We start from the raw sequence: 104,474 nt of genomic DNA on the forward strand, positions 1-104,474 counted from the left end.
GTATGAAATATTATACCATGGCCTTTGTAACAAGAGATGTGAGCCATGCTAGCAGGTTTGTAAGGCAGTGTATAGCATATATTAAGTGTGGAGTACGTACAAAATGTACAGAGCTGTAAGGTTGTCCATGTTTTCACCATTTTTGTTAACTTGTTATTAAGGTCAACCGGAAGAAGGTTGCCACCTAGAGCAGCGGAGTCAAGCATACAATACTTCCGTCAATAGATGGATTCTTCCTCTGTGGCGTGATGGTATACTGGTACAGCGACAGTTGTCCAGTTGAATGGCCTAATCGACTTAACCGTAGCTAAACTTAACATGTGCATGTAAACTTACTGAATGAATGTTTCAATACAGAGTAAAATAATGGAGAAATCGAGTAGGGAGGATGCCGACAGACAGCAGCATGTGTAGTACAAAGCCGAGTATGTGAACAATGATGTTCATGACACAGCTGGTAGTGTAGACAAACACAAAGTTAAAAAGTAAGTATGTCTCCAGCCTAAGGTTAGAGCCACATTCTGCTTTCAGACATGTTTTCATGGGACACAACATACATCGGCTGTGAGAAAGAGCAGATGTTGAAGACTCTCATCTTTTCACATGTAGGATCAAAGGATTCCCACAGTGACTTCTGCATGGATTTCTAATCATAGCCCTCTAGAAAATCTACTTCACATGCTTAAAGATAGGTGAGATGTCACTGTATATCCACAGAGGTTAATCCCAACATCACTGCCAAACATACACACGCACACAGCTCAACACATGAGCACATGTTTGTACACAAACAAATGCGTGCACGTATACAGGCACTTATTTTGTCACACATAAACACACTCACACTTCAGCACACACTATTGCTGTGCCCCAGTTGCCATAGTGACAGGTTGACAGAATACCGAGCTCTAAGTGTGTGTGTGTGTGTGTGTGTGTGTGTGTGTGTGTGTTTTGTTACACTTCACCCTCTCCCAGATCGTGTTGAATGTTGATTTGTGAGGATTTCACGAGTGTTTTGCCACATCACGTGTGTGTGTGTGTGTGTGTGTGTGTGTGTGTGTGTGTGTGTGTGTGTGTGTGTGTGTGTGAAGTGTGTGTGTGTGTGTAAATCTCAGTGTGTATCTGTGCTACGTGTTAACTGTGTGTGCGTGCATCAGGAAACAGAGGAAACACTCAAGCTCGTCTGTTGGCACTCCAACTAGAAATAGGCCTTATGAACACCTACTCACCAGATAAGAGCCTCTTTTCCATAAAGCCCCAGACTGAAAATCACTCTGTCCGCTCTGACTCAAATATTACTCACCCCCCCCCCCCCCCCCCCACCCCCGAATCTCCCAGCAAACACTTTTGACTTTTGCAGATGAGGGTCTGCGGTCTTACTTAAATTTGGGTAATGTACTAAACTTTGCAATATGTTGCAAAATGGACAGCCAAAAATGTATTCATTCAATCATAACAAGTTGGTTTGAACCAGTGCTTGTTGCATGAAGTTCAATCTTTTCGAGACAAGATGATGACTTTACAAGGTTCTGCACTTTGAACTGAACTCTGCACTGAATTGTTTCCTTTTGAATCCTTCATTTTAACCTTTATTATTCATCGACAAATATTAAGGACTGTATACTCACTGTTTACTCTGGGTTTCTAAAAATTGCCACACAGGAACTGGCCACACAAGAAAACATGGATGCTGTCCAAGACGGATAAAAGTGTCAATAACCTGATACAGTGGCAAACAGTTTCATTGAGTAGAAGCAACGTTTACAGTGAATATGGACAAAAGCTATGTTTGATAACCAGCAGACAATCAAAAACATAATGGGCAAGGATTACAGGTAAAAGCCCCAGGAAATGTACAAAAGGTCAAACAAGACAGGCCGGAACAGGAAAGCTATGTTTGATGGGTGATAATGATGAAGAGACTGACTGAGGTATAGATGAGGTGACTTGGAGCAGGTGTGTGTTCTATTCACTTAATGAGGAAGGCTCAGGAGTACTGGATGGCACGAATAAGTCTTCTTCATACAAGCCATGTTGACATGCCAAAGTAAAAAAAAAAAAAAGCTCACATGTTGATAAAAAAAATACAACGGTTTAATTCTATCTAACCGCTTCTGTTTTGGGCTCACATGACATTCATATGTCATCCATTTAAATATATAAATTGCTTTGAGTTATGCATAATAAGCCAAAATAAGGGCAATGACTAAGTTGACCAATAGGGGCCGCGATGCATTTGTTTGGGGACTAGGCTTCACTTAAACTCAATCCATTGTATCTTAAACTGTCAGCATTGTTATGTTGTTCTCATCGTTTGGATTAAGCAAGCAAGATGATAATTTAGATAGGTGTGTTGCAACAACCGAGATATTAATTTGGTTTGCCTCGACTCCACCTCTTTGCCTGCATCACGGTGTTAGGACGGTGTTGGGCCTCAAAATGCCTCTTCAGAAACCAATGGCTCCAATACATTCTACAGTGTTGTATATTAGATTGATTTCACAACTTACTGGGACCCTTAAATATAATAGAGTCAAGGCTTAGGTTTTTAGTCACACCTATGTCAGGACTTTTAATTGGTATGTAGTCCAACAGCAAAAGTTAATAGCGCAAAAATTGATTATTTTGCTTTTTTCCCCAACATATTTTTTCCCCACTTTCTATTAACGTAAGCACTTTCTGATGAATGCTTGTCCCAAGGAAAGGACCCTTTGCCTGTAAACTCAAATTACCTATCTTTATGCATATACAACAATACGTTGGGGGAACAAAAACAAAGAGTGGCATTGAGTGTTAAGCAGTTAACTTTTTGGGGAAAAAAATGTATAAATGGAAGTGAAAATGTCTTAACTCTATTCCATTCTTTGACTGTAAGTCATATAAACAGTTCCTCTTATCTTCTTGTAACTCTATGCGCCCATCATCGCTTAAACGGGAAGTTTGGTGGTTAGCATGTTGGATGTTAATGGTCATAGCATCTATTTTCAGGCTGCAACCTGAGACCACTGGCAGCTGTGCTGACCCAGAACACAGGAAGACAGGAAGTCAGATCGGACACTGGGTTGTGTGATGTGTGTGAGTGTGTGTGTGTGTGTGTGTGTGTGTGTGTGTGTGTGTGTGTGTGTGTGTGTGTGTGTGTGTGTGTGTGTGTGTGTGTGTGTTTGTGTGCGTCAGAGAGTGGAGGAAGCGGGCATGGACACCCGAGTCGTCTGAAATGTAGGGAATCTGTCACCTCCGATCACATGGTGGAATCTGTCTCACCAGGCCAAGGACAGGCCAAGACTTTCCCACAGTCAGAGTGTTAGTCAGTGTCTGACATACAAGCAGAGAGACAGACAGACTGGCCGAAACCTTTTTCACAAATGTACTCCCGAAAATGTCTTGACAATTTCAGGACAGGCTGCGCCTGATAACATGCTGAGATGCCTGTTCACATATGCAGCTCAGTAGGAGAGTTTCCCTGTCAGACAGGAGGGAGGGAGACTCTCAAGACGTAGGACATGATGTAAAAGGGAAGATGTGACGGACAAATCATCATACATATGATGACAGTTTGTTGCCTTTATATTAAGTCTATGTGTAATTGTATGAACTCACAGTATAAACCAATGAGTGGTGGAGAACCGACTTGCAAGAAGAGAAGAGTATGAAGAAGCTCGGCCTGCTTGCTCTTGGGGAATTTTCCTGCACATTTTCTGCTCAGTTCACACATCGTCTCACACGGACTTCACACTGAATATTAACCAGGTGGCTTGCGAGAAATATTCTGGGTAAAGTTCAGGTGTAATGTTTGTGTTCACACATGCAGCTCACCCCAAACATTTCTGAAAAGTTTTGTGAGAGTGTGAAAACAACATGTGAGTCAGACTAAAACACAAGGTAAAGGCTCAGCAATACTTCCCGTTGAAATGCAACATGTAACAAGAGTTTAAAAAAAGTAAATCTAACACAATCTGCATACTCTGACATCACCAGAAAGAACCTTGAGTCAGAGCCTGAGGGGAAACGAGCAACAACACATTGAACTTTAATCAATTGAAACATTTTTATACTCAGTTTCTTTCCTTCCATAAACCTTACAAATAGCATTACACTTGAACGTTAAACTTAAGTACAAGATATCCAGAACCAAGGTTAAAGGATTCACTAAGAAGAGCAAATATATCACTCTCTCCATATGTAGTTTTGTTCTTTATTTTTCTCATATTTGTGGTTAATTTTTGAACAACACAATTACATTACAGTGCATTCGTAGATGTGATTAATTTTAGAACAAAATCTTTTGCTGCATGTGAATATCCACATGTTCATCCATCCATCTATCCATCCGTCTGTTTATCCACCCATCCACCTGTCCATCCCTTTTTCCATCCATCTGTCCATCTGCCTGTCCCTCCGTCCATCCATCCGTCCATCCATCCATCACACAAGAAAGAAAACAACCATAAAGTAACAATTATACATGTTAACATCAGGGCTGTCAGCATGAACTATTTAACCACCATTAATTGAAGTCTGAAATGAATGCAATAATTAATTTAGTCATGACTAATCACATGCTATTTAGTCCCTTTAGGCACAGCATGGATAAGCCTCTGCAGTGTCTCCCTTTAGTCACAGTTATGGAAAAGAAAGACACTGCTGCATCTTTGAATGTCTCATTTTACTTTAAAAAAAACTTCTGGAGTCCAAAGTGATGAAACTAATAAAGGAAGAAGGCATAACTGGTCGTACCTAGGATACACATTTCGCTTCAGATAAAGGATTATGTAAAAATGCAAAATGTTCCCTTCAGGGCAGGAATGGCTTTAGTTTGGTAATGAGTTGAGAGAAGAAAAAGTCAAAAGTAATGGAAGAACTGAAAGTTTCCAGAATTTGTCAAGAAAGAAGAAAGTACTTTAGAACTTTTTTAATCAAAGATTTTTTTTCCTTCTAAAATGTTTTATGATACCCCTAACTTACGTCTTCGGACCCCTTGGTGTTCCCAACCACCATGGTAAGTTTGTTTCAGTGATAGCATAAAGAAAAAAGCAAGTGATCAATGAAATACAGAGGCAAGAATATTAATCATTTACCACATTCTTAACTTAGACCACAGCACCATAACTTTCTACATCACCATTTCACTGTAAGGCTTTTAGTAAGTTATTGTTTTTCATGTAGTTCTATGTATAATATAATTATGATCACACCCCCCATCTTATCTGTATTTAAAGACTCTGTTTTGAAATGTGTTTCTTCTGAAAGGATATATTTAGCAGGTGTAATTTACTGAGCTAATGCCTTGTGCAGGAATCCCTCGTCTACTTAAAGGGATTCCACTTAGTGTGATGATAGAAACTAATCTGTGTGCATGCATGAGTGTGTGTACGTGCGAGCACAGTCACACATACAGATGCAGACATCTCATCCGCTGTGCTGTTAAGCCGAGATTGGTGTTTGCCAATAAGTAGCACTGACACAGAGCCGAGGCCGCAACACGACCAGGGGATTTGTAGATCATTAGTAGCCCCGCCAAACACACACACGCACACACACACACACACACACGCGCACACACGCACACACACACGCACACACACACACACACACACACACACACACACGCACACGCACACGCACACGCACACACACAGTCCTGTGTGTCCCCTGCAGGAAATGACTCGTTGATTCTTTAGCTCTCCCAACAGATAATGGACACTAATGAGGTAGAGACAGAAGTAAATAGTCACAGAAAGATGAGCAGAGAGAAGAACAAATTAGAAGGAAAAGAGAGAGGGAGTGAGAGCTCCATAAAAATGCACGACAGAAAAAAAAGACATTGTTTAAATTAGCTTAAGAGACAATTAAAAGCATGTGAATGATACAAGAACACCCTGTGAGCACATAACGAGATTACGTTGTGGAAAGAACATTCATGATTATTTTGAATCCACCAGAGAGCTCACATCGGCGGCATTGATACCAAAACGCGTGTTCTCTTCAATAATAAAGCACTTGACATGCAGTCTGCACACGTTTACTTACTTACTTAGTCTGAACAACAAAAACCCTTTGTTATGCCACGAATGGAATTAATACCCACTTATCATTCAACTTGTTTTTGCCTCTTCCTGTTCATGAGACTAAAATAATTAAAAAGACTCTCTTCTTTCCACAAAATGTAGAAACTGTCTGACTTATAAGTGCACTCAGTGACTTTGTGTGGCACTAATTTATGTTACTAAAGGCAAGGCAAGGCATATCTGCAGAGTTGCATAATCCTTCTATGTTTATCTTCATAAAAGTTAACAATTTTTAAAAAATCTGTTGGTCCTGCAATAACGCTTATAGGGACTAAACCTTGAATAGTATACGTGCACAGTGACAATAACATTTCAAAGATCCAATGGAGAACTTTGTTTTTGGTTTGTGTCGTCTTTGGTGACCCCTGTGGACAAATCTCTTTGCTGATCTTGTCCTGTACATGCGTTATGATCATGAATGTAACACTCACTGTGAGTTCTTGCTATGGAAATATCAACAATGCTTGACAGTGTGCTGTAACTCCCTTTGACACTTAGCCAACAGTACGTTACAAACAACAAACTTTTCCAGATAGAACTGATTAATCTTGTAGTTGATGATTTTTGAAGATCATATAGAGGAAACAGGCATTTTCATAATCAGCTTAAAACTCATCACAGGAGCTCTAAAGTTAATCTTTTTTCGATTAATCAGAATTTAAAAATCTTGCTCTATATGATTGAGGTTCAAATGTGTATAAGAGCTTTGTTTAATTAGCAAACCAGAAGGCAAAAAAAACAAACCAGGTTACAGGAAAAAAAAAACATTTATGGTAATGACTTAGCAAAGAGCTCTCCCTCTGTGTGTTTAGCCTCTCACAGCTCTCAGGGTTAGGGAATGTATTTGGTCCTCCTGGTCCCAGGATTATCTAGACAATATGTAAGTGCAATGTATAAATAATGTATATAAAATATGTAGCTATTTGCAGTAAATCAGTATTTTTTGTGTCAAAGACTGAGGTAAAATCATAGACTGTAAATATCAATGGACAATGCCTGACAGACGTCGCCCATCTGTAGCTGAGCTCTGGAGGCTCGTCGGCTGCTGGAAATCCTGTCTCAGCTATAACTTTCAGACAACCTAACGACAGGCTAAGAGCTGGAGCTGAGGCAGGTTTTAAGCATTATGACAAACCACCTCATCGCGCCGCCCTGTCATCAGGTCAGCCTCGCGCGTAACTATGCACAATTAGAATCCTTCATAAAACCAAAGCGGATGCGTTATAAAGAAATTCACCTCCCATTCAGTGTGTGCCAATGAGAACAATAACTAATTAGATCATTTTTGTACCAGGCTGTAAACATGGACATTTCTGCCTTAAAAATTGGCATTTTTTGAATGCAGTGTGTATTTGACTTCCAGGGCATTTTTTTAACACCAGAGGTTGCTGCTTGTGTAGAATGCATGTTATTAGAACTGTGTGTGACAAATTCAGACCATGAAAATGTTATTGAACTACAAGTATGGGTTTTACACTGCTGATGAAGGCAAGCACTCATCCCCCTCTCTCATGGAGTTTGTATCGGTGAGACAGTCTGATGGGGGACTACCATACTATAAACAAAAAAGTACGATCCTGCACTTCCCATCATGCAACCCTGCTGTAATCTTTCAAACTCCTCATTCATTATAGGCTTTTTTTCAAAAGAACAATCTGCCCAAGCCAAGTTAGTTAGTTCTTTCAGACACACAACTTGTTGTAATGCTTCTTTAAATTCAGTTTCTCCCCGTCCATTCATACAGATATAATTAAACCTCTGATTAACAGCCATCTTCATACTGCATGAATGTTTTGGCAAGCTGAGCTGAAAGATAGAGCAATAGTTACGCAATGCTATGTTTGTTTCTTTTTATCCGAGCTACTATTTTTAAAACCGCTTCATGAATAAACAGCCTTCAGTGAGTCTGTGTGGAGGACACAGCTCAAGGGCAGCCTTTCTGTCAGTGCCTGCATGACTCTGAGTATCTGTTGTAAAGCAAAATCTCTTCATCTATCTATTTCTGCCGCTGGAGGAGAGTGCAACAGGCAGAGCCAAGTTTTAATCCTTTCTGAGGGGCACATTTTTTCAGAAACTGGAATAAGGTAGAGCAGAAACCTACAAGCATGAAACTCAACCTCCTGGATATGGATCAGTTTATATCTGCAGGACACAAAGGGGGCAAGACTGGAGTGTTAAATATTTATTTTTTAAAAATCTGACAGTTATACTAACAAATGTGCGTTTGTTTTACAATGTTGTGTACGAAGTTTCCTCTGTGGGAGTCGCATAGCAATATGCAACATAAGTGGATTTGGTTTATCTTTATTCAGTACAAACAACCAGGCATGGAGTTTAAAATTTAGGCCAAAAGAAGGAACACTCTCTCCGTTTTCAGCGCATCAGGATGAAGTGCTTACAGCAGGATTAAAGAGTAGCTTCTTAAATCTTTCTTCACGTCTTGAACAGAGGCTGTGAACTCTTTTTAACCCAAAAAGTGGAGTTGGGAGGGCTTATTAGACTCTAGCTGTCAACGAGAAATCCCTTCAGCTTCTGTTACACAAAGTTCCCTTTAAGACCACAAGTACATGTTAATTAGTGTAACCCAAAAGGAAAACACAAAGACAGAGTAAATAAAAGTTATGTTTGTGTTTACCTATAGTTCAAAGTCAGGCAAGGTTCAAAACCAGGTTAAACTAGGGCAGCTGAAGTTAGACAATTTGCTTCTAGTAGGGTAGCAGTTGTGATTGTAAAAAAAATTGAACGGTTTCTCAGAATGCATGCTGGGATTGGCTGAATTTGAATTATTGTTGTGTTCTCTATTTCTAAGTCTCCAATTTAAGAACCAATCTGACAACAATAGCCTCTTGAAATGATAGCGGCTATCAGATGGCCAACTTTTCTGGTGTAGCCGGCGCGTAACAATAAAGGCTCTCCAGCCATGACTTATTGACTGAGCATTGCCATGTTTAAAGTCGGACAAGCAATTTGAGAAGCAAACTGCACTCGAATGCAAATTTGATGAAAGATATTATTAAAGCCAAACCGTCGTCAGATAACTACCGAGGGGTTTATATTGTGGCCAGCGTGATCTCCCTCTTCTGCTTTCTACGCAGACTGTTTCCCACAGCTACAGCTCACTGAAATGCTCGCGGACGATACTACTACAAACTATGTTGTAAAACAAGAAGACGTCTGATACCAGATAATCGAGTTCATGTTTACATTGTCATTTATGTGTTTGATCTCGTAATAGAGATTTGGAGGGACTTAATCATCAGTGTTTGAATAAAATTGTCACCAGATCATGCCATGTTGGACGTTTTGTTTGACGATTAACATCTAATATTAACATTAATTAAATGTGAAAAAATGTGTGAAGGACTTTGACTGCCAATGAAGCTTTTTTACAACAAAAGGTACAGCTTCCACAATTTAGACCAGCATAACTTCACCTCACAGAAACAGGGAGTCATTAGCTGTAGCAGCAGCTGTGCCAAGTTCCAGTCAGGTAGAGCAAGACTGTCACAGCTGCAGCTCAAACTTTAACAACCCGACCACTCCAGGTGTGGCCAGTTTCTAATGAGCACGTGCAGAGAGACAGAGAGAGAGAGCGAGAGAGAGAGAGAGAGAGAGAGAGAGGGGTCATAAAAGTGAGCGAGAAGACACCACACACCATCACACTACTTACAATCTTCAATCTCTTGTAAAACATTTTTTTTCAGGTTTCTATCCAATCAATACAGTAAGTAGATATGTTATGCTTAATAATGAATGAAAACGAAATGCATCTTATTCCTCTGTGCAGTGCGATCAAAGTACAGTTTCTGATACAGGATCACGACGCCTGAGTGAAAATGGAGTCATTTTCTCTCTGGAGAACACCTCAGCATGCTGCATTTTTATGAAGGGGGTCTGAATCACTTTGCCACCCTGCTGGCCTCTTCAATAATCAGCGCACAGTCTGGTGTTCACAGAAACAGAGTGCAGTCGATGGTTCAGCTCAGCTCAGGTCAGTTGGAGTTTTTTTAGCAGCTGATTGTGCAAGCAAATAGATAATCTATTGCGGTCAGATAAGACTGTGGCTAGAGTCTACAGAGTGATGATAAGAGCTGACTAAGCACTGCATGATGTGAGGCTAATAAGGAAGAGTCAGTAATAAGAAGACTTTTCTCTTGTAGTAGCTTTAATAATTTGTTACTAGACCACACACACACACACACACAAACACGCACACACACACACACACACACACACACACACACACACACACACACACACACACACCAGCAAAGGACTTTCTTACGGCTATAAACACTTTTCTGTTTTTTGTCAGTGGTTCACGCGATCCTGCTGAGCTCTGCAACATTTGCACTTCCTTCCTGTTCCTGGTTGCCATAGTAACAGTAAAGGAGAACTCCGTAATCATTAGACCGATCAGGCCTCAAAAAAGATTTGTATCTCCACTTTCCCGTCGCTCTGCCTCCTACAAAAGTGAGTGTCTTTGCAGGTTTCAGTGTGCCGAGTGTGTTCAAGAAAGTAAGAGAAGCAGAATCCAGTTAAAGGCCATCAGTTCATTTTTATTTATTTATTGACTTAGGCCAGTGCACATCAATCAACATATCAGATATACACATTTATGTAAATATGGCAGAATTAGTAGAAACCTAATTCGATCCGAAACAAAAAATATTAAACAAATTTACAATTACAGGACAGTTTACAGGACAGCCCACAAACAGTTTAAAATACTAAATAGACACATTTGTTACATAAGAAATAACAAGTTGAAGTTCTGTGTTCACGCAGCGATTAAAGCATTAATATGTAGGAACTAAGTTTGGAGCCCTTTAGCACCAACTGAAGGTCTCTGAGTGCATCTGCAAGGTTGAAAGAGAAATGGTGCTGTTAACACCTCCCCCTCTTAGACAACATGCATTTGTTGACAAGCAGAGGGTGGTGAAGCCGGCAAAGACGTTTGAAGAAACTTGTGGACCATGTCGACTGACTAGGTCCTGTAATATTACCAGATTTTGCATTGTTTTTTTCTTCTGTTGAATTTCAAACAGGTGACGATGGGTAAAATGTGCAACTCGGTTTGACTATGTAAGGGCGCACTCACACTATGCAAAGTTGTCCCGTACTGTGCTTAAGCACGATTGTCCCCCCCCCCCATTCCCCCACTGGCCTGCACTCACACTGCTCCAGGACTAACCAGGCTTCAGCACGGTTACCTATTGTACATGACGTCATAATACAACACATGCAAGGCTTTACCTAATTATGAAGCTTGCTTAGTTTACAAGACAGGAGGACCCAAGAATAAAAAAATATATATATTTATTTATTTAACCTTTATTTAACCAGATAAATAACCCATTTGAGATCAGGATCTCTTTCACAAGGGTGACCTGGCCAAGAGGGCAGCAGCACACGTCATAAAAAGCATTACATGATAAAGAGACAGTTTACAAACAATAAGTTAGGAGAGGACAACAATTTACAATGTGCAAATTGATTTACAGATAAAGTGCAGAATCTTGATCACGGATTACAATTCAGAAACACAGGCACTGTCCAATTGTGTCACGTATTTTATCTTTTAAGATCGAGCCAATGGCTTCAAGCGAAATGAGCTCCGCCATTTTCAAGTCATTTTGGAGAAAGTTCCATGCGGTGGGAGCAGCAAAACTAAACGCTCTTTTCCCCATGGCCTGTATCCAGGTGCATCGGCACACATTTGGAATATGTTTGGATCCAATAGCGAGGACAAAGTGAACAGGGCAAGAAGTAGCTTCATTGTAACAGCCTAAAAGTCGGAGCAGCCAGCAGTTCAAAAGTGCGAAATGCGGGAATCGACAACAGAGAAAGACGAGTGGCAGCCAGCGCGCAGCAGAACGGTGTCGGAGACCGGTGTAGGAGGATCCAGCGGCTAGCAGCTAATCAGCTAACCAACCGCTAGCTCCGTAAACAGTGGACAGCAAACTCATGTAGCCTGGAGTCGCCAATGGCAGGAGGATCGCAGCAGGACTGCAGCAGAGACCAGCTTGGAAACCCGGACATCCAGCGAGGCAGCCGAGACACTGCCAGCCGGCGGCCAACCAACTTCCTGCAGCCCGGTAGCCAGGGACAGAAGACCCACGTAGCCTGGAGGGCAGATCGGCTATCAGTTAGCAGCTTACCAGCCAACCAACTGCCAGCAGCTCAGCAATCCCGCAGACAGCCAACCCACAAAGCCGGGAGAACCAGGTGTCTAGGCGCCCGGTCAGCAGACCCACCGAAAACAGGAGACCCAGCAGACCCCAGCCCGCAACCAACAGCCAACTGATAGTTGACAGCTCGCCACAGGCGGACCCAGCAGAGGCACTCCCGCAGGGGACCCAAGGTGGAATATCGCCGGCAACCAGGTTATCCACTCTCCAACAGGCTCACTATATAGAAGAGAATCCAGCTGAACAGCAGAGATGGTACACAGTCCGCACGGCTCAGCCAGCACGTTTGTGAACTGGTGGAGGTGAGAGGACAGCAGTCGCAAAAAACTTGCAGATCAGAATGGTGTTTTGTCGATTTGATTAGTTGCTGTTCATAGAGGTGACAGGAGGTATGTGTTCCATACACAGGCTAAAAATTGAGAAGTAAAAGTCGGTAAAATACACATACAATGACACCGGAATCAGAAGGCAAACAAATAAATAAATAAATTAAATGTACGCGCAGTCGAGGGGGCGTCTGCACATCGGAGAACAACACAGAGAACATGACAGACAACTACTTTACTGACTATGTGGCTTATAATGAGTCATTTAAGCATACAGCCATAAGACTCCAGGATTTCTCGAAAATGAAGGCTGTCCACGCTGTGTACCCGTGCTTGTGCTCGTGCATGAACTGTACCATGCTGAAGCACACCTCTTCCAAGCGAGCCAGGGCCAAGGAAGTGTACCGTGCTTGAGCACTCACACTAGTCAAATGAACTGGGGTGAAGAATGCTTTGGTGTTACCGATTGCCTAGTGTGAGTGCACCCTAAATCCTTAGTTGGGGACAGGACTAGCGAATATTCACGTATTGACATTCGAGTGAATATGTTGAATTACTGAAGAAAAAACTGCGTAAAACTTCATTAAAACAATAGTTTTATTAAAAGGTTGTTTTTTTTTAAAAACTTAAGTCCTTTAAACTCTGACAGGGCATCCTTGCCTGATATTTGAGCAGCATACAAATGCAGCTCTCAGAGGTGAAGGTCATTTTCATGCAGAAACTTGCCTCTGTGAGTGTCTGGTGCTTGTCTCAGCAATTTCTAATTGAACTGTCTGTCTCTGAGGAGCTGCTGGGGTGAAAGACAAGCATGGAGATTATTTTATGGCAGAGGGGCTCCCCCAAGATGATTGGGCATTATAAAAGAGTCAACGTGCTAATGGTGTGCTAATCCAACTCTGGGGAGCGCACACTGCAGCGTTTCATTCATCATTTATGAGTAGAGATCATATCAGATCACTGATTATTTTATGGGTACAAATTACCGGTTGGCTGTATCAATCCCTGAGGGAAATTCTGGTTTACACTCTGTTATTGAGAGAGACATGCTTGTCACACACAAAGGCCCGAAATACACACATACACAAACAGGAACTATGGTCATGCATTGAGATGTCATAAGCTGCAACACACTGCTACGCAGGGAGCATGTCAGATGTTGGGGGTTGGGGGTTTGGTGCCTTGGCATATCAGCCGTGCTAGGGAAATGCTCTGGCATCTCTCCAGCTACCATAATATGTCCCACACCGGGACATGAACCGGTGACCCTTTGGTTCCCAACCCATATCCCTTCAAACTGAGCTACTTGCGCCCCAAAATGTTGGGGGAGGTTGCGTTAGCCTGCCTTCCATTTGTTTTTCCGTACCTTTGACACAGTCAAACAAAACCCCTTTGACACTCAGAATCATGTAAATCATTCAGTTAATTAACCTTTACTAAAGTTTCAGGACATTTAAAGACATTCACTGCTCTTTCGACTGTTCTGCTTCTAGTAGGCACTGTGTGATCATGACATTCAGCACAGACGATCACACTTTTACCAACAGAAAAGCTTTTAGATTAATCAAAGCTTTTATCCTTGGTTCTTTTAGAGGGCCTGTCGTTTTTCTTCTAAAGGTTTATCCTTGACACTTACTGCTTCATAACACTAAACTTTAACATTTGAAGATTTTTTAAAAACTTTTGCTTTCCTTCAACTTGAAAATCTCCATTATGATCAGTCTGAATGTGAACTTTTTGGTTTTAATTTTGCTCTGAGTTTAATATGAATACTTTCATGACAAAATAAATAATTTAATGGGTTTCTTTCTTAGAAACGCAAAACTTGTCCCTATGTACCTCTACAATCTGGCCAGTTTGTCTGGCTAACAGTAGTGTGGTTATCACCTGTTCCTGTTACTCTTTAATTTGTGAGTGGATGTGCAGTGCACTTTATCGGCCCTAACCTGCTAGATTCATGCTCATGAATGAAAGATTATAACCTGGTTACCATGACGGATACAAAGATCAGATGATAAGAAGGAGAAAATGACAATGTCGATGAATGAGAGAGGATTCTCTTGTAACGAAAGGATGAGGAATGGAAAACGGAAAAGGTGGTGAATGTTTAAGGCAAAAAAGAAAGACAGACAAGGTGAAGTGAAATAACTTGCTGAATCACATGTATACTTGCTTCAACGTGGAAAGAGGTTTTCCAAAACTTATGTTACTGAAGAAACATTCAACACATTGTATACTTTTATCACTAATATCAAGAAGAAATGTCAAATACACAACAAAAATTATGACAACAACAAAAAAAAACACAAATATTTGAGGTAAAACAGGGACAGAACTGTAGCCTGTTTTTAAAATATAACACAAAACATCCAATTAGGAAATCTATTAAACTGTAAAACAAAATCAAATATGTTATGTTTGAGCATATCAGGAATGTTGGAAAATATGTGATTGTCATCATTAAATAATGCAACAACATTAAATTACTACTTGAATTGGTGCAGTAAATCTCTGAACTGGTCAAAATCTAATTCTAGGTAAGGCCTCCTAGGCAATCAAGAAGCAAAGAAAGAATGGACAGGAGACGCCAACAAGGACAGGAGATAAGTGAAACACTCACACGTGGTACATATAGCTGTCCATGCACTTTGCTAGTCAGACCCGTCATCAGGAACGCCCCCTGAAGTCAGAACTCCAACTCGGAGGTACTCCAGTAACCAGAGCTCAAAACCCAACACGGCTAATCCATGCATCAACAGCAAAGTATAAGCTGTATATTCTAGTGTCAGCAACTTTGTCTTGTTTTTTTGTGTAATTAAACCAATCACACTGATAGTATCATGCAATTTCTATCTGTGGACATTCTTTTATATTGCTTTCGAGCGCAAACCTAGCATAGCCTACCTAGCATAAATTAACAAAATAAAGGTACTCCTGGAAAGTGTACAGACTTTAACCCAGAGGATGTCTGTTTAAAGATATTCTTGACGAAAAAAATGATGTTACCAGTTTGCAGTAAAGACAAGAAAAGACAGAACTTGTTTGATCCCACAATTAGAAAATAAAAAATACTAGTAATCTACAAAGTGAAGTGACGCCATCGTGCCCAGTTTCCAGTTTGTGATTGCACTTATTAATATTTATTAATCCCTCTGAGAGCTGTGACAGTTCATCCTTCGTCTATGCAAAGTTTAAGGTATAATTTTTGTTGCTTTGAAAAGTAATGTGATTGTACATTGACACTAACAGCTGGATTTCTCTCTCTTTGTACTTCATTTTGGCTGCAGTGCTTGTCAATGAATATTCAGAATGGAGTATTTAACAAAACCGTGTGATAAAGAGTGGAAATGTCCATGAAGCTGATGTCATCGTCTGTTTTCCCTCTGGTTTTAAGGTTTAAGTTTCACAGGTATGTAGTCTTACTGTGATGAAACATGAACTCACTACTCTCACCCCCCCTCTGCCTCCACTTCCTCCCAGTTCCCCTCTCATTATGTTCTTGAAGTGGTGCGATGCTTGAGAGAGTGCAGCACTGGTTCTTTATATAACTGTAACAGAGAGAGTACAGTGCACCACAGTACAGTACCACTCGCAGTGGGAGGACAGGGCTCGCCTAAGTACTGCAGCAGCGGGAGCTATTGTTGCAGCTATTTACTGTAATTATTTGAGCCCATTAAAGGAGCTGAAAAGAGTGAGGCTATTATTAAAGCAACTAGAATTGAGCTTGTCTGTTTGTCAATGTCAAGAATGTGTCAGATAGTATTTTTCTGAAAGAATCTCACTTCTGTCAATCAGACGAGAATCTCATAGAAAGAAGACAGAGGCCCCGAACAAAATAAGTGTGTGCAGCACTCAGGGGTGTATAATCACAGCATCCTAAATCAAGAAGATTTAACTTTGTTATTCTAAAAACAGACATAGAAATGACAGTACTGTTGAATTGAAAAGTGAACAGGCAGATTTCTTTTACAGATCTACTTATTACTCCAGCAAAAGATTTGTTATCCTGACCATATTGACACTTGTATTCTCTGTGCTGCGATCAAACATCCTCCCTGTGATCACACTGGGATCATTTCAAAATGACTTAACAGAAGGCGTTTGGTTGGTGACGTTTCACTTCCAGCAATGTTGGTTGTATAACCTTGTTTTACAGCTCTTCACATGGTTCGACAGTTTGAAAAAAGCTATTGAGAATTGGGTAACAATTGAGTGACACAGACATGAAATCTAGTTATAGCTGCCAAGACATTTGATAAATAAATTACATTTGTTTGGAAAATAAACCTTTGGCCCAGTTTCTTTCTCTGAAGTAGCCTGAACCCACTGTTACTGCAGGATGTATATTTCTGGATGTGTACATATTAGACAACAACAAGGCCATTATATCCTGTTGACAGGAAATGGAAGATTGAAGTAGACTGAGGCCTTAACCTGTCGTTATTTGTTCATCTTGAAGATCTGACCTGTGCTGAACATGACAAGTACCAGTTGGATGGAGTTGGGTGCCTTGCTCAAGGACACCTCAACAGTACCCCGGAAGTGACCTTGCACCCCTCAAGCACTGGACCAATATCCATACTCTGGTCTGTATAGGGACTTGAATCAGTGAAATGAGTGACAAAAGACCTGAAACTTTATGAACTGGTCTCATTGGATGTGTTAAAGTAGATTCTAAATGACTTACAAACAGGCACAGATGGGTTTCCTGGTATACTGTAGCCTATATATGATTGTTGATACAGTTTTTATTACAGTCATGTATGTTGTATTATGTTCCCATGGCTGCTCATTATTTCTTGGAAACGTTTTAATCTGTACTGCTGCTATTCACCTTCCTGGATACTGGGAAACATTTGTTTTAGTGAATCCTTTGTTTAATTACCTGAAATTAGAGGCAGAAAAATGTCCTGTTACATGAGCAGCCTTAAAGATGATGGGCATGTGGAAAAGTATCATTAGGCTGCCAGGAAACCAGCGAGCAATCAGTCGTTAGTTACAGTCATCCTGCCCCCCCCCACCCCCCCTCCACCCCCACCCATCTCTTCAAACAGGAGGGTCTTCATTTCCGTTATTCCACCTGAGCTGCCACTGTTAATATCCTGTCTTAATCACCATGAAGCGAGCGGCTCACTTGATGGTGTGGTGGTGCAGGAAGTCATACTATATCGAAGTGGAGCCGGTGGAGGGAAGAGAAGCGAGAGCAGCACTGGAGGAGACGAGGAGAGAGCGATGAGGGGAAGATATTTATAGCCGGCTCAGCTCGGCTCACAGCGCTGTCTCTAAGATGCTCTTTTTTATTTCCACCAACCCCTCAGCTGATTCTCGCACTCTGCCTCGCTGTCAGTTTTTGTGTACATGTGCCATTATAGCCTCTAATTGAGAGGGCTTGACAATGCAGTTAAGGTTATATGGGGGCACAGTTAATGGACATGCAGGTATTGGACAATGAAGTTGAAAGAGAAAGAGAGTTGTAGTTCCTCTTTCTCTGCAGCACAGCTAGAGTTACTGCCAATATACATAATAAAGAAACTGTATTCTGGTACAAATGATGATGTGCTCCTCATGTTTTGCTCTCTTACAAATAAGCTTTATAATAAGATATTATAAAGCAGAATCAGTTAGTTAGTTTATAGCATATAGCCTACATTGTAAACAAGGGAAACAACTAGCCTAGCTTTGTTGTAAAAAATGAAAACCTTCAATCACCTACTGAACTTCTTTCTTAAATTATTTCCAAAGTACCAAAATATAAACGTCAGTCAGCAATATAATTTTTAGACTTTTTAGCCATAAGCAGTTGTACAGCAACCATCAAAAACTTCAAGAAATATTTGGGAATATAACAACCAATATTTGTTACCATAGCCTAATGTTAACAAGCTAGCTTACTGTTCCTGCTCAAAAAGCCACATCTGAAGATAGATAGGCTTCTACTAGACCATGAAGATTACACATTAATGACTATAATAACCTCTATGTCTTGTGTGTATGTTTAAAAAAAAAGAAAAATATATATATATATAATTATCAGTCTGTTTTTTACGTGTTGACTTATTGGCTAATATTGGCAAGTAGCAGTTGTTGAGTGACCAGTGAAGAATCCTTGAAATAGCTGCGCAGATACGTTTTACATTTTGTTTTTATCTAAAAATAAGAGATATACTAAAAAGTGAGCACAGAGCCAGGGTACTTTGATTCCATTTTTGGTCTTTGTGCTAAGCTAAGCTAATGCTGCTAGCTTAAGCTAATATTAGCTGTAGAGACAGTGGTATCAATTATTTTTTTTTACATATTTGCCGAAATGTCAAAATATTAATTTAATGATATTACTGTTGTGAAATACAAATAAATGCCAAAATTCACTAGACTATCAACAGCTAAGGACTGTGATCAGGACTGTTGTTTGTGTTGTCTAGCTTTATTTTTTTCCATAACCAGGCACACGCATAGTGGTGTATTAGAAGATAAGATAAAGGGTTCAGTTTAGGAAACCTGCAGGAAACCTTAGAAACTAAAGCAGAGGACAAGATGAGCCGTGTGAGAGCGTGTGAAGAAGTTTATCATGTGAAAGTCTTCAGCCTTGCAAACCACTAATGAAACAGTTGCCAAAGTCTTATAGTTATAAAGACTTTCTCTATAACTTAAAGACTTCTTTGAGGCCTGGACCAAAGTCTCACTCTTGAGAAGTATATTCATATTTTTAAACTCATTTATTATGCATTAGTTATGTGTAAGTGGTAGTTATTTGCAGATATAGGCGTTCAAACTTAGAGGCCCTCGTGAGTAGATTCTGGTGTCCAGATGAATGATCATGGTCAAATAGATGAACAGTTACAGTAAATAAGATGTCTTTATAAGAGTTATGTTTTTGGACAAATTCTGTTTATAATAAACTATATACTACATGTTATGCATCCTTTTGCATTTCTATAGTAAATAAAAATGTATTTTTGTGATGTTGCATTTCAAGACACGTATTACTTATTAAAGTGTTACTGAATTTATTTAGTATATTGCATTTATGTTTTCATGTTTATTGTATTATTTTTACCTATTACTATTATTGTTGTCAGAGTGTAGATATATTTTTCACATACTCACAAACAATATATTTACAATTATAAAGAATGCTTATATATGAAACGATTTTTGTGTGGTGTCTTGACTGTGATTGACTGTGTGTCTTGACAGTTGTGATCAAATTATGTGATGGTATAATTTCCTGCAAAGGATTAATAAAGTACCCATCTATCTATGCATGTATATGAGTGAAGTATAGTCTGTAAAAAAGTCATTTTCATCCGGCCGGTGGATAAATTATTTCTGCTTTTAACAATGTCCTCGTAGCTGCATACAACTTATCATTATGGGTGATAAATAATATGTTGCATTACAGTATAACCTACTAAAAATATAAATCAAAAATGGATCCAACAAATACTCTAGCGCTGAAGATGCTAATATATTGATCAATGTTATAATGACAGGTTCTTTACATTTATTTTGACTGCGACTCTAAGTGAGTTTTATTTCATTTTCGGTGGGAAATGAAAGAAGGAAACACATGTTAAAGAAAAAAAATATTTCAGTATTTATTTGCAGTATAAACATGTCATGTGTTGTTTCCATATACTGTACATTACACCGGGTCAAACGTTTTTTCCTTCAGCAGACAGAAAGGTGAAACCGCCCCCGTTAACATGCCCCTTGTTTTATACACAGACAGATTGCATCTGTTTTTAAAAAGTGTTTACAGCACAATACAAAACAGCTAGTCAACGTGTGTTTGAAGCTGTAACACGATGCAAGATGCATTGTCAAAAAAATCCCTGAAAAATTCCTCACTGAGGTAAACATTTTAGAAATCATTCACGTTTTCTTTCACTTTGTATTAATCGCTGCCACTCTCCCTCTCTCTCTCTCTCTCTCACTCATTCACGTCTTTCCCTCCCAAGCACATTCTTACCGAGATGTAGCTACAAGTTTTAAGGACACAGAAACAGCCGTTCCCATGATCTGGCAAATTTACAAACAGAGAAAAAGACTTGATTTCTCTTTCATTGTTACAAAGACACAAAAAGCACAAGAAAGCATCGTGAAAATCAACCGTTTTTCATTTGAAATAGAAAAGCTCCGTACTGAAATATATTTCAATCCTAGGGTGCAGGTGGTCAAGTCCTTAACAATTTCCTTCCTGTAATTGGGATTTGACTACAGACAAGGGGAGACCATTCAAGCATGGTTGGTATTATCGTCTCTGATGCTATGATAGGAGAGGAACTTTTGCATATAAATTCATTACATATATATTCTTAGATATATATTCATATTGAAAGGCCACAGGAATAGCATAGAGCACATCATATTAAAACAAGACGCAAAAAGACCTTGTAATGATTAAAGCCTGGGGGTGTTATCATCTATTGTGGATCATAACGGGGATGCTAAACCACAGCTATTGGCTGTGTGTGTGTGTGTGTGTGTGTGTGTGTGTGTATAAAGTATGTCATAGCCCCTTCCAGGTTGCTAATGGGCAAACAATTTGGACACCCCAGGTGAAATGTTACTTCAGTCCACAAGCCATACTGAGCTGTAAGTTGTATACTAATGTAGAATAGATATAGTACAAAAGAAGAAGATTTAAAAACTTTGAGGTCTTGGATCTACAAAATACTGCAAAAAAAGGTGTTTTGATATATTGCAGAGTAACAAAGAGGACCTCGTGTGACCCGTTATGGTACAAAGACAGCTCGATGTCCGTTGTTACCATATTATGATTCAAATAACAGATAAACAAATGTTTCTTGTCTTACACAAGGTTTTCTTTTTTTAAAGTGAGATACAAAGTATTGAACAGTCAGCATTAGAAACAAGTTAGAAAGAGTATATAAGGCCAGCTTAAATCAACCCTGTTCAGCTTCTGCTGTCCCCTATGAAACCCAGCTCTTTGTCTCTGTGTAGACCCTGTTCACATCAAGGCTTTGACAGCAGATTTCTGAGGTTTGCTTTAAATTATGGGCCTCATGCAAAAAAAAAAATCATATAAAAACATTTGTCCTGAAGTGTTCTACTTTTCTATTGATGTTCAACGAAAGGTTCCAACAAAGGGCCTGAGAGACCCTTACATATAGTTTGAACATCACTTATATGTTCTTAAAGCAGTAATTGTTCCAGTGGTCTGGAAGCTAACCGAGAGGAGAATAGAAACCTAAAAATACTTACTGAGTTACATGAGTAAGGATTTTTATTTGGTCTGAGAAAATACTCAAATCAATACATCAAGTATAAAACTATTTGGCAAACAATTTAAGTTTACAACTTAACAGGTAATCAGATTTGTTCTGCACAAGTAAAAAAGTATCATGCTCATAGCTACATTAGCATCATTTTTCTGGTCCCTCTTAAGCACCTGTGGCCTTATTGTGTTCTCTATAATTACTGCGTTGCTCTACAGCTAGAAGAAGCTTTTACAGCATATGTCAAATCAATCACTGTAATATTTTAAAATTAAACATGCCCACAAATTGAGAAGACCAGGTAGCCTTATAAAGCATTTCTCAAGTGCTAATTATGCAAATGATCATGGAGGAACATCAGGTCGGACTTAAACATGCTTATGAAGGAACTCCTCTTAAAATGGGAAACCTTGATTGAAAAAAAAAAATCCTGTCTGCATCATTCTTGATAAGATGTGAACAGGGTCTCAGACAACTCTTTGCCACATGCTGTGTACCGCTGTGATCAGCAGCAACAGCAGTTAAAAAAACAGTCCCCATCATTCGTCTTCCGCCTCTTAAAGCAACATCAAACCCGTGGTTACGTCTACTGTTAGAGAGCATACGGCACGACAGCATGCTCAGGTATACAAAATAATATAGATCTGTTTACTATAAGCTCTATGATATATATATTTATGTGTATCCATTTGTGTTTTAATATATCTTTTATACTATATACCCAAGGCTTAAGGGTGAATCAACTCAAACAAATTTTCCTTTGACAAAACGAGCGATCTCTTGATAGAAAAATCTTTCTCTTTGCATTCCAATGCAGGTGGACGTGTAGCTATGTTAAGTAGCTAAGTGCAGTCTGTAGCTGAGGCCAGTCCCAGTTCACAACAACACAATCCCAACAAGGAGGCCACATTACAATCATAGTCCTGTTTTTTTGGTAAACTTGTACCCGTTAATCCTAAATGAACAGGAAATATGGAAAGGAAATATAAGTATGAGGCACTGCCTAATGCCCAGAAAGTCGCTCAGAAATGTCTGCGCTGCCTTGGCGTCCCCAATCAACACCGCTAACCCTTCATTCAAAGTCTCTGCCTAGACTGGGAAAGTGAAAACCTAAAGAAGACCATTTGAAAAAAAGAAAAAGAAAACATGGGTGTTTTTTTTTAAAGATGTTCTGATACTTTTGCCTTCCTGATACCGATTCTGGTACCTATCTGAATATTGGCTCATACCAAGTAACCCTCTGATACTTTTGTAATAAGAAATGCAAATAAAATAAATGGAAAGACATTTAATTGCTAACATTTTGCTAGCTTTACCTAGCATTTAACTCTTTGCTAGAACCACACGGTTGTTGCTTGTTTTTGGCATACTTTTCAGATACCTGATAGTGCATTTTAGGCAGTATTGGTATTGGAACAACTTTTAAATTTAGATTTTAATTTCTAACTGGAAAAAAAAACATCTGGTGGAAACAACTGGTGCCTCTTATTAGGCAACTGGACTAATGAAGTCTTTTGAGAAAGGAAGTAGAAACTGGGGCCTGAAGATGTTGGCAAACATTTCCAGATCTTCGTATTATCTTCCCTCCTACGGGACCCCGATTCCCTGGCCCCATGTGCCCTGGTACCCTCTAAACCCCCCCAGACCTCGTTCCTTTGCCGGGGTCCCAGCTCCTGCTCCCTCCCTGCTCCTCTGTGCAGCTGTCGGGACTCATCGCAGCCTGGGACTGGCCTCTCTCCTCTGAATGTCTCTTTATCTGCCTGCGTCAAGTGCCAAGAAGTCAATGGCTACACCACTGTGCAAACTGCATTAGGTCATTACAAACCTACAGAAAAAAAAGAAAAAAAAGAAAGAAAAGAAAATCGACATAAAAAATAAAAGAAGACAACTACGAATATCACTGAAAACGTTCCTTTTTGTTTGTGTCAGCACACCTCTTCCCCTTTAGTTTTACATTCCTTTAAGCCATTATTGGATTGGATAGATAAGATTTCTATGCGTATATATTTATATAAGGTATAGATTTGTGCGTAAATGTACACAAAAATATACAAAAATGCATAAAGACATACTGATTTTGTTAAGGACTGCTGCTGCTATGTACGTTTACATACATACAGTACAAACATACATACTATGTGTGTGTGTGTGTGTGTGTGTGTGTGTGTGTGTTAATTCCTTGGTTTTTAAACTCTACATTCAGTAGAGCGAGATTTCCGACAAGTAAATCCCAGATTCTCCACTTGGCACCAGTCAGCTCAGCTCGAGAGCCGAGACAGAAAGACAGAGAGGATGTTGTCGTCTCAGAAAATCGAGCACTGGAGGTTTTTCCACGTTTCTATCTTTGTATGAAGCTGCTGCAGTCTTTCAGTCACTTAAATCTCCTTAGTTCTTTGTTACAAAACAAGAAGATCAGGGCTCCTTCTCCCTCGATTTCAATCACTTTCAAGGAGAACGCTATTGTAAACTGTCTATCAGATCCCCTTCTGGGTTTAAAAAAAAAAAGAAGACTCCTGTTCTTTTTTTACGTGGCACCTGTGGCCTCCTCTGTCCCTCCAACGCTGCTCTGTGACCAGGCTCTCAGACGACAAGACACTGGGAGGCTCAAACATTCATTAAAACCCTGGTGTTTCCCTCCAGTGTAGCCGCTTGATACCGTGGCAAATACACCACTTCTCCTCCAAAAAAAACGGGACCATCCACTGTCTTATTTTCATGTGGACTCCAGCGTGTCTAGTTGAAACACATTGTGATTGGTCGGCGTGGTGAAGAAGAGCTGGTCGTGCGTCGGGGAGGTCGAGTGGTTGTCACAGGGGCTGTTGAGGCCCAGCGTCCGCTCAAAGTCTAGCAGCTGGCCCATGAAGTTGAAGTTTGGGGAAATGTTCGACTTTTTCCGCTTCACAAAGTCGTACGCGTCGTTCAGCGACAGGTTGAGCTTCTGCATCAGGTAGGCCACCGTGACGGTCACCGAGCGGCTGATCCCGGCCAGACAGTGCACCAGGATACCGCACTTTTTGGAGCGTGCTTCATCTGAGTAAATAAAAGAGGGAAGAGATGTGGGTAAGACTGCAGTTAAAACCGTTCTTTCAGGTGTACGACCTGAAATTATTCAATTAAAAACCAGAAAGAAAGATTTTTTTCAAAAAAGAGCTGTACTTATTGGCAATTCAATCAGGACTGATGATATAGTGGTAAAATAAAACCAACACTTTCAACCAGATTATTTGAACATTGTTGAAACAACATCAACTGTTATTAGTTATGTATTTGACCACCTCTCACTGACGCCTCTCACATTCTCCCACACTACTAATAGTGAAACAGAAGGTTTTAAAAAACAACTAACAAAGTTGTTTTACATTTTGTTATTATCCTCCCCTGCCCCCAAGGGATTAAAGGAAATATTCAAGTTGTTGAACAAGGCAAAAAACTTGAGTTAAGTCATTCATCTCAACAAAAAAAGAAGCTCCACAATCTTTGCGTAAATAAAAGAACATGTTTAAGACCGTCAGGAACATTGCTCTTGCCCAAGATTTTTTTCCCCTTTTCCACTTCTGGAGCTGTAGTCCTTACTGTCACTCTCTTGAGTCTGTATTCAATACACACTGTGACACACTGATATAAAGTACCAGAGTGGAATCCATGTTTTTTTTATTTTCCCAGCACCTTCTACAGTCGGTACAATCTGGCTTTGATTTAACAGAATCCCAGGCATCATCTTTTAAACATCTGAAACATGGTGTGGAGCATGCTCAACTCTGATTGGACCCCGAAGCAATTCTACAATTCTACAATTCACTTAGCAGACGCTTTTATCCAAAGCGACGTACATCAGAGAGTAAGTACAACACAAGCAAGGATCTAGAAAAAAGGGAACAATGTCAGTAAGAGCAAACGATCAGCTTTGAGTCCGACTGGACACACAGGTGCAGACAGGCATTGCAGAGAGGCAAAGCACAACATGGACAGCAGTTTTTGAGAGCTCTAATCAGTATAGAAACCATCTTATAAGTCATCGTTATCAAACAAAAACCATCGTCACTACCATCATCATCATCAATAATATCGAGACCATCATCATTAAGTTAGTAGGTATTCATGAAAGAGCTGGGTCTTTAGCTTTTTCTTAAAGGTGAAAGCAATACATAGACTTTACTTAGGAAGGGCTAACACTTCTGTCTGACATCAAAGTATGATTTCATTTGATTAGGTCTGGTGTGATGTTAATATAACAGTTAATGCATGGAGTATGGTATATTCTTATAGTGACCTGTCAATGAACGGGGATCCTTATTAACATTGAACTGAATTTTTAGAACTTCAAAATGAGTCAATTCAATGTACAATGAGCCATAACATTTTTTCTTTTCAGATGAAAAGATCTGAACATTTTATTTTTTGTTAATTAATGCTAAAGTCTGAACAGTTTTACTTTCAAACAGTGCATTTTTTTTATTTATTTACCGGGTCCTGGAAGTTGCAATTTTTAAAAATGTGAAGCCACTTCCATATATTTTTTTTATTTTTCTAACTTTAAATTTTATTTTGGAATAAGCAAAGGAATGACTTAAGATACTCCAAACATTATTGTAATTGTATAATTTTGACTAAATTAGACTCATTCATTTGTGCAACAGAAAACCAACAGAAAAGCAGAGATGCCATCATGTTTAAATGAAAGTCAGCTGCCTGTCTTCACAGTGAGTTACGGCATAGGATAGCACTTACATGCTCGTGCTTTAGACATATAACATATCTTTTACATTTATATTCTTTTTCTGAATGACCTTCCTCAATGACAGCAGAAAGTCTGGTTTCATTCTGCTTTCGAGCTCTCAGTCTGTAGAGTAAGTTGAATAAGAAAACATCTTACATTATTCACAGGCTACGTCCTCCACCTTCTATCAGTGTGGACGCCTCGCACATCACTACGAGCCATTAGAGCAAGAGTTAAGTGCTTCTTTTCTTCCTTCTGTCTTTCTCTCATCCACTCCTTTCTCTCTCTCTCTCTCTCTGCCTCCTCTTGCTCTCTTGTTGTAGGATTGGGGTCAGACGGCTCATGAGCTCAGGCTGCAGAGCTGATGCCAAATTACATTAAAATGTAATGTGTGCTCACTTCCCACAATAAAATGATCCAAAATAATCCTCACAGGGAACCCCAAACCCAATGAAGCAAAACTCAGAAGTCAAAGAAGTAACCAGCAGTCAATCTGATCCAAACTGATGCTCAGATTTTGGATGTGGACCTCGGATTTTTGTGCCTTAAATATATTCATGTGAAACAAGAATCGTCCATTTCTACAGCTGTTAAAAAGCCAGTCAAAAATCTAATTCCTCCTACTTTACAAACTTTAGAAAACACATTAATTGAATAATCTCAGATATTTGAGGAATCCACATTTAAAAGAGAACTGTGTACAGTAACATCTGGGTCTCCTTGACCCATAATTAGCCTGCTGTTAGCTAAAAGAGCTGATGTAATCCCTGCATATTACAGCCAGTCAGGCAGCATCATTTAACATCAGCATGACCCAAATCTGCCACGACCTCTGGCTCTGGCATATGTCACACTTCCTCCCACCTAAGCAGAAACATTATAGGCTCAAAAGAAGAAGAAAAAAGACGATGTGGTGGGGGTGGGCAATCTAAGGGCAACAGAGACTCCTCATGTCCTCACTGACACACACAGGGAACTTACTCACTCTGAGAATTCAGGGAGAAGGAATGACGGGAATGATGGGAAATACTGAAACTTGGACAAGATGAGGAGTAACATTCTTGTGACCCCATTCTCAAAGAATGTGTTCCCTTGTTTTACTCAAAAGGTTGCTATTTATTTAGTGATTTCATATTCACAGTTACCAGGAGTGAAACCGAGATTTCTAAATAACGACATTTTATGTCGCAAACAAACTTCTTAAAGATGCATATTTGATGTTTTCCTCCTTTCTATTTTAATCAGTTCATTATTTTTGTGTTTTGGTCTGTATGTAGGATCAAATAAGCAAATGCAAAAGTGTTAGACTTGAACTCGTGTGATATAGTGATGATAATCTTTTAATTATTGTTGGACTTTTGCAATCCCATAATCTTTAGTTGGAGCCGTAAAGAAATCTCTGATTTATTATAATGGTTTCAAATATATGCAACTCATAATAAGTGGTAACATGCCCCCATCTTTGTTTTTAACATAACCAAAGTAGAAATGAACATTTCATGATATCATTTGTTGCTGGACAAAAAAACAAGTTATCACTAACTTTATAATGATCCTGGAATCATTTTTTAAGCTATAATTTCAAATGTTTGCTTTTTCCAGCTTCTCAAAGTGTGCAGTTTTTCTATTCTTTTTTAAGACAGTAATATGTTTGTATTAAAAATGTCCTCCCTTCTACTCACCAATGAATGAAATGGCCTCTGGGAAAAACTGTGACAGGTTCTGGCTCCAGTGATCGGAGATGGGGATCTGTTTGTACTTGAAATCTCCTTCGTGTTCGAACATGTTGGGCAGGTTGGGCGTCACGTTCAGGATGTACTTGATGTTGTACTTGCTGAGCACGTCAAGGTTTGTGGAGTCTTTGGCACAGCCTAGGTAAAGGTACGGCAGGATCTGGACCGGGAATGCTGGCTGGTTGTTGGGGAGCGGGCTGCCCTCCGACTCGGTGGCGCTGCCTGGCTCTCTGTCTGATTCCCCGTCGGAGCAGTCAGAGCTGATGCGGAGTCCTCCCAGACCGAGGACGGAGGACGGCGGGGAGCTGCTGGGACACGAGCAGTCCAAATTGGTCTCGCAGTGCTCGGGGTACTCAGACTGGAACTTGTTGAAGCCACCTTCAGGAAAAGACCAGATAAAGTGTCAATATTGAGAGAAAGACTGAAAAATAAAATCAATACATTGTGAAAAAAGTGTGCCCAGTAAAACCATAGACTGTAAGGCAACATGTGTCACTCAACATTTAAGACTGAAGCTTAAGTCCATAGAGTTTATAAATTGTAGAGAGCGCAGATAAACATTACGTTATATTCTTTTTTTTAATGAAAATTGTAGAACTGTTTTTCCATCCATTAATTATCTGCTTATCCTGTTCAGGGTTTGCGGGGGGCTGGAGCCGATACCAGCTGCCACTGGGCGAGAGGCGAGCTACACCAGTAAATCAGACACAAGCAACCAGGCACACTCACATGCACAACTACGGGCAATTTAGAGTGTCCAATTACGCTAATGAGCATGTCTTTGGACCGTGGAAGGAAGCCAGAGTACCCAGAGGGGAAGCCACGCGAGCACGAGGAGAACATGCAAAAACTCCACGCAGAGAGGCCCTGCCCGATGGTGGGATTCAAACCAGACACCTTCTTGTTGTGAAGGGACAGCACTAACCGCTGCACCACCGCGCAAGCCCTGCACTGCTTTTTACATATTGGAAATTTAAAATGAAGCTTTCAGAAAAAGCAGACAAAAATTGAAGAATTTTAACCAACATTTTTGAAAGAGTCAAAGATGATTTGGGAATATTGTGCGAAAAGATAACGCCATGGAACACGAGTTATTCCCAGAGCGATTAATACTATTATTAATATAAATTATTAATATTATGCTATACACTGCCTGACCAAGAAAACATGTAGTCTAGACTCCAAATAACAAACAATTAAACAAAAGAATAATGCATAATAAGTGTAAAACTTGTATTTTACTGAATAACTTTAAAGGTTAATTCCAAAAGCAAGATTGAAGGAAGATTTTTGTTTCTATTTTTTTTTTTCTCACACTGTCTTTTTATGAACCACTGCGTCAGGCACTGATGTGACAGGTGACGGGAGAATAACGTGATATTTACGTCATTATGAATAAGCTAACAGGCTGGACAGATGTGCTCCATTGAGAAAAGCTGAGCCCTGGGGAGAACGAAGCAGCAGAGCAGCACACCAAACTCTCAGCTCAGTGGACTTTTTGTGAATGGCAGCTCGGATAGACCCCTCCGCTGAAACATGTCTATTTACTTCTAGAAATAAAACACAGCTTAATATCATAATTGCTGCCATTTGTCTGTTTTTTTTTTTTTTTTTTTTTTTAAAGGGAGAGATTTAAGGTTTTGTGGCCATGCCTGAGGATTAATTCAGGAGGAGTGCGTCGCCGTTTCCTCGTTTCCCTGTTCATTCATGAAAAAAAAAAAAAAAATCGCTTGTCTTTTCATGAAGGAGCAAAACATGGCGGGGCTGTTTTCTGCAGCATTTAACTGAAACACTTTTTTTTAAAACAGCTCTGTATATATTATTTATATATTCCAAAAGAGGCTCTCATTTTAATAGCAAAGCCAATGGCGATAAATCACGACGGCAAGGTGAAGGAAGTGCACCTGTCAAAGTTCACTATGAACTCACAGTGACAGTAAAGCTCGTGTCGTGTGTTACATTATATAATAACTGTTAGAATAACATTATTACGTGTTATTAACAAAACTCACGCTGCCTTATTGTGAGACATACAGAACAGAGAACTGGCGGACTTCTGTCTTGTATCGAGCTGGATTTGTAAGTATTGAATGTCTGTGAGGTGTTTAAATAATCGGTAATACAAATTAACTAGTAACAGCCTAATACTTAATAATGGTTTATAATGTGAAGATGACATTTCTGAAATATGCTATAAAGGATTAAGTTCCAGATAGACAAACAGAAAGGAGGAGGCAAAAATGCAACAAAGATGTTCTTAATGAAATGATTCAGGTTAGATCATTCTTCGTTTTAGCTTTAATAGTTCACTATTAAGGACACTTAAATGACAGCAGGCTCCATCACTCGCAGGTAAACAATCTGTGTCTGTGAGTTTTTTAAGAAAGAAAAGGACTTTCAAATCAAACAAACTGTGATCTTACCATCCAAAAAGAAAGCCTTGCAGCCGTCGTCCCGCAGCTTCTGCAGCAGCAAGCCCAGCACGGAGCTCCCCAGCCCGGACTCCTGTCGCTCCGGACTCGCCTCGTCGTACAGGACAACCACGTCCGTCTTGCAGCGCTTCACAAATTTCTCCTTGTCCTCGTTGTTGGGGATGATGGAGCGGATCGGGAGGTTGCCCTTCTTCAGCCTCCGCAGCATGAGGCCCGGGATGGCCAGGTTGATGGCGGACTCGATGTGCGAGGACTCGTACAGCTCATGGGGTCTGCAGTCCAGCAGCAGCAGAGAGCCGGCCCCGGACTCCAGCTCCTCCTGCAGCCACTCCACGCTCTTACTCGACATCATCATCGTAGTCACGATCACAGAGCCCCTCTGCAGATGGTTAATTTTCATCAGGGAAACCTTAATCCGCCTGTCCCCCGGTTTGGCATGAAAATAACACAACAGAATAGAGGGAAAGAAGAAGCCAAATCACGGCGCTAAACTTCCCTTCCCGCGGCCACCTCCACCACCACCGCCGCCGCCACTGCCGCTTCTGGTCCTCCGTTTGCGCACACACACGCACCCAACACACACTTCCACACACGCACCCACATCCAACACGCACGAAGCGATGCCCCTGTAGTTTTAGCAGGAAACTTAAACATGCAGAGGTTTCTTTTCCTCCTTGCTTCAGTCCTTTAGTAGCGGAGGATTCATTCCTGTCCATCGACGTCCATCTGGCGAGTCCGCGCCAACTCTGACGGTGTCCGCAGACCAACCGAAAAGGCCCAAAAGGTAACTTGTTAGTGTCTTGGTTTGTGGGTTTCGGAAGAGTTGCTGCAGCTAATGCCCATGATTAGTGTTTCTGTTTGACACGCTGGCCCGTGGAGCGCCTCTGGTTTGTCATTTCCACTGGATGTGTTAAAGAGGCAGTGCGGGCTGGTCAGCGCGGGGAGGGAGGAGCGCACGGATTTAAAGGCGCAGAGACAGAGACAGATAGGCTGCAGCCCAGACTGTGTTTCACGACATCCATTTCCATTCATTGAAAACACTTCGGTGGTGAATATGCAAATACGAGTCAAGTCTCATTTTCGATCGCCTGTTGTTGAGATCAATGTGTGCAGTACGAACTGGTGTGACAAGGCTCCTGACACTCTTGGATGATTTAAGCTCTGGATATTTCTAAAATATGTTGTGTGTGGGGAAACTTATGAATAAGAGAAACGTCAATTCATGACTTCATTGTGTTATAACTTGCTTAACAATAAATAATATCACCTATCAAATGCTTGACAAAATGTATTAGTAGTCATGTGAAAAAAAAAATGGTTCCACTAAAAAGAACTTGTGCTGAGATTGTTTTAAAGAAGCGTGTGTTCAGGTTAAGCTATCAATTAAAGGTAGGTTAGGCACAAGCACAATCCTGCAGTTCATTGAGTTTTAAGCTGGTTATGAAACGGACTAATATTTCCATCAGTAAACAAATATAGCCAACAGGACTAACTAAGGAAAGAGTTCATCAGTGGTTCAGGTGGTCGTATCTAACCATCCTGTTCATTTATTATTGTTAATACTCTCAGTGTTTTAATGACTATCTGAGGGAGGAACTGAACTTATTGGTGTCATGCAGTGTCTTTAGTATATCTCTGACACACACTCGCTCATTCACTCTTTCACAGTCCATTCAAACCTCCTCACCAATTTATTTCTGGACATGTTCCTCACTGAGAATTGGCTTTTGGCCACTACAGCGAGTGACCCATTTTCAGAGTGTCACAGTGTTACTCCTGTCAAAGCCTCTTTTTCTACTGTTAGTTCAGGGTTGTCTCTCTGGGACAGAACAGCTGCTGCGTCACATTGTCTGATCTAAGAAGCTTCATTGAGATTTATTTAGCAGATTTTACATGTTTGTTACTGTGTTTCAGCAGTCAGGCCTGGTTGAAGATAAATGATCAAATATTCAGAGAAAAAAGGAATGTGATTTACAATTTTTCCTTAGAACAACCTGTTTGCGAGACATGAAAGTGTTTATTCTGATTCTCAAACATTAAAAAGTTTGAGATAAACACAAGAAACTTGTGCCATAATGAAAGGACAAGTGCTCAATGAAGACACCCCTCATCCCAATTATGCCCCTAAGCCCTATTGATAAGTTACACAACCTATACCTTATGGCCCTTATTTACCACCACAACCAAAAAAGCAATGCCATCTTCAACAGACCCAGGCCTTATCCTAGAGTCTTGACAATGCCTACCCTACCTACCTACCCGCATGGCCCCTTCTGGCCCCCACAACTCAACTCTGCAGACTGATGGGCAGCAAGAGCCAGGACATCTCTGCGGTTGTCAAGTGGGAGCCTCCATTCGCCAGTGCTTCGTCCGATGAACCCCAAAGGAATATAGGACACACAAAAAGCAATAATTAACTGGTTACACTGTAACACACAGATGAAACATGTTCATCATGCTGGATTCAGATCTCTGAAGACATTGTTGTTGATTTTTGCACATTTGTGTGATGGATCTGATAAAACAATTAATTTCTCTCCCATTGATTTCTTTTCTGAATTTTGACAATTCTCATTCTACAGTATTTCCCCCCATATATTAAGCACTTGCACATGCTGATCTGTTCAATCTCCTGATTTTTTATTTGAAAAAGCTCAATGGTGCTTTAAACCCGCACAACTGCACAGAGCATCAGTGGGTCATCACTACTTCTCACCATGAATGACCTAATAAGGCATCAGCAGGTTGTGACAGAGGCTGAGAGGGGGAAAAGAGGAGCGTTTGATTTCCTCACAGCTGCACAGAGGAGGAGTGGGGGATGCACCAGCTGCAGACAATGACTCTTTATCCCCCCAGTGAATTACACACAGACACACACTCACTAACAAAACGCAGACACATACATACATGCATACGCAAGTACACAAACATAGACACACTCGCAAACTTCAGGCCTCTTGCATCCACTCCCTTCATGGACAACAACAGGCCCTCTTAGAGAGTGTGTAGCCGCTCTGTGTGTGTTTGTCTCACTCTAGAAGTAAACAAAACATCAGGCTTACTATCAACAGCATGTATTAGCAGCAGCATTATGCTCACTCGGTGTTTATTTTGCAATAAAGCAATGACAAATTGTTGGAATGTGGTGCTAAAAAATGTGGACAGCATCAGTCTTTTGAAGCTGTCTTTTATCAGCATCTGAAATGAATGTAAACTCTTATTTTCGACAGCGCAAATTTACACACTGCAAAGAGAAATCTAAACCAAATCACATCTATTTATAGACTATATGGGTAAACTGACTCAAGTGATTTTATTTGACTCTACATTGGGATGATTTCTAGGCTCTAGAAGTTGCACACATAGTAATCCTCTATAGATTAAGATTGATCAAATGTTATTGCTCGCAGTAAAGGAACCAACCGCCCTTAACCACAGGACATCCTTTTAAATCCAATGAACAATACTTTTTTTAGCTCCTATGTTTGTTTTTGTTTTTGGCAGTACCCTTAAGTAGCCACAGGAAAAAAGGTGTCCTGTTAAACTTGTCATAATTGAGTCTGGAATGGATGAGTTACTTTTGTAGGGCAACCTGTTGTAACACCGCCTTAGTCCCCCTACCAAAAAATGAATTTTGTTTGCTGATAAACGCAGCAGTGAGAAGACATCAGAGTATTCTAGCATGAAAAAAGATGACCTAAACAGCAGGCTACTTTCAGCTGACATCACACAGGGTCTTATGTTGAATTTCTTAGATTTGAAAATTACAATTTTTGTAGTATTAATGCCACATAATTATAATAATAAAAAACCTGTGTAAAATCTCCTTTACCTGCTCACTATGGACTACATAATTTAGGTCTTTGATAAAGGGAATAGTACATGTAGGTGTTTCTGATGCAGTTCAAGTGGATGTGAGATAGCCTTAAATAAACAACACCATGCAGGTATATTTAAAGGAGAAAAAAAGTTTTATCTTTTTTTAAGAATGTTTGTTTAATGTTTGTTTGTGGGCGGCAGTAGCTCAGTCTGTAGGGACTTGGGTTGGGAATCGGAAGGTCGCCGGTTCAAGTCCCGGCACGGACCAAGTCCGGAAATTGGTCTGGTAGCTGGAGAGGTGCCAGGCCACTTCCTGAGCACTGCCGAGGTGCCCTTGAGCAAGGCACCTAACCCCCCCCCCCCACAAGCTCAGGAGCGCCCGCCGTAGGGCAGCCCCCTCACTCTGAGACCTCTCCATTAGTGCATGTCCACAGGATCCTGTTTGTGCATGTGTGTGTATTTCAGTTCATGTTTGTGTAGCATGTTTACTAGACAGAGTGTAAAAACGAATTTCCCCTCGCGGGATCAATAAAGTATAAATTCTTCTTCTTCTTCTTCTTCTTGCTGCATAGGATTATGATGCAATTGTGATGTTAATTGCTGGATCACTGAATCAGGTGGAGCTTAAAGCTTGGACACAGTTGCAAAGGGTTAAACCAACACAATGACTTTATGTCTTTTGAGAAAAACACAAAAACATGCTAGATATCTGCATTATAAGATATTATACCAAATATTACACTATAAATATCCATGATAAGAAAAGAGCTCTTTCGACAGACAGGGGAAATGAGATTAATATGATCCCTCTGGAACTTTCTTACCCATGAATAGCATTAGACTGATCATTTCTGAAGCAGAAGATCTGCCCATATCCCTGGAAAATCACCCTGGGTTGCATCCAGTATTCAGAAAAATATTCCATTCATTGTCATTGGAACAGCTCCAAACCATTTTTTTCACACATTAAAATGTCCTTCATTCAAGAAACTGAAGAGGTTTCAACATGTTTCTACAAAACTGAACAACCTGATCATATAGACGACATTTGTACTGTAAAATGGTCTTGATGGTAATAGGTAATATTTTATTACCTATGCCCTGCAAACATAAAAACACACTTTTTTAAAAATCATTCTGCACATACATCAGATGATGATTTTGATTCTCCAACTTTCTATTATTGTAAACTAGAAGATAGCAACTTGAAACTCAGTGTTGTGTCCTGTTCTGTCTCTTTAAGGTAGACTGCTGTTTAAACCCGCTCACCTCACTGATGGAGTGAGGTAGCCTCCACTCTCCCACGCTAACGCTGGCATTTCCTCTGCTGTTTCCTTTGCCCCCAAACACACAGGTCGCCAACACGTTAAAATCAGGCCTGGAAAATGTATCACTCATTCTGTCTGTGTCTGTTCAGTTTCTCTGTGTTTTGTTCATTAGGCACAGATAAAGGTTAAATTAACATTTACTGGTTAATGATTCATGTCTGTAAATAATAGCATAATTACAAAAATAGTAAATTATATAGCTGTATTAGTACTTCTATGGATAGAAAATATACCATATTCCCACATTGGCCATGCTGCCATGATGTCAGGCTCAAATGTTGTTATTGTGTCTAAGTGTTATGTTCCAAGTTTAAGTCACTTATACATCGCAGAACTAACCTGAAATATAACAATAAAACAAGCCAACAAAATCTGAGTTTCCCATCCTGAGTGTGACGTTATGGCAACATGGCCATCTTGGAAATATAGTCTCTTATGAATACAACACAGGTTCCATTTGTGACATTCGTTCAAGTTTCTGTATGTTTAAAATGGATTACACAACAAGGTCAACAACGTGTTTCTGCTTTTGACTATTTCTGTATGGGTGTTATTCTCTGTGAGGCACAAAAACAATATTAAGTTGAAAGGTGCTATTATATTTATGCTTTCATACTGTACAGCAAATGTTGTTGAGGTGCTTTTTCAGCAACAACTTCATTTATAGAGAGTAAATGGTAAAATGGACTTGAGCTTGTTTAGCGCTTTTCAAGTCATGACAAGTGCTTTGACACCGCATGTCACACCTACCCATTCACACCAATTCACACACTGATTGCAGAGGCTGCGATGGAAAGTGACCATCAGAAGTAACTAAGTCATACACACATTCATGGGGTTGAGTGTCTCGCACAGGGACACATCGGACATGTGGCTGCTGGAGATAGGGATCGAACCCACGACCTTCCGGTTAAGAGACAACTGACTCTTCTAACTGAGCCACAACAACAAAGTTGAAAATAAATAAAAAAAATACATTTCAGGTAAAAACTAATTTACCCAAAATCCAAAAAAAAGTCTTCAGTGTGTTTAAGCAAATCTATTAAAAAAAATAATAATAAATGGACTTTCCAAAACCCCAATATTGAGCTTTTTTTCCATGTCTGTAAAAATAATTGAAATTTTTCACCCTCACTTTTCTCTCATCTAAGGGAGTAGTTTACCTTCATTAACAATAAATGTCATCTTTAATTTAGGTATGCAGAATCATCCAATCTGAAAGTAATTTTGGGGGATAAAGTGTTTCCATTCAGGATTTATATGAAGGCAAAGAGACTTTCTCTGCCAAGTTGACCCTGAGTTGAATAGTCCAGGTTGCCCCCATATGAAGACCCACTTTTTTAAACATGAATTTATTATGAACAAATCACTGCAGCGGACTGCCTTCAAAATGTTACAAAGCTATAAGAGTTCAATACACAATTGACATCAGCATGAACCTATAGCTTGTTTTCAAAGATGGGGAATGTGTGGGGGCTTTTGTCCTTCTAACAACAAGCAGAGACAAGCTGAGGTGTTAGAGTGATGCTCCACATCAGATGAAAGCAATAGAAAAAAAAAAAAGAACATCTGCCTTAAACATGTTGGATGAGGCAGTCTGGTGAAATGGTGGAGTGCTCGGTTTTCACAGGGGGTAAAAAAGAGGCCGTTGTTAACGTGAGTGAGCAGTTATGAATTTTTCAGGAATCCTAGAGATGGTCCAAGCATGTCTGTGTGTGTGTGTGTGTGTTTAAGTGTATATCTGATACAGTGTGAGTCTACTGAAGAGCGGTGAACACGTGCTGACGCTGTGGAGTCTGAGCCATGGAGAATTCTCTCAGTTGAATTCATTATTATAGACCAAACTAGAAAGACTGAGAGAAATGGAGAGGCTGACATAACACAGAGAAAAAGAGAGAGATTAAATAAACTGTGCAGAGAGATGTGAGGGAGTTTGTTTCTCATGAATTTATGTCTCAGTGATCATGATGGGAACAAGGTTGAACAAATGGTTATCTGAATTGAATCTCATCGGTGTTGCAGTTATCATGATAGAGTAACAATTCTATTAAAGTCAAATGATTGTGAGTATTATTGCTTACCAATCCTTAACCTCTAACTTCTACAAATACAAACATAAACAAACTGCTAATTGGCTTATCTTATGAACATTTTCCTGGAGAAAAAAATAATGTTAATGTTCTGTCTCTTGTACATTCACTAGCAAACAAGTGTCTTTGTCAGAAAGTGTGACTTCCTCAAACGTACAGTAAATCTCAGATGACCTCGTTTGTATCTCGTCAAAAGACTGGATCAATATTTTATTTTAGTTCCAATGACAGAGAGTGGAATCCATTATCCATCCATTATCTATACCGCTTTTCCCGGTCGGGGGCCGTGGGGGGCTGGAGCCGATTCCAGCTGTCATTGGGCGAGAGATTTGTTAAGTGCAATTAGGAAATGTTAGCAGTCTGATGCAAGCAAGCTAATGTTGGCATGCTAGCGCAAGTATGCCGCTGCTGCACTAGGAATTATGTATAATCCCAGTAACAACCTTTTGGTGTTGAAAAAAGGAAGCCAAAGTGCAAAAACCTGCAGTTCCTCGAGTGTCCACATGTTTCTGGCTCCCAAAAACTAAGTAATACCCATTAGAGCCCACATTAAGAAATAAAACCAGCAAAAACATTTGTTTTTTAAATTTATTTTTACTGGGTAAAAGCTGTTCAGGGATGAAATCTCTTGTTTTCATATCTCATCGGTTTTGATAATATAATGGTTACAGCTAATGCATGATTAGGTATAATTAGGGGCATTTTTAATTTGACTGACAGAACCACATAGACAGGTTAAAGACACTTTGTACATACTGTATATGTGGTCATGGACATGCTCTTGTGAGTTCTATGTAGCCCACTCAGGACTGAGGCTTGTCACCTGATGATTAAGTTCATTGTTGTTACTTGTCATACTTTCAAAGTCAATGTGTGTACCAGCAGACCGTAACAAAAGAGTGGGTCTACATGAAAGCTCCCCAGAAGCCCACCTCCTCCACGTTACAGCTGGGACATGGGTCAAACTGTGTAACCAAAGGCACTTTGAATGCTTTTTCTCAAACTTGGTTACTGTCAGTATAGTAACATTTTATTATGTTGATCTATAGGTATAACCACGGGTTTATTTTTCTGAGAAGTTTCATTTTTTTTGTTATTTGATGCTAAAAAATAGGGGTAAAAGGCCATGATTGACAGCTGTGTTGACAAATGTGTTTCATCAAATGCAGTGTGCACTGGATTAAGCAGAGCAGAGGAAAGATGGTGAGAGGAAACGTAACAAACATTACCACAAGAGTCATTGAACGTTCTGTTTTTTTCTTACTATTTAGCTCAACCGTTTCCCCAAACCTTGCGTTGATTTGCCTCAGAATGTGTTTCCAATCACACCCACATTATGGCTAAAGTAGTGACCAAAAAGTTAAACAACTACACTGAAGTAGGACACCCTCGTCCTCAAAGGGTTAATGGCTGAAGTCCTAAAACTGAGTCATCAACCTGTCCTCAAAATCCCTCTGCTGCTCTCTGAATCGGAGTGGATCCAGAAAAAAAAAAAAACATTCATCTGGTTTTGTTCCCAGTTTAAGCAAGTATTTAGTAAATCACTGAACCGCTTCAACAAAAGAAACATAGATTCAGTTCAACTCATCATTTGAATATATGCATTTCTAACCACCTTAAATCTTCATGGCTGAATCTTATCTACCTGCAGAGTAAACACACTGTACCGACATTGGGCGAGATTGTAAAACCACTGAGAGAGGTGAATCATGGAGTGGCTTATCCTGCTGCTCACCTCTCTCTTTTACACTCACACGCCTTCAGCCTCACCTATTGTATTACTATAACAGCTGAGAGGCAGCGCCACAAAGACGGATGGTCAAAGGTGTCCAAATAACCCTTGAACAATGTGTTCTATCTTACAAATCACTTTCACTTTGTCTGCTCTCTGTTTCAGCTTGTTCCAGGAGGAGCTGACTCACAGCACATGAACACTACATTAATCTGGTGAATTTGACGCTTACACAAGTGACCTCATAACTACCGCTGTTACATAAATACAATAAAAAGATCTGAATGCCAAGATTTAGGGATGTAATTGTCATGTGTGGGCATAAAAAAAAAAACCAGTTTTATGAATCATGTTGGATGGGAGCTGGAATACTGTCTGTGAATAAAATACAGCTACAATAAGAAGTGAAAGAATACATCAACAGGATATGAATGATCATATTAAGTGGAATTAATTTTCTTGTGTGGAATTTATCTGATTGTGAATGAAATTGTACAAATAATCATGAATGATGCGATGGAGTGTATCATTTTAACGACTGCAATGACTTTAAGTAACAATTATGAAAACTATTTTCTGTGGTTGTGGAAGAGCCCTTATTTGTTTGAAAATGTTGAAGTTTCTATGATGATTGTTTTTTTATTGTTTTAATTGTTTTCCTTTTTTTTTAATTTGGATTATTTGTTTTTTTTTTGTACTTTGCTTAACCATCCTTTAATGTTAATGATTTTGAAAACAACTCAGAGGATTTATCTTTATATTCTGTGATATAATGATTAGTCAAGCTGCTAATCATTTGCTTAATTCAACAATCTATTTAGCCATAACCAATGCCCACCATTATTTCTGCCAAGTCAAAGTCTTCAATAAGTTTGTTTTTGCCACAAAAAAGCACCCCAAATCCCCCACATCTACCATCACATAACCTGTGAAAAACAAAAACTGGAACTAACGTATCAGAACTAGCCTGAAAATATGTGAATACTGTTCACGATTATTTGAAAGTAGGCTTCTTTTCTTTTTTTTTGCATTTCTGGCATCCACACATCCATCTTCTTTTACTTATCTATGGCCGGTTCACGGTGGCAGCAGACTAAGCAAGTTGACCCGTCCCTCTCCCCAGCAACGTTTTCCAGCTTTGTTATTATCCTTTTGTTTAGGAATCATTGTTTGCCATTAACTGCTATCAGGAAAAAGATGGCTTTTTTTTTCCAATAACGAAATAAGACATTTTTTGTTTTAGATTCAGATTTGAGTTAAAAAAAGAAACAGAATATAATTTAAAAAAACGATTAGCTGTACCCCTTGAGAAGCCTGTTACCCAATAAGAAAACATAAGCTGTAACAGCCATGTAACCTTGCTACAAGATACCTTTATCAACTACATTTCTAAATATTGCTTTCAACCCTGGGTGTGTATAACACTGTTTGATAAGAGAGGCAGGTGAGTGTGAGCTGAGGTGAGGCTTTGAACAGGGCGGGTGTTCTCAGAGTTATCAGCGAGTTTGTTTTACGGGTTGGCCTGTTGTCAAGTAGGTCGTCAGTTTCAAACTGTCAGCACACACACACACTTGAACACCTACATGTGTGAGCTGGTTTTCATTTGTGTTACCTGAGCAGGGGCATTGCAGGTCATGTCTGATTTATGTGTGGAGCATGTAGGTTGCACTACTGAGGTGAAGTGGTACTACATGTTATAGTATACATTAATTATAGATGTGAATACAAGAGAATCTATGTACAGCAGCAGATGAAAAAAAGCCAAATCCACTTCAGTAAAAATACATAAAGAAAGATGACAAGAGGGCAACATAAACAGCATTTTTCATGTAACAACAGGCAAGCAATGGAAGTAAAAATATGTTCTTTTGATGTTGTCCAACAACAGAAGAAAAAAAGAAAATCCCTGCTCCCTGTGTCCACACACTCATTGGGGTCGGGTGGAAAAGACGGAGGTTTTTGGAGCAGAAGCTGAAGCGTGGGTTTCAGGAACAGAGCGCCAAACCTCAGCCGCTGCCGACAAGCTCGGGCTTAGCCTCAGAGGGGGAAGGAGTGGGAGGTGATGAGAGGGGAGAGAAAAGGGGGACAAGGAAGGGAGGAGGGGTGAAAGGAAATGAGGCATTGGGGAGTTTAGCCAAATCCAACAGTGGTCATGGAGAAAAAGACGTGATGAACAAGTTTCTTGTCTGTAAACGTGACATAAGTTCAGTGAATACTTTTAGTGAACTTCCACAGCCGTACATTGGACTGATATATATCATAGTCTGACTCTTTTCAACTCAGAATCCATGGAGAGGACTTGGCTTACACTTTCAAAGTGATTTCATAAACTTCTGTAGATGTATTGGTTATCTGAGGCTGATCATATCAAAATGTAATATGTGTTACCTACAAATAGGTGAAAGAACTGTAATAATAAAGAGACAACTTTCAAAATAATTCAGTGGACTCCTTTTCTCAAGAAAGAACTGGAGCACACAAATCACTTGAGCCAAATCTATTTAGGTGCAAAAGACGCACTGCATCTTCATCAGTCAAAAAAATTGTGAAAACTTTATCAGGGTTTCACTAAGGAAATATTTTGCCTGTTGATATTTTATAATTGCCCAAATCAGATGTTTGCAACAAGCTGGTACCAATCCTGAATTATTATCAAGTTTTGCTACCAACTTATCAGGTAAAGGGAACTTTTGAAGTTAGACCATTGAACCTGGTGCAGAAGCAGTAGCTTTGTTCTTTGCTGTCTTGCTTTCAACATCTAGATTTTCATTCAGGACGTTTTTTCTCGCCACTGCAACTTTGCTAAAGTGCTGTGCTTATGATGGATTCACGTTGAGTCTTTGTAGATAACATAACAATCAGTAAGGTCTTTTACCAGCTTTTTGTAGAGTGTCTTGAGATAACATTTGTTATGAACTGGTACAATACAAATAAAGATTGATTGACTGAAGCAACTGAGAGACAGAGAGCACGCAGGAGTCATGATGATGCTAGTCTGTAGAGTCCCTTTGCTTGGTTAGTTATGTACAAGCTAACCCTGATTGGTTGTTTGATTTAGACACGATGATGAACAAAATACGAAGTGAATAGAATTTATTATTTTTACCAAAATTCTAATAAAATTATGTCGCATACTGTAGCTTTCAATGCGAGTTTTGGTTACTTAAAGGGGCAGAATGTTAAAATTGAAGCTACCACACAGACTTTGGCTCCATAAGCACAATGTGTCAGCGCTAGTCATGGGGTTATATTAGCTTCACTTTTGTACAACAGGAGAAGGTGGAGATGTACTGTCCATCGTTTTATACAGTCAATTGTTGACATGAGCAATATTTTTTAGTTGCAGTGTATTTGTAGTTATGAATTACTTCAGGCAGGGGTCACATTTTTTTATTGGGTGATGTGTTTCACCCTTGTGTAAATGTCTCTGACTTAATATAAGAACTTTTCTTTGTGCTTGTTAATCTAAAGTGCACCTGCTCTGCTGTTGCTCGGTGAAAACTCTTGAACATGGTTACTGTTTTCTTACTGTGGTTCCTTAAAAACGTACTTTGTATCCTCAAACCGCCTTTCCGCTCCTTCTTAGAACTACAAAACGCAGCTCAATGAGCAGTGACCACCACACCGCTTTACCAAATACAAATCATAACACACATGGGTACAGCCTGCAGTTCTGAGAATACATGCTAGAAATAGATGTTTTGGGAAGAAAGCAGGCGTTTTTTCATCCAGCAGCCAAAGTAAAAAATTGTATGTAGCAGGACAGCCTCCACCGGTGTTATAGGGCACAGCAGACTGAGCAACCAGGTATTACTTAAACCTCGCAGATCTCTCAGAATAGGACACAAAGAGTGAGGAAACAAAGAGCCAAGAGAGCGGCAGAACAAAAACCTGACACACTGAACTAGTAAAACACACTGACATACACACAAGGCAAGCAATGGCAACGACCACAGCACACCAAGAAAAACATATCCAGATGTTCTCCTCATTGAATCACCATCCCCCTCCTGCACACTCACACACACACACACACACACACACACACACACACACACACACACACACACACACGGGCCACACATGGGCTACATATAACAGCAACTTGCACTCCAACTTTTTTCTCCCCTTTCCTTCTAATGTGGACACACACACTTGAAAAGCCATACTTGTGAGGGCTCCTCTTGACGTAACGCATTCCCTGAAGCCCCAAACCGTAACCTTAACCATCACAAATAAATCCCAAACTCCATCCGCAAGTGGGCTGCTTCAGGTACCGGAGAGACCAGAAACATGAGCCAGGAAGTCCAGTTTGCGAAACAGATCCGTTAGGCTAATTAGATGCCAAAACCATGCTGGTACAGAGTACCAGGTAATTTTTTGAATTATGCTTTTAACTGTATGAAAAAAAAGCAGTTTTTGATCTGTCATCAAAACAATCACACTGACATGTGAGTAAACAGAATAAATATACAGTATGTAGCAAAGGAGCCAATCTATCATTATTTATTGCCCATGGTAATGCCTTGACAGATAATGCAAGATTGTTTAATTTGTCCTGTGCCAGTTAGTTTGTAGTCCTGTTGCATCAACAAAGTCACCATATTGGACCTGACCCTGAAATGTACAAAGCTGAAACCAATGTGTTTTTTCTTTTTTGACCATTAACCTGCTAATTTGACTAAATATTTTGCCCATTTAAATTGCCAAACAATACTAATTTTCACCACAGGCTCTCACTTCTTCAAAGGTCATGGTTTGTCCAAAGAAAGGCCAGAAACCAAAAGATATTCACTGTGCAATCAAATGAAAAGGCCAAAACAAATTCCATTACAATTACAACTTTTGTACGATTTTTTTTTTTTTTAATTTAATGACGTCATCTTTAAACTTGGAAAACCAATCTTAATACTCAAGGAAAATCTTTATGAATGTTTGGTTTAAAGCGAGGGCCAACCCATATGTCCTCATCTTGTAGACCTGTCCTCAGTCCTCTCCCAAGTGTAATACTTAAGGTGGTCCCCACAAAGGAGGTAGTACAAGAACACACAAACACACACACACAAAGTCAAGACTTGCAGTTATTGAACCCAATCTTTAGCCCCTCCTCTCCTCCACTAGAGCTCCTGGCAGGCCGTCTGGTTGAGGCCCATAGTAAAGGGAGTTTTCTCTGGCATGAGTGCCCGAGTGTGTGTGTGTGTGTGTGTCAGTGTGTGTGTGTCCTCGGGCCCCAGACAGGAAGGAAGAGAGTGGGCCCGGCAGCACAGCTCCAGAATTCCAGTTTTGTTTTTCTTCTTTTTCCATCAGAGCGGAGCCCGAGCCTGGTCTTAAAGAAACAGTCATTAATATTTTCCCCTCTTAATGATGCCTCACTGTTCTCCGAGAGCCATAGAGACTTTCACAATAAGTCTCAGTATAACTCAATGCTTTACTATGTAAACATATTACCAGTTTGTTAAATAAAAAAGTGAAATGAATGGATCTATCTGTTTCTGATGTATCTGTTACTTGGTAAACACAGTGAGTGTCTAAAAGTTGCCCCAGGCTCATTTTCATTGAAGCTTCTAAAAATAAAAAGTCCTGATGCAGCATCAGCGGTTAAGTTACGTAAATTACTCCGGGGCTGAAACATAAGGATTTTGAACACAAGCAAGGCAGACATATTGAGCTGCCACCATCATGCTTTTGTAATAAATCCCTCAAACTGGTAGAGAAAGGGTTAAAAAAATGTATGGCCCAGGGAGCAGGATGACACAGTTCACGGCTTATGATCTTAACGTCTCTGCTGAGGACAATAAAGACAGAAAAGTCGTGATTTTTCTGGAAACTGCCGGGGCGCTGTGGACCAATCACAGCAGGAAGGGCTCTCTTTACAGTAACGGGTGACATCATAGATTTGGCAACAATTATGAAAACTATCTTTCACTTGAGACATAAAGACTTGTACGAGAACAACCGGGATCATTTTATCAACTAATGTCAAGTCAGCGATATAACTGAAAAATATTTATTAAGAAGGTAAACAATAAGTTACATACAGTGTATAAAAGTTTCAGACAGAAATATATAAAGATTTGTATCTTTCAAACTGCAGTTATAACAACCAGCACACAGCATTTTTAATTTAGAAAATACAAGTTTAAAAGCACTTTCATTACAACTTCATGACAAGACTGCTGTTTTCAGTTTCTTTCAGAGTACAAGAGCATACAGAAAGTGTTTTCAACACGTTCCCACTCCACCTGTGGGCCTTAGTAGAGCTGAAACTAATCCTTATAATTTCAATGCATCTGCTTTTTAATTCACTGCGATACTTCCTACAGCTCATAGAGCAATGTTCAAGTTAAAAGTCATGTCTATCAGTCTAAAACCCAAATACCCTTCATTTGCTTTCAAAGACGCAACTTTTTGCTGTTTATTTGGCTTTTAAGTGTTTGACCTATGGTTGACCTTTTTGGCTTTGAAACAGAATGAAACGATTGAACTAATATTGAATTTGTATTGCATTTTTGTGCGACCAACTAATTGGTTTATTGCTCATCTGTTCAGCTGTAGCACATCTTAAAAAAAGGAACATGTATGTGGTATCACACATTTCAAGGCCAGAAAGGTTAATCAAATGTAAGGCAATGTTGTCTTTAGGAAACCTCTACCAAATGTAAACTCTGTACCTCACTGCATGGAACTAGTTCAAACTAACATCAATTGAAACCAACTAAAACTGTCAACCGATAAGGACAACTCACATTTCTTTGAGATGATGCTTCACATAACTAACTGTCTTTGTTTTTGATCTCAGAACGCTTCCATCCCTTCTATTAAGAGCAGTGTAAGTAGAGTTATTGATGTATTCAGGAGTATTTGGACAACGATAGAGGTGACAATTAAGACCGAAATCACTTCAATTTAAGTTGAAGGTTTTTTATAGGTTTTGTTTGATAAAGATAAAAAGAAAAAGAATAGCAGCAGACTGTTTCACCTTAACTTACCAACTCAGTTCATGTCAGACCGTAAATGAACTGCTTTAGCGCTGCAGTATCAGCACCTCTAGCAATGATGAACACCTGGGAACAACATACTTACTAAATATATGATAGCCAAGAACCCAATTTAATGGATAATTCAACAAGCCGCCACTTTAAAAAAAACTATAAAATTCCTGTACCAGCTTGAGTTCAGCTGAAAGGGTGACGCTATCTGTGTGTTTTCTTGTGTTTTTTGGTAAAACAGCATTTTATTGACACCGTTTAGAACGAGCTTGCTGCACAAACGGAGTTGAAACATCCACATGTGCAGTACATAGGCAAGTACCAAAGTCACATGTGTCTACACTTTTTAAAGAAACTGTGTGCACACACACACGCCCACAAACACACAAACACTAAGTGACTAGCAGCAGGTCCTTCGTCAGCAGAAATGGGACTGCGCTCTCAGCACTGTTGTAGAGGAACAACTTCTCTAATATTCAGCTCTTTCACTTCTGATATCTCTTTGTAAAACAACTTGACACTCTGCATGCACAGGGAGGCTCAGGGTGCATTTAAAGTCCAGTCAGGAAAATGGTTCACGCCAACCCTTGTGAATGTGTGAGCGTGTTAAAATCGCATATTTCCAAGTGTAATCTCACAACACGGAGAGTGTTCTGTATGAGTGTTGCTGCTAATGGTGGAGATGTGACCCCATTTCCCTCACACCACTCAGCTCGACCTCTCGGCGACACCGCCATCTTTAGGCCTCCTCTCGTCTCTGGAGATGTAGGCCGATCTCCATCTGGTTCTCCAAACACTCTTTGAGCTTGTCCTCAGTCAGCGTCAGCCGCTGCTCCAAGATCGAAACCGTCTGGATGGAGGCAGAGAGAGAAAACGAGAGAGAGATAGAGAGAGAGGGGGAGGGGGAGGAGTAAGACAAAGACAGAAAAGTGGAAGGAAGGAGACGGATAAGAGAGCGAGAGCATGTTAGAGAGGACTGTACAGCATCAGCCTGACAGTAATGACTGTATAACGGGCGTGTTTGTGTGTGTGAAAGAGGCAGTTTGTGTGTTTGAGACAGATGTTGTGCGTGCAGGACAATCCAGCTGATTATCATAGAGGGGATCTGCAGCCCGGGCAGAGTTTCTGTGTCTGGCACGCACTTTCTCTTGTTCTCCCTCTCACACAGTTGCATAAACACTCTTACGCACATGGAGAAGACAAGAAAGTTGCTATCTGAAAAAAGGATGGCCATGTGTGGGTAGTGAGATCACACAGAGCGACATACTTTTCCTCCCAGCATCCTCCAACAGTGACAGTATTTGTCGTGCTTGTACACTGATCACTCTTTGTCGTTTAAGCGGGTTTTTATTAGACGTACTCGAGGTGTAACTTCCAGAGGTGTCATCCTTTATCTGAGCAGAATACTGGATGGATTTTCTGTCTCTTATTCTATGAAAGGTAAAAAAAAAAACTACCTTCCCTTCACCATCTAAAACAAAGTGTGAGCATTAGAGGAATCATGCACGGGCAAGCAACGTTTAAAACTTCCCCAGACTGATAATCTTAAATCTTTAGACTTACTTGCCTCTTCCTGGCGAAAAGAGTGCTTCTCCTCATCATCTTGGGTATGCTTGAAGACTACACGACCAGTTATTTGCTTGCACCATTAAAAAAAAAACAGCTGTAGAACTTGTTGAGTTCACCTTAAAAGTCACAGAAATCAAAGGTGTATGCAGAATTTTTCAGTTATTTTTCCATTTTGTTTCCTAAAACGAAAATAAAAAGTTTTGAAAAAGACACCCAGAGGAAATAATGTTTTTCCAGAGTTCTAAGCAATGTCTTGATGACAAAAAGCATTTTCATATGTAAATTAGAATTTCTTGTTTGTGCTGTTGACTGATTTAATTCCTCATTTTCATTTCCTCAAAGTGTCTATTTATATTATAATATGAGTTCCTCTTTTTATATTATTTTGTTCTACTTTAAACATTGAAAAAAAGCACTTTAATATCCCTGTGTGGTTAAAAGATCTGCTACACGGGGCGCCGGTAGCCTATTGGTTACTTTACACGCCCCATGAACGGAGGCTGGAGTCCTGCAAGGACGACCTAGGTTCAAATCTGACCTGTGGCTCCTTTCCCACACGTCACTCTCTCTCTCCCCCAATTTCTGAATTTATCCACTATCCTATCCGTCAATAAAGACGTAAAAAGCCCAGAAATAAACCTTAAAGGCTTTATATGCGATTTTTTTCATCCAGCAGATGTCGCCCTTGAGCACATCTCGAGCTGCATTGTTGTGTTAGCATGCTAATGCTAGCAATCTTTATTATGCTCGTATCTTCACACTGCATGTGAATTTACCCGAAATGAGCGTGATCTAGAAACACAGTTAAGCAGTGAGTACAGTATGTTATTCTTCTTTTCTCTAGTCCCTCAAAACAATGTAAACAAACTGAAGATAGGACTCGGAAAACTCGAAAAGCATCACAGACAGTGGGACTCGTGTGTTACACCCATTGTCGACAGTCATGACTCACAGAGTGATTTTCAGAGGATATACTTGATTTCTATTATATTTAAGTGTGAAAAATCACATATGAAGCCTTTAAAAAAAATGTAAAAAGTGCAATATGCAAGATCAAACTGTAGCTCTTGCTGACTGATACCTCATAGGCTTGTCTCATATGTCTTGCAAGGTGACTGGTAAAGTAAGTGAATGAAAGTTGCAGGGAAATCTGCAGGAAAAAACACACAATTAAAACAAGATGGTGAAGACAAGTTTTACTAAATGATGAAATTAAATGAATCTTCTTCAGGAAACACTGCAGAGAGGCATATTAAGTTGATTCCTACTTCTCTGAACAGCTTTTGTCAATAGGCCTCAGATCCACTGTTACCACAACAGATCTGTTGATCTCGTACAGATAGTCGAGGTCCAATCATTTGGATCAGCGTTCCCACTTCACTTCGTAGTCACTCTTCTATTTTGGGTTTAAAATAAGTTCTCTTTAAACACGACTTTACCGGAGCATTTGAATGAAGTACGTTACAGTGAATATAATCTACTGATTATTTGTAAATGAATCATCCTCTCTTACCACTTTCAGACTTTCTGTGAACATGTTCGCTCGTCATTTGTGAAAAAAGGTTTGTAGATCTTTTCATTTAAATCTTAGGTGGGTTACTTTCACATTCCCTCAGGGGTTTTCAACCTGTGCATTTTTTATGTACACATTCATCTCTGATTTTATTTTAATGTTGTCTGTTTGCACAATTAAGGGCCTAAAGAAACACTAAAGTGGCGAAAGTTCCCTCTTGATATTTCATCAATCGCAGCTATGAAACCATTTTAGGCAGTAGTACTTGGCTTCAGATTCGTCTCGGCACAGGAACCATCAGACAGTAAACATTTCTTCCCGCTGTCAGGGGAACCTGTCGAGATTTGGACCTGTGTGTGAAAGATATGTCAACAAGTCTTGACCTGGAACTCTTTGGCCCGCTTTGTGCCAGTGAGTGTAATTTTGAAATTGCTAGAAAGCAGAGAGGAGATGAGTCATTTATCAAAACAAAACCAGCTGTGTGAGAGACAGACACGGGAAAACAAAGCAATTACGGCTCCTCTTAAAATAGTTCAGCTTTAACTGATTTGCTGGTTTGATTTGTTATAAAAATAAATATATGATAACATGAAGTTGTGCTCATTCAAGGCTCTAAATAACTGATCCTTTATAATAACTTGATTTATTTATATAGCACCTTTAATAACAGTACTCTGACACTTGTGGCACACATTCTCTTCAGCTGTGCTTCTCTTCCTACAAGTCATTACTGTCACTCGATACACTCAGGGCAATGTGAGTAACAATGTCATTGATAAAAGAACTTTGAACCCCCAATGTGTCTTTGGATTTGTAAAGAATCCAGACAATGTGTGATTAGCTGACTGAATAGAACAAATGATAACTCCATTACAGTCCCTTCACAATTAAACTGCAAACTACAGAACTGTTGGACATCTACAACTTCAATAACCAAAGAATATGTATGTTTGTATGTCGTACCCCTGACCTTCCGGTTAGGAGACGACCGACTCTGCCAACTGAGACTCAACCTATACATGTAAATATGGATATGAAATATATACTGCATGAAAAGTCATGTATGTGCTTAAGCAGGAACATTTTAACCAAATCAAATCATAAACATTATGAGAAAAACCAATCGTTTAAAAAGCAATCATAACAGTGACTCCACATGTGGTGTGACCAAACTCATCAACACAAAATCACAAACATTTTATCGTTCTGATTCTTTTTATCATCTCACTCTGATTGTCTTTTGTCCCATTTTAGTTGCAGTTTTTTTGTCAACCTGCCCAGGATGGGATGGGAGCAAATCAGCAGCTATAGCCAACTCTGATGTTATGACCTTTTAGTCTTCCATGCAAAAATAAACATTGAAATTCAATTTTATGTTAAAGCTATTCACTTATTTTGGTGTTTAAAAGAGAATAAAAATCTGATGTCCTGTCCAGGTTATCCACTCTCCTACTACGACCCGTAAACTGTGATAACATCTTATTAAGAATTCCTCACATCTCCACATGGAAACATGAAATGTGTCGACATCCAGCTATTTAAAAAGAAAACCTTTTCTTTTTTATGAGCACAGAATACAAAAGCTAACGCTCCATCATGATGGATACAGTATCACCTAAAACATTATCACTATCCTCCAGTCGAGGTTATCGGATGTTCTTACACCCCTACAACAAGCAGAGAGAGCGTCACACAGGCTGTCTGAGCTGCTGGAGAAAGGATTTGTAACTTGCTGCATGAATGCATCACAGCTTTGTATCAACTCCAATCTTTGGTGCACAAGTAAAAACAGTCATTCTCAAACCCGAGACACCGTGTGCAGCACACACACAACTCGCCAGTCCAGCTGTGTTTGGTAATTGGCTTCATGTGACCCCAAAGGGCCACACAAACAAACAGATACACACACACACACACTCAACCAGGCATGAATAATTAAACATGTAATGATGACGGAATTCACCAAGATTGTTAAAATCCCTTAGATAATCTCACACTCCAGCACTCTCCGCACACACACCAGTTCAACAATGTGTGGGAGTGGGCGAGCGGTGTTTTCTTTTGGGTCATCAAAACATGATAAGATCCTTTGCTTTTTTTATGCATCACGGAAAAGAAAAAAGTGGGCTTGTATTTCCTCTTTCTCTCCCTCTCTCTGCCTGTCTCTGTTTTCTAGATCAATACGAGCCTGTTTATCTTACCAACCTGATCCGGCGCCTGGTCCTCATCCCGGACGGTTATTGGTGTTTGTGTGTGTGTCTGTGTGTGTGTGTGTGTGTGTGTGTGATCCTGCACGTGTCCCCAGGCAGCAGCAACATTATACGGGCATATAGTTTTCATCTGGAGTAGAAACCAAATCTTTACGCTCCTAAAAATAGAGTTTGCCGTTTCTTCTCCAGAACATATTATACTCTCCATCGCCCCGAGCAGAAACTGGCCTCTGTTACAAAGTCTCACAGCTCTGGTATGACCCACGCTACAATAGTCTGAAAATCAAAGCGAGAAGAAGACGGCCGTGTCAGTTCTTTTCTTAACACCTAACACCTTAACACCTGAATTCACCCAGAGTTTCTCCTGCCAGACTCCTACATTTTTTTTTCTGCAAGTGAGCTGATGTGAGAACGCAGCAGGATATTCTCCAGAGAATTCACCTTGGGAAAATAGGAGGGGGTGGTGACGTTTATATACTGTGACTGCTGCACGGTGCATAGAGTATCTTCACACGATCTCTGTGCACATAATTCAACAGTTGTTCTCCACTCTTCTGTTAAAAATTTGATTCTGTTGAACTACACATAGCATTGATATGAAGGCAAATATTCTCATTATAGTGTCGTGTGTAGCGGACTGCTTCGGCCGCTACTTCCGCATCTTTATTTTTTTCTTTATTCATGATTACAAACAGTTTAAATGTTAGTTCTTTAGTGTATCATACTTCTGTTCATTTTGGTTACATATCTCAGGGATTTTTTTATTACTCTTTAAGGTCCACTAAAGGTGAAATGTAATCAATAAGACTGTCATGGATGTAAGTAAGTAAGTAAGTAAAACTTTATTTATAAAGCACTTTGAAAACACTCAGTTACAAAGTGCTTCACAAATAAAAGCAATCCAACAATTCATATGGACATATATTTTTTCCAGAAGTAAATCACAATGTCAAGCATGACAACAGGAAAACACAAAAACAAACTCAGCACGAGAAAGGGTTTGGGAGTTACATGAAGGCTCGTCTGCACAGGTGAGTTTGAAGATGCTTCTTGAAACAGTCCAAAGATTCTGCAGATCATGTCGTTGAAAAGAAATGGTTTAATTCTCCTGTATCACTTTAATTCAACCATACGTACAAATCAGAGACGGCTTCCAATTTCTGCGGTAAAAAAAACCGCCACAGTCCTTCAAAGAGCACAAGTCAGCAAAAAGGTAAGTGGTTTCTAAAAGTTTAGAGCCTACCCTTGAATCACAATTTTAATCTTTTTCGGAGAAACAATTATAAAAAAAAGTGCACAGGGACATCCTTCTTTCACTTTCTACTAATGTTCCCTGAATCTCTAACTTCTTCTAACAGGACTCTGAATTCACTGAACCTGTCTGTATCCTTTCATGTCTATTCTGACTAACACAAAAAAAGGGAAACAAGTTTTATTGTCGTAAGCTACTTGGTAGTTCTTGGGAATTTCAGAAAAAAAACAGAATGAGGTTAAAAAGACGCAAGTGTTAATTAAATACTTTGTCACTAAATTTCCCCGATATGAGCTGAATCACAGTACACCACAGTCCAATGGTGAGTGAGAAAGAGAGGACACTACTGTACAATATTCATTCAATATTATTCATTCAATACTGATCATAATTAAAATGAAGAATGTGAAAGAAAAGGATAAGTGTGAGCCCAGCAGGCACATGGTGTTAGAGTCATGAATTATAAGAGAGAGAGAGAGAGAGAGAGAGAAAGAGAGAGAAAGGGAGGGTTGAAGGGGGGGAAGAGAGGGGGGTCAGACAAGTGAAAAACAGCTAGCACAGCAAACTGTGGCTTTTGGAAGCTTCAGTCTTATGTTGAATAATTCATCGTCTTCCCTCTCAGTCTCCTCCACCATTAAAGTTACAAAGCGCTGTAACAGTGAAAAATAATACTGGGAGAAAAGACGTGTAAAGGAGCAGGAATATAGTGCGGGAATAAATAATGTTGCTTTGTCGGGTTTATCTCCAGCGTATGGGCAGAGGTGAATTAAAATGTCATGTTGGTTGAAGTGGAACAGAAATAAGAAACAAGTGTTAGCTTATTTTGTCTCACACCACGTAGAGCTTTATAAATCAATACGAGTGCATTTTGGATGCAAAAACTGCAGCAAAGTCAGGCGGATCATGTCTCAGAAATACAATGGGCTTGTACTGTATTTCACATGAATAAGCTGTCTGACTTAATGTGAATTAATGGAGAACCCACATTGGTTAAATTTGTTTTATAAACACAATCAAGCATGTAATCCAAATCTTCATCTATATTTCATCAATCTTGTGCGTCTGATGGTCTGACTGATTTGTTACGTCCTGTTTTGTTTAGTCCATAAGGCCCTGTGTCTATCTAGCGTTTTGTCCAGGCAGAAAAGCGCTGGCTGTGCGCTGGAGAGCTCTTGCTTGAAGCGTGTGTGCGCCGAGAAGAAAAGCGACGCACGTCCGTCCTGTCTCTATGACGACGGCTGCTGTATGACCGACACTGCTCTGTTACTTTTTATTGTTTTTATTTTTTTTTTATTTTTAGATCCTTTGTTTCCTGATCAGATACGGAGCAAAGAAGATGTGGGTACAACAAGGCACGATCCGTACACTGCAAAACTAAAGGGAATATCATACATTTGGAAAAGAGCGCCGGTGACGTCAACAGCACCTTTCTGAAAAGTTAAAAGATTTTCAACTTGAGCGCTCGGAGCGGACGCACAAAAAAAAAGGTTGAGCGCTTGGCAAAAAGACGCTGGGCGCTGCGCTTTTTCTCCACGCGGTTGCTTTCTGCTGTGAATGCTCTCTACTCATTGAAAACAACTGCAAAAAGACGCTGGCGCTAAGAAAAAAAAATGCTATGTGGACACGAGGCTTTATGCAGTTTACTTGTTATAAGCAGTTGTCTGAACTTGATGTGAGCCTCTACACAGGTTCACTGGTAAACTTCACTGTACAATTTGAAACTCTTCTTACAGTTCTTTTCAGGGTTTGGGAGTTACATGAAGGCTCATCTGCACAGGTGAGTTTGAAGATGCTTCTTGAAACAGTCCAAAGATTCTGCAGATCATGTCGTTGAAAAGAAATGGTTTAATTCTCCTGTATCACTTTAATTCAACCATACGTACAAATCAGAGACGGCTTCCAATTTCGTTATATGTCAAACACTGCGGTAAAAAAAACCACCACAGTCCTTCAAAGAGCACAAGTCAGCATAAAGGTAAGTGGTTTCTAAAAGTTTAGAGCCTACCCTTGAATTACAATTTTAATCTTTTTCGGAGAAACAATTGTAAAAAAAAAGTGCACAGGGACATCCTTCTTTCACTTTCTCCTAATGTTCCCTGAATCTCTAACTTCTTCTAACAGGACTCTGAATTCACTGAACCTGTCTGTATCCTTTCATATCTATTCTGACTAACACAAAAAAAGGGAAACAAGTTTTATTGTCGTAAGCTACATAGTAGTTCTTGGGAATTTCAGAAAAAAAAAGAATGAGGTTAAAAAGACGCAAGTGTTAATTAAATACTTTGTTACTAAATTTCCCCGATATGAGCTGAATCACAGTACACCACAGTCCAATGGTGAGTGAGAAAGAGAGGACACTACTGTACAATATTCATTCAATATTATTCATTCAATATTGATCATAATTAAAATGAAGAATGTGAAAGAAAAGGATAAGTGTGAGCCCAGCAGGCACATGGTGTTAGAGTCATGAATTATAAGACAGAGAGAGAGAGAGAGAGAGAGAGAGAGAGAGAGAGAAAGGGAGGGTTGAAGGGGGGAAGAGAGGGGGGTCAGACAAGTGACAGCTAGCACAGCAAACCAGTGGCACTGGTAAACTTCACTGTACAATTTGAAACTCTTCTTACAGTTCTTTTCAGTTCTTGGCTGTAATATTATGCAATATTATGAAAGATGAATTGTTGTCAATTGACTTCTTGTCTGCCTTGTCTGGGGCACTTCTTCTTTGAGGGGCACATTACTGCCTCCTGCAGATTTGCTGGCTAATATGAAGCCAATCCAACATGTTCCCACAGCAGCCATTTCCGTCTGAGTGGAAATCTAAAATGCTGTTACAATGTTTTACTGCCGTAGTCCAGGTTGAAAGCCATGGATGTATCAAATGTGATCACCGTTATCATTTGACTCCTCACTTTTTAATGAAAAGACAATTTTGTAGGGACAACCTGGAGGGAAATGGAGCCATATAGAAATCAAAAACAACATCTCTGATCTTTTGCTGCAGATAGAAAGATTACAGCTGGTGCGATCATTCAACCAGTTCTTAGCCAACATAACTAAGATGTATGTTTCAAGCCAAGAATTTAAACCTTCATATTGTTATAAGTAACATTAACAAATCCTTAAATTATCTTCCATCCGATTCTTAGCTAACTGTAATCTACTCTAGTGGGTGGCTTTGTTTAATCCTGACTACCTCAGCTGTAGTTTGGCACTAGCTAATGAGATATAAATATGTTCTTACTCCATGCAATCTGTAGTTTTCCACTCAGCACTGAAGGTGAGAGGGGAAATGGCCGCCCTGTGAGCATTGTCAAAGAAATGGGTCACACATAGAAATGAGACAAAACGTGCGTTAGATAAATGCTGTGAGCTCCATATCCACAGGGAACATATAATACATATAAACTCTCATTATATCACTGCACTGTTTTTCCCTCCTTGTTGATTTCACATGTTTTAAGTTTTATAAGTTCATTAAATAACTCGTAAACAGAAGTGTGAAACTCTGTGTCTTTGATAAAACCACTGTGTAAAAAAAGTCAATAAAAACACAAGATACAAGCCAAAGAAGCACCAACAACATCCTACAACACTTTCACGACTGGAAGTCACAATGCCACAGTAGAATAATCTTCTCTCAATGACCTTCAAGAGAAGGTCAGACAAGATGTTACAAATATACATTTATATCATGTATAAAGAAAAGTCCTCCTGGACCACCATAACTTCCTAAACAGATGCTTAACCTAGTTTAAAAGTATTGATGGGTTAAAACCAAACAATACAAGAGTCGAAGGATTAAACCAGATACACATTCATCTGGTGTTAGGGCTCAGGTACTAACAGTGGAAGTTGGCACCACCCCCTCAAGGAGGGGTCAGCTAGCTGCCTGGCTGCCCTGGGCCAGAATTAAACGCTCCCACATGCTGGACTGCATCTTGCAACGAGAAGCAAGAAAGAAAGAGAAGAAAGAAGAATGATACAAGCTAAGAAGAAACCCACACACACACACACACACACACACACACACACACAAACTCACAAGTCACACACACGAGAAGTGTTTGTGCCTCTTTGCCATTAAGCATTTACACTTACTATCGGTGAGTGAGGCAGAGTGCTGCCAGTGCTCATATATGAATGATGGATTCTCCTCAGGACACATTCGCAACCCCAAGCTAAAGCCCTGCACACACAAACCCTCACACACACACACTCACCCACACAAAACCTCCCTGGGTTCTCTCTGCTCCATCTCATTCAACTCCTCCCATCTCTCCGCCCTCTTGTTTGTGCTCCTCTTCCACCTCACCTTTCTCTTCATCTCCCCAGGGTGCTCTCGCTCCTCTCAACTGTTTCTTTTCTAGCCGTGAACCATGTTCCACTGTTCAATTGTCACACTTAATGAATTCTTTCTTACACCAAGGCAAAAACATGTTATTTCTTTTCTACTTTTATGGATGTATTTGTGTCTTTCACTATTCTCTGTAGCATTAGAACCATTCTCTGCTTGTATTGTTACTTACCATAGAATCAGAGTGTATGTATGTATACATCTAAAAGAAGAAATAGTGCATTATGTCTCATACATAACGTTTGCATTTTCTATTCTCATTACTCCCTTAATTGAAAAATGTTCACTGTGAATGAACGGAGCCTAATCGGTTTATAGAATCTATGTCCACAGCTGCAAATGTTTCATAATAAAGGCCTTCTATGAAGAGAAGGGATTCACGTTTTAATCATCTCCGTAAGAGTGTGGTTACAGATCTTAACACTGAGGACAAAAAGCTGCAAAGCAGACACAAAATCAGAGGTTAGAGATACACCAACACTGACCTTTAGTGAATATTACTCGGGCTGTGCACGTGTAGACGGAGCACTGAGGGAATGCTACTTTCAAAATCATGCTAGTTTTCCAATATTACCAACCAATTTTATGAGTTTTCTTATCTTAAGATGAGTCGACTAGTGTGAACTTAAAGTTGCGCTAAATCGTCTCTGAAATTAGTTTTATAGAAAGATACCTTACTAAAACAAATGCAAATAAAAGACAGCCTCAAGTGGTTTGCTGTGTTCACCGATGGTTATTTCTCTCAAGATTCATCACTGATCACATCTAAAAAGCTAAAAGAATACTGACGTTTATTGATAAGAAGCAGATGTGAGGGTCTCAATGGATTTCTGTTCTGTTCAAAGAGCTATTTTTGGTCATCATCAGTGGTCTGGCTTTAAACTATGTCTGGCCTTCATCAGCCATGGGAGGAATCACACAGAGAGTAGAAACCAACCCATAAAGGAAGTGAGCTGTGTGTTGTGTGTTTTCAATTTCACTTTTATGCAGTTTATGTTTACTTGACTTGAAGATTAGAAGTTTATCAGCCTGTTTAAGTAAAATCATTAAAGTTTAAATGTTTAAAACTTTTACTGTGACAGATCGGACAAACTTCATGTTTTGAGGAACAATGAGACAAAAATAGAAAAACTATGCATGTAAAAATGATGTGGCAAAAACTTAAACACCTCACAGTAACAATGTTAAATCTTAAAATTAGGTCTTGGTTTTCTTTGGTCTCCAATAACAACAACAAATAGCAGCAGGTGAGTATTTGGACGCATTGTTTGAAGGAATCCAAACAGCATCCATCCCCACTGACAGTTTTTATTGTTTGCACTCAACCAAATGTCAAATCCATTTCCTTTTTCTTTGGATTTGCAAATATATTTGATGGATCCTAAACTCGCTGTCATTTATCTCCTCGTTGTTTGTTTGCTGATAAAAAAAATGTTACTTGCAAGTCAGTAGAGATCTATGAAAACAGTCAACCACTTCTGTATGCTCTCACTGTCAGACCAACCACAGCCGGGTACAGAATAAGAATACTGAAACCGCAAGGGCTTTAACTAGTGTGTCATTGGCTCAATTACCATCGTGTTCACTCATTATGCCAAAGATAGTGACTTAGACATTTATTCACGTTCATTCATATTTATTCAAGAATCTTTGTGATTATAATTCGAAAAAAGGATGCACTTCATTGCATTTTGTTATTCTCAATTATAAATTGCAAATGTTTCTGAACTGTAGTGATGGTTAACAGTAAACTGTAAAACTTGTGACTTTGTGCATACATTTGCCTCATGCCGATCCAAGGATCACATTACAAATGCAGAGAGCTAATGTAGGTAGAATATCTTTTAACTTTTTTTCTCCAGTTTTTTCTTAAGCTCAGAGCAAAGTATGGAATTCCATTTCTGTTGCAGAAAGCATTATTATTACATGTCAATTTTTTTGGAGGCAGGTGTCCAAGTTGTTTCATGTAGAGAATGGTTGCCAATGAAATGGTGCTATGAATGCTCGGAATGAGAGACAGACGGACACAGTCATATGTAGAGTAAGTGTAACATTCTGCTACAGAAGCAAATAGCCCTGAAGAGGTTGCTACCTGAATAATTTTGCTCTTTAGCGAGCAGGTAGAAAGCAAGGGAAGTGTTTGTTCTGAACAGTGTGAGTGGGAGGCTCAGTGACAGCACAATGCATGCTGCTTGTCATGAAACATTAACACATACTCTGCTTACCTGGGTGAGAATATCCAGTTGACCTATGATATGTTCCAGGGTGCTGGCTAGACCAGCGGGGACTCCTCCGTCGGAGGCCTGAGACTGTGCTTGAACACGCTGTGGGTCCTGAGGTAAGGCCTTGCTCTGTGTCTGCTGGGTGGAGGAGGAGGCGGAGCTGGACTGTCTGTAGGTGTGTGAATGAGTCGCTCTGCTGTGGCTGCTGCTGCGAGTGCTGCTCTGAGCGTGGGCGGCAGCGTGGGAGCCGTGTCCGTTTAAACGCTCAGACGGTTCAGAAGCCTGGAAATACAGAGAATGCAATTTGGAGAATTGTATGAAAAACAGGCCTACGAAAGCCTTAAACTGACCTTCATCTAAACATATTATGCACTCCATTTTCCCGTAAACAAATTTCTGGTTCTATTCTATAAATCTTGACTTATTTATCTCAAGATATCAACCCTGGATTTCCCATGATAAAGACTTAATTTCAGCTATTTTCTCAGGATCTGGATTTATTTATTTTTGGATTAAAAAGCTGCTTTTCTCATTTTCATATCTGGACATAGCAAAGCTTGTTTTCACGTGGAAATTTGATAGTTTTCTGGCAATCTAGAGTAAGTAGGGCAGACAAAGACGTGGCTTGCCGCCATTGCCCACACTATTGAGGTAAGTTGAGCCTATTTCTGTGTTTGTTTAGTGCTTTGGCAACTTGGTTATACAAGAAATGAGCAGACATCTCAAGAAAACAACAAGACATCGTGTGTGAACGAAGAAAATTAAACGCATGGATGCAATGGCCCCTTAGGGCCTCCGTAGTTTGAGGCTGAGACAATGTTACTGGGCTCTTTGTTTAATCCCTTAACCACACCCGTTTTTTTTTTACATTTGTTTCTAATAAGTAACTATTTAAGCATATAAAATCTAATTATTGCTGCGGTCTTCTTCGTTAAGAAAGAACACAGGGTTGAATTACATCATTCATGAATCACAAACTGACTGTCTGCAGCAAAGTGTAAGTATTTGTACCATTTAGCGACAACAGTAATAATATAAGACCTCTTGAGACTTACTCAGCTCATATGTCTCTACCCATGCTTTTGATCTTTGGTACGAGATTCATGTTTTGCTCAGACCTCCCTGAGGCTCTTTTTATGAGCAGAGTGTGTGGCCGATACCACAAATATTTGTGACTCAAATGTTTTTTGACAACAATGATGTTCATCTTGCAGTTTCCGCCTACGCTCCCTCCATAATTGCCACACGTCAAACAGAATTGTCAACTCTTCACACACCATTTTCATCATCAGTTTTGAAGATGCCTCCACTACAGATTTCTGTCGGGTAGTACGGGTACAGATTGAATTCTCCCTGCTCCATCATCAGGGACCCACTTTCCATCTAAATCTTGAGTTATTTTAAATTAACACTGACGCGTAGCTGCACGATCTCCATGGTTTTGTCTGGGTTTTCAGAGTTGAATGGAGGTAATTACTCGACTGCCTGTTCATGTTGGGAAAGTTAAACCCCTGTTACATTTAGCCGTCAATGTAAATGTCACAGAGGCGTAATAGTGGAGCCAAGACATTCTGCCCGCTGAGCTAAGATCAGAAGTAGTAACAGTAGTGTCAGAACCAGCAGGACAGAATGGCGCTGAGTGTGTGTGTACGAAATGTAGTCTGTGCACATAATATCTTCTGCATGAGCGTCTGTCCTGTAAGAGGCATTCCTCCTCTTTTACTCTTCGTGACGTTTTTCTTATTTTGTATTTTTCCCATTATATATTCTTTATGGGAGTTTTTTCCTTCTGAGAGAAATGTCTACAGTCAGAGGATGCATACGCGGAACAGATTGTAAATATTTATAAAGATAAAATGTACTTGCCTTGATAAATTGATTAACTTTTTGTTAAACAGGCTGAGGTCAAGTTTGAATCGTGCTCTATACAGTTTGATGCTCCCTGTCAAATTCTGCCCTGGCTTTGGGAAGATTGAATGTTGATTTCATAAGGTACTGACTCAACTAATAATAAATAAATAAATAAACCTATATACTGTATATAAAAATTACATCATTAAATAAGTCATAAAATTGGCAACTGTCAGCTTTTAAGTAATCTACAGTACATAATGTAAATCAAAAATGTTTCATTCAACATTAACCCAGCACTATTACAAATGTTCACTTGTCTTTGCAGCTTAATCACTTCTCGCTTGAATTAGTTTTTTTCAGTACAGATATGACTGTTACAGAGTTCAAAAGGGCTATGGAGTTAAAAGATGGAAACTGCTGAGTCTCTTTCTCACACACACACACACACACACACACACACACACACACACACACACACACACACACACACACACACACACACACACACACACACACACACACACACACACACACACACACACACACACACACACACACACACACACACACACACACACACACACACACACACACACACACACACACACACACACACACACACACACACACACACACACACGTTGCCAGTCAGTCTGCCTGTGTTGTGATTAATTCAATGAGACATAAACACATGTAGGTCAGTGACCACATCTCTCCCTAACCATGTCTATGTGACTCAACACTGCGTGCTCACATCTATAGGTTACTCCATGTTTCTGTCCGTCTCTGCAGACCTCTGTCTTGGAACATGGAGTGTGTGAGTGTGTGTGTGTGTGCATGCGTGCGCTCGTCTTTACTCATTTTACAGTTCATCTATTAACACTCATATGTTTGAGACCTCACTGCGAAAGTGTGTCGTTTCCTAATGAAGCCAGATAAAGCTAGCTGTCAGCGGTCACCTGGCTAGACGTATTAGAAACAGACGGAGGTAACACACGCTTACACACTCAATTGGGAACTTATTCACTGTAGTTGGGTTTTTTAGGCTATGAGATGTTTCTAAAAACGTTTTTATCAGTTCATTTCTCAATTCTTCTTTTTTTTTTTTTTTAAAGATTTATTTTTGGGCTTTTTGTGCCTTTAATGGAGAGATAGGACAGTGAATGGAGTCGGAAATCAGGGAGAGAGAGTGGGGAATGACATGCGGGAACCCGGGCCGCCTGGTTGAGACGACAGCCTCCATGCATGGGGTGCGCGCACTAACCACTGCGCCACCAGCGCCCCTTCATTTCTCAATTCAAAGTTTAGTGGGACTACATTACACTAAATGTGACATGACAAGTAGATGAAACTCACAGTAAATTTGAGCTTTTAAAAAGGGCTGTCGGCATTAACTTGTTAATGCGGTTAATTAAGGTCTAAAATTAATGCATTACTTTTTTTAAATTGCAATTAATCACGTTATATTGTCCCTTACCACACACCGTGTATAAGCTTCCAGAAAAGACACTGCTGCACCTTTAAATGTCTCCTTCCACTTCAAAAAACAACTCAGAAAACAAGTCAAAAGTAATATCCGCCATACGACATCAAACATTTCACTTTTTCACCGTTCCTTTGAGCTGTTTTCATTTAGTTTTTGATCCGTGATGAGTTTCTTTTCCCGAAGTTAAATTATTGTCCTAACCTTCTGTCTACCAGAAAGTCCTTACTTTATTTCAAAATAAAAGCAGGGTTGAATCCAAACAGCAAGTAAAGTACTCTCAGCTTAAGACAGTACAAAAATTTAAAATTTTTAATTTTAAATGCGAAATGATGGAATTTCGAATGTGATTCAAATGTGACTAAGTGCAATTAACTAAAGAAATTTAGCGATTAATCGTTTGGCAGCCATACTTTTCATTATTACAATATGGAGTAAAGTAAAGTAAACTATGTCATTCTCACATACAAGACAATCAAAGACACTCATAGCCACCATGAACCCGTACATCTAAAGAATAAATAAGGGTTTATCTTTGACTTTAGGGCAGGATTCCCCTAGTCCATTAATTTCCTGCTGTGATTTTCTGTCATGGTGGAACAGAGATAGGAGTAAAGAGAGAAAGAGTGAGAGAGGGAGAGAGGAGACAATAGAGCAGTTCTGCTGAGCCTACAAGCTCCACCAAGACTGGATTAACTCTTGTTGAATGTACGACTTATAGCTTTGTATTAAAACAGCTGCTTAAACACACAGCGAGCCCTGGTCCCTACATAAACACACACATGCTCATACAGAAAAGCTGAAGCAGTCATGGATGTGTGTGCGGATATGCAGAAAGCCTTGTGTTTCTTTTGAAGGCCAGAATAGGTCGGTGAAAAAAATACTTTAGACTTAAAACCGTAAAAGAGAAAAGAGGCTGCTGAAAATACGGATAAAAGCTGCTTGTATTCTCTGAATTAGTCATAAAAGCAAACATTTCTAGCTGTCATCTGCAATCAAGCAGTAAAGTGGTTTTCTACAGTGTACCATTGCTGCTTTATTTGCCTTATTACATACCGTCCTTTGCGATGTGACATGTGTACATAGCGATGTTGATGCTCAAACATGATATCGTCTGGAAACTCAACACATCTTGTAACGCCGTAACCTTACGTCGAGCGAAAGGGGAAAACCCTGATATGCCCCAGTGTACACACACACACACACACACACACAGCCCACACAGTATAACCACCCACCTAATGAATCACCTGGAGTGGAAAAACCAACGGTGGAAAATTTCCTGAGGCCCAAATTAAACTCTTAAGTCTGACACAGCGAGCCATCAATTTTCCCTGCAACCTGCATGAAAAACCATTCATCTCACATACTGTAGAGGAGGTGACCCACCTGAAAGTATCTAAAACCCGGTTAAACCTTAAAAAGTCAGGTAACACATTTCCGTCTTAAATTACATTAAGAGGTTAAAAGGTATAACATTGTTTTTTTTACAAATATACTTTAAAGCAGGTGTGAGAAACCCAGTGGACTGCGTGGACAAACGTGATATGTCCGGTGTCATAAAGCGTATGATCAATGTTAGCATTGACTCCCCTTTTGGATAATACTTGTGTTTACCAAGCAACAGTTAAATTTCATATTGTGTCTGCACGTCACTGTCTGTGAACCTTAGTTACTAACGATATATTTTTGCAGGAGCGCCTGAGCTCTTGAGTTTGAAGTTTATTTCAGACATGTGAAATAAATAAACAAAATAAAAAATAGAGAAGAAAAGAAAACAGAAAAAAAGGAGACAGAAAAAAGGGAAAGAAAGTAATATGTACAAACAATGAACGACATCATACAAAAGAAGCTCTCAAATATGTTCTATATCAATTTAGACGTCCGAAAAGGAGTGGGAAGAAATATAAACTTATTTAATCCCACCCCTTCTCCATTAATTTAAACATTTTATACTAATCTAAGTATATATATATATATATATATATATATATTTTTTTTTTTTTTTATGTTTTTATATATAAATGATGAAGTTTATAATATATCATTGTACCTAATTCTTGTAGGTTGCTCTGTCTGGATTGTTGGTGGGGATGGCCTGCTGCTCCCCTCTGTTTGTCCATATCCTTCTTCCTTCATCTTATCCCATCTCCCCCCTATCCTATTTTCCAAAGTTTCAGCAGATGGCTGTTCATCATGAGCCTGGTTTTTTCCAAGATTTCTACCTCGTAAAAGGACGTTTTTTCGAGCCACTGTCACTTTGCTAAATGTTGCTTAGTGCGATGCTCATGATGGATTAACATTGGTTCTTTGTAATATAACAATGAGTAAAGTCTTTTTACCTGCTCTTTTGTAATATTAAAGAACAAAGAGTAAGGTATTTTAGCTGCTTTTTGTGTCCCTAGAAAACTTTTTTTATGAATTGGCGCTATAAAAATTGATTGATTGATAATCATACAGAATGATGTAGCCCTGTAGCATGGCCAACAGGAATGTTACACTGAAAGTCAATCGTATAGGATGCATGTAAAATATGATCTTTATTGGTTAAATACAGCCATGTTCTAATATTAATAATAGACATAAAAGATACCTTGCTGTAGGAGGAAGAGGGCACATTCATGACTGGTTTCCAACCAAGGTGGACTTCTTTTTTTCTCTTTGTGCATTCACTGTTCATTTCTTCAGCCAATCAGAATCTTTTAAGTTTGTCCATTATGTCCTGTACAGTTATGACTTAGAGTAACATTCGTATTCTCTAAAAATCTCCATGTACTTCCTTCAAACTGTGTGACATAAAAATATACCATTTCCCAGTCAAAATGTAGACGCAGGCTGTCCCAATCTATGTGCAGTACAGGATCAGAGGTGATGATGAGAATAAGTCTACAAAACGATGATATTTATGCTCATGGTGTGGTTAATTTTGTAGGTCATTATCAGCATCTGTATTAAATTTGAGTATGTCTTATGACTTGGGGTTTAATGTTCGAACACAGGCAATGACTGTATTATTAACAGTTAGATTTTCCGGAATAGAAAGAGCACAAGTCAAAGCGTTGACTCAACATGTACACAATATGTATTCAGCTGAATTATGGATAACAGCGTACAGTGCACAGCTTGTCCTGTCAAACACAGGTGTAACTAATAACACTAATCATGGCTACATCTCATGTACTTGTCGTGGTGCCAGAGCTCTGGCATTAAGCATACAGGCATACAGCCAGACTGGCACGTCTGAGAGAGTCATCATAACTGTTATTATTAACACCTGTGTTCGACGAGTCGACAATAGAGCATTTACCACAGACAAGTTTGCTGCCCTTCAATTACCCTCTCAGTCAAAATATGGATTTTTCAGGTACTTCTCAATTTATTAAAGGAGGGCAAACGGGTTGCCATGATTTAGTGGACAAAACTCAACAAATTATTTACAATGGAGTCCAGTTCGCACAATACTGACTCCATAGTGAACCCGGTATGTTCTGCCATATTATTTGTTTACAAAAATGCACAGCATAACCATCCTTATATTGGATAAATGGTTGTGTCACTGACCAGTACATGTAAAGTTGGATGGAAAATCTGTCTGAAAAAGAGAGGGACATGTTGCATCTGCCAGAGCAAATAAAACATACAAATACAGATTTGTGCTGTTGTTACCGGGAGAGTGAAGCAAAAACATCAAACTCCATAATAGCATCACTGGAAACATTTATTTTAGTTGCCCACCTCATTTTCCATAGGCACAAAACCCCCCCATTATTTACAGCACTATAGACCCATGATGAGTACAACGTGTGTTGACACCAGCTGTCTCTATTCAACAGGCTTCCCGAGTGTTAATTAAGTGTGTGAGGATAATGTCTGTGTTTAAGTTCAATTCATGCAAGTGATACAGGCTTGTCATTTTCCTTTACACTACTCTGAGCACAGATGGTATAGTTGGTGCTAATTATTCTGACCTACATATTTTATATAATGTGGAGAAAACAAATCCATACATATTATGATTTTGCATGCAGAGGCAATCGATTATCCTTGCCTCCTTTAAGCATTATATAAAGACCCCTTTCTTTTTATTAAGTAGGTAAGGCTGGAGGGTGTGTATGTGTGTCATCATATAACCACGAGATGTAGACAAATCTTTTCACCGACAGCTGACAAATCATTTAATTACAGTGGAGCAAACATTCAATGAGAAACTGCAATGATGCCTTTTGATGAATGAAGCCTGTGATATAACTCGGCTCTGAGTTATGTCTCTGGTCTGGACTATAAGGGAGGGTGTTTCTCACTATAGCCTTTCAGTAATGCCACCTAATCAGCTCCTCACTTTCATTTTCAATCGCCCCCTCTCTTGCTCTATTTGTCTCCATTGTTATATTCTTCTCTCTTTAGTATGCCTACATTTATTTCTTCCTATGTCTCCTGATCTCTCTCTCTCTCTCAGTCTTCAGTGTAACAAAGACGAACAGGTGTCTGTTAATGCCTCAAAATCTTTCTCCCTTCATTATGTTCATGCTTCCACTTCGTCTTATTCTTCGTCTCCAGTGTTCTCATGTTGTCTAGCTCCCTCACGTGCTCAGACACTTTTTCCCTCTTGCTTGCCTCTCTCTCTCTTGTTTCTCTCCCTCCCTCTCGCATGTACTCTCGCTCCGCTAGACCATTAGGTTTTCTTTAACTCTGCCGCTATCTTGTCTTCTTTAACACTCGTTTGTTTCACCTCTTTGCATTTCCCTCTTAAGCTCACTCGGTCGCTCTCTATGCTCTTGCTGTCAAATGAGTTCACCTGCTGTCAGAACAAAACCAAATGTCTTTTGTGAAAACCAGCACCTTGGAGACGCACACACACAAACACACACCTTTTATTAGTGTGAGCGCCAGTAAAGTGTGATCTGCTGGAGCACAGTCAGAGCAGTCTTTTTTTCATCTTGCAAACAAATAAAATAATGGTGAAGGAGATGGAGAACCCCCCCTCCTCGCTCTCCAATCCACATCCTCAAGCTGAGGCGAGCGGCGCACTGATCTGTGTGTGTCTGAGTGTGTGTGTTGAGCAGTGAGGGGAAGCCTGCTGTGAGTGTGCAGCTCGTCTGTCGGCACACGTGAGCAGGAGAGAGACCCAGATGTGAAGCTAGAGACAGGAAGGGGGGGGGGGGGTGGGTGGGCAGGGAGGGAGGGAGGGGGGATGGATGTAGGGATTATAGCGAATGTGATCAGAGAGAGCTGATCTGCCTGTCAGCAATGGTTAGCACTCCCTCACACACATGCACACACACGTACACACAAAAAAACACACATGGCTGCATCTATTCCTACACACGTAAAGATTTGCTGAGCAGTGTTGAGCTCAGACTGGCTTATTGTGTTTAACAAACAAGGCAAACAGGCCCACATGTTTCTAGTAAAGCGCCCATCACTTGCACATTGTCATTGAGCTTCACATCCAAGTACATTAAAGGATCAGAATATCAAATTAGCTGCTTATACAATCCCTGTGGATTTGATTCTGAGAGGACAGGGGCCATGGGTGGCCTTTGCCTCGGTAATAAACGCAGCATTACTGTCTCATTAGGCAAATGTCTCCCTGGTGAAATGTATTAGAGCCACAGGTGGCTGTGTGTGCATAATGAATATTTGACATAGCAAGGAAAGATGCTTTTAACACCTCAGTGACATTTGATGATAGAAGGAAGTACATGGACCTGTAGCTTCACGACCCCCCAACCTCAAGTCTCAACCACCTATATACATATGAGACTGATTGATAATGGAAAAAACTGACATTGCGATATTCTTTATTTCTGTGATATATAGGGAGGGGCATTGCACGTCTAAGGATATGACTGTGTCACATGCACATCTCCTATTTCTTATCACAAATCACCTGTAATCAAGTGTTTATCCTTAAAGGACCAAGATGTAAATCTGACACCTAGCGTTTAAAACGGGTACTGCAGTCCAAATTCAAAACAATGTGAGAGCTGTCCCCCCCTGCCCCCTGGTCCCTAGAGTCGATGTGCACGCAAGTCGCCATGTTGCGGACACTGAAGCTTCAGTGTTTAGCCAGCTCTGAATACGTCTTGAAACCTTTCTGCATTCTAACCTCTCTCTCCAATTTTCTAAAGCATTTCCAATATTTATTGTAGTTTTACCACGTTGCTGGTCACAGAGCTCATTAGAAAAATGCTGAGTCTTTTAGGATCGAGTAGAATCAGTTATATCTCAACCAAGCTTGCCCAATTTTCATCGCTGCAACATCTGTTGCTTTGACGTTTGCCAGGCAAACCGAGGGGGCGAGGGTCTACACGAACCGTGTGGGGGCCCCGTCTACTTCTCTGGTCAGCACAAAAACAAACCATTCTGCACCGGAATCGAAATTTAGAAGGAGGACATACTGGCTGCTGCTTTGTTGTCAGACAAGCCATGACTTCAACATAGCAAGTTTCCTTAATGTCTGATGATATAGTAAGGTCGTTTTATGATTTAATTCAGTAAATATCTTACATATCTGACCTTCAACGAAAAAAATATCCAAAATAATTACCGGTACCCATAACTATTTATAGTTTCTTCTCAGCCACTGACCAGATAAAGATTGTGACTATTCCAATAATACTTATTCGTCAGGTTGAACTTATTGTCTGTTTTCTATTTCAACGTTGGATCTTTAAGGAAACTGGACTTAAAGTTCTTGAAGATATTTTACTGCTCATCCAAAGCCGCTTGGATCACCCTTAGACTTATTATGGCCTGGACGACTAGAAACCTTCACAAAAAGTTCTCTATTGTGATTCAAGTCTCATATATATTTTTCTTACGAAGAGATTCTTTCATTTGTCTTATCAAAAAGCTTCATCGTGGTATTTCTATCAATGCCACTAGCTTGAACTATATCTACGCTGTATTGGTGTTAAAAAAGTGTATTTTCATAATAAAACTGATGATTTCACTCACATACAAGCACCGGTATTACACTTCTGTGTTAAATATTCTATTGTAATTGGTTGATCACAGCTTTATAAGGTCTGCTATAGTTGCTCCAATGTTCACCTATGCTGTTAGTATACAGTGTCCCTGGATAAATAGTATTAATACTTATAGTTAAGAATATATAGCCTACATATTTCTATTTCTGCTTGTGTTCCTAACATTTAACAATGGTTGTTTGTTTCCTTGCACATACTTCTCAGTGTTTATAAAAGATACAACAAACATGTGAACATGTTACTTTGGGCAGCGTCTCAACACATCGTAGAGCCATTAAGAACACCTCTCACTGTACAAAAGATGCTCTCATAAGTTAAGTTAGACAGGATTTTACCAAACAGGAGTTAGTCATAAATATACATGGTTGTTTGTTTTTCCATGGTTGACATGTGTTTTGACATATAAGTTTTAAATCTAGCGTTTGTAAATGTGAGCGACAGCAGCCAATGAAAGTCCTTTCATCCTGTTAGATGCATTCTTCTCAGAAAATAAGACAATTTATAACTGCACATCAGATCCACTTATCCTGTCTTCCATCCATCCCTCTCTCTGTTTTATACTCTCCTTTCAAACTCACAAAGCCTTAGAATAATCTTTCGGAGAGAGAAGAAAACGAACACATTAAGAAGAGAAGCTGGTGGCAGCTTTCCCCTCTCTGCCTCCTCAGGCAACACGTGTGCGAGACTCTCGGCAGTTTATGAGAGATGAAAGGCTGCCTGTATTAATAATAAATTATGAATGGCTAAATTATACATGAAAGGGAAAATCTAGGAAGCTAGTGCTTCCAGGTGCAGTAACTAGCATTACTTAAAGTGAAACAAGAGATGGAGAATTCTACATTGAAAAGGTAGGAAGAAACATCCTTGCTGGAAAATAACATTTGAGGAGCTCAATGAAGTCAGTGTGTGTTTGTGTATTACAGTGATTTATTATGCCAAAATAAACACGTATTACAAAAACATAATCTGAATAATAATTATACCAGTCCAAATATTTATTAATCATAAGCAAGAATTAATTAGTGTGTGAAGATAAAAAAAAGGAGTATTATTTATTGTGCAAGTCAACTTTTCATGCATATTTTATGACTTGATGTTTTCATTCAAGCAGAGTGATTGTCGTGGATATGAAATCTGTCACTGAAGAGAATGCTTTCACGGTAACTACAACATTAATTACATGCAAAACATGAAGCAGAGAACAAAAGTAGAAAAATGTAAAACTCCATAAGAGCTTGTTCTCACGTCTGTATTAGTCCAAACCAATACTTTGAAAATCTGACCATCACAACTTGTGCAAAAATATGATTTGAATATGAAACCTTTGAATTTAACACTGCACTCAGTTTTTCTACACAATGAACTCATGGATCTGAATGTTTCATCATACTGTTGAACTGCTTTGCATACGTATCAAAATCCTGTCTCATTATCATGAATGGCATATTTTTGAAATGTCCCCCATGATAATATCATTATAAAAGGGCCAAGGTCAGTGAACAAGCACAGTTTGGTGCAATACATAAACATCAAACAACAACCTATTTTAAATCCACACGTTCAAACCTCACTGAAAGTCCATCTTAGCATGCCTTTCATCTCAGATTTGAACCACTTAATGTGCTTAAAACAGGTAAATAAAGGAAAACAATTTCACTTCCTGCTGCAACTTTCCTTTCATAAGAAAATAATGGAGACATGGTTAACCAGAAAACCAACCACCATGAATGTACTGCTTTAAAAAGTTCACTGAAGATGCAAACCCAAAGTTCGTCACAGGAGCTTTAAACTGGATTCTGGTTTGATTAAATACTGTAACACTACGAGTCAGCCTAACTTACTACACAAACATACTGCCTAACCTTTCTGAGAGGCTTTTTCAATATTACATTTAGAATCTGATCCCCAAAAACATAACAGAACACTAATCCATTGATTTCAAAAACATGTGCCCTAGATTCACACTGTATCTTGTAAATTTTGAGGTTTTTTTCTTTCTCTTCCTTTAACGCTGAAAGGATCAAACACAAGATCTGAAGCGCCTGGTGCCTGCTTTGATTATAAAGGAGATGTGACATATACTGCTGCTGTACTTGAAAACCCCATTCCCAGTGAAATGGATTTTTACAAGAAGAGCAGTTCTCAGAAGAGAATACGTCTCACACGACGCACTAATCACGTCTCTCCACACGGCCCAACTGCCCATTTTCTAATCGCCCTTTGAGGCATGTCTGTAATAACAGCTGTCGAGTGGGAGAGCTATTAAAATCCATTTACAATTGTGCATCACAGCAGCGGGAGAGACAGACACAGTCAGACAGAGACGAAGAAAAAAAGAGCCTGAAAGGGTCGATGGTTGGCATAAAAGAAGCTGGTGTTTGAGGGACATTAAAAGATTTATAGTTACATGATTCAAGCAAATGTGAAGGTGTGAAAGAGAATCACCTCTACATGCCTGATTCTGCTAAGCCTTTGATTACAAATACTTTTTTTTGTCTAATAACTCGGCCCTTGTTTATATGGTGTTTGTAACTTTGTATTCAAGGCACAAGTTTAATTTTACACACTGGCCATTTTTTCTACATTGTATATTAAGAGTCCTGGGCTATTCTAGTTTTCCAATAGAGAGTAAAGAGAAGACAGCATCACTGTGGGCGGATCTTAACTTCTACCAGGGAGATCAATAACAGAAAGAAGAGACGCTGTTTGTGTGTCTGTGAGATATTGGGGGGGGGGGGGGGACCTTGGCTGTGCCCTTGTTGATGTAAGTAACACTGTAGCAGTCAAAGAGGTTGAAATCAAATAACCTTCCCTGAGGTTGATCCAGGCTATGACACCCTCTCCTCTGTGTGTGTGTGTGTGTGTGTGTGTGTGTGTGTGTGACACGCTCTTTAAATAATTAATCATCGTTAATGGCTGCAATAATTCCTCACTTTGTTTGTCTCAAATCCTTTATGTTTTCAAACCTGATGGTCTGACCTGATCTTGAATTAACTGTGATTTGTTGTGTTTTTATTGTTTGCACTGTGCAACCAAAAGACACATTTACTTCCCTTTGCATGCAAAGGATAGACAATAAAGTCATTTCTATTATTTTCTATCTCTCTCACATATTGTTTGTATAATGAAGTGATCATTTGAGCCATAATCAAGCTAAAAGGTTCAATATTGGTTGGTTCCACCTGAACAACTGGTGGATTTGATGGTTGTTACTTTTAAGCATCATGGTCACCTGGATGCTTTACTGGTTACTAGAGTTTTGGCAAGTTCGAAAAAGTTGTCACCTTGGACTCGTGGAAACTGTGATCAGCATTTTTGTGACAATTTGCTGACATGGTTTGAGTGATTAATTGGTGGAAAAATCAATCTAAAAATCTATTAATTACCTTACAATGAAAATTACTGAACCACACAGATTGTGTATAAACAGTATCCTTCTCTAGTTTTATTAGATTTGCACATATGATTAAACACTCACTGATAGTTTATTCAAAGGTCTGTAAATAAAACTGTGTTAAATAAACACTTCTCCTCACTCAGAATGATCCAGCTACTAAGTCAGCCACAATTATAATTTAGATTAAAATGAAAATAATTCAATTTTATGTTAACTTTTTACAGAAATGTTTCAGTATTTCTTTCACCAGGGGGGGCTCAGCAAGGGGGGAGCTAGGGGGAGCTCCAAGAAAAAAGGTTGGGAGGCAAGCACTGTTCAGATGGGCTAAATTAGATGCTGATATTTTGGCTGACTCATTCCTTCCTATGTAAAATAATACATGAACATAAGTCACTCTTTAGTCATTAGTTATCAGGCCTTGTCCAGAAAAAAAACTCAACCCCATTAAGTAGAAACTGTTATTTTTTTAAAGTTTAACCTAAGTATTTAAATTTACACGATCACTCTCGCCTCTATTATATTTTCTCTATTAGAAGATATACACAGAAGCTAGAAAGGGAGCGGTGCAATCATTGCAAACAGAGACTCTAAAGACAACTGGAAACAGAGAATGAAGTTCCATTAGGCTTTCCAGCCTGGAAGGCCTGATTCATATCGTGTCTGTAAGTATAACTGATTTTGGCATTTATTGAGTCCTAATATTGAATGAGTCATCTCTGTTGTCAAATAGAATAAACACAGTTACTATCAGGAAAGTGTAGTGTCACGTGTACTTCAATGACAAAGTCACAAATGTTTAGTATAAAGACACTGACATTTTGATCTTTTGTTATCATTTAGAAAGAAAATCACCTGTAGAGCGGTGAAATATCTCCGTGGTCGTTCGTATTTGAGGATGTAGTCGTATGTTGAGCACAGATTAATAATGGAGAAAAAAAACATCCTGCGTATCAAAATGTGTTTGCAGATTAAGTTGCCTTAATGTGAGATATGGATGTAGCTTTGGGCAAAACTGCAGACTTCAAAGGAAGGAGGTGCACGCAGGAAATACATCAGCCACACTGGCAGCATGAATTACTGATGGGTGTGTGTTTCTTTGGGTTCATTTCCCAGTCTAATCAGCACACATGCATGTTGATGTGTGCAATCTTTATTCATTAGGTGTTTTTGTGCTGTACAAAGATGTTTGTGTTTAAATTATAGTTTTCATACCGCTTTATCCTAACCATAAGACAACCCAAAAGAAATGTGTGTTTCAGCTGCACTGTTGAACCAAACTGAACTGAACTGCTCGGTGGAAACAAGGCTTTGGTAAAACTTCCCAATAGGTCACAACTTTCTCTAGCTGTGGAAATAGAGACTGTAGCTTCTGTAGAAATCAGATATCTGTGGTTTCAATAGAACTGAGGAAATAATGATGTGGGCCTGAAACCAGACAGTTACAGGTTATCATATTGTGCTCTAACCTCCTGAACTTACCTGGCTGAGGAGCGCAGATGGCTGTGAGTCAAAGTTGGGCTGAGAGGTTGAACTGGTTGGTGGTGTCTTAATGCTGGATGTAGTTTTACGCTGCAGTCTGACACCGTCGCTGCATTCTGCACAGTCAAAGTTGCTCTTCCACACCATCACCTGAAGGGGGAACAATAACTTGTTTGCGGCACGAAAACTGTTTTATATTATATTTTTCATTTTCTTAATTAGGTCTCTTGACTGTTGCTTTAAATAACAAGTCAACACACCTGAAGGTAGCACTCTCAGCAGTATGAGACAAACATGATGCTGACCTTTGGCTAACAATGAACAGCATGCTAATTCATCTGATACATATGCATCTTTTTTTTAGGCCAAGTTAGAAGAATAAGTCATCACCTGTTCATCAGAGCCACCAGAGGCAAAGTACTCTCCTGTCCTGGAGAAGGCCACACAGGTCACTGGACCCTGAAGAGACACAAAGATGAAGAATTAGGATTTGCATTTGTTTTAGTTGCCCTTTTTTCTCTCTTTCTTTTCGGCTGCTGTTTAGAGAAGCACACAACACTCAGCTTTGAAAACTGGGATGACCTTTTTTTTTTACACAAAATTATTTCTCAAGATTTAAAAAAAAAAAACTACAAATAGACTTATTAATAAAGACTTCAAATTATTGTTAGAGAAAGTCTACTGTATGTGACGGTGGTGAGGTCTATGTTGTATTCAGCTTATTCATTCACTTCTAAAATCTTCACACTGTCAGGGTGAATATTAGGAAAATCTAATGATTTTAAACTGCAAGGCAGCAATGACAGTGTAGGTGTTAAAATAAAGGTGTAGGAGGAAGTAAACACTAAAGGGTTTGAACAGAACAGAAGAAAAATAGAATACATACTTACCTCTAGAAGTGATATCTCTATATATTGCATTAAATTACAAGACAGACGCTGGAGAGTTGTGTTTTGAAAGTGTTTTTTTCTTTGTGTCTAAAGCTCGTAGATTTAAGAAATCTCTTTCAACCTTCAGAGGAAAACCAAACTTTACTCTGAACAGAAGCTCCCTCATATGTTTGTGGAGGAGGGGGTGGAAAGTGAGGGGCAGTAGCAGAGCAATCAATACTAGAAAGCGGAGAAGCAGGTGGGGTGAGGTCACACGTGGTCAGAGCCAAAAACAATCACCTGAGGAAGTCAGGACTTTGGTATGCTTTGTGTGTGTATAAAAGAGTGTTTTTTTTTCATGAACCTAGAGCAAAGACAGGCTTCCAGCTTCAAACAAAAATCTAGAAATAACCCCTCTCTCTTGGTTTATTCTTTTCTTCTCCACCTCACAATGCAGAGTGGGGTCAACGATTAGAGCCCGGGCCCTCTGACTGTTTTCAAAGAGAAGATGAAGGAGAGAACAAACAGAAGGAAAGGAAAAAGAAACACACAGGGAGGCTGCTGATGGAGAGAGAAAAAAGGAGCTGCTGTGTCCTGCGGCTGGCACCCAGACAGGCTGGTTTGGGTGAGGAATGGTTTCCCAGAAGCACCTGAGAGAAGCAGACAGTGTCACTATGGCAACGCGACGGCCTGACAGACAGCGTGTTCTGTCTCGGCTCTGACTAATGCCTGCTGCCAGGCTGGCACTTGCCATGGCAAGACACACGCACAGAGAGAGAGAAAGAGAGAGAGAGAGAGAGAGCGAGAGAGAGGCTGACAGGGCAATGGACCTAACTGGCACATTTTATGTATAGGTAGGTAATGTACTGAGGTTAGAGAAACCAGACAGGCCCCACATGGTGCTCTCCATGGAGTTATGACTAACTAAATATGATTGCATGATTCTTCTGGCTTTCATCTGTACACTGTTATTCATTTTAATACACCTCTGAGAGCATTTAAAAACATGCTACATCGGGTTGCTTCATAATGGTGGTTCTTGTTTCTGCTAATGATACAAAAATAGTGATTAAACCTTTTGAAAAAACACCTAAAGAAAGAAAGGTCAGGAGTAGAAACAAAGTTCTGTAGACATTCAAATAACAGAATTTTTTTTTTGTTTTTATGAAATTGGTTCTCATATTTACATTTATAATTGAACACATTCAGATTTGCTTTTTTACATTACACGTGAATGACGTTTCAGAGTCTTTTCAACATGTTATTTTGTGCCGTTCATGTGCAGGTGATCAGCTCATCCAGTCACTTAAGACTAAAGAAAGCATGTGGCACTGTCCAAAAAAAAATGGTCTTATACAGAAAACAACTATTATTTTAGCAAAAAAAGATTAATAATAACAATCATACTGAGACTCTGAGTGTTAGGGTGGTTTTTACACTGAACGCTGCCATATTATTGCCCGGTGTGTAATTTTAGATAACATGCAACTTCAGACTTCAAGGTAAAACAAGCTAAATCAACAATATTGCTTTCTACATAGGGTTGGGACAAAATATTGATAGCAACATATCGTCATCCTGTCTATTGTGATTGTTTTAAAATAAATGCAGCGTTACTGCTTCATGATGCCTCACGCTGGCTTTAATGTCATGAATGAGGGTAATGTGAACAGAAGTTAATGGGCAGAGTAGAAGCTGACAGCTGGATAAAGAAAGAAGAAGAAGACCTCGAGATAAAGTTGGACAGCTGGGCAGAGAAGTTAAGAGATGAAAGCCGATTTCTTTTGTTTACAGAGCTGGAAACGTTCTTCATACAAAGTTGTGTATCACTCTGTGAAATCAGTTGTCAGACATGGGAGCAGAGAGACAAATTAACCTAAATTAGACTGATTCAACCCAGCCAGGTATGGTTCCCCTGAGGCGAGGGAAACAACGCATTTGTCAGATGCAACAGAAGAAAAACACTCCCTCAGAGCCCCTCATGCATTTTCCCGTACTGTACATGAACAGAGTCAAGCAGACACAAACACAAATACACCTACACACCCACAACGAACAGATGGGGGTCTCTCCCATAGCTAACTATGCGACTGGAGAGACAATTAACACCCTGAGCACTCTCAGCACCAACAGATTGGTAGAGTCACTACTGAGCCAAAAAGAACAACAACAGAAACAGAGACAGAGTGCAGGAGATGACAAATTTGGAGGTGTGAAGAGAGAACAGGGAAAAGTATTTTTTTTTATCTTGACAAAGAAAAGAGTCTTGGAAAGAACTCTAAGAGAGGCACAGGTAACACGGGGGGAAAGAAGAGGATGAAAGGCAGGCTACTTGTACAGAGGGATAGATAAACAGACGGACCACGTGTGGTACTGGCAAGCCAATGATTTCCACAACTAGCCAGCAAGCCAGTCCATCAGCTGTTCAAACAAACAGATACAGTCAGAGAGCTGACCAGCCAGCCAAAATGTGAGGGCATTAAGGGCTGGAAAAAACAAGGGTGGCAGTGGGAGAAAATTAGGGCAGACGACGAAGAAAACAAGGAAGATAATTAAGACTGGTGTTGCTAAAACATCCCTCGAAACACAGCGGAGAGGTGGGTTAAAGTTGTAGAAAAAAAAAAAGGACAGGACGGAAATAGAGAGGAGGAGGAAGGGAAGAAGAGGAATGGAGGCAGAAGAACTGTTCAGTTTCCTTCCAACAACCCTGAGATGAGTCATTATGAGTGGGCTGCCTGCTCGCCTGGCAAGTACTAAAATACACCATGTACAAAAAAAGGAAACACACACACACACACACACACACACACACACACACACACACACACACACACACACACACACACACACACACACACACACACACACACACACACACACACACACACACACACACACACACACACACACACACACACACACACACACACACACACACACACACACACACACACACACACACACACACACACACACACACACACACACACACACACACACACGACAATCAAACGAGCACAAAGAAGATGTCAAACACATATAACTGTCCACACCAAACCCTCACGAATACAAACACAGAAATACAGACACGACCCATCCTGATCATGACTTACAACACTGCAGTGTTAGGCCTGTAAGAGGCCTGAATGGTATTCATTTATCAAGGTGTGTGTGCGTGTGCGTGTGCCTCTGACCTGGTGGCCGTGCAGTGTGTACAGTAGCTTGCCCTCTACAAGGTCCAGTATTTTCATTGTGGAATCGCTGGCCGCAGTGATGAGGAAATTACCATCAGGGTGGAAAGACAAGCTGTTCACGACTCCACTGTGGACTGGAAAACACACACAAACACGGCACGTTTAAACTTAAGTGCAACCTTGTACAACTAAGGAAAAAAAGTTCAAACAGTACTGATTTTCTAATGCCCCTGTGAGGACTTGTTTAAATGGCTGTGAAATGAATATAGATTCATGTTTATGACCTACAAGAGCAAACCTAAAATGGAGGATTAGGGCCATGTTAAAGAAAAAAATTCACCTAAATTTACGAGATTAATCTCTGGACTTTATTCTCGTAAATATTTACGAGTTTAAAGTCGTAAAATTACGAGAATATAGTCATACATTTACGAGATTAATCTTGTCAATTATGAGAATAAAGTCGCAAATTTACGAGTTCGAGACCAGTCTACGCGAAAATGATGGAAGGAGAACTCTTAAAGCCTTTTCTTCTGCAGACATAACTTCCTCCAAGTCAGTGTGTAGTTTCATATCTGCAAAAGTAAAGCCCCAACACAACTATCGGATATGTTTGTCTGTTATCTGTCTGCCTTGTTAAAGTCTCTTGAACTAACTGTTTTTATACAGACTACACAAGGAAGTGGCCTTTTTCCTTATTTGTGACACCTTTACTAAAGTATAACAAGATGCTCCACGTTTGTCATTTTCGAACAGGCTGCTGCTGCTCTTCTGATATAGACTAAAATAATGACTTTATTCTAGTAAATTTCCGACATTAATCTCGTAAATTTAGGACTATCTCAAAATTTTAGATTTTCTTATTTCTTTCACGTGGCCCTAATACTCCGTCGTACAAAACAGACCGTCAGGGACACTATGAGGTATTTAAATATTGCATTTTTTAAAAGCCTGTAACCGCATGGTAGGTCTCAGACAAGATGCTTTACAGCACGCTGAAGTAACAGCCACTTACACTACTTATGTGTACAGGACAAAATCAACAAATAGATAAGATGCACCACTTTGTCTGCAGGGGGCACCAACACTGACAAAAAAAACGAAAAGTTCCTATTTAAAGATATAGTTATGGAGGAGATACTGCTACAACTTTCTTTTGCAGCTGAGACATAATAATACTGTATATTATAAATATCAGATCAAAGAAGACCCCCCAAAAATGTTAATCATCCATGTGTTTATAGTAATCATTTGTATCCCTAAACTTGACGTCAGAGGACTTGATCAGTCATAAACCGACACCTACAGAACAATAAAAGGTTCAGCCCTTTGCTCAAGGACACCCCAGCTGGAGAGATGCTCACTAACATGTTGCCTGGATCCCACTGAGGAGCTCTGCAGCTGTAAATAATCCCATGCTTCAGTTGCTGTGTAACTTGAATAGGGCTCAACATCAGGTGTACATATTATAACATCTAATATAGCAGCTCATAATCAAAACTTCCCCAAACCTGAAACTGTTCGTCAATGAGGTGAATGGGTTCTTAGTTTAGACAACATCAGGATAGCACACATTTGACAAGTAACACGCTCCCTCTGCTGGCCGCAAAACGCTATGACATGTTTAAATACACTAATACCTCTCAGTTCCTCCCTTGAGCATTTGAGATAAAGCCTCTGAATAATAAAGTAGATGTCCACGCAGGAGAGTAATTGCCAAATATTTGTTCATCAATAAATCATTTTTCTTGTATTATTTAATAAAGTCTAAATTAGCTGCAGCCTCACTAAATGAAGAATGCAAAATCTGAGAGCCTGAACAAATAAAAAGTGTGGTGTTTGTTGTTTTCAGGTGTTAAAACACTTGGTAATAAAACTTAATGTGTTGTGAATGAATGGTTTTGCTGTATTGTTCTGTTATATAATGTTTTGAGGTGTTACCTTGGTAGTGCTGCAGCATCTTGTGGGATCTGATGTCCCACACCTTTACAGAGTTGTCAGTACTGGCTGCAGCGATGCATGTTCCACTGGGATGGAACGCCACTTGGTTTGCATAACTTAAAAGAAAGACAGAAAAACATGAAATAAAAGAAATAACATCTTTGATACAGAACTTTATATTCATTATATCAGCAGATTAATTTGATTATCACAAAACCTTTATTGAAAAATGTTGGCAGGCAAACTGGCACCAGAGAACACTTCTAACTCTAAGTATTATTCACCACAAACAAACCACAACACACTACGTATGAGACTTTTGGCTGGAGCATTTAGAGAAGTTTGTAATGAAAGAAGAGATGTTCCAGGGTTGGAAATTAGCACCCTTCACAGGCCATACGGGTGTTTGTTTTTTTGCATTTAAGGGGCGAATTTGCTCAACTTACCAGTCACAGTGGCTGGTATATAAAAGTGAAGTAACAGAATGATTTAAAACACATGCTTATAGAAAAACACATTTGTTATCCTGCCTTTCAGCTGAGGTTCATTTGCAGCTAGATCAGCTAAATGAGTTAGCCTCTGAGGACATGGCTGCAACTCTACAATTAATTTAGCAATGCAAAACTCTTACCAGCCTCAAAATAATAAACTGTTTATGAGCTAGACAAAGAGATTGTCAGTATTTTCTGCACTAAAATAAAGTGATTTTTGAATCCACCAGTCCCAGTGTCAGGAAGGAGAGAAAGTTCATTTCCAACCCTGAGGTGTTCAACATTGGATAAGGGGAATTTGAGTCACTTGCTGATACATCGATGTAAATTCCAATGTTTTTATCTATAAGAAAAAAGACTTCAATGCAGCAGATACTGCTTCAAATTGTCAACATTTCACAAAAATAACAACATTAACAAACACACAAAAATATGTAATCTGCTTGTTGTCTCGAGCACTCAAATAACAACCTCTCTTATTAGTATTTTTTCTGAGCACCTTTATGTGTATAAATTGCTCACCCAGCATGTTCATAGAAAGAATGAATACATTCTCGGCTATTCTTGTCCCACAGCTTTATAGTCTTATCATCACTGGACGACACAATCAAACGATCATCAGGAGAAAACCTGCAAGAAATGTATGAAAAGTGTATTCAGAAATGTAGAAAAAGGTGTACTTAGAAATAGTAAAACGCAGAGCAATAAGTAGAAATATCTGCAGCATCAACAGCATCAATGGCCCTATTCACATGTACACAAAACTCCTGAAAGCTTCCTAAAATTATCGGGGAGAGCTGCATGTGTGAACACAAACAGATGAATATTTTTCAATCTCCTCCTGCCACCCCGTCTTACAATTTTTCCAGAAGAAGTAAAGGTGAGCCGATGTGAGGATAGCAGCAGGAAATATTCTAGAAAATTTGCTGTGAGCGAGCAGGCGGGTGTGATGACATTTATATCCTGCGACCTGTGCAGTCTAGTCAATTTATGAAACTGACTCATAGTTTTTTCTGTTGACCCCCATCCCTCCCATCCAATGGGGATAGTCTCCCATTATGAGATGCATGTGTGAACAAACAACTAAGATTTCAGGGGCATTTTATGGAAATTATCAGGAGTGCACATGTGAAAACGGCTTAGTGCGCCTTTGTATGTTTTCTCGTACTTGGCACAGCGGACCCAGTTGATGTGCTGGTTGAGAGAGAAGAGAAACTTCTGCCTGTGAACTGTCCACACTTTGATGGTCTTGTCATCAGAGGCTGTGACCAGAGTCTGTCCATCGCCAGAAAAGTTAACGCTGCGCACAGTGGCAGTGTGAGCCCTGAAAGCTGTTGACTCAGCCTTCCTGTAGAAAGACACACACACACACACACACACACACACACACAAAGACAACAATACAGTGAAAAAAAACAAACTACAAAAAAACAGTGGGTGTTGAGAAATGTGTGCTTTTGTTATTTTTATGAGTCACTGTCTTTTGTGCAAGCTTTCTAATTGAAAACAATAATAATGACATAACAGAACTCACATGCTAGGAACCCAAAGACGTACAGTCTTGTCTCTGGAGGCAGAGGCCACTAGGTGACCTGAGGGAGAAAACTGAATGGACATGACAGCATCTTTGTGTCCATCAAAACGATACGCTCGCATCTGAGGCTTCATGTTCCAGATCATCACACAGGAGTCCATCGAGCCTGTGGCTGGAAGAGGAGGACGCAGAGGTGAGTCAATCAGAAACATTGTGTATGATCCCAAGAAACATAGATAATAAAATAAAAAGAAATCAGTAAACTGGTGATAGGAAAAAAAACAGAGAAACACAAATACATATGGAGATATAAAGTTTAAGTTACCGATCTGTTTCATGTTGCAGCTTAAGTCCACGCTCGTCACGGTCTCCCTGTGGCCCTTAAAATGCCTCTCTAGAGTTGGATCGGACTGTATGGGGGAAGAGACAAAAGATGTAGAGCAGCTGCCACATATTTAAGCCTGTGAAAACATGTTTCTTATTTAAAGAATATGAAGTTCAACCTCTTTTTTTTGTATGCTCAACGATTACAGTGACGGCAAGTATTGTAAGATTTTATTTCTTACGCTCCCTCCAACTGTGTTCAAACATAATGAAACATATAAATATGAGGTATGCAGTATAAACAGGTAGTAATACGTATAATGTATAAACTGGTTTAAATAGTAGTAAGAAACGAAATAAGGCCAGTCCAGTAGAATGTTTGTACCAGTACAGTGAGTAAAAAAAAAAAGGATAAGATTGCAACAAAGTGTTATTGAAATTCATCAGTCAAAACAAACAAGTTAGTTTGAAATCTAATTTGAAATCTGAAAGGCGTGCGCATAAAAAAAGAACGTATTTTTACATCTCCATGTCACCTCCTGGGCTCCGTACAAATCGGAAGATAGTTGAGTAAGACTTAAACTTGGACCCAGCTAAAAGCGTGGTTATCTTGGGGAGGAACCAGAGGAAAATGAAGTGAATCCCTGGCCAAATTTAGGAGGCCAGTTCAGCTTCAAGTGCATCAGAAACAACAGCTTTATCATGCAGTGTAAGCCCCATACAATATTATATTAAAATGCTAATGTTTATAGCCAGATAATTGATTTTGCATTACAACCAAAATGTGAGGTTGCATTATCCTTCTTTAATATAAAGGCAGTCCTTATATTGAACAACCTGGTTGGAGATTAATATATATATTAATCTCCATATATTTTTGCACTGCACAGGAAGGAAATCATATTTTACTTTTCACCCCCACCTCCTTCGGAATGAAAGTACTCCAGTCCTCAATTCTTTAAGTAGGATTGTTTTTATTAATTACTTTTTCATTCTAGATTCATGGGCCAGTAATTTCACCTATACTAAATTGTACTCACAGTAACTGTACTTTTAATTGAGCACAGTGTTCTTGTACTCTTTTCGAACCCTAATTTTATGAAAATCACTGGTTTGAGTTTGAAGCACTAAAGCCGCGGAGTGTAGCCTACTCGTATTCAGAGAAAACACAAAATTCACGTTTGGGGGCCTCAAGTTTTGCTGAATAAAAGCATCCTCACTTTCCAAATCATACCACAGGAGGAAGACCGTCAAATGTACATCATGCCTTTGAACCCCCTGCGTATTGCCTGCCAGGCAACAGTTTGTAATTTGTCGCATGGTTACAATGTATTTGCTAATATAATTCGCTCATTTGAAGAGGTGTTGTTGTGAAGACAATCACCAGTCTGGCATAATTTGAGGTTTTGGTATATACATTCTACCTAATGCAAATTCTGTGGAAATGCTGCCTGAGAGACTATGCTCAGGGTGAAATCTTACCCGCTGTAACGCAGGGAGTTACCAAGGAGACGCAGGCGGAGGTGTTAGCAACTGCTAGCAGCTAGTCGTTTACATACTGGAGACTAGACTACACCTTGTCCGCCGCATGTTTTTGTGTAAGGACGCGTTTATGACATGGCCGAGCTGCACATTATTGGCCAGATCGTAGGGGCAACTGGTTTCCCACAGAACAGCCTTTTCTGCAAATGGGGAGTTCACACAGGAGGAGCATGGCGTCTCCTCTCTGGGCTTAAGGAGGGTCAGACCCAAGTGGATATTCCCCAAACAGGAGACATGGCGTACTGGAGTCACCCCATTGATCTGCACTTCGCGACCAAAGGACTCCAGGGCTGGCCAAAGCTTCACCTACAAGTGTGGCACCAGGACTCTTTCGGTCGCTGCCAAATGTACGGTTACGGCTACTGCCATGTCCCGTCTAGCCCCGGACATCACCGGATGAACTGTGTGACCTGGAGGCCGCTCGGTTCTTGGCAAGAGCAGTTGTCGCAAATGTTTGTCGGCGGAGGTCCCCAGTTACGGAGCCCGGATCTGGTGTACAGCGGGGCGGACAGATACAGACTGCACACCGAAGCCATGGGAACAGTGGAGCTGGAGCTGGGCATTATAATGAGACACTTTGACAAATATGGCGTCGAGAGTTAACATGGGAACAATTGAGAAAAAGTTCTCTATCGTGCTAAATGATTGTCTGACCCGTTTTAAGTTTTGTACTTCTAACACTATTAAATTTTATATATAATATTTGTGTAAATAAAGAACATTTTGTCGTAACGAAGTTGGTTCCATGTTGATATATACTTTTCTGTAGACCTAAGACTAGGTGGGATCATGGTGGGATTAGACCCCCCTGCTAAGTGCAAACTAATACCTTAGACCAGGGGTGGGCAACTATAATGTATAAACTGGTTTAAATAGTAGTAAGAAACGAAATAAGGCCAGTCCAGTAGAATGTTTGTACCAGTACAGTGAGTAAAAAAAAAAAGGATAAGATTGCAACAAAGTGTTATTGAAATTCATCAGTCAAAACAAACAAGTTAGTTTGAAATCTAATTTGAAATCTGAAAGGCGTGCGCATAAAAAAAGAACGTATTTTTACATCTCCATGTCACCTCCTGGGCTCCGTACAAATCGGAAGATAGTTGAGTAAGACTTAAACTTGGACCCAGCTAAAAGCGTGGTTATCTTGGGGAGGAACCAGAGGAAAATGAAGTGAATCCCTGGCCAAATTTAGGAGGCCAGTTCAGCTTCAAGTGCATCAGAAACAACAGCTTTATCATGCAGTGTAAGCCCCATACAATATTATATTAAAATGCTAATGTTTATAGCCAGATAATTGATTTTGCATTACAACCAAAATGTGAGGTTGCATTATCCTTCTTTAATATAAAGGCAGTCCTTATATTGAACAACCTGGTTGGAGATTAATATATATATTAATCCCCATATATTTTTGCACTGCACAGGAAGGAAATCATATTTTACTTTTCACCCCCACCTCCTTCGGAATGAAAGTACTCCAGTCCTCAATTCTTTAAGTAGGATTGTTTTTATTAATTACTTTTTCATTCTAGATTCATGGGCCAGTAATTTCACCTATACTAAATTGTACTCACAGTAACTGTACTTTTAATTGAGCACAGTATTCTTGTACTCTTTTCGAACTGGCGGCCCGGGGGCCACATGCGGCCTCCATCAACCCTCAACATGGCCCTCAGGTCGATTAATTGGAAACATGAAGAAAACATGACAAAATCTGCATTGAAATCATGAAAACCAGAAATATGTCCATAATAATATTTGATCACTGGTATATGTTGAGTTAAATTTGAGACATAATTGACTGTAATTGTTTTTGTATCCTACAATTTGGCCCCCTGGCAGTGAGAATTAAATGAATGTGGCCCTTGCTGTGACCAAAGTTGCCCATCCCTGCCATAGACTGTAAATATTGGCTAATACACGAAGAGCAACCATTAAAATGTATATTCAATTCCCATTTTTCAAAAGGGAGAGGTCCGATCTCTGCAAAACATTACATACTTTTTATTATTTTATATTTGAAGGTTAGTTATTTTAAATATCTTGATTGATATTCATTAAAACAGCTATTGGTAAGGTATCAATAGGATGAATGTTGGAGATTGAAGTTATGGCCAAATATTATAAATGATAGCCTCCTATAATTATAAGCTGTTCACAAAACAGGGTGATGTAAAAGCAGAACAATAGTTGAGTTATATCAGTTTAATCAATTAATTATAGAGTAGTTCCACAAATAGATGACATTTTAATCTTTTTGATTAACTGGTTCGCATACAGTTATATTCCATAGGCTTTGTTACACTGACAGACTTCTCATCTCTTTATCAATACACCAAATATATTTTAGTTTTTCAATCTTTGCACAAGACTTGTAAAGGTAGCAGGAAGAGTATATCAGTTCATAGATCAGGAGTGGGCAACTGGCGTCCCGGGGGCCACATGCGGCCCCCATCAACCCTCAACGTGGCCCTCAGGTCAATTTTTACACATCAATTAATTGGAAACATGAAGAAAACATGACAAAATCATGCCAGAAATATGTCCATAATAATATTTGATCACTGGTATATGTTGAGTTAAATTTGAGACATAATTGTCTGTAATCGTTTTTTGTATGCTACAATTTGGCCCCCTGGCAGTGAGAATTAAATGAATGTGGCCCTTGCTGTGAACGAAGTTGCCCATCCCTGCCATAGATGATTGAAAATGCAGTCAACTAAGACCATCAAAAGAAAACAAATTAGGATCCTTAAAACAGGCAACAACACTTCACTTCACTATTCAGCAGCATGATAGTTTTATGGATCATCATCCTGTATCACAGTGATGCCTTTGAATAATGTTTAACAACCTGTAATAACTTCAAGACTCAATCATCTTTGTTTAACACAAGTGAACAAAGTAAAAAAATATCTATTTATTTTTACATCGTGTGACACAACTAAGTAGAAAACAAAATACAAAGCTAAACACTCCCTTTACATTCTGTTGAAGATTTCTGGACATACACTGTAACATTTCTGACATGGTTTATGTTTTTGTCCCACTCACAGCCTGCCACTTTACCAATAACAATGTCACCCACTAGGTAGCTGTAGGTTACCATCAAGCAGTGCCTAACATGACTTTACTAGACCATTACTCAAGTAACACCAGGGGGTACCAACTTCAGCTTTGACAGCTAACATGTTACTTACACTCACCATTGTAGACTTTAAACCGGAGCCGGTGAGGAAGACCTTTGACTGTTGTAATCGTTACTGTATTTCACCTCTCTGCTCACCGGCTGACGCTATCTTAAAATTAGCTTAGCTGCTACTTGCTGACAACAACAGTGTTCGGTTTACCCGCCGCGATTGGGCGCTGAGCGTCGTGTCCAGCTTCTTAAAGGGACAGGCGCATTTGTGGATTGAGATTAAATAAAACACACACACACACACACACACACACACACACACACACACAATATTGTGCGATTCCGGTTGCGTAATTAAAAGGTCATCGCAGAATAATAGAGAGTGATTAAATCATTTTTTTAGAATCATCAATTTAGATGTTATTTAATTTTATAATGTAGTAATGTAGCCCCACCGCCAGATGGCAGCCGTGTAGCACTGATCGAAATCTTTCCCATTATAGCTGATGCAGTGGGCGAAGCAGGGGCGGATGTCATAAACTAGTGTTGATGGATTTCCTCCTTGCAATTTGGCGTTCTATTTTAGGTTGCAGACCATTTATTTAGATCATGTTTTAGATGTTGACAGGGTATATTTATCAGGATGCAAATAAGAAATTATGTGAAGTGTGCATATATCCAGGAGGACTGAAGGCGCAGATTGGTGTAGCTTGAGAAGCTCATTTTCCTGCTACTTCTTACTTCTACCCCTCTAAATTACATTGATGGTCTACTTATTAATGGACCATTTACGCCAATACATTTGTCTAATAAATGTAAGAAGTTTTTTTTTTTTGCTTAGACCTTCCCATACAGCAATTCAAATTTAATACAAAAATAACGCAACAAATAACTGCAAACATGAAATAAAAAGGTTTTTAGCATCTTATTTTATCTTTTAAGCTACACTTTTATGCTGCTCTTAGTTGAAACTCAACAAACCAGTTAAAATACCCAAGTCTTCAGTTTCTGACTTCAAGGCACCTATATATAAATAGTCAACATGTAGTAAGACGTGTCAAATGAGGCCTTACAACAGGTGTTGTTTTTTAAAAGATGTGTGCTGGCTTTCTGCCGATAGGAGAAGTTCAAACATAAGAGAAAAGATTGGTTAACAATTTCAGCAAAACAAAAATCGGAACAAGGCCTTGTATATGTTTTCTTAACTTGTGCAGATTGTCTTGCCACATTAAGGTCAGGACGTCAGAGCTAATTCTCATTGAATATAGGCCTTTAATTTAATTTGTGTCACCTTAAATACTCAGTTTCCTGTTCAGATGCTTGTTAGAATGATTTCTGGGTTCTGTATGCATCTTACCACACAAAAACAGCTTTGGGGCATTTCTTCATTGTTCGATTTCAGCATGAGTGACAAAAGGACACATACCAAGTGACTTCCTTCAAATTTTCAAGCAAACAATATAGCCTTTTAGTCCAGTCTTGCTAAGCTAATCCTTTTTAAAATAATAAGTAATTTATATTCAATAGTTTTTTCTCTTTATTTATTTGATAAATTATCATATATATCCTTTTTTTTGTATCGTGACATCATTGTTGACTGGCTAGCTGTTAATGTACTTTTGATTTTAAACTCTATGCTAAGCTAGTTTAGCCACTTGGCCCCTCTCTGTGTTAAACAGAAATCATCTAACTCTCGGTAAGACATTATAAATAAATAAAAAATGTCAGAGCTTTTTTCGAACTTTCCTGCTACTTGTCTCGACAGAGTTGAAATTATGGGGCAAAAACAAAAGATATAACAAAACATCAATCTGAACACTTTATCTAAATTACAGTTATAGATAGAATTCTGGTCTTATGTGACAATTTATCACATATGTTACATCAAACCTGACGGCCTTTATAACAGCCCTGTGAGGCTGAGATAATGTTTCTAATGCGTGTGACTTATCAATGACAACACAGCCTTTCTATAAACAAATCCTCTGTGGGCTGTTTAAGCTGGATGGTTGCTGTGTGACCGAGTCAACAATGCCATCTATAAATATTGACATAATAGTCCTTCCCTAACTCCAAGTATTATAGTATGTCTGGCTGTAATTATGATGTTTTCATGTTATTTCTTTACACCACATATAGTCATGTTTCTGTTTTAAGAATGCATCATAAAAACAGGTGCTTTGGTAATCCATGACACTTATCTACAAAGTTAAGAAATCACACACACACACACACACACACACACACACACAAAACCTCAGAGAGATACAACAAGGCCTGAAACACATTTATAAACCCACCCTATAGACCATGCAGAGTTCAGGTAAGGTTTCGCATCACTTTCTACATTTTGATACCTTTCCAAGCCATGAGGAATGTTTAAGATGAAGTTTTAATGACAAGCATTTATGAGATTAATAAATCAAGTGACAGATAAAACCCTCGGGAAAAGTTCACACTTATTTGCAGAACTCTTCTTGAGTCGCACCCTTTATATTCAAAGTATGAGAAACACCCTGACAATGCCACACATATAATTGGGAATATTTGATATTTCTTAATACATGTCAAACCAGTTGTTCCCAGAAGATGATACTTTAAGGAAGGAGGAAGCAGATGACCTGGAATCCTCTTAACCACAACATGTGATTCATATATTCAGTAGCCATAAAGACACTTGAGAATTGTAATTTAACAACACACCTTCATGTTTTCCACAAAAAACACACAAACAGAGTGAGTTTCTTTCATGCTAATCATGGTTCAAAACCATTTATCTAAGGTTACACGCCTTCATATTAAACACTCATTTTGTATCTGAACACGTTGAAAGTGTCTGAGCGCAGAGCAATTCATTACTTATTGTTGAAGGAAAGATGAGTATACTGAAGCGCTTCTTTTTTCAGGAAAAGAGGAAGTTTTAAATGTGATATTAGCTTTTATCTTTTGCCTTTGAGTCATTTATGACTGCTATACAATTTACAAAGGAGTCATATCTTATCTCCCTTTCTGCAGACTTTCTAAATGATAAATTTGCTGTTCTTGTATAGCATGACATAGCATAAGCAAATACCATTGTGAAGTGAAGTATTGCTTTGTTTGAAAAGCTGCATACAGACACTCAGCTCATGTAGAAAATAGGCTACAGGATGTGACGTATTAAACTGGACCAAAACAATGGAAACTGGAGAAGACCTAGCTATCCCATTTCTGCTGAGGTGTTTATTTCAACATCTCCTATATGCTGGCAGGATTGTATAGAGAATGAAAACTTGTTTTTTAACGAACAGCTGGACGACAGAGAGAACTTCTCTCTCTGAATTTTGTTGGCTTGAGCAGCTAACACATTGCCTCAAAAGTCTTGTTACCATAAGAGAATTTGTTAGCATGTCTCCTCTCTGAACTGCACCAGAGCAACGAGGACTGAATCCTCTGTACACGAGGCAATCTGCTCTACCCACTGAGCTAAACCAGCTCCCAAGACTTCTAAATTTTGATCTCAGTTTTTTCTTTATTAGTTTGAAGTTTTAGTTTGAAGTTTGATTATAGGCCCTGCCTGCATGGACTAACATGACACCATGGAATTTAAACGTTCAGAGAGTGCTTAATGAGTCCATTGATTGTCATGAAACAGAAGACAAGAACGACAACAAATCAAACTATCTTGTCTTCTTTTACAAGCTTGTGAGACAAAATGAGCCAGCTTCAACTCATCAGACTTAAACAGCCATTCCAGCTTTGGGTTAGGCTAAGGTCATTATTATTGCCTTATACGGTTAAGTTGATATATCTAATTGAAAATGATTTCACAACAATAACAGCTTCTCTCACTTAGAAATAATTAGTGTGAAACCAAGTCTGTCATGTGAAACACTACTGTCACACTCTCTGACTGTACCAGAGTCACACGCGTGCACAGACACACACACACACACACACACACACACACACACACACACACACACACACACACACACACACACACACACACACACACACACAAAACCTCAGAGAGATACAACAAGGCCTGAAGCACATTTATAAACCCACCCTATAGACCATGCAGAGTTCAGGTAAGGTTTCGCATCACTTTCTACATTTTGATACCTTTCCAAGCCATGAGGAATGTTTAAGATGAAGTTTTAATGACAAGCATTTATGAGATTAATAAATCAAGTGACAGATAAAACCCTCGGGAAAAGTTCACACTTATTTGCAGAACTCTTCTTGAGTCGCACCCTTTATATTCAAAGTATGAGAAACACCCTGACAATGCAACACATATAATTGGGAATATTTGATATTTCTTAATACATGTCAAACCAATTGTTCCCAGAAGATGATACTTTAAGGAAGGAGGAAGCAGATGACCTGGAATCCTCTTAACCACAACATGTGATTCATATATTCAGTAGCCATAAAGACACTTGAGAATTGTAATTTAACAACACACCTTCATGTTTTCCACAAAAAACACACAAACAGAGTGAGTTTCTTTCATGCTAATCATGGTTCAAAACCATTTATCTAAGGTTACACGCCTTCATATTAAACACTCATTTTGTATCTGAACACGTTGAAAGTGTCTGAGCGCAGAGCAATTCATTACTTATTGTTGAAGGAAAGATGAGTATACTGAAGCGCTTCTTTTTTCAGGAAAAGAGGAAGTTTTAAATGTGATATTAGCTTTTATCTTTTGCCTTTGAGTCATTTATGACTGCTATACAATTTACAAAGGAGTCATATCTTATCTCCCTTTCTGCAGACTTTCTAAATGATAAATTTGCTGTTCTTGTATAGCATGACATAGCATAAGCAAATACCATTGTGAAATGAAGTATTGCTTTGTTTGAAAAGCTGCATACAGACACTCAGCTCATGTAGAAAATAGGCTACAGGATGTGACGTATTAAACTGGACCAAAACAATGGAAACTGGAGAAGACCTAGCTATCCCATTTCTGCTGAGGTGTTTATTTCAACATCTCCTATATGCTGGCAGGATTGTATAGAGAATGAAAACTTGTTTTTTAACGAACAGCTGGACGACAGAGAGGACTTCTCTCTCTGAATTTTGTTGGCTTGAGCAGCTAACACATTGCCTCAAAAGTCTTGTTACCATAAGAGAATTTGTTAGCATGTCTCCTCTCTGAACTGCACCAGAGCAACGAGGACTGAATCCTCTGTACACGAGGCAATCTGCTCTACCCACTGAGCTAAACCAGCTCCCAAGACTTCTAAATTTTGATCTCAGTTTTTTCTTTATTAGTTTGAAGTTTTAGTTTGAAGTTTGATTATAGGCCCTGCCTGCATGGACTAACATGACACCATGGAATTTAAACGTTCAGAGAGTGCTTAATGAGTCCATTGATTGTCATGAAACAGAAGACAAGAACGACAACAAATCAAACTATCTTGTCTTCTTTTACAAGCTTGTGAGACAAAATGAGCCAGCTTAAACTCATCAGACTTAAACAGCCATTCCAGCTTTGGGTTAGGGTAAGGTCATTATTATTGCCTTATACGGTTAAGTTGATATATCTAATTGAAAATGATTTCACAACAACAACAGCTTCTCTCACTTAGAAATAATTAGTGTGAAACCAAGTCTGTCATGTGAAACACTACTGTCACACTCTCTGACTGTACCAGAGTCACACGCACACACACACACACACACACACACACACACACACACACACACACACACACACACACACACACACACTTCTCCTGAGCCTTACATTTAAAGACACATATGGTGACCTTTAGAAGAAGAATCCCGTTTATTGACCTCTTCTGAAAATAACAATACATTTCCATATTGTGGTTTAGACTTGTGAGAAGCATCCCTCAACATCCTGCTGTGTTTTCTTTTAATGACACGCCTTTGTTCTGTCAACTCAGCAAAGAATTCGGCGCTTCATTCTTCCACAGCTAGAAGGCCTGAGAGTTAGGCAACATTATAGAACACTGCTGCACTGGCTGTGAGGTATTTTTAGAGACAAAGGAGAAACAAGCAGCTCATGAATGAGGAAATGTGACGATGATTATAATGTGTGAATGCATACCTGCATCATAACAATGTTGTTTGTTTCCATTTGACTTGCTCAAAACAAAAGAAGAAGAATATGTCTGTAAATGTTCCTCATTGCCACATAGGCAGCCCCAAGGAGTTAGGTCACATCTGCTCCATGCATGCCCTTTGAAGAGCTTGTCAAAAACACATATGGAATCAGTGAAGCTGGTTGGTACTGTGTTGATTGTTTGACTTCTTGTGTGTAAGAGAAAACTCCTGCACAATGTCCTCTTCACTTCTGGTTTCACCTTTGTCATGTCGGGCTAGACTACTGCTGTTTGCTTGACCACTGAAACTTATGTAATGTCTCTGCTCATGTCAAAAACCCAAGGTAAGACTGAAGAGTAACTCAATAACAATCTTAGCATTTAAGAGGAAACAACCAGACCTGTTGTTTTTTTCTTTGATTAGTCAAACGTTTGTGTTGGATTGTGGATAACGTAAAAAAAAGAAGAAAAAAAAAGGTCAGTTGCAGTCAGAGGCTTGTAGACATCATAGCTATGTACTTTGTTTAACAGAACAAAATAAAGAAAGAACTCACAGTTCAAATTTTAACAATGCTTATCACCTCTGCACACACAAACACAAACACAAACACAAACACAAACACAAACACAAACACAAACACACACACACACACACACACACACACACACACACACACACACACACACACACACACACACACACACACACACACACACACACACACACACACTCAAATACAGCATGAAACCCCCTAGAGTGTAAACACACAATTCAACCTCTATAAATCTAATCCTAATCTAATGGTAAGAAAAAAAATGGAAATCTGATAAGGCCAAGGCGCCAAAGTGTCGAATCTTTACCACACATGATAACTCTATCAGATAAAGGTCTCAAAGACTACACCAAACAACCACTAAATAGGATTTATCTTATATCTTTATCTAATAAATGTGGTTTGAGCCGTAGTACTGAGGGCAGAAAAGCTTTAAATGTCAATGAATTTGGAGGACAAAGTCTGTAACGGTAGCTTTATTGGGCTCCTCTTGCTGCAGGCAGGAACAACTTTTTCTTATCTTTGTGATGATTTATGGCAAGGAATCGGGGAAATACACTTTAGATTCCAGACTTATATCCTTGTTTTTCTTCCTTAACATGAAATAATAATTAAAAAAAAGAGAATGGAGGTGGGAAATGAAATAAGAAAAAGCAATGACCCACATATAGTAATGCCACCTTTAGCCTCGTTTATGAGGGTATGTGTTCAGCGTACTCTGTGACCTGTTTGCCCGATGCCTTTTTACCTGCAGAAACAAGTTGGCAGCATGTTGGACACACCCATGATATAGAGCAAAGTTATCATTCTCTTGTACTTTAATAACTTTTCACAACACGTTTGATTGTGATTGTGAAATCAAACTAATGTGTGTCTCTCCCTTACGTCCCAGGAACATAAACAGATGTTTAAAGTGCACGACTGATGTGATTGATAAAGCTTCAGTTTATCAGCAGGAATACTGTAAAAAGAAAAAAAAAAGGACTCTGCGGCTGTATGCTGTTCTGTGTGTCACGTACATGCACACTATAAACACAACAATGCCCGCCTCCTCTCACTGAAAAAGTCTGTCATGCCCCTGACAACTTTTCATTTTTTATTTCATTAACTTGCTTTAAAAACACAGATAAAATAGTCAGCTGCTCTTGGTTTACCAGTTGGCTACTTCTTTATTGGTGTTTTGCATTCAGGATTGAAATGTTATAATAGAATTATTTTTCTTTTTTTTAAAGATCCCCTCCCCCTCACTAACTTTTTAGGCTTTCTTATTAGGGTTTAAACGTGTTCTGTTTTAACTCTTATTTTTAAGGCCGTCTTTTTCTCAAGTTAATCAGGAAGAGGAACAGGGAAGAGTTTGCAGAGAAGTAAATACTCTGAAGTTATCGGCAATCTTGGAAACTTTCTGTGACAGAGAGCGTGACATTTACTGGAGGTATGTTACCTTTAAACAGACTTCTTCCTGGAGTGGCCTCAGGAGGGTGTGGACAAAGTCTGACTCTGGTGTTACTGGAGGGAAGGTTACAACAGGATACAATTGTTCAAACAAAAAGAATACAGAGAGAAACATCTTTTACAAGAATACTAGTACCTCTGCTTAGAAAAAAACAAGGACTTTAACCTAAAATATATATAAAGAGTCAGGGTGATAAACTGTGCTTTCTCTAACTAGAATGAGTAGTTTTATGTATAAACAGTGTTTTAAAAAAGTGACTCGGACAAATGGAGAATGAATTCAGTTCAAATACAAGAAATAAAAAGTGATTTTCCTCGTAAGAGTTGTCCCACATTTGTCCTTAGCTGTAACCTGGTGTGTGTGTGATTGTAGAGCAGGGGGTATTAAAGGCCATGAGGGGACAGGAATGCACAGCTTGTGATGCTGGACACCATCCAGTATCGCCTGTGTCCCTGAAAGACCATCAAGGCCAGGGTGATCAAGGTCTCCAAACAAATTCTTAAAAATAAAAAAGAAAGTATACAAATACAACGCTCTTTCCAAGACAGCTCTTTCTTCTTTTAAACTACTGACAAAAAAAACCCCAACAGTATTTTATTAATCCTGTGTTAGGCTGCAGAAAATGATGCTCTGAAGCTGTTTGGCAGCCTTTGAGATCGGGATAAGTTCTACACATAATTGCAACCACAGAGTGTCTGCAGGGAAGATAATTGTCTCTAATGCTTCCAACAATCCAGTCAGGGTGGGGATAGTTTCACAGCTTTTTAGCTCTCTGTGTTCCTATCAGACCTCATGCTCCAGTAAACCAAAGAGGAAACTTAAAAGCCCTGCAGTAAATTAACAAAGCACGTGAATGTGCAGTACTTCCCTGTGTGTTCCACCCAATAAATAATGAAATAATACTTTTATTTGTATGGCACGTTTAAAAACGAGGGTTTACAAAGTGCTTTGACACATGCAGAAGCTTAACAACAAACAGAACCCAAACATCAGAACCCAGCACAGCACAGGAACCCAGGCAGCTTAGGACTGCAGTTTTTCTTCAGTATATCCTTGCATGAGGTTATCGGCAGTCATGAGCAAGCGAACAAAACAAAGATTAAAGTGAGAATTGGTAGAAGCAGAAAATGCATAATTTGCACAGTAAAACCCGTTAAATATCTGCACTTTAAGGCTTGTGGCTCATTTTGTTGTGAAACATCCCAAGCTGCTGCAAATCAATTATCTGGACCTGTCAGTTAAGGAATGTATACGTCTGACACTCGTACTAACGTCAGAGGAGTTTCCATAAAGAGTCAGTACACTTGTTTAGTTACATTAACTTGAATAGGAAGGATTTACTCATGGTTCTCTGGGAATTCTTGTTGTTTCATTTTGTCATTCTCTGCTTCTGTGTTGCAAGAACAGATGTGGCGGGATCTTCTTCTTCTTCTTTTACCACAGCAGAATAATTGTGTAATAACTGCTTGACCTCAATGGTCAGAGTCAATACATGTGTAATACAAAGGAGGAATCATTGAGTATCTCAAGGAGGAGTCAGAACTGTTTGTGTTCAACTGAATGACCTAAAATAGTCACAAACACTCTTCATATAATACACTGCCTCTTTTTTTCAATACTTTGTGAACATGCAACACAACAGCTGAGTAACTGATGCAACGGGAGGAAAAAGCGCTTGAAAACAGTTGAATCCATTAGGTGTTAATGCATTATGGTATGGGACTCATAAACTGCAAAGTACAAACCATTGTTAGTGTTTTTATGGTTTATCAGATTAAAAAGAGCAAAAAAGGAGGACACTCGACAATAAATACAGTTTCAGGTGCATGACCGCAACTAGGCCTACAGTGCTGAAATGTGTCCGTTGTTTTTTTTTTTACACTGTGCTTACCCAGATAAAGGAAATGTGAAGGAAATTAAGTCTGCTGACTTTAATGTCTCTTTTTTGGTTGATCAGTTTGCAAGAGTATTTGGTATATGTAGTTCTAAAGGAACAAAGGAGTGTCATAGATCAAAGCTTGATCAAAAGGCAACTGGACTTAGTTGAAGCTATTGAAGAGGTTTCCCCTCTCCTCCGACAGGTTTCAGTTCTAAACAGACTGTTGGATGGAGCTAGAAATGTAAACCTCTGTGGATCATTATCATGCAAACCATTAAGGGCGGTCACATGAGAATCGTTAGCTGACTTGTTTACCTAGTTTCACATATAGAATTGGTAATGTCATAGATTACTAATTTACTTTTCAGATCATTGTAATGGGCTTATTTACAGTTGTTAACAAAATGTAATAAGATGATTTTAAATGATAAACAAAGTCGGAAAAGTGTTGGGTTATAAATACAGTGGTACTGAATGGGCCTCCATGGACTTTCATCATGAGCTTATGTAAAGTTGATCAGCGTGCAATACAGAGCATTTTAAGATTCAGATAAAGATAAATGTTGTACTCTATACAGATAATCCCATCACATTAATATAATGACTAGCCTTGCACCATCTTTTAGCATTTTACTGTTTGCTTTTTGTTTTTATTGATCAATACTACTGTGAAGGCAGCTACATCCAAGATAAATCCCCCCAAGGGGACAATAAAGTGTTTCATACCGCATCAACTTCCAATCGCATCACATCCCGTATTGAACTATTTATAACTCAAAGACTGTGGATGTGTGCAACACAACATATTTTGAGGTATAAATGGAGTTTGAGATGTAAATACAATGAGTCAGAAAGAGCCTCAAGAGATGCAACAAACTGAATCCTTACTTCTGCACAGCAAGCACATTCATTCCATGATCTTCAGGGATAGAGAATAAGTCACATATCTTGAAGGCATCTTTCTGTATACAAATGGTTGCACACGATTCATGCAGACACATCCACTCGTCACATTTTCGGCGAGCTGAAACGATAAAACGGTCACATGGTTACATTCCAGGAGGCCCCAAGGACCCGCAGTTATCGGGACCCTGATGGTAGCAGCCGGGCAGATAATGAGGTCAGTGTCAAAGACAAACCATATGAGTATAATAATCATTCCAATTTACATATCTATCCTATTAATTTCTTAGCTAGTATTGTAGTAGCAACAGCCATTTGACAATTTCAGTTTTTCTTTGAGTTGTAGAGAACAGAAGTGATACCAACTCTCAGCCTGTGCATCACTTTTTAATTTGAGTTGAAGAATTTAAAGACGGTCTACCTCTGTCCTCTATATGTTGTTTGAGAAATAATAAACAGCTCTCTTTAAACTGTGCAAAGCAGAGAAAAGTAACCTCCATAAAGTTACACCTCCATCTATTCCGACAGAGGTATGAAATGAGCACATGACATTTCAAAGAGAGTTTATCTTGGATGATGACACTGCAATCCTAATAAGGGGCGGTATTGTTTTCTAAAACCCAGCTGCAACTATGGAATCTCCCCGGGAATGTTTCAACTTTGAAATCAGATGCTTTTTTTAATCAGTTTCAGGCAGCCACAGAGACACTTGATGACAAGGTCAGAGACGGAGGTATGAGTTACAAAACACTGAGTCTTGTTCACTTACTGTGTGTTTTTAAAGCACATCTGTGGCATGCTGTACGAAATTGTTTCTTCTTTGTTGCAAACACCTGCTAACTCCTGTAATGAGTAGTGATCTTTTCTGAAACGGATACAGCTCTAAGAGACATTGATCTTCAATCAGTCAAGCCATCTGGTTCAGCTCTTAACTGCCAGGGGGCTTATCACTTCTACTACAAGGAAACAACTAGAGCGGACTACCTTATAAATTGTTGTTTTTGTCTGTTGTTGCATGACCAGACCATGACTAGTGTCTACTAGAGCTCTTTTCCCCATTTTTCTGTAGGTATAAACATACACACAGCAATTGATTAGCTGTATTAATGTCTATGTTTTGGACAGACCTACCAATGCTTAAGGCTACAATACCTCCCAACTAGAGGATAAACTGCTTTAAATTGAGTTACTCTCTACCAGTTATTTGTAAGTGTAGTTTTTTTCTGTAGCTAGCTAGTTTCAAAAAGGGGACAAAACAAAGTGTTTCACCATTGAAACTTACTGAATGTGGGTAAAGACCGTACTGCTGATTAAAAAGCTGGCTAAGAAACATTAAGTCAAAATCAATGTATTCCTCACAAAAGAAATCCCTATTGAGTTGCGTCACAAGCTTACGTAACTAAAAAAAAAAAGGAGGCAAACAATGTATTCAATTACATAGTCAGTGTTTTTTGTGGATGTGACTTTGTTTTTGCACGGATTTTGAAAATATGAGATATAAACTTTATGAGCCATATCAGTTTCAAATCTTAATACAATAGTGAATACATTTTTACTACACAAGAAGAAACGTGCCTTTTTCCCCAGAACAAGTAAGTAGTAGTAAATAATATAACTGAATCTCTGCACTGAACTGGTTTATGTAGTGAAGAGTTAGTTTTGATGCCCCCTGAATCTACTCATATAGTTAGGACATTTGCTATTTGCTAGTTGAATTAAGGAGCAAGAAGTGTAAAGTTAACTGGCTCATACATAATGCTGTAATTACAATTACACAGAGTTCATGTAACCACTGTAAACTCTAATTCATTCTTCAGGAATGAGAACTGAATGGATAACACTTGGTAAACAATCCTTGATAGGCTATTTCCCATAATCATGATGGATGATCTTTTGGGTGAATGGCTGTCTGGTTTGCCATTGTACGGTTTTGAAAGTGGTGTTACCATGCAGATAAGCTGAATCAGTGAATGTTAGAAGTATGTGACTCATTTCCTATCAAATGAGCCTGTTAAGGTTCCATTGCTCCTATATTTGTTTGGACTCTGAGAGTTTGGCAGCTGCAGTAGGCTAATCAGTAGTCATGGACATGTTGGATAAAGGTTGAAGTGTTATAGCGTCAGAGGCGTCACACACACATGCACGCACACACACACACAATTGCTTATTTATTTTGAAAGATGTGGCACCTGAGTGAATTTTGTGTAAAAGCATTGACAGGTAATCCACATATGAGTCTGAATTAACAGCTGGTGTTCTGACCATGTGAAGAGTTTTGAAAAAAGGGAATTCAGTATTTAAAAATCAATTTCAGAAAGCGTAAACACTGAGATAACACGGGTGATGCAATAAACTAAATAATTGTACAGCGTTCCTTGTACAATCAATATGCCCTTATCATCCTGAGCTCCCCTCTTTAGACTGTTGTGTCTCTATTTTGTGCATATGATACCCCACTGCTTTTTTACCACTGTGCGTTAGATTTGCAGTCCATTTCCACATCCAGCAAAAAGACTTTATTTCTAACTCATGTTCATTATGCAGCCTCAAGAGTAGATCATCCTGCACTCCACTGCACTGGTTGTTTGAGCATGTGATAACTTAGATCCGAAATGTGAGCACGTGTAGGCACGAGTTTATTTTTGTATGTGTGTGTGTGTGTGTGTGTGTGTGTGTGTGTGTGTGTGTGTGTGTGTGTGTGTGTGTGATATGAGTCACACGTCACATAGTTGAGGGTGTAAAAATAAGTGGGGAGTCAATTAACCAGAAGATAGTGTGTTGAATTTATACCCTACTTTCTGTATTTGTACACACTGTATACTACTGAACACTAAACTGCACAACACATTCTCAGAAAGAAAATTATGTTTCTCAAAGAGCTGATTTTACACAATTGATTTCTTTCTTCTCCAGGAAAAACAGTAATTTAGGCACATAAACTGTTTAGTGCACTGCAGTGCATTTATGACTGCTCTTAAGTAGAACAAAAGTCCCCAAACATGAACAATGGTCACAGCATGGCTCTTTGGACTGTTACTGCTGCTGTTATTGATCTTCTCTGAGAGCTGAAGTAGAAACAATCATGAAGATTAAAATTCCTAACCTTAAAGCACTCACGATAAATATTCGGTTACACACCACACAAAGAAGGTATAATGCTGCAGAAATAGAGTACCCTTTCTTATCTGTTTAAATTAGATTTCACAAAAGAAAACACAACTGGTTGTTGAGAAAAAAAACCATTTTTACCAATACAAATTCTGTAAAAGTTTTTTGTGCAAAGTTATCAATGGGTCATGTTATGGCACAAAGCACTAACTCTAAAGTGGAAGTATCTTTTTTTACACAACACTGACTACAAATATTTCTCACTTCCATTTTCAGAGTAGGTATCCTTCTTGTTAGGCAACAGAAGCTTTTACAACACCTGAACACTTGAGAAACCTTTCAACAACATAAACGTGTTAAATAGAGCCATGGGCACCACATTTATTCTTGACGTAAAATCAAAACGGTAAAAAAAAAGAAGAGGGACCCAAATAATCTTACAAATCCAGTCAGTGTGCGTAAGGCTGAAGGGGTTCCATGTCAAATCTGCGACCACAACAAACCATCTGTTGTGACTATGATACAGCCAGAGGATTATGGGGATCTTCAGGATGTGATGTTTTGACCATTGTGACCTCTTTTATTATGTGATTCTGGGTCACCTGAAGTCTCCCAGGACCAGTTATGTCACTCATCATCTGAATTTACAGGACAGTGGGTTAGTAGGTCCCCCACAGACACAGACAGAACAAGATTGCACTCGATAAAACTAAACCATGAGTCATCTGCTGTCATTAAGTAACAGTTATTATTAAATAAATGTGTACTTGACTGCCTTAATATTGACTACTTTATATTATAATGAATAAATCATGTACAGAAAGGACTTCCTGCTTATAATCTTTACCATTTTTTGGTAAAAACAACAGATAGATTAAAAAATTCCTTCTAGTTGAAAATTCCTTCTAGCTTGAGTATTTTAACAGATTGGTATATTGTTAAAATACTGTACTGTTTCTCTACACGTTTAGGAAGAAATCAATCTTCTTTTTCACAAGCACAAGTAGGCACTGCTTTAGTGCATGGTATACGCAGGTATACGGAGTATACCCACTTATTTTTCTGTCTCCACTAAGTATACCCACTTCTAAATCTCCTCTGATTCACACCATTAATCGATTGATCATGTTCAGTAGGATGCTGCAATTCCAAGGATGGTGAAGGGATGCCCCTCTCTACTCTGTCTCTAATTGGCTAGCACGCCAATTAACTAAAAATGTAAGAGTCTAATGTCACTGTTAGCAACAGAGGCCGTTCATCCTCCGCTGGACGGTACACTTAAAATAATCATTTGGGGAAAAAATAAGAGTATACCTACTACTTCAGGCACCACAAACACCACTGCAAGTAGGGCAGTGGATCAAAACAATTGGGTTACCCAGTCTCTAGTAGCACAAATACAATTTGTAGTGACCCATTTCTGTAGCCGAACAACGGCATTCAATGAACAGTTTACTGTACCTCTGAGTGTGAACAGCATGGGACTAAAAGGCTTCCTATTTTTCATATTTCATTTGAGAAATACTGCTAAAATTGGCCAGGTCACCCTTGTGGTAGAGATCTTGATCTCAATGGGTTATTACCTGGTTAAATAAAGGTTAAATAAAATACAAAAATAAAAACCTATGCTATCCACATTCAACACAGTATTACTGATACACATTCTTTGTTTTTCTCAGTTAGATAACTGTAACTCCCTCTTCTCTGGTGTCACAAAGTCTTCTATAACCCGTTAGTCAGTGAGTCCAAAACGCAGCAGCGAGGCTTTTAACAAAACAAAATCGATTGTCACACATTAGTCTAATTCTCGCTTCACTACACTTGCTACCTGTTATACACAGAATGAACTTCAAAATCTCTCTAATCACTTATAAAGCCCTGCATGGCCTGGCACCTGTATATATTTCTGAGTTGTTGTAGACTTACTATATTCTACAATGCATATATCACACACTATTACCCAACGCGACGTTCGTCAGAGAGTAAATACAACACAAGCAAGAATCTAGGAGGAAACGTCAGGAAGTGCAAACAAACAGCTTTAAGTCTGATTGGACACAGGTGCTGACATGCACCTGTAGTGGCTCTTAGTTCATTTTATCAGCAGCTTCTTTTAGTTCCTCTATCCCAATGGAAAACCAGAGGTGACCGTGCTGTTACAGTTAAAGCTCCCAAATTCTGAAACAGCCTTCCCTTGTCCATCAGATCAGCTGAATCTGTGGCTTCTTTAAAACGGCCATTTAAAACTCTTCCTGTCTGCCTGTTTGAGTCGTACTCAGTTTTGTCTGATATGATGCCCCCCCATATGTGACTTATACCTGATTGTGTACATGAATGTATACGTGGTCATTTGCATGAATATCTGTATCTCATTGTTTTTCCTCTTTTATAACCATTGTGTAAAGCACTTTGTAACAGTTTTATACAGTGCTATATAAATAAATGTCATTATTATTATCTGACATCTCATGATAATATAGTACTTTAGGAGT

The 104,474-nt window shown here is 39.3% G+C and overlaps 3 protein-coding genes across 4 annotated transcripts; 1 reads left to right on the forward strand and 2 right to left on the reverse strand.

The window, feature by feature from the left end:
* Positions 1-20,149: 20,149 nt before the first annotated feature.
* dusp7 (dual specificity phosphatase 7) lies at positions 20,150-31,613 on the reverse strand. Its single transcript, XM_061043187.1, has 3 exons — positions 30,692-31,613; positions 28,218-28,646; positions 20,150-24,848 (listed from the first exon to the last, which is right to left on the reverse strand). Exons 1-3 carry the CDS (start codon positions 31,098-31,100, stop codon positions 24,532-24,534), a joined length of 1,155 nt encoding a protein of 384 aa, XP_060899170.1. The 5' UTR covers positions 31,101-31,613; the 3' UTR covers positions 20,150-24,531.
* Positions 31,614-45,660: 14,047 nt separating this feature from the next.
* Positions 45,661-88,278, reverse strand: poc1a (POC1 centriolar protein A). Of its 2 annotated transcripts, none has more exons than XM_061043188.1 (11): positions 88,082-88,278; positions 83,341-83,425; positions 83,016-83,187; positions 82,650-82,829; positions 82,004-82,111; positions 80,991-81,106; positions 79,050-79,183; positions 75,377-75,445; positions 74,987-75,136; positions 59,785-60,063; positions 45,661-47,508 (listed from the first exon to the last, which is right to left on the reverse strand). In XM_061043188.1, exons 1-11 carry the CDS (start codon positions 88,088-88,090, stop codon positions 47,398-47,400), a joined length of 1,413 nt encoding a protein of 470 aa, XP_060899171.1. In that variant the 5' UTR covers positions 88,091-88,278; the 3' UTR covers positions 45,661-47,397. The 2 variants fall into 2 exon arrangements, with proteins under 2 accessions (XP_060899171.1, XP_060899172.1); XM_061043189.1 differs by having other exon boundaries at positions 88,088-88,277.
* On the forward strand, positions 84,899-85,617 carry b9d2 (B9 domain containing 2). Its single transcript, XM_061041859.1, has one exon. The coding sequence runs from the start codon at positions 84,957-84,959 to the stop codon at positions 85,482-85,484; it is 528 nt and encodes a 175-aa protein (XP_060897842.1). The 5' UTR covers positions 84,899-84,956; the 3' UTR covers positions 85,485-85,617.
* Positions 88,279-104,474: the final 16,196 nt, after the last annotated feature.

Source organism: Labrus mixtus, chromosome 7 (genome assembly GCF_963584025.1).
Source record: "Labrus mixtus chromosome 7, fLabMix1.1, whole genome shotgun sequence".
Classification (NCBI taxonomy): Eukaryota; Metazoa; Chordata; class Actinopteri; order Labriformes; family Labridae; genus Labrus; species Labrus mixtus.

Excerpts from the sequence above, each read along its gene's own strand:
- dusp7 (XM_061043187.1), bottom strand. The coding sequence starts at position 31,100 with ATGAAAATTAACCATCTGCAGAGGGGCTCTGTGATCGTGACTACGATG. Across the intron at positions 28,647-30,691 it reads CAAGGCTTTCTTTTTGGATG|GTGGCTTCAACAAGTTCCAG; the intron begins GTAAGATCACAG and ends CTTTTCCTGAAG. Across the intron at positions 24,849-28,217 it reads AGAGGCCATTTCATTCATTG|ATGAAGCACGCTCCAAAAAG; the intron begins GTGAGTAGAAGG and ends TTATTTACTCAG.
- b9d2 (XM_061041859.1), top strand. The coding sequence starts at position 84,957 with ATGGCCGAGCTGCACATTATTGGCCAGATCGTAGGGGCAACTGGTTTC.
- poc1a (XM_061043188.1), bottom strand. Across the intron at positions 82,112-82,649 it reads AACTGGGTCCGCTGTGCCAA|GTTTTCTCCTGATGATCGTT; the intron begins GTACGAGAAAAC and ends CATTTCTTGCAG. Across the intron at positions 81,107-82,003 it reads TCTTTCTATGAACATGCTGG|TTATGCAAACCAAGTGGCGT; the intron begins GTGAGCAATTTA and ends CTTTCTTTTAAG.